Source organism: Bufo gargarizans, chromosome 4, assembly GCF_014858855.1.
Source record: "Bufo gargarizans isolate SCDJY-AF-19 chromosome 4, ASM1485885v1, whole genome shotgun sequence".
NCBI lineage: Eukaryota > Metazoa > Chordata > Amphibia > Anura > Bufonidae > Bufo > Bufo gargarizans.
Window position 1 is genome coordinate 99,346,484 of NC_058083.1, and position 126,109 is coordinate 99,472,592.

Sequence of the window (126,109 nt, forward strand, 5' to 3'; positions counted from 1 at the left end):
GACTGGCATTAACGTCGGCTGCTGGAACCCACATTCTCTCCTCTGGACCATAACCCTTCCAGTGAGCGAGATACTGGAGGGATCTACAGAGAATTCGGGAGTCCACTATCCTTGCGTTCTGAAATTCGAGATTACCGTCCACCATGACAGGAGGGGGTGGCAGGGAGGACAGTTCAGCAGGTTCGACATATCTCTTTAGTAATGATTTGTGGAAAACATTATGAATCTTTAAAGGCTGTGGAAGTTCAAGACGAAAGGCTACCAGGTTAATAATAGCAGAGATCTTATATGGACCAACAAATCTTGGACCCAACTTCCAAGAAGGTATTTTCAACTTAATGTTTCTTGTGGACAGCCACACAGAATCACCCACTCTCAGGTCCGGACCACTCATATGTCTCTTGTCAGCCATACGGTTATAATTCTTGTCCATTTTTTTTAGATTATTTTGAATTTTCCACCAAATAGATGATAATGAAGAGGAAAATCGTATACCCGAAGTCTCAGTACATGAAAATGTGCCAAACTGCGGATGGAACCCATATGCCCCAAAAAACTGCAATTTATCAGTGGATCCCTGCCCACGGTTATTTATGGCAAACTCGGCCAAAGACAAAAAAGAAGACCACTCCTCCTGATTCTCTGAGACAAAACATCTCAGATAAGTCTCCAGATTCTGGTTAGTGCGCTCAATCTGTCCGTTCGACTGAGGGTGAAAGGCCGAAGAGAAGGACAATTGTACCCCCAAGAGAGAACAGAACGCCTTCCAGAATCTGGAAACAGAGTCCCCCTATCAGACATCACATCAGAGGGAATACCATGTAGCTTCAGGATGTTGTCAACAAACACTTGTGCGAGAGTTTTAACATTAGGTAGCCCTGGTAATGCTATAAAGTGCGACATTTTACTGAAGCGAACAACAACCACCAGAATCACAGGTGTTCCTTAAGGAATTCGGCAAATCTGTGATAAAGTCCATGGACAAATGAGTCCAAGGTCTGGACGGGATGGACAACCGAAGTAGAGATCCTAAAGGCCAAGTACCGGTATGTGTCACCTTAGCACGTGCACAAGTACTACAGGCTGACACATAGCCCTCCACACATTTACGCAACCCCGGCCACCAGAATCTACGAGAGAGGAGATCGATCGTCGATCTGCTCCCAGGGTGTCCTATAAGATCAGTACAGTGATGTTCCTCGAATACCTTGTGTCGTAATTCAGAAGTTTAGCCGACTCCAGGTAAGCCAGATTTTTGTGATCAGTAATTACTGTAATAGGATGCATCGCTCCTTCCAAGCAATGCCACTATTCCTCAAAAGCCAACCTAATGGCCAGCAATTCTCTATTGCCTACATCATAATTTATTTCAGCAGCCGAGAGTTTCTTACAGAAGAATGCACATGGGCGCCATTTACTAGGTGAAGGACCTTGCGACAACTTCCACAATGAATGACTGTAACACATCAGGTTACACCAGTAAAGGAGCAGAAGCAAAACATTTCTTCACTTCTGAAAAGGCATGTAATGCCTTATCAGACCAGACTGAGAAATCCGCACCATTCTTAGTCATACAGGGAGTGCAGAATTATTAGGCAAATGAGTATTTTGACCACATCATCCTCTTTATGCATGTTGTCTTACTTCAAGCTGTATAGGCTCGAAAGCCTACTACCAATTAAGCATATTAGGTGATGTGCATCTCTGTAATGAGAAGGGGTGTGGTCTAATGACATCAACACCCTATATCAGGTGTGCATAATTATTAGGCAACTATCTTTCCTTTGGCAAAATGGGTCAAAAGAAGGACTTGACAGGCTCAGAAAAGTCAAAAATAGTGAGATATCTTGCAGAGGGATGCAGCACTCTTAAAATTGCAAAGCTTCTGAAGCGTGATCATCGAACAATCAAGCGTTTCATTCAAAATAGTCAACAGGGTCGCAAGAAGCGTGTGGAAAAACTAAGGCGCAAAATAACTGCCCATGAACTGAGAAAAGTCAAGCGTGCAGCTGCCAAGATGCCACTTGCCACCAGTTTGGCCATATTTCAGAGCTGCAACATCACTGGAGTGCCCAAAAGCACAAGGTGTGCAATACTCAGAGACATGGCCAATGTAAGAAAGGCTGAAAGACGACCACCACTGAACAAGACACACAAGCTGAAACGTCAAGACTGGGCCAAGAAATATCTCAAGACTGATTTTTCTAAGGTTTTATGGACTGATGAAATGAGAGTGAGTCTTGATGGGCCAGATGGCTGGGCCCGTGGCTGGATTGGTAAAGGGCAGAGAGCTCCAGTCCGACTCAGACGCCAGCAAGGTGGAGGTGGAGTACTGGTTTGGGCTGGTATCATCAAAGATGAGCTTGTGGGGCCTTTTCGGGTTGAGGATGGAGTCAAGCTCAACTCCCAGTCCTACTGCCAGTTTCTGGAAGACACCTTCTTCAAGCAGTGGTACAGGAAGAAGTCTGCATCCTTCAAGAAAAACATGATTTTCATGCAGGACAATGCTCCATCACACGTGTCCAAGTACTCCACAGCGTGGCTGGCAAGAAAGGGTATAAAAGAAGAAAAACTAATGACATGGCCTCCTTGTTCACCTGATCTGAACCCCATTGAGAACCTGTGGTCCATCATCAAATGTGAGATTTACAAGGAGGGAAAACAGTACACCTCTCTGAACAGTGTCTGGGAGGCTGTGGTTGCTGCTGCACGCAATGTTGATGGTGAACAGATCAAAACACTGACAGAATCCATGGATGGCAGGCTTTTGAGTGTCCTTGCAAAGAAAGGTGGCTATATTGGTCACTGATTTGTTTTTGTTTTGTTTTTGAATGTCAGAAATGTATATTTGTGAATGTTGAGATGTTATATTGGTTTCACTGGTAAAAATAAATAATTGAAATGGGTATATATTTGTTTTTTGTTAAGTTGCCTAATAATTATGCACAGTAATAGTCACCTGCACACACAGATATCCCCCTAAAATAGCTAAAACTAAAAACAAACTAAAAACTACTTCCAAAAATATTCAGCTTTGATATTAATGAGTTTTTTGGGTTCATTGAGAACATGGTTGTTGTTCAATAATAAAATGAATCCTAAAAAATACAACTTGCCTAATAATTCTGCACTCCCTGTATGTGTTAATGGTTTAACAACAGTCGATGAATTCAAGATAAATTTAAGGTAGTAGTTGGCAAACCCCAAAAATCGCATGAGCGCTTTCAGATATTCAGGTTGATCCCAGTCCAACACAGCATAGACTTTTTCCGGATCCAATACGAAAACCTGAAGATGAGAGTAGGTAACACAGGAATTTCACTTCCGGAACTGCAAATATACACTTCTGCATCTTAGCATACAATTTATTCTCTCTTAGGATCTGTAACACTTGTCTTACGTGATCCTGATGAGTTTCCATGTCTGGAGAATAAATTAGTATATCATCCAGATACAGCACAACAAACCTGTCCATCAGATGATGAAAGATGTCATTAATGAAATGTTGAAAAACCGCACGAGCATTAGTCAATCCAAAAGGCCTGATCAAATTCTCAAAATGACCTTCAGGGGTATTAAAGGCCGTCTTCCATTCGTCCCCCTCCTTGATTCTTACCAAATTATATGCCCCCCTCAAATCCAACTTGGCACACCTTGGCAACGACAATCTGATTGAACAAATCCGGAATCAAAGGAAGAGGATAAGGATCAATGACAGTAATGCGATTGAGCTCACGGAAGTCCAAACATGGCGTAAGAGTTCCGTCCTTTTTCTTAACAAAGAAGAACCCTGCATCCACTGTGGATTTGGATGGTCTAATATGACCTTTAGCCAAACTCTCGGTGATATATTCTCGCATGGCTACTATAAGGTTGACGGGGCAATCATACTCCCGATGTGGAGGTAGATCCTGGTCTCCACTTTCAGAGAATACATTGGAAAAATCTGAACTAAATAAAGGTATAACTTTAGTGGTTACAACAGAAAGCAATAATCACTCCAATCAAGAATCTGTCTCGCTTGCCAATCGATGGTCGGATTATGTTTGCTTAACCATGGTAAACCTAACACCCAGGGAGCAGGCAGACCCTTCAACACAAAACACAAAATAGATTCTTGATGAAAATCACCCACCATTGAACGAATGTCCTGCACCATTTGCGATAAACATTTTTGTGTGAGAGGAGGGGAATCAATTGCAATTACTGAAATATTTTTATCCAATGCACTCGTTGTCGACCCATGCATACGAACGAACTGACCATCAACTAGGTTAACCCCTGCCCCACTGTCAATAAATACTTCAACAGTTTTGGAGTTCAGCGCCACCTTGGCAGGCAGGAGAAATCAGGTACTACCAGCAAAAGACAAAAGTAATTTCTCGGATTCCCCACCCACACCACCAAGAGTGAGATGAGGACTAAACACATTTTTTTTTCTTTTTCAGCTTGATGTTTAACATAAGGACATACGTTAACAAAATGTCCCCCTTTTCCCTAGAAAAAGCAGTCTCATCTTAAGTCCAAAGTTCTTATTACCAGATCCAGCTGCATTGGCTCATCACCAGACATGTGAATCAAGTGTCTCTTTACCCAAAGTGTCTGAAGAGGCCGCCACCTTATATGTGAGGAAACTTAGATCTCTCCCTCAAGCGTCTATCAATACGCACAGCAAGGGACATAGCCGCCTAAAATGACTCGGGATATTCGTGAAACGCCAATGTGTCCATCAGGCTCTCGGATAGCCCTTGACAGAATTGACTACGGAGAGCAGGATCATTCCACTCCGTATCCGTAGCCCATCTCCTAAATTCAGAGCAATAGGTCTCCGCAGAACGCGCTCCCTGCCGTAAGCCATGCAACTTGGTCTCGGCCAGGGAGATCCGATCTGGGTCTACATGTGTTGGCCCTGTCTATTTGTGTCGGACCCGTCTATTTGTGTTGGACCCACCTACATGTGTTGGCACTATCTACATGTGTTAGCAGGTCTACATACTATTTGTGTTGGCTCCGTTTACATGTGTTGGTCCTGTCTATTTGTGTTGGCTCCGTCTACATGTGTTGGACCCGTCTACTTGTGTTGGCCCCCTTTACTTGTGTTGGTCCCATCTACTTGTGTTGGCCCCGTCTACATGTTTTGGTCCTGTCTATTTGTATTGGCTCCGTCTACATGTGTTGGTCCCATCTACTTGTGTTGGCCCCGTCTACATGTGTTGGTCCTATCTATTTGTGTTGGCTCAGTCTACATGTGTTGGCCCCGTCTACTTGTGTTGGCCCCGCCTACATGTGTTGGCCCCGTCTACATGAGTTGGCTCTGTGTACATGTGTTTTCTCCTTCTACATGTGTTGGCCCTGTCTACTTGTATTGGCCCAGTCTACATGTGTTGTCCTTGTTTTCTGTCAGTTTGGACTTGCTTACAACATGGTGGTTACTTAATCAAGGACATTTTAATTTCTAATCCATGTTTGAATGTCTCACTATGAGAAAACATGCTTCAGTACACTGGCAGAATCTCAAACTATGCTGGTGAAGTCGCACCTTATTGGCACAAGATATGCAGGGTGAACATTATACAATCAGTTAACCCCTTTCCAACACATGACGTAATAGTACGTCATGGCGGCAAGTGGCTTCCCGCATTTGGACGTACTATTACGTCATGGGGATTGGACGGGCACCTGACCGCTGCATAGAAGGGGTTTGTGGCGGGTGATGGAGCCCATCAGGTCCCCGCGCTGCTGTGGCGGGGACCTGATGGGTAACAAGGCAGCCCGATGCCGTGCAGAGGGGGCCAAGAAGATCAAGCCCCGGGCTGGGTTTCCTATGCAACCTGTTAGTGTATTACTCAGTGTAATACATTAACAGGCAATTCATTACAATACAGATAAGACCCTCAAAAGTTGAAGTCCCAGAGTAGGACAGAAATAAAGTTTAAAAACAAAAAAGGAAAAAACACAAATGACAGGCTCTATAAATATATCATGATCCACCCCGTCTGATAAACATCATAAAAAAATTAATATAAAAACTGTGTCAAAAAAGCCATTTTTGTTACCTTACATTGCAAAAAGTGCAACACCAAGCGATCAAAAAGGTGTATGCCCCCCAAAATGGTACCAATAAAACCTCATCCCACAAAAAATGAGATCCTACCTAAGACAATTGGTCAAAAAATAATATAGCTCCCATACTATGGAGACACTAAAACATTATTTTTATTGTTTCAAAAATGCTATTATTGTATTAAAGTAAAAGAAAAAAAAAGTAGACCTATCAGGTATTGCTGTGTCCGTAACAACCATCTCTATAAAAATATCACATGACCTAACCCCTCAGGTGAATACCGTTAAAAAAAAATATATATAGTGCCAAAAAAGCCATTTTTTGTCACCTAACATCACATAAAGTGCAACACCAAGCGATCAAAAAGGCGTATGCCCCCCAAAATAGTACTTATTAAACCGTCACCCCATTCTGCAAAAAATAAGACCCTACCTAAGATAATCTGTCAAAAAATAAAAAAAACTATAGCTTTCAGACTATGGAGACACTAAAACATCTTATTATTTTTTTTGTTTAAAAAATGCTATTATTGTATTAAAGTGAAATAAATAAAGTAGACATATTAGGTATTTTTCAAATAAGTTTTCAGAGACAGCACACCAATGTAGCTTTATATTCAACCTTTATTTACCAGTGGTATATTCTCAATCTATTCTTATGACATTTATTGCTATGTGCAACGTTTCGGGCCCATTTGGTGCCCTTTGTCAAGCTCTAAATGCAAAGACAAACACAGAACAGTAAAATTAAAAACAGGGAAATTCATATACACATCAGTGGAATTTCATATACATATCGATTCACATGAAATATTTCATATTATTACTCCTTGACAGATAACCTGTGCTGCACCACAATTATGTATTGAACCTGCCATTACAGTGTTTATATTGATCTCTCTACCCTAACTAGGCTCCTCGGACTCTCTGTTTTAATCATGCTTCCTTGAAATTATGTCTTAATCATGTTCTCCTTAAATCATGTCTTAACTGTTATTTCTCATGAATTGTACTTTAAACATGCCACTTTTGATGCTGGTGCATAACCACTCCCCCTTTTCAATGAATTGATTGACGCTGGTGTCTCATATGTATATTTAACCATAGAGACAGATGCCCACCATCAAATCATGTGTCTTAATCAATGTAGAATCATGTGTCGAAGCGATATGCTTTTAACATGCCTCCTCATTGACATCCCAAACATGCCACTTTTGATGCTAGTACACCGCTCTCTTTTTCAAATATAGAATTCACTGACGCCAGGGCCTCATGCATCTGTTGATCCATAGAGGAACCATTATCCACAGCGGTGTCTACTACCAAATCATGTATTATGTATTTAATTGATATGAAATCAGTACTTGGATGATATGAATTATTTATTGAAATAACAGTTGATACATGGAGGAACTTTTTACCTGTCAAGAAGTAATAATATGAAATATTTCATGTGAATCGATATGTATATGAAATTCCACTGATGTGTATATGAATTTCCCTGTTTTAAAATTGTACTGTTCTGTGTTTATCTTTGCATTTAGGCCTCTTTCACACGGGCGTCAGTTTTTTTGCCCGGATAAGAGGCGGGTGCGTTGCGGGAAAATGCAAGATTTTTCCGCGCGAGTGCAAAACATTGTCATGCGTTTTGCACTCGCGTGAGAAAAATCGCGCATGTTTGGTACCCAAACCTGAACTTCTTCACAGAAGTTCGGGCTTGGGATTGATGTTCTGAAGATTGTATTATTTTCCCTTATAACATGGTTATAAGGGAAAATAATAGCATTCTGAATACAGAATGCTTAGTATAATAGTGCTGGAGGGGTTAAAAAAAAATAAAAAAGTTAACTCACCTTCTCCTCTTGATCGCGTAGTTCCCGGTCTCTTTACTTCTTGAATGAGCTGTGGGCTAAAGGACCTGTGGTGATGTCAGATCACATGCTCCAATCACATGGTCCATCACCGTGGTGATGGAGCATGTGATCTGACGTCACCACAGGTCCTTTAGCCCACAGCTCGTTCAAGAAGTAAAGAGACCGGGAACTACGCGATCAAGAGGAGAAGGTGAGTTAACTTTTTTTTTTTTTTTTTTTTTTAGCCCTTCCAGCACTATTATACTATGCATTCTGTATTCAGAATGCTATTATTTTCCCTTATAACCATGTTATAAGGGAAAATAATACAGTGAATAGACTGTCACCTAGCAACCATGCGTGAAAATCGCATAGCATCCGCACTTGCTTGCGGATGCTATGCGATTTTCACGCTTCCCATTCACTTATATGGGGCCTGCGTCACGTGAAAATCGGACAATATAGAGCATGCTGCGATTTTCACTCAACGCACAAGTGATGCGTGAAAATCACCGCTCATGTGCACAGCCCCATAGAAATGAATGGGTCAGGATTCAGTGCGGGTGCTATACGTTCGCCGCACACATCGCACCCGCACGGAAAACTCGCCCGTGTGAAAGGGGCCTTAGAGCTTGAGAAAGGGCACCAAATGGGCCCGAAACGTTGCACATAGCAATAAATGTCATAAGAATATATTGAGAATATACCACTGGTAAATAAAGGTTGAATATAAAGCTACATTGGTGTGCTGTCTCTGAAAAACTTATTTGAAAGCTATTATTTCACTCCGTGGGTGGAAGGAGGCTATCAGGAGACGAGCACCCACAAAAGCCATTTAATTAGACGTGTGCTGAGGTCTCACTGCGATTAAGAAGACATATTAGGTATTGTCACGTCCGTAACAACCTGCTCTAAAAAATATCACATGACCTAACCCCTCAGGGGAACACTGTAAAAATAAATAAATAAAAACTGTGCCAAAACAACCAATTTTCTGGTCCAAAATGGTACCAATAAAAACATCAACTCTTCCTGCTAAAAACAATCCCCTGCAACGATCGCCGGAAAAATAAAAAAAATATGGCGTTCAGAAAATGGAGACACAAAAACATAATTTTTTTTTACAAAAATGCTTTATTATGTAAAACTGAAACAAACAATGATAGTACACATATTTGATATCATTGCGTCTGTAACAACCTGCTCTATAAAAATAGCACATGATCTACCCTGTCAAACGGTGCCAAAACAGCAATTTTTTGGTTACCTTTCCTCACAAAAAAAAATGATATAGAGCGATTAAAAAAAAAAAAAATAGTATCTACAAAACTGTCACCTTATCCCGTAGTTTCCAAAATCAGGTCACTTTTGGGAGTTTCTACTGTAAGGGTGTATCAGGGGGTCTTCAAATTGGACATGGTGTCTGAAAACCAGCAAATTCTGTCTTCCAAAAACCATCTGGCGCTCCTTCTCTTCTGCACCCTGCCGTGTGCCCTTACATCAGTTTACCACCACATGCGGGGTGTTTCTGTAAACTGCATAATCAGTGTAATAAATATTGAGTTTTGTGTTAAATAAAAAAATGGATTAAAATTGAAAATTTGCCCAAAAAGTGAAATTTTAAAATGTATTCATTTTCCTATAATTCTTGTGGAACACCTAAAGGGTAAACAAAGTTTGTAAAATCAGTTTTGAGTAACGTGAGGGGTGTAGTTTCTGCAATGGGTTAATTTATGGGGTGTTTCCACTGTGTAAGCCCCACAAAGTGACTTCAGACCCGAACTGGTCCTTAAAAAGTGGGTTTTTGAAATGTTCTAAAAAATTTTAAGAATTGCTTCTAAAATTCTAAGCATTCTAACGTCTTAAAAATAAAATAAAAAGACATTTACAAAATGATGCCAACGTAAAGTAGACATATGGGGAATGTTAAAGGGTTTCTGTCACCTGAAAAATGGGTATTAAGCTGGCTGACATTAGCGATGAGCTAATGTCAGCTGAACATAACTATATTAGGCTACTTTCACACTCGCTTTGGGTGCGAATCCGTCATGGATCTGCACAGACGGATCCGTTTAGATAATACAAAATCCTGCATCCGTTCAGAATGGATCCGTTTGTATTATCTTTAACACAGCCAAGATGGATCCCTCTTGAACACCATTAAAAGTCAATGGAGGACGGATCAGTTTTCTATTGTGCCAGATTGTGTCAGTGAAAACGGATCCGTCCCCATTGACTTATATTGTAAGTCAGGACGGATCCGTTTGGCTCAGTTTCGTCAGACGGACACCAAAACGCTGCAAGCAAACTGATGCGTTCTGAGCGGATCCTTTTCCATTCAGAATGCATTAGGGCAAAACTGATCCGTTTTGGACCACTTGTGAGAGCCCCCAAACGGAAAGCCAAAACGCCAGTGTGAAAGTAGCCTTAGCGCCATCTCACTGCCTGAAGCCTTTATTGAGAAAAACTAACTTTTATAATATGCTAATTAGTGTTGCACCTGCTCCTAGAGGCTCTGTTTGCCGACCTCTTTTCACGCCCTTCTTCTCTTGATTGAAAGGGCCAGGCAGCGCTGCTCTCCTCCCGCCGGCCGTGTCTACTAAGAAAATCTGGCGCCTGCGCCGTCCCGTTCAGTAAGAGAAGGACATTCTCCGGCAGCCGGCTTCCTCACTGTGACGTATTCAGCGCAGGCGCAGTGAGGAAGCCAGCAGCTTACTGCGCCTGCGCCGAATATGGAACGGCGCAGGTGCGAGATTTTCTTAGTAGACACGGACGGCGGGCAATCAAGAGAAGAAGGGCGTGAAAAGAGGTGGGCAAACGGAGCCTCTAGGAGCAGGTGCAACGCCCCCCTCCGCCCGCGCTCCCAGGCAGTGAGATGGCGCTAATATAGTTATATTCAGCTGACATTAGCACATCTCTACTGTCAGCCAGCTTAATACCCATTTTTTAGGTGACAAAAACCCTTTAAATAATAAATATTTTATGAGGTATCATTTTCATTTTTAAAAGCAGAGAAATTAAAATCTTGAAAATTGTGAAATTTTCGAAATTTTTTATAAATTTGCGATTTTTACATAAATAAAGGGGAAGTATATTGACTCAACTTTATGACTATCATGAAGTTCAATGAGTCACAAGAAAACAATCTCAGAATGGCTTGGACAAGTAAAAGTGTTCCAAAGTTATTACCACATAAAGTGACAGATGTCAGATTTGCAAAAAAATGGCCTTGGCAGGAGGGCGAAAACTGGCCCGGGGTAGAAGGGGTTAAAAAAGTCAGTTAGATAGAACACCATAAGGGCTGTAGAAAGAGGAGGAGACAGGAACCATTTGGGGTATTTATGGTAGTAATCAATCAGATTTCAGCTCTCATTTCTGCACTGGGTTGGAAAAATGAAAGCAGTGACTCGATTGGCTCCCACTAGGAACGCCTCCATACACAGCTCTGCGCTACTGGCATCACGATATCACGGACGCCCACATAGTAAATCTCCCGTCGGCACGAAACTAGTTAATAGCGTTGCCAAGGTTACGAGAGCGGGGCATGTTCATACCAGCCACACCTATCTCATCCGGGGGGCGTGGACGGGGTAAATTACTCCGCCCACTTGGTGACAGCTACGGTCATGAAGATAATATAAGGTGGGTAAATCGAGAAGAGGGCGGGGATTATGATGATGACGCGTGCGCAGCTGGGCGTGACTTGGAGAGGTAACAGAAGAAAGGGCGTGGTTTATAGGGATAACGGGGTGGGGCAATGGGAGGAGTTTCCTCAGATAACGGGGAGGAGTGCAGCATTGTGGGGAGCTCCGGCCTTGGGGTACGCAGTTCGACTTCGTAGACGGTCAGAGGAGCTTGTGTCTGGAAGAGAGGGGACATGTGGCAGCCGGCGAGCGAGAGACTGCAGGTGAGCCAGGGCCCGCAGGGACTACAGAGTGCCCGGCACACGGTCACTGTGCCTGAGGTGGCGCAATTACTGAGGGGCCCAGGGCGGAGGGGCAGCTGAGAGTGATCCGGGGCTGCTGAGACTGCGGGGCAGAGGAGGACCAGAGCAACCACAGCGTGAATGCAAAGCTGAGGAGCACCAGGACAAGGGGTTTGCTGTCTACTGGGCATGGAGATGTATGGAAGATGGGCACTAGAGGTGCTGGGCATGGAGATGGATGGAAGATGGGCACTAGAGGTGATGGGCATGGATGGGCGATGGGCACTAGAGGTGCTGGGCATGGAGATTTTTGGGAGAAGGCACTAAAGGTGCTGGATATAGATGGGAGATGGCACTAGAGGTGCTGGGCATGGAGCTTGATGGGAGAAGGCACTAAAGGTGCTGGATATGGATGGGAGATGGCACTAGTGGTGGGCATAGAGATGGATGGAAGATGGCACTAGTGGTGATGGGCATAGAGATGAATGGCAAAAGGTATAGACATGGATGGAAGAATGCACTAGAGGTGCTGGGTAGTAGATGAAAGATGGGCAGTAGGAGTATCAAGTATGTGGGGGGGGGTGGCACAGGAAAGGCTGCCCCCAAACTTCACAATGGGGATGGGGGCAGGGTATCATGGGGTTGACTTGTAGGGCAATTTTATATGGTGGAGGGATGGATATAGGCAAGGTGACTGCTGGGCATAGAGATTTTTTAGAAGAAGTGTACAATGTCTCTTGGGCATGATGAAAGGTTGATTATGGGGTAAAGTGGGTGATGGATAAGGGGCAGTATGACTGTCGGGCAGGTGGCATTGCCATCACTGCCCAGGTGGAGAGTTGTGGGTGCTTGTGTTGTGTTATAGGGACCTATTTACATAATAAGAGGGGCTTATGAAATCATGGGGCAGCGGTAGTGTACCTCTGGGTATGCAGTGGGCACATGTCTAGGTGCTGGAGCGCGGCTGAGAGTTTGGTGCAGTGCTTCTTATAGAAGGGTTTGTATCTTCCTCTTGAAACTTGGAGAAGGACGTGGTCTGATCCACGTGTTTGTGCACCCCCTTATCGTTATAACACGGCACCCCAGGATTTCAGTGACTCCTGTGTTAGGGCTCATTCACAGGAACGTGTGAAGCCCGTGCTGTGGACCGCAATGCATGGGCACTGTCTGTGGGGCATGGGCAGTGTCCGTGGGGCAGGTGCATGGGGATCACAGACCTCTGTAGTGTTCTGTTCCGCATCTCCGGATTCATTTCAATGGGTCCTCATCCGTGATGCGGAATGGCCACAGAACGGTGCCTGTGTATTACGGATCCGCAAATGCGGTCCGCAATACGGCAACGGGCAGCACACGTTCGTGTGAACGGGCCATGTACTGAGTCAGTGCGAGACAATGTGGAGGAGAGTTCAATTAGGACTTTTTTGCAGCAAAACAACATTTTGAGAGGGCGTGTGTTGTGATTGTGCAAGTTTCCAGCCTCCGTGCGCCGCTGCCAGCGTGTTACTGCTCTCTGGCTGTCTGAGTACTACTGTGTGCTTTGCTGTTGTCTGCCTGTTGCATTCATTTACACTCCCTGCAGTGGTTTACTCAGTAAATTGGGTATGTACGGAAATGGATGTGACTGGTTATGGGGGTCCTAGGAGGCTGTGCACCACTGGCAGAGCAACTGCTGACATCACTGATTTATTTCTGTACTATATCATACTATTGTGATATCACTGTGAGCCTCATTGCTGTACTGTGACATCACTGTGTGCATTTGGGAAACCAACATAATCGTAAGCTGCTCGTGTTCTGAACTTGCTACTGAGGGCGCTGTTTGGGTAGTGATGCCCCATAAGTGGTTGTTCTGCCCCTGGTACCTTCTTAGTAGGACATACAGGGAACAAGGAGGACACATTGACTAAAGAGGTCCACAGATACTTTCTACAAGGTTGTGATCTCCGCAGGATTCAGCTCCGCTCCCAGTGGGGGTTGTGAGTATTTTTTTTACATTTTCACAGCATGTTAAGGAACAAACTTGGAAATGGGGGCAAGGACCTAAACCGATTGGTTTACATTGTTGGAATTTCATTGCTGCGAGCTCCACAGGATTACATTACAGGCAAATGCTGGAACGTAGTTGACATATGTAAGCTATAGCCATGTATATTAACCAGTTCAGGCCTGGGGAGCGGTATCCCGTATGACCATGGTTGAGAACCTTCAGATGCATTTACATACATGTGTATAGGGGAATTGCTCATGCCCCTAATTCCCTAAAGGCCCATCTAGGCCAGCTATTCCATTCAGCCTGGGGTTCAGATTATTGTCTATACCAGTGAAGGCTAACCTCCGGCACTCCAGCTGTGGTGAAACTACCACTCCCAGCATACTTCATTCATTTCTATGGAGTTCTGAGAAAAGCCAAGCAAGTGTACATCTTGGGAGTCGTAGTTTTATCCCAGCTGGCGTGCCGGAGGTTAGCCATCACAGGTCTGTATCATTCCCAGTTTCTAAATCTCTGGCCTGAGGAGGGGCGATGCATGCCCCTAACGAACTGCCGCCCGAGCAGTAACATAAAAGGAGACACCATTGTATGGCAGAGGAAGCATATATTGGTGGCACATGCAATTAGCTTTCTTCAGATTCCTGAGCCATCAGTTATTGGCGCTCCATATGGTAGTATTAGCTGGGCACTGCATGGAGCTTTTACGGCACTGTACAGTATTATACATTACTGTAAAGGTTCTGATAAAGGGGTTGTCCTTTAACCCCGCCAGTAATGCACTGTAACAAGACCAAAAAATACACCCGCACCCCTCCATCCATTCTAGCACTAAGGGCCCGATCTGACCCTCCTTCCAGTTCTCAACCTGTAAACTTCTAGACATGGCGTTTGGAGACACATTACCATTAGGGTCAGTGATTGGCCGCCGAGGATCACATGACTTCCCTGGAGGTTTACAGACCAGAGGAAGTGTGGATTGGGATTGGGTTTTAAGCCTGGACAACCCCTTTAAGTTCACATTTCCAGAGCATAGTACTACACGTATTTTGGTATCAGGGATTTTTTTGTTTCACTGTGGACATGGTGCTCTCTCCGTGTAGCTGGTAGCAGTTTAGTGACCGTTCTTGCCGGCCAATCACTAGTCAGCAGTATAGTCATGTGACCTTCATGGTACTGGATTGGCTTGCTTGGAACCTACTCAGATGTGGTACCAAAAAGTTACCAGGTACTATCTGCAGCTTTGGCCTAATACAGAAAACGGGGTAGCATTGAGCAAGTTCTATGGATTGACCTCTATTGGGCATGAATGTTTTTTTTCCAAAAGATGTGGTTAGTAGGATGAAAAGTATATGAATGGGTATATATGTATATATCCTCTTACTGTGCAGCCCTGGTTAAGGTGAAAAATGCCTTTACCATTCAGTATATGGCATGCAATAATGAACTACAGTCAATAAGGCTTCTTTCACACGTCCAGTTGTGGTCTGAGAAGTGGTCCATGGGACGGTCACATTTCCTGGATCCATCATGGACAGACCGTAGCTGAACCCACAGCATCATACATCCATTGTGATGCAGTGAGTTTGGCTCGCATGAGCCATGGTTGTGCAGACCGCATTTTACAGATGAAACATGGCCATGTCTGCATTGGTTGTAGCTCCCCTCAGTCCTTCTGATCACGGTGGTCTTTCTGTGGTGGGAGTTCATGTTCTCGGCTATTGACTGCAATCCACTACACTGATAATGCGACCTCGACTGACTGATAGCTACTCTACTTACTGTAACTGAGAAAATGAACGTCAACCATTGTTGGCCATTTTGAACACTATGGAGCTGATCCTACTGGTCACCCAGCCTAAATACAAGTATAGAAGAACATTTCTGTAGTCTTTTCTCATCACCTGTCTCATGTATATGAAGTGTTAGATATATATATCTATCTCTATATATCTATCTATCGCCAGTCAAAAGCTGTTTGAGTAAAATTTGCAAGCCTCTTAATAAGGTGTGAGGTGTTTGTGAACCACAAATGGTAATGTTCTTTGAGCTGGCATTGGTTTCAGAGATGATCTATGCCAGTTGTCTGGCATCAGTTATGATAAATGTGTTGGATCCCACTATTTCCTGGCCTATACACCAAATCTAGTGCCTGACCACAGTGCGTATTTAGTCCTGTCCACTATCTTTGTTTATTTGGATTACATTGTGAGAGACAGGAACCCTGAGAGCAGGGTCGCCAACCAGAATTTTTTCTTTTTTCTGGACAACTTATCCCATAATCACAGACAGCCAACATTTTTTACAGACAAATTGGAAAACCATAATAAATGAAAAGATTATAAATATAGCTCTATATAGTCTATAGCTCAATATACGCATTTACTGTGAACTGTAAAATAATAATCTAGTCAAGTACTAGGGATTGACCGATATATCGATATAATTTTTTTTTTTTTTTTTTTTTTTTTTAAGAACCGATAACCTTTGAACTTTCAGGCCGATAGAGGATAACTTATACTGACATTCTGTGCATTTTCATTTTTGTAAAAAAAAAAAATTCTGTCACGTTTACCACATAGATATTATATATATATATATATATATATTTGTTTGGACTTTTCAGACGTGGCAATATGTGATATGTTTATTTATTGTTTATATACTTTATATGTAAAATTGGGAAAGAGGGTGATTTATTTATATATATATATATATTTTACACTTTTTATTTAATAACTATTCCCCCCCCCCCCCCTTAGGAGATAGGACAAGGGATTAAAAGATCCCAGGTTCTATTTACACTAATAGAGATCTATTAGGGTGAATAGGACTTCACACTGTCCCTGCTGCCCTCTGCATAGTACACACAGCAGCAGGGAGATTACCATGGCAGCAAGGGCTTCAGCATCCTGGCTGCCATGGTAACCGATAGGAGCCCCAGGATTACACTGCTGGGGCTCCGATCAGAAGCTGCCGCCAATGAGGAGGAGGGGACCCTGTGACCACCAATGCTTTTAATATTGTGGGGGGGGGGGGGGGGGCGCACTGCCCCTCTAATGTTTTTAATACTGGGAAGGGCGCACTGTGCCGCCAATGATAATTAACGTTTAATGCAGGAAGCGGGTGTGTCGGCGCAGAATCACATAGCCTGAATCCTGCCTCTGACAAGGAGCTGCGATCAGCGGCAGCAGTTAACCCCTTAGGTGCCGCACCTGAGGGGTTAACTGCCGCTGATCGTAGCTTCCTGTCATATAGGCTGGGCACCGCCTCCTGTATTTTTGTATTAGCTGTTAACTTTTATTGGTGGCGCAGTGCGCCGCCCCTCTCTCCTTATTGGCAGCGCGGCACAGGGGGGAGGGAGAGTGACTCCTTCTGCCCTGTGCTACTGAGGGAACGTGGCGCGCTGACAACAGCGCGCTCATGTTCTGTGATTGGGCGCGTTATTGGCAAGGTTAGATACTGATAACTATGAATATCGGCCTAATAATATCGGTAACTCCGATAATCGGTCTATCCCCATCAAGTACCATCAGCCTAAAAAAAAAATAACAAAAACATTTTTTTATGTTCACGGCACCTATTTTTACAGACTGTCCAGAAATTTCTGGACGGTTGGCAACCCTGATGCTGAGGCATAAAGACCCAAGTGACCACCCGGAAGATGAGAATGTAGAATCCTCCTTTGAGATTCCGTTCAGTTGATTGAAGGCTGCAGTGTAGGATAAACCGGTACCTGATAAAAAGTGATGCAGCCTGTGGGCGACCAGTTGCCCGAAGCTCCAAGAGGGCTAATCTGGCGGACAGCGGGAGGAGTAGACTGCTGCTTACTGTCTACCAGACCAGAGGCAGAAGGAAGTGTCTAAGCATATCAGACTGCCGACAGCAACTATGCATAAAGATATGGAAGTTTTTATTGTTGGCCAAAGGTCCATAGGTAATTGTAGGTGGCTCACGTATACAGTCTAGTAGAGCACTGGCTTTAACATTCATAAAGGTATGTTCACACGGCCTACAAAATTCAGCCTGTTTTTTTGCTCATTTTTGTGCGGTTATTTTTAATGTTTTTTTGCTAGTTTAACCACTGGGTGTTCAAGACAAAACTTCATTTTCAGCTCATGGATTTTGGTGTACATTTGCGCCAAAAAGCTTGCGGACACGTATGGAGAGGGTTTTTTGTTGGATGCTTCCCATTTATTTCATTGGGAGATTCGGCTCTGATTCTGCGCCAAGATAGGGAATTCTGCAGCTTTTTTCCACGTGGGAAAAAAAAAAACTGCAAGTCCTGCTTCCCATTGAAATGAATAGGAGGCTGTTTTGATGCAAATTTATTTATTTTTAGCTGATTTTAAGGCAGACATGCTCCAAAAGCAGCGTAAAAAAACTCAGTGTGAACTAAGGGAGACGCAGGGTGAGCGTACATGCCTGTATACAGAGCCTGGGTCACCCTGCTTTCTCACTTTATGAGCAACACATAGAATATTGGGAAAAGGCTCCATTTGGGTGCATTCTAGTATATTAGTATATATGGTCCGGTGGACATATATGAAAGAACTCGACACATGAATCGGATGCTCCACCGGTTCTCTGCTCTATTACGAAATTTATATTTCCATGAAGTATTATTGTGTTGGTACTTCTAAAATAATCTTTATGGGAGGCAGTGCAGATGACGTGCTCGGGGGGGGCGAGTCTGCCTGTCATCCTGGTTTCTATGGAAATCCAGACATTGAACAGTTCGGTGTATGTTAGGAAAGATCACAGCGCATGGGAAATATATCCACGATATTGTACTGATTTTCAATGGCTACTCCAGCGGTTAACATTTATCTGTCATTGTTGTCACATTAGTCACCAGTCCTGTGGAGAAACGATAATCTTAAGAGGGTTGCCCGGTTTCCTATATTGATGACCTATCCTCAGATCGGCAGGGGTACCGGGAGTTGGAGAAGCTGTTTGAAGAGAATGCATGGAGTAATAAATAAAAACTCTGCTAGACTTACATCAGGCTGGCAGCTCAGGGGGCGTGTCTTTTCTGCTGCTAGTAAGGGGGCGTGTCTATTCGCCTGTAGCTCTCCCTATCGCAGCTCAGGAGGCAGCTCAAACGTGTGCGCCCCGTGGCCATGCTGCGGGCCGCAATGCACGAACACCGATTTGATCACTTTAATCGATCCGCCTGTTCCACAAAAAGATACGACATGTTCTATATTTTTGCAGAATGGAAGTACGGGACGAATCCCCACGAAAGCACTCCCATAGTGCTTCCGTAGGGTTCCGTTCCACACCATTCTGCATCTCCGGATTTGCGAACCCATTAAAGTGACTGGGTCTGCATCCATGATGCGAAATGCACACGGTACGGTGCCCGTGTATTGCGGATCCGCCAGTGTCTGGTTGAACCAGGTTGGTTGCTTCCCAGTTTATCCAATAAGAGCTGTAAAGCAGTAAAGTATACTGGAACATTGTAAACTGTAATTTTAGACTTTTTTTTTTTTTTTTTTTTTAATAGTTCTTTAATCAAGATCTCTGTCTAAACTGTCTCTTCCTTCACACCATGCTGACGGGAACATGAGCTGTTTTGTGACATGCTCTCTTTGGCATCTCACCCATCACGGGTGTCTCATCCCTGTCTCCTATGATGAATACATTAGTTCATTGCACTCGGGTGGCAGCTTGTGCAATCTGGAAACTTGGATGCTCTCCCTGTTTTAAAGGAGGCTGTCCTGAGTGACACATATTAGGAAGGTCCCAGGGGGGCCAAGGGCTGCTTGTCCTGTTCAGTTGGAGCCCCTGCTTCATTCTCCCTGACTGGAAAATCTTCTCCAGATGGCGGGCCGGACGTGCTGCCAGATGAATTTACACAATCCCACAGACAGAGTTTACTTGGCAGATCCCAGGCAAGCTTTAAATCTCTTACTAAACTCTGGAGAACTGAAATAAAACATCTTACGGGGCCCAGCTCAAGTAATGGCGCTCGAGATTTTTACAGCATCACAGAGACTCATTTGCCGGACAGACGCGGCTACTGTGCTGCCGCGCGCAGCATTTCTCTGGTCAGTGACCTGATGGGCATATTGATTAACCCGGACACCATGAGCTGATGAACTGAAGATCTTTCCTTCAAGTCGTGTGGTGGAATGTCACCAGTCTGGATGCCGTCAGTAAAAGCTGCCATTATTGGTCCGTGATCTATAAACATTTCTAGTATAACCTGCGACCACTGTATATGTGGTGGACTCTTGATGTCTCTGAGCACATGACAGTAAGGGCCCATTCAGACTGCCTTAGTGCTTTGCGGATCCGCAGTTTGTGGACCACACATGGCCTGATTTGGGGGGGGGGGGGAGGAGCTGATTAGGTGGGGGGAGGAGCTGATTAGTGGGGGGTCCGGAAGAACCCTGTCTATCTGATATTGATGACCAATCCTGAGGCTCAATATCAGAATCTCAGACAAGATGAGCGACAAACCAGAATTCTATATGTTTTTATATTAAAGGGGTTGTCTTCACTTGCAAGGGTATGCCATCAATGTCAGATCGGTGCACATCCCACTTCTGAAATCTTCACCTGTCTCCCCTGAAGTGAGGAAGAGCGCAACGTGCAAGCAAACATGGGCATCCTTTATTCACTACGGCAGTTCTGAAAATAGCTGAGCGCGGTCTCTGCTCCTCTGGCAGTCCCATAGATGTGAATGGAGAGTTTGCTTTGCGTGCGCGGTGCGCTTTCCATTCACCGGTCTCCACACTCGCTCAGCTATTTTCAGAACTCCCATAGAAGTGAATGGGAGCACCTGCGCATACACCGTGTGGTTTCTTTCATTTTGTGGTTTCTTTCATTTCTAGAGCTGGGACCTGCACTTATGACTAGCGATATGCCACCAATGTCTGGGATGGGCCAACCCCTACATTGCAGTACAGGTTGTGTGCATGAGACCTAACTCTTTGTAGTAATGTCATTCATTGGGGCAGGTTTATGAAGACCGCCTGAGGTAAAAACTCCTTGTTGCCGATAGCAACCAATCACTGCATAGGTTCAAGAGCCCTACAAGAAATGAAAGCTGGCCTGTGATTGGTTGCTCTTACAGGGTGGTTTCACACATAGTGGACCTCATTTACCAAAAACTATCTAAAAGAAAAATCTTTGTTGCACATAGCAACCAGTCAGAGCATTTATTTAACTGCTGTGGTAAAATGAAAGCTGTGCTGCAATAGGTTATGGGAAACCAAGACAGTCTGTCTCCAAAAATATCCTGAATCCAATAAAAGCAAGGCTTTTTATTGTTTTCTATTTAAAAGCTTGAGAAAACGTGTCATCAATGAGAGAACCTGCTAACGTGTTGGTTCCTGGTCATAGAATGATTTAGACAGGTTTTTAATTTTATTGTGTTTTTTAAAACTGCTTGAGTTTTTGATCAGAAGTGGATTTACAAAGATTGGGGAATATGAAGGAAGGACTCGTATGTCTCCTTCCTGCCGGATCCACTTCTTACTTTTGTCCAAAAAAAACAAAAAACTGGAGTATCTTTATTTTTTATTTATTTTTGCGATGTGGTCACCCTGAAAGGGCGTGCAGCACGTTTTTGTTGGCCTTATTATCCTCAATTTATGACCTGTTTTGTATAAGGAACCAGTCTGATCATGTGTCTTATGAATAGTACATGGCGGTATTATAAACAACTTCCATCTTGATCTCTTCCCACTTCTGTTATGTGGAAGGAATGCAAGTCAGTGTGGGAAGTCACTTTGACATCTTCCAGCATCGCCCTCCGGGAGACAGGTTTCCCACAAGCTGCTTGGCATCACCTGCTTAAAGGCAGCACGGATCATAGGGAGCGTTCCTGACACCATCTTTATATTTGGGTTAGGGGAATGTGGAGCTGCTGCTACAAATCTCTGCAGTTTGACCACTGTCGGTGTGCGGCAGACTTCCCAGATATAAAACAGTCGTAATAATTAAAGGCTATGTACATCTTCAGGAGAAATTATTTTTTTTGTGATTGCATTTAACTCATTTTGGGCTAAAAATATTTTTCAATTGGTCTGTATTAAAAATATTCAGCTCTTCTGTTAACGGTCTAGCTGTGTGACTGGTACTTTCACTTTGTGCCGGTCATCTCTAATAAACCTTATTTATGAATTACTAAAAGGTCATAGGAATATTGAGTGTTTAGGAAGCCAGAGATAAGGAGCCTGTCAGCTGAGCTGTGAAAATCCAGTGCTACTAGAGAAACTCAAGGCTGCACAGAGACAGGGGTTCACAATTTTTAATAAAGACCAATTGAACATTTTTTTTTTTTTTTTTTTGTTAGCTAAAAAATGAGAACAAAATAAAAACATTGCCCCCTTTCAGATGAGCGATCTGAAACCTGGTTGAGTTTTAAACATATCTCATCTGGATGGCGTCTTGTCTGAAAATCTGAGCTGGATTTTCTTATCACTGACCAATGACAGGACGGTAGAGGGGATAACGGGTGTATTAGGAGCTCTGTGGCAGACTTATTTATGAGTATTGCTGACCTGGCACATTTGTAGTAATAGTGACTACTCGGTGGGCACAGATATGAAATTGGATCTATTTAAAGGGACATATCCCCATCTTTACCCCCTCCAGCCCCCATGGTATGAGCATCGGAGCATTACATGCTTGGATGCTCTCCTTTGGCCCATTGCTAAATCTTGCAGGGCAAAGGCTATTTATGGAGATCCCGTGACGTATTGGGCTCTCCATGGGGACTGCTAGGCTTCCGCCCATCAGAGCTGGTGACGGCACGGGGATCACTGCTGGTCTGAAGCCCTCCGCCTAGTAGTTGTGCCAATGTAAACAAAAAATCCCTTGGCCTGCACGATACAGCACAGGGCAAGAGAGCTGCTTCGATGCTCATGTCAGGCGGGCCAGAGGAGTGAAGATGGGGTATGTCCGGGTTCAGCTCTGAACCCAGACAACCCCTTTAATGGATATAGCCTTGTGGCTGGCATAAATGGGGCATTTCTGTTCTGTTTTTATCCTGCTCGTACTACTATGAGCTTACTTTTCTTCATAGGAACCCCGTAAGAAACAAAAGATACAAAATGGCTCCACTATTTAGGCAATATATGTTCCTAGGACGGGAACAGCATACTATGAGGCAGCTTCTTTTGGTTTCCAGAATCCGCCATCTGCTCTGGCAGTGGAGTACATCCATGGCCATTTTTATGTGACAGGCAGCATGATGTTAGTGGTTTACATATGTGGACAGGCATCACGCGATCCTTGTATGAGGGGAGGGACACGGCCGGCTTTCTGGGTGTGCATTGTGGCTGTGGAAATGGATTCCATTCCAGTCACGATGGCTTTATATATTTTTTTTTAACAGGACACAGCTGCTACACATGTGCCCCTGCAAAAAAGAAGCATGCCTCAAAATGCCCATGGCCCACATCTATTAGACCGAAGCTGTTTAATCCGTCCATTGCTGTTGGTACGGTGGTGGCATAGGTATGCTGACTGGCAGGATGCTGTACACCAGGGGTCAGCTGTGGTGAAACTACAACTCCCAGCATGCTCCATTAACAATATGGGAGTCCTGAGAACAGCTAAGCAAGTCTGCATGCTGGGAATTGTAGTTTTACCACAGCTGGAGATTGCTGACCCCTGCTGTACACCTTCTACCATTGAGAAGGAGATCCATGCAGTTCATAGGAACAGTAAGGGACAAAAGATACAAAATGGCCCCATTATTTAGGCAGTATATGTCCATGAAGCGTTGAAGTGCAGTAACGATCTTGCCCAGTGCTGACGTGCGTCCATCTTGTTTCTTTATACAGCTTGAGTAACTTCTGCGAGCTCCAGCCCTGTAAATAGTTTGGCAGCACCTTTGAACAGAAATGTGGCCATGTCGTTGCTGTGTTCTCCAGATGTGACCCTTCTCCCAGCTCCCGTCCTCTCCCTTCAGCCAGCCGGCTTCTTCCTGTCATCTCTGCCGCAGATGTTCTGCTTCAAATGCATGTTTGAAATACTTGGTGGAAATGTCTCTTGCTCGGTGAAATATTTTATGAGAACGAGCCGGATTTATTGCCTGGAGTCGTGGTAAAGATTAGGATATATTTGGCGTGATCTCCCTTGAGACCCAACATCCTTAACAGAGGACCCATGCTGTGGTCACCCGCTACTAGTGATGTCATGCCGTAGTTTCCCACGTATCTGGTTAAAAAAATATATCGTTTTGTAAGGTCGGCGCAGCTTCCTGTTCCCAATTCGACCACAGGATGTGGATGCTCCAGGGGCCCGCAGTGATTGTACGCGGGGGCGCCACATAGGCTGCAGATGAGACTCACATGCTGCTGGTTTCAGCAAGTGAACTGCATTAATTATATGAAAGTATTATGCAACTTACAATATACCGTAAGTTGTGTACTACTCCTCGTGTGTTTTTATTTATTTTTTTTTTTCAAGATTTCTGCTTGCTGTCAATGATTAGGGTCAGGCATTCTTTAATTCCAGAAGATGAAAATTTGCAGCTTCTGATCATGAAATCCACAAGGAATTGTTATGATTTTTTATTTTTATTTTTTTAAAGGGGTTATCCCATGACTAATGTAAAACATTAAAACCAGACATCATATAGTACATGACCATCTCTTTCTAACAAAGCTAGAACCAGCCCTGTACCTCACATGGATCCAGAGATCTCCCCATTCACTGCTCTCCTCGCTTTATATCAAGCTGGTAGCTCGGGGGACGTGTCCTTTGTAAGGGATATGTCCTTTCTGCTGCAGCTGGTGGCAGTTGAAGGATTGAACTAGGTCTATGTCAATCTCAGTGAGCAGGACCGAGAATTTAGAAAAAGGGCAAACAGCAGGTGGGGCTATACAGATAAATTTTATTGAATAGCTCTGTGTTTATTCTATATTTTTTATTACATGCAATTACAAAAGTATTCAGATCTAGGGGCTGGTTTGAAAAATGCAGAATATTTTTCGTGGGGATATCCCTTTTTAAGCAGAAGAATAGCAAAAAATGCACCAAAATGATACGCAACTGACAATACTAGCCAATTCCTCAAGCTGATGTTAAAAGCTGAGAACTTTGCCAATATCTTCCAGTCAGGAACATATCGAAGGCCCCTCATGCACCATGTCACGGTCTCTCAGCACGCATGGGGTCCTACCACTCACCTGCCCATGGTGTGTGAACAGGGTCTGATCAGTGCTAGAAACAACTCACAGCCAGACTCTCACATGCCTCCATAGTGGTATCACCAATGCACTGTGAGCTGCACCCACAACAGACCATGTGACACAGAAGCTACCAGGTGCAAAAGAACGTTACCTACCACAATGAAGTGGCGCATTCCATACACATAAAGACAAAAACTCACTGAAAAAAGGCCTAAACGGGTGGAAATGCTCCAAACCCAGACACTGTGGCGTGTCTATAACCGGGGGAGCAATTCCTCTGCATGGGGTCCGCAGATAATGGCAATCCCCAGCAAAAAATGCGTACAATGGAGGATGCCGAGCCTGGCAAAGAAGAATGGGTTTAACTGTCTGAAACTCAAAAAATGCGTTTAAAGGGAATTTATAACCAGGTTTATGTTGCCCTAATCTGCGGGCAGTATAAAGTAGAGACTCCGTTTCCAGCACTGGGTCACTTATGTTTTTTTCTTACTTTACTTTTTATATACCGTAATCGCTCCATTTGCTATTATGGAAGTGACGTATACAGCGCTTTGTTAGTCCGATAGAAATGAATGGAGAGGTGGACTGACATGCACACTACGGCCTCATTCAGATAGAGGACATTGTGGGCCCCAGCAGTTGGTCCTTCTTCAATCTTATATTTAATCATTTTTGTGGGATAATCTCTTTAAGGCTCCTTTCACACCTGCGTTCAGGTGTCCGCTCGTGAGCTCCGTTTGAAGGGGCTCACAAGCGGCCCTGAACGCAGCCGTCTGGCCCTAATGCATTCTCAGTGGAGGCGGATCCACTGAGAATGCATCAGTCTGCCAGCGCTCAGCCTCCGCTCCGCTCAGTGAGCGGACACCTGAACGCTGCAAGCAGCGTTCGGGTGTCCGCCTGGCCGTGCGGAGGCGAGCGGATCCGTTCCGACTTACAATGTAAGTCAATGGGGACGGATCCGCTTGAAGATGACACCATATGGCTCAATCTTCAAGCGGATCCGTCCCCCATTGACTTTCAATGTAAAGTCGGAACGGATCCGCTCAGGCTACTTTCAGACTTAGAAAAATTTTCTAAGTTCTAATGCAGATGGATCCATTCTGAACGGAGCCACCGTCTGCATTAATATGAGCGGATCCGTTCAGAACGGATCCGATCGAACGCAGGTGTGAAAGTAGCCTAAAGGGAGTCTGTCAGCAGTTTTGTTGATGCAAAACTGCTGGCAGACATAAGTAGGGGGCAAGGGACTCGCCATTGACGGCAGGTCATACTTCTGGTTCAGCAGGGAGCGGAAGAGAAGGAGAAGTAAGCTCGGCACTGGAACTGGAGCACCAATGAAGGTGAGATTTTGTTTTAACCCCAGTCTGACCATATGAAAAAGTCTTGGAGAACCCCTTTAAAGACCAGGTGAAATCTCCAGGGAGAATGGACTGGACCTAATGGGGGAAACTATATACCTGGTACTATCTGCTAATACCTAGCTAGAAGGGTGAAGAATTTAAAGTATAAGGTATACTGTGAGTTCCCAAATTAGCAGGAACATCACAACCCATGACGTGCGAATATGGAGTTGCGGCATTGTTCCTGGCATTGTGTGTGGGCTTTTGCTCCTACTTTTCCCTATGGGTGCAGGCTCTCCATATGCTCAGCACACATTGCCATCTCCAGATTATTATTTTTTTTGTTCCTGCTTAAGATAAGATGCTCTTTGAAGGTCCTTTTTTTTTTTTTTTTTTTTTTTTTTTTTTTTCTGAAAGTAACACATGTAGCGTGGATGGTGCTCCAGGATCTGATCCATGAAGCTTTGAAGTGTTGGATTTCTGCATAACTTGAAAGTTTATGCTGATCAGATGGAATATCCAGATCTGACGTCACCTGGGAGCGCTAGCCCTAACCGAACTCGGTGCGTGCACAGCATCCAAATTTTAACCACCTCCCGTCCGCCCATAGCCTAAAAACATCCGGGAGGTGGTCCTCTATCTCTGAATGGACGTTTTAAAACATCCATTCAGAGACTGCAGATGCACGCTAATCGTGCAGCTGCTGATCGGGTTGCCCGCTGTCAGTGACAGCAGGGCAACCCTTAGAGAAGGCAGGGACAGTGCCCAGGTGTCCCTGCCTTCTAGATCGCTGTATTCACTCGATCAGCCCTGCACTGAGACTGTACAGCGCTGTACAGTCTCTCTGGGGGGTGTATTTCCCCTGTAACTGGGTATACTATGTCAGCCCCAGTAAGGGATTAAAAAAAAAAGTTTAAAATGGAAAAAATAAAATAAAATAGACCTATTAGGATTGCCGCGTCCGTAACGGTCGTCTCTATAAATATATCACATTATCGACCCAGTCCGATAATCACCATAAAAATAAGTGTCAAAAAGCAATTTTTGTCACCTTACATCACAAAAAGTGCAACACCAAGTGATCAAAAAGGCATATGTCCCACAAAATGGTACCAATAAAACCGTCACCTCATTCCGCAAAAAATGAGCCCCTAAATGAGCCGTGTCAGAACATGGACACATTAAAGCAAATTTTTTGTTTCAAAAATGCTATTATTGTGTAAAACTTAAATAAATAAGAAAAAGTATACATATTAGGTATCGCCATGTCCGTAACGATCTGCTCTTTAAAAAATGTCACTTGACCGAACCCCTCAAGTGAACGCTGTAAAAATAAATAAATAAAAACTGTGCTAAAACAACCAATTTTTTGGGTCACCTTGCCCCATAAAGATATAATAAATGATCAAAAAATCATATGTACCCCAAAATAGTACCAATAAAACTGGCACCTTATCCCCTAGTTTCCAAAATGGGGTCACTTCTTGGGAGTTTCTACTGTAAGGGTGCATCAGGGGGCTTCAAATGGGACATGGCATCTAAAAACCATGTGGCGCTCCTTTTCTTCTGCGCCCTGCCGTGTGCTCATACAGCAGTTTGACCACATGTGGGGTGTTTCTGTAAACCGCAGAATCTGGGTAATAAATATTGAGTTTTGTTTGGCTGTTAACCATCAATGTGTTAAATAAAAAAATAGATTAAATTGGAAAATCTGCCAAAAAGTGAAATTTTTAAATTTGATCTCTATTTTCTTTTAATTCTTGTGGAACGCCTAAAGGGTAAACAAAGCTTATAAAATCGGTTTTAAGTAACTTGAGGGGTGTAGTTTCTATAATGGGTCATTTATGGGGGGTATCCACTATGTAGGCCCCACAAAGTGACTTCAGACCTAAACTGGTCCTTAAAAAGTGGGTTTTGGCAATTTTCTTAAAAATGTGAAGAATTGCTTCTAAAATTCTAAGCCTTCTAACGTCCTAAAAAAATAAATAAAATTACATTTACAAAATGATGCCAACATAAAGTAGACATATGGGGAATGTTAAGTAATAAATATTTTATGAGGTATCTCTTTCTGTTTTAAAGCAGAGAAATTGAAATTTTGAAAATCGCTAATTATTTTAATTTTTTGGTAAATTTGGGATTTTTTTATAAATAAAGGTGAAATATATTGACTCAAATTTATGACTAGCATGAAGTACAATGTGTCACGAGAAAACAATCTCTGAATGGCTTGGATAAGTAAGTGTTCCAAAGTTATTACCACAAAGTCAGATTTGCAAAATTAGGCCTAGTCAGGAAGGGGGCAAATGGCCCAGATGTGAAGTGGTTAACCGGGGAGAAATGGCTTCCATGTTTAGCCCAGAAACATTGCTCAGACATACAGTATATAGACCTTTACACTTTCTTATCTGTGACAAGAAAGTCCATCTAGGAAGATGTTCATGAAGGAGTACTGTTTGGTCCTTGGGTCTGTTTTTTGCTCTCCGTGTGTTATCTGTATTCCATGGACAACACTCCGCTGAAAATTAAAGGTTGTCTTACTTCAGCAAATGGCATTTATCATGTAGAGAAAGTTAATACAAGGCACTTACTAATGTATTGGGATTGTCCATATTGCCTCCTTTGCTGGCTGGATTCATTTTTTCCATCACATTATACACTGCTTGTATCCATGGTTATGACCACCCTGCAGTCCAGTTTTGGGACACAAGTGAGGGACATATTTAGGGATTAGTCCCCAAATAGGGACAGGTTCCTGACTGGGTCGCCCCTATGGGGGCGGGTGCTCTGTATATTGTTAGGCAGGGACCACTAGCCCCCTACCCATACTTGGGTATGGATATCGTCTAGGGTTAGGTAGTCCCAGCCTTCACAAAGGCAACGTTGATACGAGCCCCTGCCTTCTTATTGCTACCAAAATACGTCACCTGACAAAGACACAAATTAAAGTCCATATTCCTGGATCTGGTAAGATCCTTCCATTTATTTCCCAGGAATTATTAGTTTGCAGGTCCATATAGCATTGTTATGCAATTTTTATTGATGCACATCTCACCGCATTTTCATGAGCACAATTTGTGTTTAATTTATTTTAGTTATAACTAGTAAAAGTTACGTTTTAGTAATTATTGTCCAGGTCTTTTTTGGGATATTTTGTTGTCACCCTGTAGTCCAGCAGTGGTGGTTGTCCTTGCACACGATAAGAAAAAGTGCGGCCTCTCTGGTGACCCGGGACCTTGGGAGCTCACATAGGATGGCACTTTTTCTATGTGAGCTCCCAAGGTCCCGAGTGCAAGAACGACCACCGATGCTGGATTGCAGGATGGTCGTAACAATAAAAACAAGCAGTATATAATGTGCTGGAAAAATAAATCCAGCCAGCAAAGGAGGCAATATGGACAATCACAGTACATTAGTAAGTGGCTTGTGTTAACTTTCCCTACATGGTAAGTTCCACTTGCTGAAGTGAGACAACTCCTTTAATTTGCAGAACATCTCCTTGCAACGATCCGTGAAAACCATGGCCCAAGCATGCATGGCATCCCTATTTGTGTCCATGATTTTCACGGACCTATGGACTATAATGTCTGTGAAGGATCCGTATCAAAATAGTGCTTCACTGGTGCCACCACGGACCATGGAAAACCACTGATGTGTGAATACACACGTTAAGTCATTGCGTACATGTGCTGTCCACGGAGACCACAGACAGCACATGTCCATGATTGACGCGTGAAAGAGACATCAGACGGTATATCCTTCCGCGTACGCCCTATAGAGGGCAGGAACTGCTCAGGCTCAGCAGTAAATTTGCAATAATCCGAAGCTTAAGTTGCAATGTAAGCGGTCATATGTTTGTTTGTGCTGTATTACGGACATTGGGTGTGTCTTAGGCTACTTTCACACTTGTGTTTTGTGCGGGTCCGTCATGGACGGATCCGTTCAGATAATACGACAGTCTGCATTCGTTGAGAACGGATGCGTGTGTATTATCTGTAACACAGCCAAGATGGATCCATCTTGAACACCATTGAAAGTCCATGGAGGACGGATCCGTTTTCACTGACACAATCTAAAACGGAATCCGTCCTCCATTGACTTTCATCAGACGGCTCAGTTTCATCAGACAGACACCAAAACGCTGCAAGCAGCGTTTTGGTGTCCGTCTCCAAAGCGGAATGGAGACAGAACGGAGGCAAACTGATGTATTCTGAGCGGATCCTTTTCCATTCAGAATGCATTGAATCAGTTTTGGACCGCTTGTGAGGGCCCTGAACAGATCTCAAAAACGGAAAGGCAAAATGCGAGTGTGAAAGTAGCCTTAGTCTGACATACTCCAGATGGAGGGTCTGATTGCTCAGGATCTAGATCTGGTTAACAAGTTCCTTTGAGTAGTTGTCTAAGATGGCTAAAAATATTGGACAAGCCCTGCTCCTGCTATTGCTTAAAGGGAATCTGTCACCAGAGACCTCCCTATCCAAACGGTTTGCATAGATACCTAAAACACGGTTTTACTTCTTGTTGATCCGAGGCTCCGTTCTTGTTATGACCCTTTTTCTTAATATGCAGATTAGGTTTTTGGTGCAATGAGGGCTCCGTTCCTTTCTGTGACCAGCCGCTCTCTCGCTGCTTTGACGGGACCAGGGAGGGGTTGGGGGCAAGGGAGTGGAGCTTGTGTGTAACAGCAATGATGACGCCCTCATTGCGCCAAAGACCTAAGGTATCTTAACTCGGGAACGGAGCCTCGGATCGACAAAAGAAAGCCAGCATTTTAATCAGGCGAACAACAGCTCTGTGTCTATGTGGACAGTTTGATAAGGTCACTGGTGACAGATTCCCTTTAAAATTAAAATAAAAATCATGTCTGCTCCGTATAAATCATGTTTTTCAGTGTACATAATGCTCCAAATTGTCAGACCGTTTTCTTGTCACAATCAGGGATACTGGGGGGATGGGGGGGACCAGCCAGATAGAAGAAATCACATTTTTAAGACTTGTCTGATTAACACGTTATGAAACAGTTTTATTGGATAATCCGATCAAGAATTATAGTATTATATACTATTACGGAGCTTACAATGGATTTTGATGAAGGGGGATTTACCTGGACCAAGCCTGACACACACACACGCATTATAATGCTTACACAATGTAGCAGTACCCTCAGCATCCATACACAGTAATGTGCGGGGGATGGGCACAAAGTCGACCCTATAAGGCTACTTTCACACTTGCGTTTGATCGGATCCGTTCTGAACGGATCCGATCATATTAATGCAGATGGAGGCTCCGTTCAGTACGGATCCGTCTGCATTAATAACTTAGAAAAATTTCTAAGTGCGAAAGTAGCCTGAGCGGATCCGTTCAGACTTTCAATGTAAAGTCAATGGGGGACGGATCCGCTTGAAGATTGAGCCATATGGTGTCATCTTCAAGCGGATCCGTTCCCATTGACTTACATTGTAAGTCTGAACGGATAACGCCGCCAGACTGATGCAGTCTGAGCGGATCCTTATCCATTCAGACTGCATCAGGGCTGGACGGAAGCGTTCTGCTCCGCTCGTGAGCTCCTTCAAACGGAGCTCACGAGCGGACAGCAGAACGCTAGTGTGAAAGTAGCCTTATACTCCACCTTTGTACCATTCCTCCTCTGCGTATCCTCACGTGCCAGGTCTTATAAGCTGAGCTGGAATAGCTGCAGAGCTCTCCTCCGCCAACTGTACTACCCCTCATCCACGACCATGTTTTAGAGCCAAACCACAGTGTTTGCAAGAAAACAAAAAATCAATCCCATTCATTTTAGGAAAAATGTGTTGAAGGCCCCCCTCCATTTTGCCTTAACCTATGCTGTAGAGGATGTTAATAAGGGGTTATACAAGCCCGGCATACCTGGCTGCATTCCCGTTATGAACAGGGTGATTTCTTGTCTACTGGATGTGTTATAAGGAATCTTGGATTTTTGACGCCTTTCGACTTGCGTAAAAACTGTTTTTACTGTAAACTGGTGGTTTGGAAGCAACTGATCATACAAGTGAGGGGGTGCACAAGTGTGAAGAGCTGCATATATTAAGGACAGTATCCATACAGCCAGGTAATATTCATTATCCAGTGTTTATCGCCTAGAGACGACAATGAGAATATTTTGTAAAAGTGCCCATAGACGTGAGATCTTGCCAATCTCAATAGGATCCATCAACAGTCTCATGTCTGGGGGCACAGACACTGGCTCTCCTTTTGGTGGAGAAGGGCATTGGAAGTGTCTGACTTTCCCTTCATAGAACTAACACCCATTTGATGATTCCGAAAAATGAGAACATATGTTGGATTAATTGCTAGGCGTAAAAATGGCGCCGTGTCACATACAAGATATACAATATATGTAGTTGTCCCCATCCTCCAATTATCTGTATCCTGCTGGGATTTCCTGTGTGCGCAGTTACAGAGAAATGTAATTGATGCCTTACAATAATCCGCATGGATGAGAATTAAAGCCAGATATTCAGATCCAGAGAATGGAGACATTTGCATGTTGGTGCCACCAGGGCAATGTAAAGGGCAGCATGCTTCTTTGTGGCACCAGTTCTATTCACTGCAGTGCACCAGCTCCCTTGTGACTGGTGTCTTGTGTGCCCGCGGATCTCTGATCAGTGCTGCTACAAGGACGGCTTACTTATTTCCTTGCAATGGTCATATGCTATGCAACCCATACATTGTCTAATAGGGAAACTACCATGTATACATGCACTCCTCGACATTGGAATTGCAACACCAAGAAGGAAAAGTCATGGAATTACTGAGATCACTGGATCTATAGACATGTTACTGATATGGAAACAAACTATTCAAATCTTTTTCATCTATTCAGTATGGAGTATGAGTGCCAAGAGCAGAAGTACACACACTTACACGCCTTGTCATGCTATGAATGAGGTTATTAATGGTTGTTTGAGGAATGTTCTGCCATGCTGAATGCACTAGGGCACGTAAATCAAGCAATTGCCAACCAATAATGTCCCAGATCTACTCGACGGGAGACAAGCCTGGAGATGCTGCAGGCCGTGGTAGCATGTTTAGGCCACAGTAGCACAACCAACACGCGGCCTGGTGTTGTCCTGTTGAAAAACTGCTCCTGGAGAAATGTCCATACCACTGGACCACGACCAAATCAATTTAATGCTGACCTGTTAGTATACCTGAAATGAAGGCTAGAGGGACCCTAGAGTACATTAAGCCACCCCACACCATAATCCTGGGAGTAGGACCGGTGTGATGTAACATTGTGAAGCCCTCTTCATGGCATTGCCCATGTGGACTTTAGACCAATCTGTGACTATCATTGCATCCAAGATAAAAAATTGAACATATCGCTGAAGAGAAATGCAACACCTGTATTTGGACGTCTGGCTTGTAGCCCAATGTCAGGCAAACGCCTGATTTGAGTAGACACCCTAGGCTTGGCATGTGACCTCCAATTTCACTTGCAGTACAGAATAATTATCATGTTCCATTCCAGATGATCTGCCCTTGTAGAAGTTCTTCTCCGTGCACCTCTTGCTGTCATTGGTTTTGTTATTGTTCTTCCAACCACTAGAAGTGCAGCTATCTGCCGAAGTGCTAGACCAAGGTCTCACTTTAAAGATGTTGTCCCTCTCAGCTTGAGACAAATGGCGATAACAGGCATGTCGATGAACAGGATCCAGCACCCAATCATTCCACACGACTTGATCCGATTTTTCAGGTATCATGTGGCTAAATAACTTTGATTTCAGTCTGGCTTTTATTCTCCTCCCACATACCACAGATTGGAGCTAGGTGCAGATATTAGTGACACCTGCTACTTCCTCGATTTTTTTTTTTTTATTTTTATATTTATTTTTTTTTTATTTTTTTTTATAACCGTACGGATTGTTCTTCTTGGTATACTTTTTAATATTGAGGAGTGTATGTAAGCATTTGTTGTAGCCTTGGCATTTTGGAAGATGCGCTGTGGCAACAAGGCATAGCTGGACAAGCGAAAGGTAAACTAGGTGACTATCCTGACACTACCAGAAACATACCCATTCAAGTTCGCTGATGACTTTCAGACACTTCTGGCACCACTTTATTTATACATTTTTATTTTTATAAAGGTTGAAATACAACCAGTTTTCCAGATTTTACCAGTCACCATAGACAGCAGATCCCCCCCCCCCCCCCCCCCCCAAAAAAATAAGGTCAATGGCCAGCTTGAATGGATCTTTCAAATGAACCAAGGCAACCTCTCTAAAATTGGGTCCAGTGAGGTTGTCACTATTTTTGATGCCCCTCCCCCATCTTGCAGGGTGGGTGCACAGTTTACACCTACTTGCAGCAGATGTTCAGCTAACTTCCACCATTTGTTCGTGGTGGACCCTGCGCGCTCACATGTCTGTATATTGGTCTATTCTAGTATGTGTTATATTGTGCAGAGAGCTTGTTAACGGTTAGAAAGTAAGTGTTAATCTTTCTGGATTTCCATACTATTCTTTCTCTTTAATCTAGGTAGGTACAAAAGTTATGCACATAATATCCATGCAGCTTGTATGTTTTTCCTTTTTTGCATTAGCTTGTGATCGTTGTGGAATATTGTCCAGATTCCAGGGAGCTGCTTACATTTTCTTTTTGGACGCCTATAATTCTTTTTGCTGTCCAGACATAAAAATATCCATGATGAGGTTTCCATACCTCTTATACCCTGAGTCACCTTTCCTGAAGCACAGTTCTAATGTGGCAGTAACTTTAATCTGCGGTGTATTGTACATGTGAGCCGAGGAGTGAATGTAGACTTTGTAGTCATCTTGTCACCTAATCATGAAGATGGAATATTTTGTTTTGTTTTTTACCTACTTCTTCCTCAGATTGGGGTCAGTGAAAAATCTTGTGGGATGGACTTCAATCTGGACCGGGCAGAGCGATAGAAATTTTTATTTCTGGTCTTCATTAGTAGATTATGTAAACATTGGAATTGGACAGGAATACATGCTTCATATCGCTTTAGTTTAAAGGCTCTTGACACTATTACAGTGAATTTTTTTTTAAATTGTTTTATTTGCTTCTTAAATGAAAAATGAAACCTCTTTCTGAATAGTCTTCATTAAAATCTTACCATTTTGTTGCTGCATAGTGTGTGGAATTCCTTCACATAGCTAAATGTGTTGCTTCTGACAGATTCAACAGCACTCTGCTCCTGCCTTCCTTTCCCACAGTGTTACCCTGCTTTCACACCTGAGCGTTTCTCAAACGCGCGTTTTTATGCACGTTTTTTGTAATAGTAAACGCGCGTTTGACGCGCGTTTGTGTGATTGACTGCAGTGTCCTATTGCCACAAACGCGCGTCAAAACGCCCCAAAGAAGCTCAAGTACTTGATTATGCGTCGGGCGTTTTACAGCGCGATCGTACGCGCTGTAAAACGCCCAGGTGAGAACCATTCCCATAGGGAAGCATTGGTCTTCATGTGTTGAGCGTTTTACAGCGCGTTTGAACGCGCTGTAAAACGCTCAGGTGTGAACTTAGGGTTAGAGATAGAATCAGTAAGGGAGGGGGGGGAGAGAAAATTGTACACAACAGATCAGAGTGTGGAAAGAGGCAAGCATCCAAGCCTTTGAGAGCCGTACATTCAAGTCGCACTGTATCAGACTATAGGTAGGGAGGAACATGCTCTACAGGAAGAGGGGGGAATCACATAGGCTGTGCGCAAGCATAGAGAGAAGCACCCGTCACAGACTCACAGTAGAGAAGATCTTCCTCATGGGCAGGAGAAACCAGACCAGGAATGAAACTTTGCTGATACATGAGCTACTGAAGGCAACAGCTTCCTGGACACACAAACCACTCATCCAGCATTTAATACTTTGAAGGACTTGTCCGCATGAGAAAGGGTTGGAACTTGAAGCAGGTTACAAACTGAATATCAGGAGATCTGAAGCAGAATGGAGATTGCAGCCTGTGCAACTTTTTAACTGAAGGTAACCACAAACATATGTTTTTGTTCTATTTTGTCAGTGGTGTCCATAGGCTTTAAAGCTCTAGGTTTTTACCAATTTTGGATATACTGTAATTGCATTATATGATAACGTCTCCCAGTAAAAAAAAATAAAAAAAATTTACATTTCATCTTTGTATTTTCAAACCAGAAGCTTTGAAAAGAAGACTTCAAACAGAAAGCAGTGCACCTTAAATATACAATGGAATGCTACTTTCTTTATTGGGAACAGATGACTGGTTTCCTATGCTTGTTGCATAAAGAATTAAAAATAACGTGCCAACAAATAGTTCAGAATAAAATAAAACATTTTGTTTGATTCTAATTATGATATAAGTAAGATATTACATTTATTAGAACAAAAGGATAAGATTATTGGGGAAAATTCTGTTGGGCTGCCTCTAGCCTGGATACAAGATTGAGATACAATTGGGCATAGTCATACAGGTCTTGTTTGGTATCCACAAACACATTTGCCCGCAGAGGATGAAGCTGGGCCTGTAGATCCTTCACAATGGTAGGCTGTCAAAGCTGGCATCCCAACTCATCCCATAGATAATTGATTGGCGATTAAATCTGGTGATTGGCAGGCCAAAGAAGGGTTGAAATCTGGCAGAAACATTCCTGGGAAACCCTTGCTGTGTGTGGGCGATCATTATCCTGGTAAAAATACCAATTGTAAGCCCTACCATAAGAGACAACACATGTGCAGGACATCCTGCCACTACATCGCTGAGCTATTAGTGTCCATCATATCACTACTAGGCGTGACTGACTTTTGTATGCGATGGTTACCCAGATCATCACACCAGCAGTTGGGGCATTGTGTTGCTCCACAGCAAAGGCAGGATTGAAGCTTTCCAGGACGTCCTCCATGACAGCACCCATGGAGGATGTCCTTACTGGTTTCTGTTGGGACAGGAAGAGAGACAGTTTAAAGGACCCCTCCCCACCCCCTTGCTCCAGTGTTCTTCCTGTCCCAACAGGGATAGGAGGAGTTAGACAGCTCTCTCCTAGAAAGTTAGGTAGGGAACGGGGGCGAGTCTGGTCGGGGGGTTCCTACCTCTCCTCTTCAGACTCGGCAGGCCCCCGAACCAGCACCACTCTGGGAAGCGGTCCCCTGGTTAAATCCCCGATTCGCTCTCTGGCCGGCCGGAATCGGGGACGCTGTTGCCGCTTCTCCCCATCGGAGCTCTGGGCTCGGCTTCGGCTCCTGCCTCCCCTGACGTCAGTTCCTGGCCGCACTCACGTGACCGGAAGCCGGAAGTAATGACGCTGATCTTTGGAGCGACGCGGCGAGCAGCATGCTGGAGACACGCCGATCCGGTGGTCTCGCATGTCCTGGGGGTTGACTCTTCCCTGGAATGAGTCCCCCTGGGAAAGAAGTGGAGGCGGAGTCAGGCGGCGACGGGCGGACCGGTAAGTCACTGAATCTTATTTAAGACGCCAGATGGCAGCCTGCTAGGTTGCATCATGGAGGTCCAGGCGTCCAGCAAACTTGAAACTTGCTCAGACTCCCCCGTCCAGGCCCCTGTAAGTAATACCTTATACAGGGATAGGTCTTTGGCTCAGCAGTTCCCTAATGGCCTTATCCCCCCCTTTCTCTTAGACTTCTAAGGAACCAGGGCACAGGCCTCATGGGGATCCCAAAAAGAAGGGCAGGAAATGCCCGACCTGCCAAACAAAGCTGCTAGAGTCCTATAAGAAGCAGCTATGCCCAGAATGTATCTCCAAAATTATGAGGGACGAACGCACATCCCTGCTTTCAGATCTAAGGGATATTGTAAGAGAGGAGGTGCAGGCGGCAACCTCTAGCCAAACACCCCCTCCTCCTTCCCCCCCCTCCTCCAAAAAAGCCAGGATCCAGTCAGGCTCTGACTCAGAGGAAGTAGGGTTATGTGTCTCAGACAATGACGACATGGAGTCCCTCCATCAGAATGAGCAGAGGAGATACTTCTTTTCGTCCGAGGACTTAGATTCCCTGCTCACCGCCATTAGACAGACCATGGCTATTGAGGAGGAGGATCAGACTCGTTCGGTTGAGGACGAAATGTTTGGGGGCCTTAAAGTCAGGAGAAAGAAAGTCTTCCCAATAAATGAAAATCTTAAAGATCTCATCACAGAGGAATGGGCTGACGGCGAAAGGAAGCTCTTTATTCCCAGGGATTTTAAAAATCGTCTACGGTTTGACCCAAAGGACACTAACCTCTGGGACGAGGTTCCCAAAGTTGATATCCAGGTGGCCAAGGTCGTGAAAAAAACCTCAATACCCTTTGAGGATTCGTCACAGCTAAGGGACCCCATGGATAGGAAGCTAGACGGCCTGTTGAAAAAATCCTGGGAGTCAGGGGCAACCGCAATTAATACCAACATTGCAGCTACTTCGGTTTCCAGAGCCTTAATCTTGTGGCTTAATCAACTGGAGAGTCACCTTAGGGCAAGAACATCCAGGGAAGAAATCCTAGAGTCTCTTCCGCTTCTAAAGATGGCCTCTAGTTTCCTGGCGGACGCCTCAGCGGAGACCATTAGATTCGCAGCCAAGTCCCAGTCTCAGACTAACGCTGCTAGACGGGCCCTCTGGCTCAAGTCCTGGTCTGGAGACGTAGCGTCAAAGAACAGACTCTGCTCCATTCCGTTCTCTGGCTCGTTTATGTTCGGCCCAGTTCTGGACTCTATTCTCCAGAATGCGGCAGATAACAAGAAGGGGTTCCCTGAGGAGAAGCCAAAAAAAAAACCAGCCCTTTCGGAGGCCCTCAGGCCAAAATCAGGCCAGGACCTATAGAGGGAAAGGAAAATCGGGCCGCTGGAGCTACCCCAAGGGTAGAGGCAGGGGTTTCCTCTTCAACCCCAACACCAATACAGGGAAACCATGACGCCAGACCAGTGGGAGGGAGACTTCGTCACTTTTGGGAAAGATGGAAGAGAGTTACCTGCAATCAATGGATCCTGGACTCCATCAGGGACGGCTTCAGGATAGATTTCAGAACTCCTCCTCCCCAAGGGTTCCAGGTGACCTATTTCGAATCTCCTCTCCTCCAACAGCAACTAAGGTCACATATTCAAGACCTCCTGGCTCTGGGAGCTATCACCCAGGTTCCTCCTCCCCAGCAGTTCACAGGCCATTACTCAAGACTTTTCTTTGTAAAGAAGCCAGACGGGTCAATGAGGACAATCATCAACTTAAAGTTTCTGAACAGGTGGGTGACGTACTACAGGTTCAAGATGGAGTCAATAAAATCCTCCACTCCTCTGATCCCTCCAGGTGCTCACCTTTGCACATTGGACCTCAAGGATGCGTATTACCACATCCCCATACATCCCCAACACCATCAGTACTTAAGGTTTGCGGTCAGGTACGGAAAGGAGACCTCTCACTACCAGTTCCAGTGCCTGCCGTTCGGTATCTCATCTGCCCCCCGCCTATTCACAAAGGTAGTATCCGAAATGATGGCCTTCCTTCGCCAGAATACAATTACAATCGTGCCCTACCTGGACGACTTCTTGCTGATAGCAGACTCGGTTCAAAAATTGATGGGGGACATCCACCAAACCGTAGCCCTATTCAAGGACTTGGGGTGGATCGTGAACTACCCGAAATCCGACTTGATACCGGACACAAGAAAGGAATTCCTAGGCACTCTCCTGGATACAAGAATACAACACTCATTTCTTCCAGAGAGAAAACAGACCAATCTGAGACAAAAGATAGAGTTGTTCAAAAAGAGGAAAAACCCACTCGATCAGGGAAGCCATGCAGATCCTGGGTCTGATGACCTCCTGCATCTCAATAGTACCCTGGGCCCAATTCCACTCCAGGACCCTCCAGAATGCAGTTTTGACAGCTTGGAACAGAGACCACCGTTCTCTAAACTCCAGGATGAAAATATCGGGAAAAGTGATAAAATCCCTGTCCTGGTGGACAGAACCAGGGAATCTGGAGAAAGGAGTCCCGTGGAATTTGACTCCAGCCATAACCGTCACCACGGACGCGAGTCTGAATGGCTGGGGGGGGCACGTGGACCAGCATCTCTTCCAGGGTTCCTGGGTCCTTCAAGACAGGATAAGATCCTCAAACTACCGGGAACTGAAGGCAGTGCTGAAGACTCTGACAGCAGCCAAACATCTCCTCAAGGATCAACATGTCAGGATCCTATCCGACAACATTACTACGGTATGTTATCTAAAAAGACAGGGCGGTACCAGATGCCCGCTCCTTCAGGATCTAGCAGATCAAATCTTCATATGGGCAGAAAGGGAGGTTCGGTCCATTTCAGCAACCCATCTAAAGGGGTCTCAGAACTCGAGAGCCGACTTCCTAAGCCGTCACAGGATAGACGCGGGAGAATGGAATCTGAACAAACAGGTCTTCAGACAGGTCTGCCAGCTATGGGGTTATCCAGAAATAGACCTCTTCGCATCCAGGGGGAATTCTCAACTGGACTGTTTTTACTCACTAAACCCCAGCGAAAACCCAGTGGCAGTAGACGCCTTAGCCCAGAATTGGGACATGAAACTGGCCTACGCTTTTCCTCCTTTTCCCCTAATCCCGGCAGTCCTAAAGAAGATGAGGACCAGTACCACCACTCTAATCCTGGTCGCACCAGACTGGTCCAAGAGAGCTTGGTATCCCATCTTGAGGGAAATGTCGATCAAAGACCCGTACCCCCTTCCAGACAGGAAAGATCTGTTAACGCAGGGACCTCTGGAGCATCCCAATCTCAACAAGCTGAGACTGACTGCTTGGATCCTGAGAGGCAAACCCTGAGGAAGAAGGGTCTCTCCAATCAGGTAATATCAACACTGCAGCAATGCCGTAAACCGGTGACTTCAGCCATATATCTCAAAATATGGAAGAAGTTCTCATCTTGGCTAGTTCAGAATCATCCAGGGTCCAGTAATCCATCCATAGGCATTATACTAGATTTTCTCCAGAAAGGGTTCGATATAGGTCTAAGACCAGGTACCCTCAAGGTACAGATCTCAGCCTTAAGTTGCTGCTTAGATGTACCATTGGCCGAACATAGGTGGGTCAAGAGATTTGTCAGAGCAGTCTCCAGAATACGGCCCACCCTGAGACAAACAGTCCCTGAGTGGGATCTAAATATAGTTCTAAATGGCCTATGTGATGCTCCCTTCGAACCTATCGAGGACATTCCCATCAAACTTCTATCCCTCAAGGCGGTGTTTTTAATAGCCATCACTACTGCTCGTAGGATAGGCGAAATTCAGGCCCTGTCAGTTAGGGACCCCTTTTTGAAAGTCCTAGACGATAGGATAGTTCTTAGGCTGGATCATTCCTTTCTTCCCAAAGTTGTCTCAACGTTTCACAGAGAACAGGAGATAATTCTCCCTTCGTTTTGTACCTCCCCCAAAAACATACAGGAGGAGCGGTTCCACTGTCTTGATGTAAGAAGAACGGTCCTCGCCTACATCAAGCGGACAAAATCCTGGAGAAAGTCAGCGAACCTCCTCATCCAATTCGGTGGTAGGAACAAGGGAAGCAAAGCCTCTAAAACCTCTTTAGCCCGCTGGATCAAGGAGACCATCAGGGAGTGTTATAGACTGCAGAGTTCATCCTGCCCCATAACGTTGAGGGCTCATTCCACCAGAGCCATGTCCGCAACCTGGGCGGAGAAGGCTGGAGCTTCCATCGACCAGATCTGCAGAGCGGCAACCTGGTCCTCCTCCACTACCTTCGTCAGACACTACAGACTGGACTCTATGGCCAATCAGGACTTGGCTTTTGGCCGTAAGGTCCTACAAGCAGTGGTCCCCCCCTAAATGGCGTTCTAAGTTGTTAGTTCTCCATGGGTGCTGTCATGGAGGACGTCCTGGAAACATATGTTTAGTTTACCGGTAAACTGCTTTCCAGGAGTCCGGAATGACAGCACCCAATACTACCCCCCCATTTTCTGTTCCCTCCGGGACACTTTTTTGGTTTGTATATTTGTACTGCTACGGTATACAGTGTGAAGTAACACTTGTTCTTGAAATAAAGATGTGGCAGCCTATCCGGTGTAGTAAGTTATAAACACTGGAGCAAGGGGGTGGGGAGGGGTCCTTTAAACTGTCTCTCTTCCTGTCCCAACAGAAACCAGTAAGGACATCCTCCATGGGTGCTGTCATTCCGGACTCCTGGAAAGCAGTTTACCGGTAAACTAAACATATGTTTTACCACAAGGCCTCCATACTTGAATGTGACCCATCGTGATACTCCAAAAAGAACGTAGATTGATTACTAAAAATGTTACGGTTGTAGGAAGGCGCAAGGGACCATAGTTGACGGAAGGTATGTGTCACCGAGGTTCCTGGCCTAGGTGGAGTAAGAGCCAGTTTTCATGTGTCAGCAGCAGTTGCTGTTTGACCGCTTGCCATTTAGTATAGCTGTAATAGCTGATCTGGGACAGATCTTGCTGGGAGTAGTCAAAGTGCTGGGTGGGTAACTACACCCCACGTTTCAGGTCGCGTCTTGACTGGCCTATATTAAAAAAAAAAATTAAAAAAAAAAGCGTCAGCTGGTGGTAATTACCTATCTGACAGAGGAGCTCTGGCAATCGCTGGATTGAGATCTGAGCCGTGTGCTAGGCTGGAGGCCTGAGTTTGGGAGGTCTGCTCTGTCCTGGGCAATGCCGATCAGATGTGAACTAACACCTAGGACAACAAGTGACTGTGTGAACGAAAACCAAAACTGCAAATGGACTGTCGTACTGTTTTGTTGCCATAAGTGTGAATAAAACACTGAAATTTTTTGAGTTACAAACTGGTCTTTACTGCGTCCTTTTGTCCTGTCAACCAGAGAGAATCCGCACACAGTCCAGGTTTCCCGTACATGGTGATGGCGACGGTAGGTGGCTGTCAGTGACAGGACATCTATTGGGCACCTTGACACCAGATTTCCTTCTGCTAAGTCTAGCCATCAATGATCTCTGGGAGCCTTTTTATAGGGCAGCGGGGGAAGCACATTTACGCAAGACTGTGTCTAATCAGACCACACCTGTAATCAGTGTAAAATAGGATTGTATAAGGTACCTAAATTAACATCATAAGGTTCATGTGGTTTTTATGGATCTAGACATCTGTCAGGCAAAATACTAAGAGCTGGATCATATAAACTTAGGCTCACTAGGACTTCAGAAGTAGATTGCACAACCTGAAAGTTGAGTCATTTTTCAGATGATTGTTGTGTAAAAGCAGAATTGTTTAAGTCGTGGTTGGCCCAGGAATACATGGTTAATTTGTTATCATTGCTCTTATGGTAAATGTGTCCTTGGGTAAAGAGATTGGTGAGCTGTGCATTACCAGAAATGTTTACCTAATGCTCCCTATGAATAGATCCCTTTGCTTGCATAAGAAAAGCCACATGTTGCTGTTTATTTGTTCTGTGCATTGATTATCGCATCATGGTAAGTGCGTAATAAGACTGTTTGAAGGGGACTATTGTTTACTTAATAAGCTTTTTCAGGACTTCCTTCTTTCGCTTGTTTGCCACTAATCCAAGCCTTGTGTTAAATACTTGTTGTTTTCTTCCTAGCACTTCCAGACCATGATAAAGTCAAAGCTGAACGTGTTAACCCTTCGTAAGGAGCCTCTGCCAGCTGTAATCTTCCATGAGCCAGAAGCTATTGAACTTTGTACCACGACTCCGCTCATGAAGCCCCGGCCGCAAGCGGGATGCAAGGTATCATGCAATTAACACCCAAAAGTTCTTGACCTATACTGACAGGTTGGAGATGTGCGTCTTATGGTTTTTTGTAAAGTCTCTGCCAGGTTTCTCCATCTGTATGAATGGAGTCCCCTCACTGGATTGGCTTTGTTTTTACCAATACCATGCTTAGAAAGTAGGCACTACCCAATGCCAGGTAGATGATATAAAGCCTATACAGATGATCAAACAAAATGCAGTTTATCTTTGTGAAACTTAGTACAGAAATTTTAAGTTGGCCACTACCCAATGGTCCACAACCCCTGACATCTTCAAGGTATGCAGAACAAGTATATAGCTCTTGCATTGTAAACATTGATGGCATGACTGAACACACATGAGATATCATTAGTAGGAAATCATAGGGTTGCAGGGTTCTAAATGATTAGATATACATGGCCCATGAGCTGTGTCTGGTATTGCAGTTTACCCCCAGAGAGAATAGGACTGATCCACAATGTCACATAGAGTAGCTGTGTACAACCCATTTAACAACTGATCTGCTCCAAAATCAGCTTCTTGTAGGGTTGAAATTTTGTACAACTTATGGTCTTTATTTTGTGGCTCTAAAGCCTATAATCTAGTGTATACGGTGGCACATGGATTAGATCTGTTGGATTTCAGTATGTTCATCCTTTTTTTTTCTTCCACTTGTGATAAGTGCTGTAAGAAGCTGTTTGGCAACAGCTTATTTATTATACGCATGTATATAGCGCTGACGCATTCCGCAGCGCTTTACAGATATTAGCATCACACTGTCCCCGATGGGGCTCACAATCTAAGGTCCCCATCAGTGAGTCTTTGGAGTGTGGGAGGAAATCAGAGTACTCAGAGAACCCACGCAAACACGGGGAGAGCGTACAAACTCCATGCAGATGTTGTCCTTGGTCGGATTTGAACCCAGAACTCCAGCGCTAACCACTGAGCCACCATGCTTATCCATTTCTTCTTCTTTTATCTTTCTTATGTATATGGCCATCTTTAGTGGCGGACCCTTTGAGTGCCAAACCTGGGACTTGCATCTGAAGTTAAATGATGAGTGTAGTGTTTACTGCCTAAATAAAGTACGTTAAAAACACTTTATTTCATTTTATTAAAAAATAATCTCCACAAATATAGGCTGATAGGGTGAACTGGAACTGATTCAGACCAATAATATGCTGGTTCCTAAATTGACCCTACCACAAGAACTCCTTATTGTGTATAGGAGTATGGAAAACAAAGGAACACTCCTGCTGCAGTCCTCAGAGTATCTGCACTAGTCCCTCAGGGCTGCAGTCCCTATAGACAGTGCGTACACTATTTCTGTATAGGACCAATATACAGGAGGAATGTTCCCTATTGGGGCTCAAGTAACGGGAAGAGAGTCAGCCTGCATGTATCAAATATATCCTGCAGTGCTAATGCTCGACGCGTTTCCCTTCCGACTTCTGTCGGTGATTCATCAGGAGCATTGATCTAAGTGTCCGGCCAAGACTATACACTGCGACCCTGATGGTGGGTACGCAGCAATCACGCCAGTACACTTGATCTAATTGCTGACTATGTAACTTGATTATAGACGCTGCACGCCTCTGATGGCATGCGTGCAGCAAACAACGAGCCTCCCGACACTATAGTGGGCGTGGCGCGACTGAGGTATGCACTGGTTAAATGGAGATGGTTCCTCCCCTTTCACTGACAGTCATCCAATAGGCGTCCGACCACTCCCGCCGGCCACGCCTCCCCCTGCCGTCATCCCTTGCTTCTGACAGGCAGCCAATATGCGCACGACCGCTATGGCCGGCCACGCCTCCTCCTGTCGTCCTCTTTCGCTTTGGCAGTGGGGAGTAAGTATTATGGTGACGAATGCTAGGGTTATAACTAAACGGGGACAATCCAGATCTGGATTAAAACTGATGTCTATAAATTGGAACAGGTCAAACCATACCTGCCGTAGACAGTGACCCACATTAAGCAAAAATGTCAGTCAGTACCTCTCCCACTAGAAATGAAATGAAACCAATTGGCTCCTGTCTCCATGTCTGGCAGGTAGACGAAGATCACAGGTAGATGGGACAAATAGACGGGAAGGCAGAGGATGTATAATATGCACTGAGTAGTGAAGGGCAACGCTATTCATTCAATAAAGCATGCGAATGAGATAGCAGCATCATTAAGACCCTTTGGTTTCACTGTATTCAGCGTGAAATCCCTAGGTGGTGGTCACATATGTTCTATCCCATGAAATTTAAAACAGTCTGTCATGGGGTGATTGTCTGCCACATGTTGCGCAATAGGGGTATCACCATGACTTCTGATCTTCAGTAAATGCTCCCCTATGCGTCTCCTAAATTCACGCTTCGTTTTTCCTACATATTGTAATCCACAAATGCAGGTCGCGAGGTACACCACCCTTACTGTCTTGCAATTAATAAAGGATTTGATGTTCAATCTATGTCCTGTGGTCGAGCTAGTAAAATATGCACCCTTCAAGATCACTTTGCAGGCTATGCAATTACCACATTTATATGTGCCATTTGGTATATTCGCCGCTAGCCAGGTTTCATTGGTAGGGGAATTTGAATGCACTATGGACCACCTTATCCTTTATATTCCCCCTACGACGATATGTAATCATAGGATATCCTCCTACTAGATGCCCAACATCTGGGTCCGTTCTCAGAATTTCCCAGTGTTCAGTGAACAATGCACGTATCTCTTTGTATGCTGTGTCATAGGTCTACGTAGTTGAGCATCCTTAGATACCCTATCGCATGCAGCCGCACACTGATAGGCCTCCTTCAAGAGTTTTTTGGTAACCCCTCTCCACAAACCGTTTCCGGAGGTCATCCACTGATGCCTTAAAATCGGACCACTGAGAGCAATTTAGTCTCATTCTAAGGTATTGCCCCTTAGGAATGCCTCTTTTTTTTAAAGGGGTTATCCGGGATTGGGGACATGGGTGTACACGTACAATGGTCCCCTAAATATTACATTCATGCCTGTCCTTCCCTTACCAGACATTTCTGATGGCCCTTTTCACTTCACAAATTTTCAGCCGGAAGTGCAGTTTCTATCGCCGTCAGTGACGTACCGGGCAGGGCACATTCTTAGCAAGGAAGGAGGCGTTTAGGGGCGTGACTAAGGGGGAGGAATAGTTGCGGCAGGAGGCGGCATATGAATTAGGGGGGGTGGCTGCACGGAGGAGCGACCCAGAAAGCATCGAGGCAGGAAGTTACCGCACACAGAGGTAAACAATCAGTGGGGGACTGTAGGAGCCCTGCTGAAGTGTAAAAATACCTAAAAACATTTGGGGGGACCTTCAAACCGCTATTAATAGTGATTTAACTGGTTTTAAAAAAAAAAAAATCTTGATCCCGGACAACCACTTTAAGTGGGTGTGGATGTCCACTTTCCCACCTCAAGAGTGCATTAGTGGCCGTGGGTTTGTGAAACACTTTTTTTTGTTCTCAGCTATCCAGAGGGGTCAATCTCAATCGAGAGATCCAAGAAAGTCAGATGTTTTTAATCAATCACAGATGTGAAATATAGGCCCAAAGTATTTACATTCAGCCTAAATACAAAGTCAGAATTTTTTCTTTGTACCTCTCCACAAGATGAATATATCGTCAATGAAACTCATCCATAATAAAACAGATGAGGTCCATTCCTCCATCTCGTCACTAAACTGTCTGTCTCTGTCTCTCTCTCTCGCTCACCAGCCCAGGTAGAGGTTGGCGAAGGTCGGGGCACAGGGGCTGCCCATCACCACCCCCCTGAGCTGGCGGTAGAGGGAACGGTCGAACATGAAAACATTGTGGTACAGAATAAAATTAAGCAAAGTTATCAGCTCATTGTGTTCACGGAAATGATACCCTCTTTCCAGCAAGAATGTCTGTCTGTCTGTCTGTCTGTACAGCTTCACATCTTCGTTGGTGTGGGATGGAGCTGTAAAGAGCTTCTATGTCTAGGCTGGCGAGGAAGGTGTCCCTATAACATCTGATGTCATTTAGTCTCCTCAACACGTCCGTAGAGTCCCTAACAAAGGACGGCAGGCTGAACACACAAGGCGTAAGAATCTTGTATACATAGACACTGATTCTCTCTGTGAGGCTCCCCATTCCCGACACTATCGGCCTTCCCTTTAAGAGGTCAATACCCTTATGTATTTTGGGTAGACTGTAGAAGGCCGGCTGTGTCGGGTATATGGGTAACAAATATGCAAACTCTCTAGCACTTATGAGTCTGCGCCCCTTCACCCTAATCACAATTTGAATCAGTTTATTCTTATATGTATCAAGAGGGTTGTGATCTAACTTAGTCTAGCATGTCCTGTCATCAAGAATTCTCTTGCACATCTGTGTGTATATGCTGACATCAAGGACTACCGTATTACCCCCCTAATCCGAGGGTTTGATCACAATGCTTGAATCCCTCTGTAGTTCAACTAGTGCTATTTGTAACTGCTGTGTTTATATTCCTAGGGTAGGGATTCTGGACATGTAGCGACCGTATTTTTTTCAGTAACTACGTTGAGGAAAACCTCGAGTGGAGAATAAACTCCCACTGGGGGATTTTATTTATTTATTTTTTCCTACAGTGGTGTAGATAATAACACATTTGCACACAGGGTTTTAAAGAATAAACCATTTTAATGAACATTATCAAACTTTTTTAAAGCACTGGAATAATAATGAAAAACTGCACTTAAAGGAGTATTCCAATCTCAGACATTGGAGGCATATTGATACGATATGCCCCCATTTTCTGATCGGTGCGGGTCCCACCTACAACGAGAATGGAGTGGGGAGCGCTATGGCTGGAGGACCCCGGATTTCCTAGGGTCCATCCACCACCAAGCGCTGTTCTCATAGAAGTTTTCAATGGGGCTGACGGAAATATCCGAGCCAGCTCTCCACTATTTTCGGCGACCCATAGAAATGAATGGAGGGCGGCTGCGCATGCGCAGTGCGCCCTCCATTCTGATTGTAGGTGCAGGTCCCAAAAGTAAATATAACTAAGTGCAAAAGAACTTCAAACTATCTGAAAAATGTAGATAATATACGCCTCTCTACAGCTGTGTCTTTAGGTAATGTTTGCGTTAAGAAAAATGAGCTGTCTCACTTTATTTGGATTCAGCCTGCTTCTTCTTTCAGAAATTATCTGTCCAGCTTTTGAAAATATTCTCTCTGCAGGCGCAGAGGTAGCAACTATGCAAAGTCTTGTCTTCCTAATAGTTGCCAGTCTTTGATAAATTGTGTGCCTTGTTTTCCACCAGGCCAAAGGGTCTTCTGTCCTTGGAATGAGGGACTCTGCAAGAAACCCTCTAATTTCTGTTATTGCAAGTGAAGTAGGGTTAGAGACGGTAACTGCATCCGCAACTCTCTCATCGAAGTCCGCCCAGAAAGAAGTTTGTTGCTCCGACTGAAGAGGAGCTGAGGGGTCTGTAGGGCCAGTAGTATGAGGTTCATCCACTTGTGTACTAGACCCAATTCTTGCAGCAGCCATAGTAACACTTTTGGAAGCTTCATCAGCTGCTACTGGGTCATGAAATGCCCTTTGCTTAAATCGGGGGTCCAGAAGGGTTGCCTCAGCCAGCTGTCGAAAGTGCTCTATCTGGTGAAAGCATTTTTGCATTTAGTCTGTAAGTGCTTTTAATCATTTCCGTAACAGGACCACAATTGGAGATGGCACCACGTAATCTCTGGATGACTTTTTGCAGTCCCCTTGCCATCAAAATTACCTTCGATGCAGTGAGATATCTGTTGTAATGAGAAAGAAAGGACAACATTTACTAAATGCATGTAATCAGACCTGTTGTGGGCCATGTGGTTTGAACTGTAACAGAATAATACACACTTTTCTGCGCTGATTTCCATAGTAACCTCTACAAAGGGCTTCAGCGCTTTACATGCATCTTTTATAAAATCCCACTCCTCAAGCGTCTGGGTTGGCAGGCTGGGGTTGACCAAAGCCAGTATAGTAATAATTGCTTCTTTCATCCCCAAAATTATTTTCAGCATGTAGTATGTTGAATTCCATCTTGTTGCTACATCTTGCTTGAGCCGCCACTCCTCAAGGCTCATTTGCCTTTGTGTGGCCTTCAGCCTTTCCGTGGCCACAGTGCTTCTATTAACATATTCCACAATATTTTTTTACCTTTGCCACCGTCTCCCGAATGTATTTCAAACTTCCCCTCACAATTAAGTTTAATGTGTGGGCAAAGCTTGGCATATGCTTCCATCCAACTTTCCGGATAGCGGCTTTTACGTTGCTTCCATTGTCAGAAGTGCACACAACTTTGTTTGTGATGCCCCACTCTTCACACATTTTGTTGAGTTCAGCTGCCAGATTGTCCGCTGTGTGCCTCTCTGTAAATGAGAAGCAGTCCAACAGACGGGACAAAAGATTAAAATTGTCATCAATATAATGACAAGTGACTGCCATAAAACTGGTTGTTGTGCGTGATGTCCAGCGGTCAGTTGTCAGACACACGGCAGAGGCGTTGCTTACTCTCCCCATCATTTCAGCTTTAATATTGTCATATAGCTGAGGTAAGACAGTGGCTGATAGCGTCTTTCTGTTCGGCAAATTGTATGAAGGATCAAGGGCCTTCACAAAACTTTTAAATCTTTTGTCCCCTACAATTGCAAACAGTTGAAAATCCAAGGCAATCATTCGAACTAATTGCTCATCCACTTTGCTCCCTCGGATGGGACCAATTGGTGCTCACATACCTCGTCATCTGACTTTGGTGAGACCTTTGTGCAGGGGTAGAAACAGATGTGGTGGATGATTCTGTAGAAGAGGTGCAGACTGTGCTAGGGCCAGCTGAGGTAGACGGAGACGCTACAGACTGATGTGGATATTGCTCGACCCTCCTGCATAAGCGATGACGTTGGATGTTTGTTTTTAAGATGACGTCTGAAATTTGAAGTGGATCCTGCTTGCCCTGAAAAAGTATTATTGCAGATCTTGCATTTTGCCTTCTGTGGACCAGCTTCCTCAAAATGAATCCATATATTGCTTCTCTTTCTTGAAGCCATCCTTATTCCTCACTCTCTGACTGACAAAATCCGTGTTATGAATGTCCAGACTCCTGTAATCCGGTCTGCTGTAAGCTGTTCATGTAGTTGACCCTATTTCACCCATTAAATGTACACAAACCACCTTATCTGGCTGTGACGCAGTCGCAGTTAGCGAACACAATGGATATTGCCGGAAACGCAATCCACAAACGCAATGGATTATGTCTGATACAATGGTCTTACTCATCGACTGCATGGATGGAACCATGTCTGGCCCCTTTATCCAATTATCTCCAGGACAGAGAGGAGAGATGTCACCGTTCATGTGGGAGACTGAGCGTGTTATATCTTTATCTTACTGTATATTGAGCCCGTGAGCCGTGTGCATGAGGATGAGGGGTGGCTACTGCTCGTCCCCATACAGAATCATGGTTTCTGGGCAGCAGATCACTGTGAAGACCATGCGATCTGTTGCTCAAAAGCCATGAGTGTAAGGCTACTTTCACACTAGCGGCAGGATTGATCCGACAGGCTGTTATTTCGCTGGACCGCCGCTCCGTCCCTATTGACTATAATGGGGACAGGTGTGGAGCTCCAACGCAGCACGGCAGTGCATGGTGAAAGGCCGCCGGACTAAAAGTACTGCATGTCCAACTTTTTAGTCCGGCGGCCTCTCACCGCGAACTGCCGTGCTGCATCGGAGCTCCACCCCCGTCCCCATTATAGTCAATAGGATCCGGGGACGGAGCGGCGGCAGGACGGATCCAACAGGGTGACAATCTCTCTTCAGGTTTATTAGAAAATCGTGCACAAATTGCACACTAGTTATTTTCCTGACTGAGGACTGTGGGGACTATTTTATTATCAGCCAGTGACTGTGTTACTGTAATACTGTTATCAATTCAGCACATTCCCTGTGCGTGCATTCACATTTCACTTCACTTGGTTCGTTGTACTACTGTCAGTGTCAGACTGCTGTCACTGTGGGTAACAATGCACACCACAGTGACAGCTCCTGAGTCCTCCTGTCCGGCGTCAGCTTCCCTTGAATCCCTTCACTATCACTATAATTAATCACTCTTCCTGACTCACTCAGACTGTCAGAGAGCTCAGAATGTACCAAGAGCCGACTGAGTCAGCAAGTGAATCGAATGGATAGCATCTGCGCATGCGCACCACCTACAGTCTTCGGTTCACTTGCGAGTCAGCTCAGCAGTCAGGGACTCAGCAAGTGAACCGAAGATCCGATTCATGAATCTGTTACTAGCCTCACATCTGGGAGTTCATCTTGGTCAATACCCAATTTCTCACATTGTTCCCTATCATGGGTGCAGAAAAACTTCTTCTTCCATTTTAGTTTCCTGATTAAATAAATTGCTATCTTTCACCCATGTGAAGGGATTAAACCTACTTTCAGGCACAAATGATAAACACCGTTAGCCACCCATGTGAATGATTTCCATGGCGGGGACCCAAGATCTCTTAAATTCAGTCTTGGAACTGGTAGCCCCATCTCCCCATGGGGGGGGACTGGGATAGGAGGATCCTACAGAAGGAGAGTGAATGGATCCATAGGTTCCACTCCCAGTCCCCCCACTGTCTGAATGAAAGACCTAACCTTCTCTTGCTTCCTCTAATCCTTCTGGCATAGTAAAAATAAAAATCTTTCCCTACCTATCCATCATCCTTCCTAGTTGGCCACCTTGTCCTCTTTACTGGACGTCCCGGTCTCCCCTTCCCCTAGCTTATGGGACCATCAGGAATTTCATTGTCTGTTGAACTTAGCCAGGTGCGCGAAGTACCTTAAATGTTTAACCATTTAGTACAGTGAACATAAATTGGTTCTCTAACTATGAATGCCCATTCCTGATCATGATTGGGCATTAATATCTTTGTTCATCTACTGACGGTCCGTCCTTCACCATTTTTCCTCATTTTTTTTTATCTCCTCCTGCCTTACCCTATCCTGTGCGTTTTATATCTGTTAGGGGTTGGTAAGCTATCTGAATTTGTTTAATCCAGCCTCATCCGCCATTGTAATATCACGGTTTTCCTTATTACGGTACCCTTTGTGTCCTGTATGTAGCTCCGATACTGCCAATGTCACCGCCAGACATTTGAGAAGCTCTGACAGACGTTCTTCGGAACCTCCTGCCTGAGGTTCTTTTGTTTTGCTTTTGTTTTATCATCTTGTTTCCCTCTCTCAGCTGTCATCTAGTTACACTGATTGCATCCCTTTAAATCCCCTCCCATACTGCATCACTTTGCGGTTTATACAACTTCCTGGAGTGTGCTGATGCTAGAAGCTGTTACTACTGCATCCACATCTTTATTTGTGTTTGCCTGTGGGCTTGATCCTAGGTGACCCTGACTCCCTCCGTATTAAGTGTAGGGAGCCGGTGGTCGTGTCCCCTCACTATTATAGGGTGTTCAGGTGCATACAGTCGAGGAACGAGGATATGCAATTTTCTACCATTGAGATTTTTGCATAGGCTGAGCAGTAAGGGAGAGAACTAGGGCTCTTACAGGGCTTACCCTCCTGTTCCTTAGTTTTGCATCTTCATTTGTGTCTTCTAGTTTTCTGTAACACCATCCGTGACATTCGAGGAGCTCTGCGGTTCACAGACCGGATGGGTGATGCGTGTCAACCACCGGAAGTGACTTATTGCGTTCCACAGACGTAATGCGCTCCATTGACTGGCCTCTATCAGATACTGCCACCAGATACGGTCTCCTCTGCGTGTGTTCCAAGGTGGAGCGCACGCACTCTAACTTCACCACTATCATGCCCATTAGTTAGTGATGTCACTATCCGAGCGAGCGTCACAGGTTAGGCTTAGGAGGGTTATTTAAATGGGGCCGGCAGGATGTACTTAGCAGTGGACCAGAGGAGGAGACACTAGGAGGACCGCTATCAACTCTGAGTAAGATATGGGCTTTTTTGGCCCTCTTTCAAGTTAGACTAGCCTCACTCAATACGTCCCCTTATTCAATGCAGGTGACTTGAAGTGGGGACTAGTCCATTTGATTGCCTGAGCACCTGTCAGTCAATCCTGAGGTACCGCTATATCTCTTGGGGTTTTTAAGGTGGAGGCCTGTGCTTGTATTTGCATGTATTGCCGGCACTAGCTGTTTTCGTTTTTACAGCTGTAGGTATCAACTTTTGGATCTGACCCGGCGTTTGAATTGCTGGGCAATGTGACTGTACCCTGTTGTGCCACTCCGGCACCCCATGCCAAGTCTGTTCACCATTTTTGATTCAGATTGTTGACTGGCACTCCGCTGACAGAGTGAGTCGTGTGTAATCAAGGTGTTTATTGGTGGTGGCCACCTTTTTAACCTACAGATCATGACTTTCAAAATGCAATATTTTTGTTCTTCTTCCACAGAGTATCCCCTGTTCTCATGACCATATGTAAGTAAATATCTTCTTACTCCTTGGTCGCAGGACTGGACGTCCTCTCTCTCTCTCCTCCTTTCACTATTATCCGTGGGTCCAACTATTTAATATCATACACTGCAGTACACCGGTGTATCAAAATCGGTGTCATACACCCGTTTCACGGAGCTCTCATTATATTATGGTTCTCCGCTATCTTTAATACTGTTTTGATTATTTGTCTTTATTCACCCCCTGATGATCCCACACCGTGGGAGAAACGCGTTGGGGTATTCTGTCTTGCTAAGATTAGTGTATTTATCACACTTTCGTAATAGGGTGTGTTTTTGATCTTTCGATGCACTTTGTACCTTCTGATCAGTATCTGTATCATTAGGGTCGTATATAAAGTTCTTCCCTTTTGTTTTGTATGTCTGTCCGTTCGGTAGTCTACCACTAGGCTAGTACCATATCCGTTGTCATTGTTTGAGGGTTAGGTAGGAGCTTCTAGCCGAGGTTCGAGGACAGGGAGTCCCCACCATCAGGGGCCGTCCCTGGGCTAAGGTGTAGAGTAGGGTGTGAACTTAGGGTCAGTCCCTTCCCCCTCCTCCTCCTCCCCTCCCCCCCCCCCATCAAGGGTTAATCTTAGTCGGTGGTATTCCTACCGTAGTGATTGATGTTTGTCCGTCATTTTATGTAAAGTTATCAATAAATTTAATATAATTCTCTTTAAGGGTTAATATTTCTGCTGGAATTAGTACAAATGATAAACCCTTGCTCAGGACTGCCATCTCGGCAGTAGTTAAAACATACAGTACAGACCAAAAGTTTGGACACACCTTCTCATTCAAAGAGTTTTCTTTATTTTCATGACCTATGAAAATTGGAGATTCACACTGAAGGCATCAAAACTATGAATTAACACACATGTGGAATTATATACATAACAAAAAAGTGTGAAAAGTACCTTTTGCTTTGATTGCTGCTTTGCACACTCTTGGCATTCTCTTGATGAGCTTCAAGAGGTAGTCACCTGAAATGGTTTTCACTTCACACGTGTGCCCTGTCAGGTTTGATAAGTGGGATTTCTTGCCTTATAAATGGGGTTGGGACCATCAGTTGCTTGTGGAGAAGTCAGGTGGATACACAGCTGATAGTCCTACTGAATAGACTGTTAGAATTTGTATTATGACAAGAAAAAAGCAGCCAAGTAAAGAAAAACGAGTGGCCATCATTACTTTAAGAAATGAAGGTCTGTCAGTCCGAAAAATTGGGAAAACTTTGAAAGGGTCCCCAAGTGCAGTCACACAAACCATCAAGCGCTACAAAGAAACTGGCTCACATGCGGACCGCCCCAGGAAAGGAGGACCAAGAGTCACCTCTGCTGTGGAGGATAAGTTCATCCGAGTCACCAGCCTCAGAAATCGCAGGTTAACAGGAGCTCAGATTAGAGACCAGGTTAATGCCACACAGAGTTCTAGCAGCAGACACATCTCTTAGACAACTGTTAAGAGGAGACTGTGTGAATCAGGCCTTCATGGTAGAATATCTGCTAGGCAACCACTGCTAAGGACAGGCAACAAGCAGAAGAGACTTGTTTGGGTTAAAGAACACAAGAAATGGACATTAGACCAGTGGAAATCTGTGATTTGGTCGGAGTCCAAATTTGAGATCTTTGGTTCCAACCACCGTGTCTTTGTGCGACGCAGAAAAGGTGAACGGATGGACTCTACATTCCTGGTTCCCACCGTGAAGCATGGAGGAGAAGGTGTGATGGTGTGGGGGTGCTTTGCTGGTGACACTGTTGGGGATTTATTCAAAATTGAAGGCATACTGAACCAGCATGGCTACCACAGCATCTTGCAAGCGGCATGCTATTCCATCCGGTTTGCGTTTAGTTGGACTATCATTTATTTTTCAACAGGACAATGACCCCAGACACACCTCCAGGCTGTGTAATGGCTATTTGACCATGAAGGAGAGTGATTGGGTGCTGTGCCAGATGACCTGGCCTCCACAGGCACCGGACCTGAACCTAATCGAGATGGTTTGGGGTGAGCTGGACCGCAGAGTGAAGGCAAAAGGGCCAACAAGTGCTAAGCATCTCTGGGAACTCCTTCAAGACTGTTGGAAGACCATTTCAGGTGACTACCTCTTGAAGCTCATCAAGAGAATGCCAAGAATGTGCAAAGCAGTAATCAAGGCAAAAGGTGGCTACTTTGAAGAACCTAGAATATTACATATTTTAAGTTGTTTTACACTTCTTTATGTATATAATTCCATATGTGTTAATTCATAGTTTTGATGCCTTCAGTGTGAATCTACAATTTTCATAGTCATGAAAATAAAGGAAACTCTTTGAATGAGAAGGTGTGTCCAAACTTTTGGTCTGTACTGTACTTTGAGAGACTGATAATCTGAGATGTATCTTCAGATGTTGTCACCCTTAATTGCCTCTCCTGATCCTGAGTGGGTACTCGTTCGTCAATTGAGTAGGGTCTAGTGACCTTAAAGCTGTCCCAAAAAAAAAAAAACCTTTGACCTCTCTCACTGTTATTACGTCTCCCGCCACGGGCTCTATCTGCACCTCTACCTCTCCCCCTGCCTCTACCTCTCCCCCTATTCCTATAATTTGATCCTGTCTCGGGGTCGGTTTCTTACTCTGAGGATGAGAGGTCTGTGTCACTTTCCGTGGGGTTTCTAACCACTTTCTGACCTGCAAATTCAAGAATTTTGCCCTCTCTGAAATCTTTGCTGTCTCCGACAAACTGATTGTTTTCTCTCCTTTAGGTACCCTGTGAATCTCTCCACTGATTGCTGTAGCAATGTTTCTCTTTTAGTGAAGTCTGGTAGAGGAGAGAATTTTTTTGCCACTTCAATAGCTTCCTTTAATTCTGTTGTATTCTTTGTAAGCAATTCCCTCTCCTCTTCCAACAGAAGTTTCATCAACCGTAGGGAGGAATCAACAGATTCCTTCTCCCACTTATTCATCAGTGTCTCAGACCTCAGTCTGATATTTGATAGGACTGGATTTCTCAGTCCTCTTGGGACAATTTTATTTTTGAGATATGTATCCAGAGTTTGTACTTCCCACCAAGATCTGACTTTATTTTTATACACCCTAGTCAGATTTTAAAAGCAACATTAATGTTGGGTGTATAGGACTGAGTTGGAAGTTCCTGTTCCGAAAAGACTTCTTTGGGATTCCCCAACCACGTATCGGAAGTAATGTCCCATGAAAGGAAACCCGCCATCACATTATAGAAAATAATAAAGCTGATTAGTTAATCATCTAAATGATGAGTGTAGACCAAACCTTTGAGACCTGTTTTGGGAGATTTATCATTGTCCAGAAAGGCAATTTTCACAGAGCAACCATGAAATAAAAGGCGTTGAAAAAATGACAATTATCTGCTAAGAATACAAATGAGTCTCCGCTTCACTTTTGGTCTGTTTTTTAGGCTGTAATCTATAGTCTGCTTAGTTTCTAAAGACTCCTTCCCTCAATGTGAACAGTGTGCTTCCCATGTCTGTGTGGGTGTATTCCAGGTCTACAATGACCTAATTGACCTCACCACCACCTCTGGACGTGTCTGTGAGCCTTTGCAACTATTGGTGTAATCCAGTCTTTTCCTGCTTATTTTACCAGCAAGGGAATGTCTTTGTGGAGCAAGCTTGGTTCAGGAGCAGATTTTCTTCTCAGAAAATCATAGTTTCTTCAGGCTACACCGTCTAGAAGTTACACTGAGGGTCCTGGAAGTGTGCTCCTGAATTGACAGATACGGGCCATGATGGAACTTCAATTAATATAGCTATCCTCCTACATGCGCCACTTAGCAGAACGTACATCTTATTAATTTATTTATCCCTAACGTGAAAACATTGAAGATGAATTTCATGCTCTAATTAGTCGCCTGTTTTGGAACGTTTAGTAACACAGTGATAATATTGTGATTGTCTTTGGTGTAAAAAGTAAGGAAAAAGATTTGAGTGAAAATATTACTCTTTTGTGTCGGGAACGTTGCTCATCTATGAAAACACAATTGCTGCTTTATTTAGAGAGTTTGTGCATCAATGGCGGGGGGGTTGGCACACTCCCCTACTTGGCCGGATCTGTAGAGGGAAGATTACTTACCTGCTTCCTGGCGCCGGCTACCCGCTCCTTTTCGCAGCCTGGACTGCTCCGTTGCACTCCATCACTATAAACATCCGGTCTGACACCACCTGCAACCAATCACTCGCCGTGACAGTGAAAAGACCCTGCTGCATTCATGTGACCATTTGTCATTGCAAAAGAGGAACCAGTCAGCGCTGCGGCCAGTGATTGGCTGCAGGCGACCTCAAACCGGATGTTTTCAGGGGAGCACAACAGATCATCGTAGGCATGGAAGAGGAGGAGTGGGGTCCAGTGCCGGGAGGCAGGTAAGTAAGCTTCCGTTTTTATAGGTCCGACCAAATGGGGAATTTACCAACCCATCCCCCGTTAATGCACAACCATTTTAAGGCAGGTGTATAACTACAGTTCTGAATGTCAGTCTTAAGGCCCCACATCTAAATCTGCCATCTTCAGTGGAACCAGCTGACAATGTAATGTGTATGGTTCCCGACTCTCCCCTGACAGATTATATCGGGGGAGAGAAGGTTTGGGCATGTTGAATTTCAATGCCCGAATCTTAGGTTTTCACTTGAGACAAACAGTGTGGCCCCAGCTCCCATTCATTTTTATGGGGCCAACGAAAAAAGCCGAGCCAGTGTGGTTATTTTCGCCAACCTCATAGAAAATGAGCGGCTGCGCAGTGCGCCCCCCTTCACTTGTGGGGCTCTGTTCTCGATATAGGTGCGGGTCCCAGCACATAAGACAAATCCTAGCAATATGACCCCATTGTCCATGATGAGACAACCCCTTTAATTTCAAAGAGCATATACATTTTTGAACTACTACAGAAGTGGTCTACACATTTTTGCACACTGACTGGTTGCTATAAAAAAATAAAAAATAATGGCTGTATAAATGTTGCATTTCCAAGAAAAAACTTTTGGCAGAACAAAGTTCACGTTTCTATGAACATAGAAATTGATTACTAGAGGACTGTGCCCTCATCCATGAATGTATATACATTACATCTCTGGGTTTATGTTCTTCCAGACTTCTTGAAAGTCATTTCATGAATGTACTCCTATTTCTTCTAATTAAAACCAGATAGTGAATCCTATTCCATTTTTCTAAATCATTTTTATTTTCTGATTGTCCTGTTGTGTTATGATGGCAGCCATCTTTCCTGATCTGCTGTTAGCAGCATTTAGAGACCTGCTTGTAAGCAACTACATGGAGGCACAGTGGACATTAGACAGTGGTCCATTGATGTCTATGGAAGAGTTTTCTAGGCCTGCTCCATGACCAGTGCAGAGGTCATTGTGCAGGGAGGAGTAGTAGGTGTGTCGGTCATCTATTCTAAATGTTGGATCTTGTGTTATCTGGCATTATAATCGTATCTGAGATCATACTGAGAAGAAAAGTGTTCTTTACAAAACAAGAAGTGTCTGCCTATTATTAGGCTTAGTGGACAGTGCAAAAAGTGCAGAATTTAAAAAAAAAATTTTTTTAAGGGGGTTTCCAGGAAGATCGAGCAATGCTCAGTTATTTATACCTAGGTTGTTACCAGTGAGCCCCTTACATTTTCAGGTACTTTCACATCATGGTGGATTGTGTTATGTTACATGCAGTGTGTGGCTGGATGCTGTACTGTATTACTCCCCTGACTGCTTCTGTCTGTGCAAGAGAATCTGGAGCTGCTCGTTGGCTCAGCCGCTTGCAGAAGACTCGGGTCACTGATCTATTGAGTCGCCTTGTGCACATTTGCATCCAGCTAATGAACCGAGGGATAGAAATAATAGTGCTGTACTGAACTCCTTTTCCAACTTCCTTGATACTAGGTTCTGGATAAGTTCAGAAAGTAGTCTTATGTGGACTATTTCTGCATGCTGGAACATAGGAGGAATAGTCTTGAATATTGATCAATTAATGTCATCTCGTAGTCTTAGAAGATGCAGTAATTTTGAAGCTGTGTTTTAAAGTAAGGAATTAGAATTCTCCCTTGTGAAGCTAAGAAATGTTGAAAAAAATAAAAGATAAACATAGAATGTGTCGGCAGATAAGAACCATTTGGCCCATCTAGTCTGCCCAATACTAGGCATACTTATTGGAAAGAAGACAGCAAAGAAAAAGATCTCATTTTAAAGTCCAATGGAATAAAGTCTTTGGTTTGTACCCCAGAAAAAAATCATTTTGTCATCCCTTTTCCTCCATGTGAACAGGAGGTTTTTGTAAAAAAAAAAAGTGGGAATGTGGGCACTGTTGAACTGTTTTTTTTTTGTTTTTTTTTTCTTATAGCTCATTTGCTTCCTAAATTGCAAAAATTAAGCAACTTTGTAAATAGACTTCAATAAAATAAAATAAAAATAGTATTTTGCTGCAGTAGAGTATGTGCAACTACTCTACATGGCTGGCTGTGCTGGTGCTTCTGACATATATCTCACAGCACACTGCACCTGGTTGTGTTGGCTTTTCTGTATTTCCTTATTTCTTTTAGTGTTAGGCCTCATGTACACGACTGTTCCGTTTTTTGCGGTCCCCAAAAAAACGGAAGCCGCCCGTGTGCCTTCTTCAATTTACGGAACGGGCGGCTCATTATAGAAATGCCATTCTTGTCCGCAAAACGGACAAGAATAGGACATGTTCTATTTTTTTTTTTTTTTTTTTTTTTATTTTCCGGGGCTACGGATGCAGACCCATTGAAGTGAATGGTTCCAGATCCGAGCCGCAAAAACTGCGGCTCGGATGCAGACCAAAACAACGGTCGTGTGCATGAGGCCTTGCTGAAACACGTTCAGGTTATTTGATGCAGTTAAAGAATTTAACTCCCCTTAATCTACTTGTTCGCGCAGCCGGCATCTCTTTTGTGAGGAATAGGATCTTTGACGTCACTACGTTCATCACATGGTCCGTCACATGATCATCACCATGGTGATGGATCATGTGACGGACCATGTGATGAGCGTAGTGAGGTCATCAAAGATCCTATTCCTCACAAAAGAGATGCCGGCTGCGCGAACAAGTGGATTAAGGGGAGTTAAATTATTTTTTAACCCCTCCAGCCCTATTGTACTATGCATTCTGTATTCAGAATGCTATTTTCCCTTATAACCATGTTATAGGGGGAAATAATACAATCTACACTACAACTAACCCAAACCTGAACTTCTGTGAAGAAGTTCGGGTCTGGGTACCACAGTCGTTTCTTTTATCACGCGCATGCAAAACACTTTGCACCCGCGCGATAAAAACTGAACATCGGAACGCAATCACAGTCAAAACTGTCTGCAGTTGCGTACCTACTCGCGCGGGTTTTCCGCAATGCATCGGGACGCATTCGGACACGCTCGTCTGCAAGGGGCCTTAGAGATACCGGCTGGGAGGGGGAGAAGCTGGTATACAGCTGAATTCACCTGATTTTTCAGAAATTGGTAGTTCACACAGGCTGATCGGCATCAAATTTTCAGGAGGAAAGATCGCACATAGCAGCGTGCAGGTTGGGGACACCGGAATCACAAGCTCCTCAGGACCACTATCTGTTAGCGCACAGATCCTTCATGAGCTGTAGAAGGAAAAGTCAGTCCAGAAAGTAAAGGGCATTTGCAGTGCTACTGTCAGTATCAGTTCAGCAGGGGTCCCGCTGGTCAGCTGTTTGAAGGGGCAGTGGTAACCATGCAAGTGCTGCTTCAAAATTACCTGTGTATCATCTCCTTTGCAGCAGCAGCGCAGTGCAGTTACAATACATTCACTTTACTGGGATGATCAGTTGTAATGACACTGCGCTGCCTTTACATGTTTGGCGCAGACACAGTACAGAATCCATCAGTTGGAGCGCCTCTGTACTGTACTTGTTTTTTATCTACGGATAGCGAATACAGATCTTTAATATGACGAGGAGGGGCACATTTATTGAGACCAGCATTTTACACACCGGTCTTATTAATCTCTGTACCTGGTGATGGATACACCAGAGTTATGAAGAGGCGCTGGCCTGTACATACCTTCGGCGTAACCACCATTGATTCTAAATGTAAGACGGCTTCCTTGCTGTCTTACATTTAGACCATTTTCAGGCGTAGAAAATGGTAACTAAGTCGGGCCTACTGGCCCGTTCCCTTCCCACACCACGCCCACTTTTTTAGACCTTGCGTGAACGGGGAGAAGCTGCAGATTTCGGTGCAAAGGAGCTTTGCGCTGCAATCTCCGCTGTAAATGCGCCTAATGTAGGCAATATTTCTGTTCAATAAATGACTCCGAAAGTGTATTAGTAAAGTACAGAATTTTCCTTTTCATATAATCTTAGTTATATAGATCTGGAAACCCTTTTACTGTAGAATATAGTATATAACCTTCTTCTGATTGTGACATTGCCTCAGTTCATGTTGACTGTTTCCTCTAAATCACTAGGGAAACAAGCTTTTATCTCACTATTGTGGCTCCAAGTCCCGGAAATATTCTCCATTCTGCCGTGTCAACCAGTGAGAAAATCGTGCTGATATAGGTGATGTGGTTTCCTATTATTTTGTAGTGGAATTGTGCAAGACTTGCAATCTGTGCAGTTATCCAGATAGGATCTCTGCTGAAGTCTCCTTGTTATATATGCAAATGAGCTTCTAGGAGCAACGGGGGCGTTGCATTTACACCTAAAGGCTGTGCTCCCCCTGCAACTGCCACACCCTCTCCACTTTGTTCCTGCCAATTACCTCTACGAGAAGAGGGGTGAAAATCCCATTTGTGTTGCAGGTGCAGTTGTACAGGGACCCTAAAGCCAGGGGGCCCCACACCAAAAAGGGATTGCAGGGAATTAGCCGGTAGGTTGGGATATAGCCGTGGTGGCAGAATTTGTCAAAATCCCTTGTGGAATCCGTGGTGGAAATCTGATGCTGGCCCTGGTATTTCTGCCACGGACTTTCAGTTGCACATGCTGTGGGTAGAGTGGAGCGAACCTGCCAAAAGGTTCGGGATTTAAGTGAATTCCGTAATGGCTTCTGTTCTCATGGAATCCATCACGTAATTCAATGCCGGCATGCCAAACTGAATGTCTTTAGAGGCATGCTGTTTTGTATGCTGTCATAGTAAAAGTGTATGGCCAGCAGAACGAAACCCTCGGGGCTGGCCATACACATGTATTATTCGACATGCCAGCATTGAATTACGTGATGGAACGAACATATAGATTTATTTATTTATTTTTTTGCGGGTTGGATGCAGACCCATTCGCGTCAATGGGGCCACAAAAGATGCGGACAGCACACACTGTGCTGTCAGCATCTTTTGCTGCCCCATTGAATTGAATGGGCTCACATGCAACCTACAAAAAATCCATATGTCCGTTCCATGGCATCTGACCTATTGTCTGCATTACAGACAAGGATAGGACTGTGGACAAAAAATATGTTCTTGTGCACGAGCCGTAATCCTGACTAAATCCCACAACTCTGATTGCTGAAACCTTAGTGCAAAGACACATCATGCTTATTATCTTTGAAGTTGGAAGATGTCCAGCAGTGCTATCAGCCCTGAACTGGAAGAAAAGTTGTCCTCCAACATTTTATCAACGATCCATATTTTTTCTGTGCTGCCCTTTTGTTTGCTGGTTGTGGTTCTCAGGACTGAGAGCCTTATCTGCAGACACGCCTTTGTGGTCTCTGGAAAGGCTGAGACATTGCAAAGTCAACAAGCCCATTGTGCTGGAAGACATGCAACAGTTAGGTTTCCTAGAAAACCTTTTGTTTGGGGGTTTTGGTTTGTACTTTTTTTACAGTGTGGTCTGCAGAAATATTGCTTATGACAGACACCAGTAGGTTTGCTTATTACACAACACTTGCAAGCCTCGCTGTAAATCCAGTGGAATCAGCAGATTTATGTTTATTGTGCAAAATGATAGTTCTATTGACCTAACCAAAGACCTAGAGATGAAGCAAGACATATGTCCTACCATATACTTCCCCCTTGCCCTTTGCACTGAGATTTTGCCTGCAAGGCCTTTTATGCCTGTTCTAGAGTTGTCTAAATAAACTCCTAGATAAACTACTTCCTTAGGAACACGGTGTCCCGAATGTGGACTGTTCCTTCACTACTCGGGGAACAGAAACCATCACGGTTTATGTCAGGTATCGCCAGGAGATTGTGTCTGGCCATAGATGAAGGGGTTGGTGCTTAGTGCCTGCTTCATGTGCTGCTAAGCCTTATCTTTATCATCCTTCGCAACAGATGGGTCAATAGATTGTGATCAAAGGTGGACATTTACAAAGACCGTAATTTTATGTCTTTGTTTCACCCCTGCGTTGGCCGAAAAAATGCTTTTGTTTATGACGAGGCTCCGGCCTTGTCAAAAAGTACGAGCACTGCTGGCAGTTCGTGTGCCTGGACTGACTGGAGTACTTTTCAATCCTCTTTTACCCTGTTTCCAGGCATAAAAGATGGTAAATGTGTCTGGCCGATGTTCTGGCCCCGGCCTGGTCACTGCCATGCCCCTGTCACTCCTAGATGGCGAGCACAGCACAAAAATGCCTGTGATACAAAATATTGTTGTATAGGCATTTAAAGTCGCAAAACGGGATGTTGCTATTTTTTTTTTTTTTTATAGCACTTGCGTAGCACCTGTGGTAAATGACCCTCAATGTTCTTCCATCATAGGTCTTTTAACCAGGGGCATTAGCTGGACATGCAAATTTGATTGATTCATGTTGGCCAAGCCCACCAATTTCAGGTTAACTATCCCGATATCCGATGTCATGGGAAGAGAAGGTTCAGACGGTTCGATTTCAACACACTTGTCCCTTTTGTTCTAAGGGAAGATAAGTTCTCACCATTCAAAACACATACACGCTTAGTCGAGTGTGCATGTGTGGGGGAGTTGCTGATGGCTGTTGGTCAAATGAGTGTTCAGCCATCTAGGGTTTATGATCAGCTTGAAAGAGGACCTGTCACCACTCCTGACATGTCTGTTTTAATAGCTTCATGCATTCCCCATGTAATAACAATTCTGGAACTTCTAATCTTATGGCTCTATGTTCTGCCATTCCTTTATTTCTACTAGAAGTTAATAGTAATGGTACAGAGGGATGGTAACCAGTTGGGGGGGTACCTGTACAGTCTGTGCATAGACCATCCAATGTCATCAAGTGCACATCATCAAACAGTGTATGTCTTTGTTATTACATGCTGGACAGTTTCTTATTAGGTGGTGCCTGCCCCACTACTTTCTTATAATTGTAGCCTTACAGCCATCCCCTCCTGATCACCACCATATAACCCTATAATAACATCTGCTCTGCATGGGGTCATTCCTACTTTCAGTGGTCAATAAAGCTGGGTTTACATGGGTTGATGCAGCGGTGGATTGTCGGGAAGAAAGCGTTCCTTCCCGCCAGTCTGGTTCAGTGAAGGAGACAACTGCATTTACATGCAGAATTGCAGAGATCTCCTTCACAGTATGAGGAAGAGGGATTGCTATAGCGATTCCTCGTCCTCATTCAGAATCATGGTTTCTGAGCAGCAGATCACAGTTTAGACTACACTATCTGCTTCCCAGAAGCCATGATCGGTGGTGCCTGCATGAGCAACAGGATCACCCGATGTTTCGCTCGTTCATTGGGTGATCAGCAGCACATTTAGACTGGCAGATAATTTGCCCTATAATTGGTGCGTCTAAAAGTCAGTTTTTTGCCACTTGAGCGGTCTAGTGTATTTACATAAAAATATGGGCTAAACATCTTTCTAGGACCGTGGACCTTGTTGTTCTGCCTGCTCCTTGGGTGGTCTCAGTGACCATCTGTGATTAAGTACAGATTACTTTAACATGACCGCTGCAACTTCCTTATTTCCTCCCTTTATTTTCCCCTGCTGCAAAATCACGCGCCTGCGGTTTGCTGACAGTGACTCAAGCACGTTGTTTTCGCTTCTAGTAAAGTAAGGCTAAAAAAAGATCTAAAATGAAAATAACATATATGGGCCTAGGAGGTGTCATGTAGGTGTTTAGAGAAGAATGTGACAAAATCCACATATGGTGCCTAGTCATACATTGTTTGTAACTTTATTATGAGGCCAGGCTTCTAGAACGGATTTCCAGCTGAAGTCATATGGCAGTATTCTAAGTTAGTGCTCCCCCCAGTGGTTAAGAACCAAATTACACATATCTGTTTTGGGCTCCTCAAGACAGGGTATTTTTGAGACTGACCAAGAGTTCTGAATGGATGGCCTGTTCTCAGGCTAGGTCATCAATATGTAATGGGGGGGTCCGCCACCGATCAGCTGTTTGAAGAAGCCACCGTGCAACGGTGACTGCTGCAGCCGCACACCTTACCAAGCACAGCCCCATACACAGATAGCAGCTGTGCTTGGTATTGCAGCCCTGGCCCATTCCGTTGAATGGGAGTAAGCTGCACCTAGGCCACGTGACTGATAAACAAAACATCACTGGCATTGGAAGAAGCTGCGGAGCTCACCAGACCACCATCTTCAATTTAATTGCTGGGGTTGCTAGGAGTAGACCCCCACCGATCAGATATTGATAACCTATCCTGAGGATAGGCCATCAGTATCAAACTCCCGAAAACCCCATTAAACGGAATTTCCAGGATTATGGCTGTTTTTAATTAGCCCCTGTAGTATGTGGTACCTAAAGGAAAAATCCTACTCGCCTGCTCCCCGCCTTTGGCTCTGTTAGGTGATCTTCTTGTTCCCGCCATCTTTACTTCCGGGCATGGTGTGGATGGAATCTCGTGCAGCCAATGACTGGCCTCAGTCGTGATGTCTCCCCGATCTGCACATCATGGCTAGGTCATGTGACACTTGGAGACACATCATCTCTGAAGCCAGTCATTGGCTACAGGGGCTCATGTGACCCTGTCCATACCCCAGCTGGAAATAAATGATCCAGGAACTGGAAGATCACCAGACAAATCCAGGACGTGGCAGGGAGCAAGTGAGTATAATGCTTTCTATGGAGCTAACTAAAATGGCCATAATCCTGGTACACCCCTTTAAGGCTACTTTCACACTTGCGTTAGGAGCGGATCCGTCTGGTGTCTGCACAGACGGATCCGCTCCTATAATGCAAACGCTTGCATCCGTTCAGAACGGATCCGTTTGCATAACTGTTTATGGCTACTTTCACACTTGCGTTAGGAGCGGATCCGTCTGGTGTCTGTATTTAACTTATTGGTGGCCAGTGCGGCCCCCCCTCCCTCCCCAGTATTAAATATGACCAGTGCGGCGGCCTCCCCCTCCCTCCCTCCCCAGTATTAAATATGACCAGTGCGGCCCCCTCCCTCTATATTTATTGGTGGCCGGGCCAGTGCGGATTCCAAGTATTGTGAGCAGTGCGGCCTCCCCTCTCCCCCCCCTAATTAAAATCACCCCCCCCCCCCCATCATTGGTGGCAGCGGAGAGTACCGATCGGAGTCCCAGTTTAAATCGCTGGGGCTCCGATCGGTTACCATGGCAACCAAGACGCTATTGCAGTCTTGGCTGCCATGGTTACTTGGCAATAAATACAAGCATTATACTTACCTGAAGAGCTGCGATGTCTGACCGGCCGGGAGCTCCTCCTACTGGTAAGTGAAAGGTCTGTGCGGCGCATTGCTAAAGACCTGTCACTTACCAGTAGGAGGAGCGCCCGGCCGGTCAGACATCGCAGCTCTTCAGGTAAGTATAATGCTTGTATTTATTGCCAAGTAACCATGGCAGCCAAGACTGCAATAGCGTCTTGGTTGCCATGGTAACCGATCGGAGCCCCAGCGATTTAAACTGGGACTCCGATCTGTACTCTCCGCTGCCACCAATGATGGGGGGGGGGGGGGGTGATTTTAATTAGGGGGGGAGAGGGGAGGCCGCACTGCTCACAATACTTGGAATCCGCACTGGCCCGGCCACCAATAAATATAGAGGGAGGGGGCCGCACTGGTCATATTTAATACTGGGGAGGGAGGGGGAGGCCGCCGCACTGGTAATATTTAATACTGGGGAGGGAGGGGGAGGCCGCACTGGTCATATTTAATACTGGGGAGGGAGGGGGAGGCCGCCGCACTGGTAATATTTAATACTGGGGAGGGAGGGGGAGGCCGCCGCACTGGTAATATTTATTACTGGGGAGGGAGGGGGAGGCCGCCGCACTGGTAATATTTAATACTGGGGAGGGAGGGGGAGGCCGCCGCACTGGTCATATTTAATACTGGGGAGGGAGGGAGGGGGAGGCCGCCGCACTGGTAATATTTAATACTGGGGAGTGAGGGGGCCCGCACTGGCCACCAATAAGTTAATTACAGGAGGGGGGGGGGGGGGTCTGCCCCCTGCTGCCTGGCAGCATCTGCCAGGCAGCAGGGGGCAGTCATGTACACAGTTCTCAGTATATTCTAACATGAAGCGTCCCCATCACCATGGGAACGCCTATGTGTTAGAATATACTGTCGGATCTGAGGTTTACGATGTAACTCAAATCCGATGGTATATTCTAACATAGAGGCGTTCCCATGGTGATGGGGACGCTTCAAGTTAAAATATACCATCGGATCGGAGAAAACTCCGATCTGATGGGGACTCCTGACTTTGCATTGAAAGTCAATGGGGGACGGATCCGTTTGAAATTGCACCATATTGTGTCAACGTCAAACGGATCCGTCCCCATTGACTTGCATTGTAAGTCTGGACGGATCCGTTTGGCTCCGCACGGCCAGGCGGACACGAAAACGCTGCAAGCAGCGTTCAGGTGTCCGCCTGCTGAGCGGAGCGGAGGCCAAACGGTGCCAAACTGATGCATTCTGAGCGGATCCGCATCCACTCAGAATGCATTGGGGCTGTACGGATCCGTTCGGGGCCGCTTGTGAGAGCCTTCAAACGGAACTCACAAGCGGAGCCCCGAACGCTAGTGTGAAAGTAGCCTAAGGCCTCGTGCAGACAGCTCTACCTAGGCTATATGGAGGCACACTGAGCCCCCATTTGTTATAAGCATTCTGTATGCCACGATATGTTACTCCATATGGCATCTATTACTCAGTTATTCTATCCTTGAAACAATGAGTCGGATGGAATATGCCACAGCTTTCATTTGTATGGAATCTGACTGAAAAAAACACCCTCTGTGTAAGAGCTGTATGAAAGCGTAGGCCTACAATGCTACAGGAGTCCTAATACCTTAGTCCAGAGGGAAGAGACAGATGACAGAAGACTGGTTTTACTGGGCGGCTCTGGTTTGATGGGAGAAGCTTCAGTAAAAGAACCTGATCACAGCACGGCTTTCATTCTGTATTTCGCTCCTGAAAAATGAGCTGTGCTGTGGTTGGTTGCTATGGGCAAAAGCGTTTTCTTTTAGACAGTTTTCATAAATCTCCCATAGATTTTCACCTCATCTGGCGTTAAGTTGCAAACCCTGAGTGTGGGACTTTTTAAACATTTGCAGAAGTTTTTTGTGCAAATGGCGTCTTACTGCCACCCTCTAGTACTTTCTGAACAGCAGACGTAGTGTGGGCAGGGCCGGCAGATTATCATTTACACCAATTTCCTGTAGTAAATGATGACTGAAATCTTCGCCAGCAAAGGACTGGTGTAGATTTCCTTCTAGACCTTATGGACTGATGAAGGTGTGCGCCTAATTTACTATTTGAGGCGTGGGCATCATCCTTAATTAAGTGCATCCTCCGGCAGTGCAAGGAATATCAAGACCAGCAATGAAAACGCCGGTCTTGATAAATCTTCCTCCTTGGGTCATGATTACCCATGGTCTTCCATAGTTGCCAATAGTCCCTACTTTGCAGGGACTATCATGAACTTTCAGAGACACTTGCAGCAAATACAGTCTGTCTCGGGCGAAATGTGTGGTTCTTAATGTAAACTCTGCCCAGTTGAGACATGGCTTGCATGCCCCAAATTTCCCAACTACAGTGTTGGTAAGTATTGTCATCTTGGGGCAAATCTGGGTCTGGATGAGCACCTTAAGGCTACATTCACACGTCAGTATTTTTCTATAATCCGAATTTCGGTCCATTTTTTGCGGATCCGTTGTTCCTGAAAATGTTTCCGCATGTCATCCGTTTTTTGCGGATCCGCAAAAAACGGAAACATGTATACATTTCAATAATCAAATAAAGTTGTTTGGATTTCTTTGAAAAAAATAATAAATAAATTTGCTATGTGTTTCCAGGAACGGATTCCGCAAAAAACGGAAGACATACGGAATGACATCCGAATGTCTTCCGTTTTTTGCGGAACCATTGACTTTGCATTGTACCAGGATCCGATTTTTCAGGAACATAATAGGACATGTTTTATATTTAAACGGACATGCGGAACGGAACAACGGAAACGGACAGCACGCATTGTGCTGTCCGATTTTTATTTTTTTATTTTTATTTTTTTTCCAGGACCCATTGAAAATGAATGGGTCCTGATCTGTTCCGCAAAAAACGGAACAGATCAGGAAAGAAAAAACGGACGTGTGAATGGACCCTAAAGGGGGTTATCCAGGAAAAGATATTGATGACCTATCCTCAAGAGGACAGGCGCATTGTGAGCCTCTAGGTCAGGGACTTCACTATGCATCAGTCAAGTGGCCTAGTTACAGCCCAGTCCCATTTAAGTCAATAGGGCCGAGCTGCAATACCAAGCGCTGCCACTATGCGATGTACGGCGCTGTCCTTTGAAATCTGGCGGGAGCCTGCACTGCTCACCAGAGCTCCAGAAACAGCTGATCGGCGGGGATGTCGGGACTCAAACCCCTGCCGATGTCATAATGATGGCCTATCCTGAGGATAAGTCATCATTATCTTTACCTGGATAACCCCTTTAAAAACAAAAATGGATAGCGCAGCATAATACATCTATTATAACATCACAAATTGCCCACCCAGGCAAATAACGCCTGACCAGCACACTACTCAAGTACGTAAACAACCCCCCCCCCCAGACCTATATATTTCTGAACCGCGTCTGTCCTGTACATTCGGAGCAGATGTAATAAATTAGAGTTCTTTTATAAGCAGCAATTGATCCATAGGGTAGATAAACCTCAGTCGTTGCTGGGCTAATCCCAGTGATGGGGAAGGGGGGCTGCGAGCACTCCAGTTGTTTTCACAGCCTTATACATGAGTGGCTGAGAGAAGACCCTCCTGGTTTCTGTCCGCCTTCCAATAAGGAATTCATCTGCGTTCCTGACATTGTTCCTCTCCGCAGCGTTCCAAAAAATAGGAGGGGAGGCTGATAATGGAAAACGCATGAGCTCCCTGTGCAGATGGAGATCATCTTGTTGGTCATTTACAGCGTGACACATTGACGCCTCCGACCACAAATATCCCCGCTACACAACATGTGAGAATGACGTGCAGATGACATTACAACCACTTGAAGGCGGTGGAGACCTGGCCCTAACCTGCAGCTCTGTTTTATACATTTCATGTGCTTTCTGGTCTGCCTTCCTCATTTAGAAAACCATCTACAGCAGAATCAACAAATCTGGTATCAGGACAGCCATTCAGCCTGTAGGGGTCAAGTTAATGGGTCTGTCTATGAATAGAAACAGCGCCACTCTTCTCTATGGGCTGTGCCTGGTATTGCAGCTTGGCCTCATTTACTTAGCAGGCTTCTCTTTATACCCAGGAGAAAAGCTGTAAATCATCCACTTACACCTCTAAACATGTCCCCCTGAAGCATCTCAACAGGAATTTTAGGGGCCATTCACATGATCATATGGCCTCGTGCCTGTGTTGCGGACCGCTAACAGCGGGTCCACAATACACTGGCACTGGCCGTGTGAACTCCGTATCACTGATGCAGACCCATTGACTTGAATGGGTCCGCGATCCGCAAGATACAGCAAAGGATAGGACATGTCCTATCTTTTGCGGAGAGAAGGCATTGAACGGAAACGCTGGGAAGCGCTTCCGTGAGCTTTCTGGTCCGCGCCTCTGCACCGCAAAAGATAAGACGCGTTCTATCTTTTGCCGTATTTTGCGGATCACGGACCCATTTAAGTCAATGGGTCAGCACCGCAGAACTGAGTTCACATGGCCAGTGCCCATGTAGTACGGAACCGTCGTGTGCGACCTGCAACACAGGCACGGCGCCATACGTTCGTATGAATGGTAAGAGAATGGTAAGAGACCCAGAGTTGTGATCAGGGCCTCTATCACTACTTTATGCTGCCCTCAGATTAGACAGCATAAACTGGAGAGAGATTCCCTTTAAGAAATGTTTGCCTATAACATTTAGTGTTTGACCTCAACAGCCACCCCTTACCAATGGTGACCATCCAGCTGAGAGCACTGACCGACCCGTCTTCATAACCACAGAATGCAGTACTTCCTTCAGCAGAAGAAAGCCATGTACTTCTTACAGATCCTCTGGTTTCCTCTGCTCCATGTATAAGAAACCGTGTGATAACTTCATTTGTTTCTTTCAGGAATAACCGTTTGTGTTCTGCTAGACTAATTGTGCTGTCAGCATAGCGGTTAATTCTGGGATTATGTGGTAAAGCGTGGGTTAATAGTCGGGGCAATTGAGTACGTCTGGTTTTGGAATGTGGAGCTGGATCCAATGTTTGGGCTCCACAGGAGCTTCCACCAGATGTTTGGGTTTTTGACGTGTGGAGAACGCTGTGGTTGTATCTTCTAACGGCTGAAAGCTCAGCAAAGCCGGTTTTAACTGCTTCCCTGCCAGCAGCAGAATACGTTACTTCCCGGAGGATCTCCATTGAGGTGGCCAGCAAGGTTAATGAAGGCTGTTTGTCCTCAGACTTGTATTTGTGAACAGGGGAAAGAGATGGGTAGCGGAAACTGACCTAATGTCTGAGTTTTACTGGTATAAAAATACTTCACGTCAGCAGGCTGCTTCAGGATTCAACGCAGAACCTTCACCTTCTGAATGCGTCCATAAGCATTGTGTCTGCCACTAGACTTGAGTTGCACAATGTAGCTATTTTCCATATCCATTTACAAATGTGTTGACTTTTGTGTGCTATGTAGTTACATACCTCCAACTTTTGAAAAGTTGAAGGAGGGACAAGATCAAGCAAGGTGTTTTTTTTTCAGAATGCATTGGGACTGAACTGATCCGTTTTGGGCTGCTTGTGAGAGCCCTGAAACGGATCTCGTAAGCGGACCCAGGAACGCCAGTGTGAAAGTAGCCTAACTTTAATAATAAAATGCACCACTCACCTAGCCCCGCTCTACTTATGAATGAAGCGTATTCCCCCCTCCCATTGTTTGCGCTCTTACAGAGCACAGAAGGCGCGATGATGTCACTGCATCACACCTGCTGGGGAGTGCACAGTCCTGTGAATGGTGAAGAAGGGAACTGATAGCTCGCTGCCTCACCATTATATTCAGCTGTATCTGCATCCTCAGGACTCCGATACAGTTGAAAGCGGGACAGCCACCGATCTGGGACGGTTGGGAGGTATGAAAAAAAGGGGGTCAGTCAGCACATCCCAAACCGCAGGAGCACATTGCTATGGCAGGGAACAACACTAAAAGACAAAACATGCAATGCGACAACTCACTGCAATATAAAGTACAAAATTGCATAATAATTACAAGTGCTACACTATAAGTGAGAGATACTTGGCAAATCGTTTTGTACAAAATAATTTGAGCCCGTCTGCCGCACGTCAAGGCGATCTATTAGACGGGTTCCCAACACTAAATTCTACCTGTTAAGTGCCATGACTGCTACCATACTCTTTAGGGAGTGTAGGTTCCACATGCATGCTGGGTCTGCTTCAATAACTGTCATTTTGGGTGCCAAAATGGCCTCCACTGTATCCAATGAGTGCAGGTATCAACATGCATGCCGGGTCCACTCCACACCACTCCCGGCGCCAAATGGCCTCCACTGTAGCACTTGTAATTATTATGCAATTTTGTACTTTATATTGCAGTGAGTTGTCGCATTGCATGTTTTGTCTTTTAGTGTTGTTCCCTGCCATAGCAATGTGCTCCTGCGCATTGGGATGTGCTGACTGACCCCCTTTTTTTCTTTCTTTGCAGTTTGTACTGGAGGTGTGGCTGCCTCCTCAGTCATGCACTCCTGACCACCTTGTCTGCCCTATAGGCTGATTTTAATTAGTGTGAGTATATAGTCTGGCCTGCTCCCCCTCACTCACTGAAGCCATTTGGCACCAGCCACTTTCTGGCACATTTAGATTAGTGGGAAGGAAATGAATGGTCAATCTTATAGCTGGACACACAGACTCAATCTTGCATCACTAAATTAATTAGATTAGCAAATCTGCCCCAAAGTTCTACAATTTACCCTCGCCCTTCACCTTCAACCTCTTCCACCTCTAGTTGAACTTTATGGACGTGTCTTTTTTTTTTCACGTACTAACTATACCCATGATCTGTAGCATTCCTCTGGATGGTCACACATCTTCAGCTTTCTGGGGGCAGGTCCACTTTAAGCAGCCATCTCGCTGCAGCCCTTCATGTTGTCTGCCAGGGTGGTATTCAAAGCATCATTGCGATTCTTCTGCCAACAGGAGGAAATCCGAGGAATTTAAATTGTCATTACAATGCAGCCTGCCAAATCGGTCTGCTGGGCACTGAATGGGGGGCAGTTTGTGCATTTCTCTCACAGCTGAACATGTTGCCTGGTCTGGCAGAAGTAAACATATCCCTGTTTTGTCCCCATCGCCCCTAGTCCTGAAGAAAGGGCCTTTGAACAAATGAGGCTTTGTCACACAGGTCTCCTTGCCCAGGACCTTTAGAGCCGTCCCTTGCAATTTGTGTTCTTGGCTTTTAAAGTATTCTTTCCCTTGCAGTCCCCGGTGTGATTTGAAGAAAACATAGATTTCAAGACAATTTCTCCTTTTCCATGATCTATCAACCCCTTTTCAGAAACCTTTGGGGAACAATTTTTTTTTATTTTTTGAATTTCAATATGACATAATTATTTTCTATGGGTGATTTGTGAGACGTTTGGTCAGTCTAGGTGAAGATTACTCAACTGCTGTGGGTTCAATCTGCTGCACGGCTTAGGTTTTATTAGAATATCTTCGTTTACAACCAGAAGTGATCTGATCTGGTGTATCGCAGCCCATTGTGAGACCCCTAAACAGCAATACAGGTTGGCAGCAGGGGTGTAACTACCATGGCGGCAGACCATGCGACTGCTATGGGTCCCAGGGCAAGGGGGGGGCACAGTCTTAGTTGGAATTATCTCCTCTTCTATTGGAGGTGAAAACTTGATCAGGACCCTTTAAAGCAGGCATGCTCAACCTACAGCTATCGGCCTACAGGAGGGCATTGTGGGAGTTGTAGTTTTACAACAGCCGGAGGGCCGCAGGGTGAGCATGCCTCTTTTGAAGGAACACATTTTTGCAAATGAGGCAGTGGAAAAATGGCCCAAGGGTCATTGAAAGGGGTTTATGCAGAAACCCTTCTTTCCTGTGTGGGGGGGCCTGGTTTGATCCTTGCTACGGGGCCCCTTATTCTCAGTGTACCACTGGTTGGCAGGGCAATAGCAGATTATTTAGCATTGTTCCAATTATAGTAGATGTATATATTATGGAATTGCACTGTGTACAGTTGTCTGAGTTCGGTTAAAGCAATGCTAAACACAGAAAATGCACAAGAAAATGAAACTGTCCTCTTTTCATCTCCTCCTATTATGTCTGATATTGCAATTGGTACTATGTATATATAATCTGTGTCTCGGCCACGTTCCCCCTTCCGCTCCTCACAGTCCTATGTCTAGCGGTCAGACAAGTGGCTGGAGCAGGAGCCCCCTGCTGTGATCGGTCTGCCCTAGGGAAAAAAGATGAAGCCTGTAGCGGTCATGTATCAATGTATCATAAATGGCAGGTTTCTGTATGAAATGGAGCTAATAGTATCCCTTTAACATATCGCGCATGTTACCTGGAATAGTATGGGCCCCTTTTCTGGTGACAGAAATAAGATTGGACTACTTTTTGTATAGTCTTCTTAAAACATGTGCCCTTTTATAATGGCCTGTCTGTTGCGTTCTAGCCCTTTTGTATGTATACTATATTAAATATAACTGCCTATTTCTATTTCAGGTGACGTACCTGGGAAAAATATCTGCAACAGGAGTCCAGTTTTCATCAGGATGTACAGAGCAGCCCGTGATTGAATTGTGGAAAAAACACACTTTGGCCCGTGCAGATGTGTTTCCTTCCAATGCCATTCTGGAAATCCGTCCCTTTCAGGTACGGCTCCACCACCAAGACCTCAAGGGTGAAGCTACTGTGTGTATGGACACCTTCCAGGTGGCAAGGATTGCCTATTGCACAGCAGATCATAATGTAAGCCCCAACATCTTTGCCTGGTTCTACAGGGAAATCAATGACGACCTGACCTTCCAGATGGATTGCCATGCAGTAGAATGTGAGAGCAAGATAGAAGCCAAAAAGCTGGCACATGCCATGATGGTGGCCTTCAAAAAAACCTTCCAAAGTATGAAGAGTGATGGGCGAATCCACAAAGACAGCTTCTCCGAAGAGACGTCTCAAGAGTTTGAATCTGATGATGGCTGAACGCACTTGGTCCTGTTCCCGGATTAGGCATCTACAGTCTGGAGCAGCAGCAGCTGGTGAGAGGTCTGTATTGGGAATGGGACCATGGAACATTAGCTGGGCCGCTTCCTGCAGATATCTGCAGCATCTTCAGCGCTGCATTCATGAAGTGTGTGTTACAATGCTGCTTTCCCAAAAAATGTGACAACACTTGTCCCTTAACCCTCTCCTACCGGATCCTAATGGATGTCAAGATTTGAACTATCCTATGACTGTGCCAATTGCCTTGTAAATTGAATGATCTCTTGCCATTCTAGATCATTTGGGTCACTATTTTGGGTGAACTGAAATGTTAAATAATGTCAATCAGCCAAGTCCCATTTTTAGGTGTTGCTTATAAACATTTCAAAAGTATATTTTTATTTACACAGCATATAAATTTGTATATGGTATTTTTTTCTTTTATATTTTACCATTATAGCATATTTTTAAAACCATATGTGCAACCACTTATCTACCTTCTGGAAATAGTGTTATCCCTGGGCGGCCTATTAGAGTGCATCCTAGGAGCTGCGGTTGAGGGGGGTTGGGGGGTTCATACAGAGGCCAAATATGTTTTTTAGTTTACATTCCAGTCTCTCAGCTTCTTATTATTCAGACATCTTAACGGCATAACCCAGTAGACGACTCTGTTGTGACCAAGCACTTTACACATACCATGTGGTACCTTACGGCATCTTGCGTAGATATGTAGGTGGGGACAGATTTAACCTAAACATGCTTCATAACTTGCTGCAGACCTCCATGTCTTGTACATCTTTTACTTCGGTTTGACTGAACTTTTTTATACAATTGTATTGTGCCAATTTTTTATTCCCAGAAGTCCACTTTGCAGCATAACCTGGAGAATCCCATACTTCAGGAGGTTATACAATGGTACACCGATATTCATAATCAGAAAAATAAGCTTATATAACTATGACGATAGCATGTGGTGACCATAGAGAAGAATACATTAGGCAGTGTGCTCATTACATGACCGGTCAGAAGAACATCGTGGTTTGCAGTGTCGATTGCACATGTTGGATCTTGTTTTTTTTTTTTTATATCAGGCTCCCACATGAAGGTCTGATAATATCAGATTATGTAGGATTGTGTACATAGGCATTTTCTGAAGTGATACCCCTTTATTAAGATGTATGTTAATAGTTCAAATGGTACTTTTTGGATGCACTGTGAATGTGGCATATCCAGTTTGCTGAAACTTAAAATACATTTTGCATATTTGTCAGAGAAATTTACCCACAGAACAAGCTATTTTATTTGTCAGCGTGTTGCTTTTTTCATATAAAAAATGTATTTACAAAATTAAAATACAGACCTATTTACGAGATTGGTGTAATATGTGTCTTCTGTTCTTTTTGGTTATTTTTTTTTTATTACAGTATAGAAAATAGAGGAAGGTGGTATTACTTTTTACGTATCTTACAAACCATTCCACCCTAATACAGTTATTTTATTAGAGAATACCTCCATCACACAAGGGACAGTCTCGGCCCATAGCAGGATAGGGACATCATATTACAGCTCAGTTTTACATGGCCAGAGCACAGACGTCTAAAGATGTATCATCCAGCATCAGCCACTGTGATAAATCTGACACCTCTTTAGCCTGTCTAGTCGAGGGTGCCTTCACACGCTGCAGATCTTGTTGCAGAATTTTTCGCAACTGAAAATCTGCCTCATGGCAAAAATGTCTGCAACATGGCAAAAAAAAAACTGAAAACGCCATAATGAACCATATTGGTGGATTGTTCAGGAACTTCCGTTGCCCATTCTGTCTAAAACATGTGAGTGGGGGAGATTTATTGAAACTGTGGTAAAGGAAAACTGGCTTTGTTGCCCATAGCAACCAGTCAGATGCCACCTTTCATTTTTCAGAGTTCCTATGGAAAATGATAAATCTCCCCCATTGTCCGTTAAAATTATGGGATTTCTTTTTTTCCCATTTATATTTTATTGAGTTTTAAAGTATGTGATATTACAAACAGTATAGTAAGATCATGGCGATCCATCACAGAGGGAACGCACAACTAAACCTTGTACAAAAATAACAATAGAAGTACATAAGATTAAAATTATTGTCTCTCTGACTATAAAGGTAGCATAGTCTTACGAGTGTCCCAAGGTTGCCAACATTTCAGGAAATTAGTCATCGTGTTCTGCGTAGAGCTTTTCCAGCAAAGTGCAATCAAACATTTAGCAGCAGTTAACATGTAGAGGAGCAGCCCGGCACCCCGACCTCTAATTGGTGCCGGGACTACATTCAAGAGGAGTGTTAGAAGGTCACTTGGGATAGGAATATCTAAAATGACCTGTATGAATCGTCTAACCCGTGTCCAGAATGACATTATAATTGGACAGGACCAGAAGATATGGAATAGTCTTTCGGTTGGGAGCACCGCCAGCAGAGATCTGGCAAACCTGGGTTCATAGCATGTAACACTTCCGGTGTATGGTACCAGAACGTTAGAATCTTCAGTTGGTTCTCCCTATAACCTGTATGTTATTGAAGAAGAGCTAGAATATGCTCTGCTCCATATGGTTCGGGGGAAAAATGATGGGATTTCTAATGAAAACCAGATCCCATTATAATCAGGAGGCGTTCATTTCCATCATTTGATGGAGATGCCGCTTACATTATGGTAATGGTTCTCCTCCTATAATGCATGGTCTTGTCATTGTTGTAATTTATTTTGTACCATGACATATATTTTTTTTGCAATTACTAAAAACATTACGGGGGTGATTTATCAGAACTGCTGTTGTAAAGGAAAACCGGGTTATTTACCTATAGCAACCAAATTCCACCCTTCTTTCTTCAGACCTCCCTTAAAAATTGGCCCAAAATATGATTGGTTGCTACAGGCAACATTTCTGCTTTTATATTTATAAATTAAATAAAACAAATCAACCACACAATGTCCTGTTATATACAGAGATGTACCTGTAAATACCAGTACATTATACATGGAGAAAAATGAGAGAAAATCCTACTATTGGCAGCATTGGGCTCTGTAGCTCACTTCATAGAGTGCCTGTCTTTAATACATAAGGTTCTGGGTTCCAGACAGTAGGATATTAGAGACAGAATAAAAGTTAAATATACAGGGCTATCCCCAAGCATACTGACAGTGCTTGGGAATTCCCCCCTTCATTCGCATAGTAGTGATTCCACATATGGAGAGGCAAAAAAATGGAAATTAACTAGTGGAGCGCCAGAAACTGGGAAGATGAGAAAAGAATATAGCTGATGGATATAGCACCAGTGGATGAATAAAAAATCCCCCAGTGGGGTTTTAGACAAGGTATTAGAAATTCCAGCAGTAAATCCGGCCAAATGGCCCAAAATAGAATAATTCGAGATTAATAGTCCCTTAAAAGTAGCCCCTTTATAGTAAGGGAAATGGTGCAAACTAGAAAGGTGTGGATCAATCCATGAAAGAAAAAAACATAAAATTACATATCTATTAGTATAAGAGTGTTCTACTCGATCTGAACCCCTCAAGGTCATTAACAATGGAGAAGTCTTTACTCACTTCACCAGGGAGGATGGCACACGATAAAGCTCCTAGACACTTGCTGCCAATCCTCCCTCGCCGAGATTGTATGTAGAATCGTAGTTCTCACGTAGTCCCTGCAATAGATGACCAGGTGGACTCTAACATATAAACAAGGAACTTTATTCCATAAAAACTCCACGCGTTTCGAGGTTCTATAATTCCCCCTTCCTCAGGAGCAGTAAAATGACATAACCATGTTAAGAGAATGATCAGCTTGCAGTACATATAGGGACAAAAATACGTCAGTGTGACTTCACTTCAGGTTTCGGTACAACCTGGAAGTGATGCGTTCCACTGTGGAACGCATCATTTTTTAGAATTAACTAATTACACTCACCTAAAGAATTATTAGGAACACCTGTTGTATTTCTCATTAATGCAATTATCTAGTCAACCAATCACATGGCAGTTGCTTCAATGCATGTAGGGTTGTGGTCCTGGTCAAGACAATCTCCTGAACTCCAAACTGAATGTCAGAATGGGAAAAAAGGTGGGCTACAACTAAAATGGCCCCCACAGTCACCAGATCTCAACCCAATAGAGCATCTTTGGGATGTGGTGGAACGGGAGCTTCGTGCCCTGGATGTGCATCCCTTAAATCTCCATCAACTGCAAGATGCTATTCTATCAATATGGGCCAACATTTCTAAAGAATGCTATCAGCACCTTGTTGAATCAATGCCACGTAGAATTAAGGCAGTTCTGAAGGCAAAAGGGGGTCCAACACCGTATTAGTATGGTGTTCCTAATAATTCTTTAGGTGAGTGTATGTGCCTATGGAACTGAATATCAGAATCATCAGGGGGGGTCTATAGGGGAGCAGGAGATACTCCCTTTAATCTTATAGGGACGGACTACAAATTATCAGAGTTGGAATACTCAGTGCGCAGGGACCGGAAGTCAAGCCACTTCTGATCTGGTGGAACGCAAGCCGATCCTTATGCCAGCTGCAGGGTAAGATGCGCAGGCGCGTAGCGCTCAATAGACTAATATCAGCCTTGTTCTGCCGTGCTCGGGTGGGTTAACCCTTGAATATTCAATCACTAATAATATTTGTATTCATTAGTGTTTAGGCACGTTCCACATATTATTGTTGGTGGCAATAAATAGATGGGCTGGACCTCTTAATTTAAAAACCTAAACAAAGGGGGGGGGGGGAATGAAGGGAATGAAAAAGAAAATAATTGGAGAAGACACAACCAAAATGGTAGAGTCATAAATGATAATAGTAATAGTAATAGTGATAATAATGGGGATGGACTCGGAGAGCAAAACCTCCCCAAAAGGCACTGCAACCTAGATCATTCAGTACATTGTAAAAGATATTAAATAATAAAACGATATTTCACATATATACCATAAAATAGATCGAGTAGACTACCTGGAATAAATGAAATGTAAAATTAATAAAAAAATTAAATAGATTAAATAGAGCATCTAAAAGATGAGAAGACATTACTGGTTACATAAATTTGAACATATATATAAGTATAAAAAGACTGGACATGCAGAAGGCCATAAAAAGGAAAGTGTATATATGTACATAAACTATATGCATATCTCTGTATACACTTAATTTATTAAAACATTATGACACTCCATTCCTCCTATAGCCTCCATGGGCAGGGATCACATAAGATCAACACACTAAAGGGTAAACCTTGGTCGGGAGATCTCAGGGGTACTCCATCGATACGGGGACATTTTGTCGTAATGGCCCAGATCTAGTAAGGGCCAATATCCCTTCTATATTGGTGACAAGTAGGTTTATAAATGAATGGGTTTATCCATGGATAATGTCAAAATGAATCGATGTAGCTTAAAAGTAGAGGAATCGATAGAAAATAGATGCTTGATACAATATTATAGGTATTGAAAACAAAAATGTAGATGTATGGGTCGTTGTGGACTCAAATATGGCTATATTCCAGGGATTTCTAAATGGAACTAGAAAACTTAAAAATCCAGAACATCATCTCTTTTTTTACATAACAGAGAGTATAACTGTGGGACCAAATCGATAGGGGTGTGAGCTGCCTTCACTCTTGACACTTTCCTTTACTACTGCATCCCCTGGCGCCTGTCTCACTACGCTTTAATTTCTTCCTTCACCGACCATCACCCACTACCCCCCCTTTTTTGTTCTCCTTTCTCTCTCCATCACCCCATTCCCTTTCTTCCCCTCTTATCTCTCAATCCTTTCTGATGCTCAGTTTTTTTTATTCCATATATACCAGGGACTCTTAAGCCATATACAGTTGCATGAAAAAGTATGTGAACCCTTTGGAATTATATGGATTTCTGAACAAATTTGTCATAAAATGTGATCTGATCTTCATCCAAGTCACAACAATAGACAATCACAGTCTGCTTAAACTTATAACACACACAGAATTAAATGTTACCATGTTTTTATTGAACACACCATGTAAACATTCACAGTGCAGGTGGAAAAAGTATGTGAACCCCTAGACTAAGGACATCTCCAAGAGCTAATTGGAGTGAGGTGTCAGCCAACTAGAGTCCAATCAATGTAATGAGATTGGAAGTGTTGGTTACAGTTGCCCTGCCCTATAAAAAAACACACACTAGTTCTGGGTTTGCTTTTCACAAGAAGCATTGCCTGATGTGAATGATGCCTCGCACAAAAGAGCTCTACGATTAAGAATGGTTGACTTGCATAAAAATGAAAGGGTCATAAAAGTATCTCCAAAAGCCTTGCTGTTCATCAGTCCAGGGTAAGACAAATTGTCTATAAATGGAGAAAGTTCAGCACTGCTGCTACTCTCCCTAGGAGTGGCCGTCCTGTAAAGATGACTGCAAGAGCACAGCGCAGACTGCTCAATGAGGTGAAGAAGAATCCTAGAGTGTCTGCTAAAGACTTACAAAAGTCTCTGGCATATGCTAACATCCCTGTTAGCGAATCTACGATACGTAAAACACTAGACAAGAATAGATTTCATGGGAGGATACCACAGAGGAAAAAAAACATTGCTGCACGTTTACAGTTTGCACAAGAGCACCTGGATGTTCCACAGCAGTACTGGCAAAATATTCTGTGGACAGATGAAACCGAAGTTGAGTTGTTTGGAAGAAACACACAACACTGTGTGGAGAAAAAGAGGCACAGCATCCCAACTGTGAAGTATAGTGGTGGGGGCATGATGGCTTGGGGCTGCTTTGCTGCATCAGAGCTTGGACAGATTGCTATCATCAAAGTAAAAAGGAATTCCCAAGTTTATCAAGACATTTTGCAGGAGAACTTAAGGCCATCTGTCCACCAGCTGAAGCTCAACAGAAGATGGGTGTTGCAACAGGACAACGACCCAAAGCATACAAGTAAATCAACAACAGAATGGCTTAAACAGAAGAAAATACGCCTTCTGGAGTGGTCCAGTCAAAGTCCTGACCTCAACACGATTCAGATGCTGTGGCATGACCTCAAGAAAGCGATTCACACCAGACATCCCAAGAATATTGCTGAACTGAAACAGTTCTGTTAAGAGGAATGGTCAAGAATTACTCCTGACCGTTGTGCACGTCTGATCTGCAACTACAGGAAACGTTTGGTTGACGTTATTGCTAACAAAGGAGGTTCAACTAGTTATTAAATCCAAGGGTTCTCATACTTTTTCCACCTGCACTGTGAATGTTTACATGGTGTGTTCAATAAAAACATGGTAACATTTAATTCTTTGTGTGTTATTAGTTTAAGCAGACTGTGATTGTCTATTGTTGTGACTTAGATGAAGATCAGATCACATTTTATGCAGAAATCCATATAATTCCAAAGGGTTCACATACTTTTTGTTGCAACTGTATAGAGTCAGAGCAGGGACTCCTTAGCAGGAAAATTATGGGCAAATCTATGGACCATGATAATACCCACACTGGCCTCCTGCCACAAATACCAGCTGTCCACTGGTCAGGTGGCAACTCTTCCTTTAGCCCGATTTGAGGGAAATGCAAAGATACAAAAAAATGCCTTTGAAGGTGTTCATAGCCTTTAATTAATAAGAGGACAAATGGGTGATAATGTTAGGATTCATAACAGTTTCTCATATCCTTGAGAGATCCTGTAAAAATGGAAACCAAGGTGAAGATTTATCATTCCTCTTGCGCCTGAAATGTGGCATTAAAACGTTTGCAATTCTGACTCTTTAAAAAATTATTGCATCAGTTTTACGCCATCCTCGCTACTTTCCCTAAAGGATGTGTGTCAAGGGCAGGAAGGGGGCGTCTGAAAAATTTATCTTCATTTACGCCAGTTTTCTGCCGCAGAAAGCAATTGTCTTGATAAATCTCCCCCCAAGATACTGGTGTAAGAATCTCTCCTTATAGTTCAAATTCCCTTTTTTTTCTTCTTTTTTTGTAATAATTTATTTAAAGAGGTTTTCAAGTAGTACAATATTGATGACCTATCCTCAGGATAAATCAAGGTAAGTAGAAGCAGCACACAACGGTATCCCAGAGCTTGTATGTGGAATGCAACAGCTGTATCCAACCCCAGGATCCCAAGTGGACACAGAGCAATTGAAGAAAAAGATGTTACAGCAGCATCTCCAACGATCTCCTTTATTGTGGTATTTCAAAGCATATGTGCAAACAGCCAATGCAACGTTTCGGCTGTCCTCAGCCTTTGTCAGGCATACAATGTACATCCATTAATTCCACGTATAAATAGTAGAATACTTACACCGCCCCCAACAATCCACTCCAATCATCAGCGTGTGGGTAGATACCTATTCCCCAAGCAAAGACATCCCATTGGGCAGAAATCCCAATCCTTGCTTTGCATAGTAGATGATCGCACCTGAGTTCTTACCTCCAAGGAGTAATCATGTCACGATACATTCCAGCTGCATGTTGGCGTCCATCAAGCGCTACTGCGCATGTCTGACTGCAAAGCGTCCTGTGTGTACATGGCAACATCGAGTGCGCGTCTAGCATAGCGGGAATCAGCGAGATCTCGTTCGCAATCATGTTCATACCTCCGCATCAACAGACGTCATCGTGGTCACCTGACCTATGTGTTGCGAACAGCTCGTTCCTCCCACTCCCCTGACATCACGCCTCATCATGTTGCCTAGGACACAGCACCCGCTAGTTACTAAGTGCAATCAGATACCTCAAAAGAGGGGAAAGAACGCCCAATCCATATAGTAATTGTAACGGAACGCCTGGCACTACGACCGGGTACCTCCATCGATAGATGCTCCTAGTGCTTTCCGAGGACTCCAAGCACTCCACCTGACACCGTACGCACTGCAGACCCCACGAACCGCCGCAGCTTGGTTGGGGTCTCACCGTCCTCCACCCACGCTGGACCTAAGACCGGCTTCAGCTTCCAGTGGGGGAACCTCTCCTACATCCAGAGAGCCGGAACCATGAACAAGTTCTTACAAGAGCTTCTACTCAGGGGAGTATTGTGCTATAGCAATCCCCAAGAGTGTAGTTATCGCATTCCCCAAACATGAGCCAAAACTTCATGAAGGTATAAAGCAGCCACTGACTGTACTTGCATGAACAGCCTCTTTTATTCACAATCCACAAACATAGTACTGCCCACAGGGTTTTGAAATACAACCAATCAATATATTACAACACATACAATGTAAGTACAGCAACCAATCGGACACAATGGGACCATGGCACAATGGGACAATAGAAACACACCCAGCATATTCCTCCCCTCTGTCTAGGAGATAATTGAGTCAATTTCTGTATCTACTCAACTATCTCCTACGCTGAAAAGTTACACTTCTTATAAATTGTTACAACTTTGGGAGTTTACATTGTACATACATATAACTTATACAGTCATGTGAAAAAATTAGGACACCCTTTGAAAGCATGTGTTTTTTTTGTAACATTTTTAATAAAAGGTTATTTCATCTCCGTTTCAACAATACAGAGAGATTAAAGTAATCCAACTAAACAAAGAAAACTGAAGAAAAGTCTTTTCAAGATCTTCTGTAAATGTCATTCTACAAAAATGCCTATTCTAACTGAGGAAAAAGATAGGACACCCTCACATGTATTCCCTCTTAAATTGGCTCAGATCTCACACAGGTATATCACACCAGGTGCACATAATTAGTAGATCGTTACTCTGCATGTTGAATGAGGCTTGCCCTATTTAAACCTCAGACATTTAGTTTGGTGTGCTCCTGACTGTTGAAGTGAGAGTGAGCACCATGGTGAGAGCAAAAGAGCTGTCAGAGGACTTCAGAAAAAAGATTGTAGCAGCCTATGAGTCTGGGAAGAGATTTAAAAAGATCTCAAAAGATTTTGAAATCAGCCATTCCACTGTCCGGAAGATAGTCTACAAGTGGAGGGCTTTCAAAACAACTGCCAACATGCCCAGGACTGGTCGCCCCAGCAAGTTCACCCCAAGAGCAGACCGCAAGATGCTAAAAGAGGTCTCCAAAAACCCTAAAGTGTCATCTCGAGAACTACAGCAGGCTCTGGCTACTGTTGATGTAGAAGTACATGCCTCTACAATCAGAAAGAGACTGTACAAGTTTAACTTGCATGGGAGGTGTGCAAGGAGGAAACCTTTGCTTTCCAAGAGAAACATCGAGGCCAGACTGACATTTGCCAGAGATAAAGTTGACAAAGACCAGGACTTCTGGAATAATGTTCTTTGGACAGATGAGTCCAAAATTGAATTATTTGGACACAACAGCAGAGGACATGTTTGGCGTAAACCAAACACAGCATTCCAAGAAAAGAACCTCATACCAACTGTGAAGCATGGAGGTGGAAGTGTCATGGTTTGGGGCTGCTTTGCTGCAGCAGGACCTGGTCAGCTCACCATCATAGAATCCACGATGAATTCTACTGTGTATCAGAAGGTGCTTGAAGAACATGTGAGACCATCAGTTAGAAAATTAAAGCTGAAGCGGAACTGGACCATGCAACATGACAATGACCCAAAACATACTAGTAAATCAACCAAAGATCGGCTGAAAAAGAAGAAATGGAGAGTCCTGGAATGGCCAAGTCAAAGTCCAGATTTGAATCCCATTGAGATGCTGTGGGGTGACTTGAAAAGGGCTGTACGTGCAAGAAACCCCTCAAACATCTCACAGCTGAAAAAGTTCTGCATTGAGGAGTGGGGTAAAATTTCCTCAGACCGATGTCGAAGACTGGTAGATGGCTACAAGAACCGTCTCACTGCAGTTATTTCAGCCAAAGGAGGTAACACTCGCTATTAGGGGCAAGGGTGTCCTATCTTTTTCCTCAGTTAGAATAGGCATTTTTGTAGAATGACATTTACAGAAGATCTTGAAAAGACTTTTCTTCAGTTTTCTTTGTTTAGTTGGATTACTTTAATCTCTCTGTATTGTTGAAACGGAGATGAAATAACCTTTTATTAAAAATGTTACAAAAAACCACATGCTTTCAAAGGGTGTCCTAATTTTTTCACATGACTGTATCAATTTAACCAGTATAACTTGGGGACAAACCTATCCAAAATTCACTTGAATAGGTTCAGGGGTTTAAAAGTTAGTAAAAGTATCTTAAAGGGCCGTAATCCTGAGGCAAGAGGCTGGTAAACAGGCCTCCCCAAAACCCAGTGGCGAGGTTGGTTTCGCCACAGTAATAACAGCTGGAGGGACCCTTGTGGTACACTATGGTGCGATCAGCTACTATAGATTCGAAAAATGTCATAGAGTACAGTAAGTGGCTGGTATTGGCTGAGGAACCCCCATATCTGAGGGACATTACCTTGAGAGAGGACCACCATATCCTCACACACCTAAGAGCAGAGGGCTATTACTCCCTCCGCAACATGGCAGTCCTGCACCACGGATGTCATATAGTTTAGGCTGAGATCTACACCATCTGAGCCCCCTTCTCTCTTTTTTTCTCTCTAGTACCACTTGACCGCAGAGTCTGCATCATTTTACCTGCGGATGCAATTGGTATTTAGTGAGTCTTTTTTCTACATGTACTTGCTTTCCCCTGAGGAGTCGACACGACAGAAACGTGCCACGTCGGGAGGTCTGTAGTTAATTTGTATTTTTAGTGCCAGCGATCAGGTCCATAACTAGGGACAGGTATCCTGACGGGGTCGCCCTTCTTAGGGCGAGTGCTCTGAGTAGACAGGCAGTATGGGAGCAGACCCTTTCCCCCAAATATAGGGTGAGATAGGGTACAGAACCTCCTCCCTGACTGCACGCCTACACAGGACTCCGTCTGACCCAGGCAATACGTCTGCTGATCTGAGCTATTTGGTTGGTCAGGTAAGACTGCTGGCGTCCATCCAGGCGCAGCAGTTCAATTTATTACCTTCTGCCTTACTAGCACTGGGGTATCTCTATTTGAACCCCTTATATGTATGTACGTCTGTCAATTGTTACATCCTGTGGTGTATATTTTTATTGCATACCTTATAAAAGTTAAATTTTAGAAAAGGATATTTCCCCACAAAGCTTCTGTGGGTCCCTGGCAAATTTTGTTTCTTGAAATATCGGTGAGAATTATTTAACCACTAGTTTCACTCATTAACTCTACAGTAAGTGAAAACCAACACGATGTGAATCTCGGGGCAGTTACAGTAATACACATTAAAATCATTTGTTACATGTACATATAAAATCGTATAAAATCTATACATGTGTAAAGAGGAGTACTTTAATCGATCCCTGCAACATTAAACTCCAAATTGAGTCCATAAGGCTGCATTGATCTTAGAGTATATATCCATTTAAGTTATTTTTTCCTCAAAATTTTGTCTTTATCACCCCCTCTTGTGAGTGTCCCCACTGCGTCTATTATCCGGAACCGAAGTTTATTGATAGAGTGTCCACGCTCGTCGAAATGCCTCGCCACTGGTTTGTCCAGCATCTTCTTCCGAATTGTGCTCTTGTGCTTATTGATCCGTTCCCTGATCTCCATTGTAATCTCGCCCACGTATATATGAGACTACAGGGACATTGGATCATGTATACAACGTATTTCGATCTACAAGTGAAAAATCCATTAATTCTGAATTTTTTTATACTATATGGATGCGAAAACATATCCCCTTTCATGATACTGCTGCAATTGCAACAAGACAGACATGGAAAATTGCCGTTCTTCGTAGGGGCCAAATACATTTGTCCACTCTCACATGGCTCTCCAACAGCCTTAAATTCTTTTATCTCAGGCAATCCCTTCCTCAAAATTCTTGCAATATCTCCACTATCCTGTCAATATACAGATACAAATGGAATTCTCTCCCCTGTTTCATTGCGAGACGATCGGTCGAGCGTGGACTCCCTATCAATCAACATAACCTTCTCCTGTGTTCTCCACAGAAGTTTTCTAGGGTAACCTCTTTCTATAATTTTGCTACACATCTCATCAGTTATTTTAGAGAAGTCATTATCGTCTGAGACAATTCTTCTCACACGCAAAAGTTGGCTCCATGGTAAGGAGTCCACCATGCGCCGAGGATGATAGCTGTCATGTATGAGTAGGTTGTTCCTGTCTGTAGGCTTCTGATAAAGATCAGTCCTGATCTCCCCATCAACCACATGAACCAATACATCAAGGAATTGGAGTTCCTTCTCTGATACTGTAACAGTGAACTGCAAACCAGGAACGCCCATATTTAAATGGGCATGAAAACTGTCCAGTTCATCTGTAGTACCACTCCAGACCATAAAAAGTTTGTCGATGTAGCGCCACCAGCACAGGACCCGCCCAATAAAAGGGGATTGATAGACCAATCTGTCCTCCACCTCGGCCAAGAAGTTGTGTACATGATCCAATGTCTCTGTAGTCTCATATACGTGGGCGAGACCACGATGGAGATCAGGGAATGGATCAATAAGCACAAGAACACAATTAGGAAGAAGATGCTGGACAAACCAGTGGTGAGGCATTTAGTCGAGCGTGGACACTCTATCAATAAACTTCAGTTCCGGGTAATAGACGCAGTGGGGACACTCACAAGCGGGGGTGATAAGGACAACATTTTGAGAAAAAAAGAACTTAAATGGATATATACTCTAAGATCAATGCAGCCTTATGGAATCAATTTGGAGTTCAATGTTGCAGGGATCGATTAAAGTACTCCTCTTTATACACATGTATAGATTTTATACGATTTTGTATCTACATGAAACAAATGTAATGTAATTGCCCCCTGAGATTCACATCGTGTTGGTTTTTACTTACTGTACTCTATGACATTTTTCAAATCTGTAGTAGCTGATTGCACCATAGTGTACCACAAGGGTCGCTCCAGCTGTTATTACTATATGGATTGGGCGTTCTTTTCCCTCTTTTTTACCTCTTTTGAGGGATCTGATTGCACTTAGTAACTAGCGAGTGTTGTGTCCTTGGCAACATGATGCGGCGTGATGTCAGGCGAGTGGGAGAAACGAGCTGTTCGCAACACGTAGGTCAGGTGACCATGATGACGTCTAGTGATGCGGAGGTATGAACATGTGATTCCCGCGATGCTAGACGCGCATGCGATGTTGCCATATACACACAGGATGCTGAAATGTATCGTGACATGATTACTCCTTGGAGGTAAGAACTCAGGTGCGATTATCTACTATGCAAAGCAAGGATTGGGATTTCTGCCCAATGGGATGTCTGTGTTTGGGGGTGGGTATCTACCCACACGCTGATGATTGGAGTGGATTGTTGGGAGCGGTATAAGTATTCTACTATTTACATGTGGAATCAATGGATGTACATTGTATGCTGGACAAAGGCTGAGGACAGCCGAAACATTGCATTGTCTGTTTGCACATATGCTTTGAAATACCACAATAAAGGAGATCGTTGGAGATGCTGCTGTAACATCTTTTTCTTCAACTATCCTCAGGATACGTCATCAATATCTGATTGGTGGGAATCCGATGAGGCCATGGTGCTCTGACGAGTGCTGCAGCCTCCCCACAGCTTGCCAAGTACAGAGCTGTACATCGTATAGTGTATGTGCTCGGTATTGCAGGCCAGGCCCATTCATTTTAATGGGACTGAGCTGCAAATAGGGCATAGGACTAATGAACGTGACGACACAGGCCTAGGAAGAGAATACAGTGCGGGACCACCACGGCCTTTCAATCAGCTGATTGGTGGGGGTGCTGTGAGATGACAGGCCATTAATATTCAACTTCCAGATAGTCCCGTTACTATTTTGTAATAGCTCCTCTGCATGTCAGGCCTGCTTTATCCAAAGTAAGAATGCTCTCTACCTTTTTGTGTACACACTCCCCCATTTTGTCAAATTAAAACATCTCATAAACCAGAATTGCGATGCTTGGAAATTACCTATGAATTAGTAGAATAGCGATTGCCACTTTAATTGTTGCATGGGAATAGGGACAGATGTTTGCAGGCATAATTATGTTCTTGTAGAGAATACTGGAAGCAGTATGGATCCATATACAAATAAACCAAATGAAAATCACATAATTAATTTGCTAATTTCATTAAAAAGCTACAGACGGGTACAATTAACGTTTTCTGCTTTATTATACTTTCATCTTCCATCTACCGGCTGCTATTCTTCTCTCATCCATCACTACGGCTGCCATGGAGGACATCATTAACCATTCATGAACCTGTGGTATATCTGAAGCTTTTGTATTGCTATTTCCAAATTCTAAGTCCTAGAATACATGGCCGTGATGGTTGATTAGATTATGACTACAGCAGCTGGAATTTCAGTAGAATGATCTGACACATTAAGAGAGAACATAAACATAGGCTAGCCCAAATGTTCCACATACAATAAGAAAGGAATTAGAAGAGATTTGGCAATAATCGTCTGTATTAGTCACAGGATAGGCATGCTTCTATGTGCAACTGGATGATTGTAGAACCTTCATTACACCAATAATAATCAGCCCTCTACTTGCAGTACCCCAGAATAGGTTCTATGGGTTAAGTTTTATAATTTTGTATTGTCGAGTAAAAGTGTTCTGATGACAATACAACACACATTTTGGAACCCGTAATGCAGGGCCGCACCACCAATTAGGCAAGGTGAGGCGATCGACTCAAGCAGCGCGACCCTGAAGTCAGGAGGGGGTGGTGGCAGAGACGTGGGAAATGAGCGATTCCATTGTGGAATTTGAATCGCTCTATATTTAACTGTAGGATGGCGATACAGTTAGATACTGTGGCAGGACACAGGAGTGGCGTCTCCCTTCTCCGTTTCCTCTGATAGGATTTAGGCCTTGTGCCTGTAGCCTATCAGAGGTCGGCACAGGTCTGCACCGCATGGCTGACAGCCTCATGGAGGTAAGTATTAATGTTCATGCTCATGGAGGTAAGTATTAATGTTCATGCTCATGGAGGTAAGTATTAATGTTCATGCTCATGGAGGTAAGTATTAATGTTCATGCTCATGGAGGTAAGTATTAATTAATCCTACAGCACCCGATCTGTTTTCCGCTCTGCACAGAAAGGGGCGATCTCCACAATCAATGTGCAAGTAATCCCAGCAGGCGTATGTCATTCAACACAGTTTATTCATTATGTTTAAACTGTTTTATTCAATTTGATTGTTTATACATGTAACATGTCTACACAGTATCTGATAATACACATGGTTTACATATACAACAGCAAGGGTATATTTTCAGCAAAAAATACTTCTATAGTGCGATAAGTTTGTAGTGCATAGGGTATGTCCCCTGTTCTTTCTTCATAAGTAAATACTAAGCATAGAAGAGCATGAACTATGAAGAGGAGAAAAGATAGGATGATAAAAGAGGACAGAAGAGAAGAGGGTGGGGAAGGTAATAGGGAAGGGGGGGGAGGGGGAAGACGAGAGGGAGTAAATGGCATGAAGGTCAGCCACTCACATTGTGAGTATTGATAGAAGTTCTGGAGATTCCTGAAAGTCAATCCATTGCGACCACACCTTATGAAATGTTGTTGATTGGCCAGAGGCTTCAGCGGGGATCTCCTCCATTCTAGTTATATGTAACATTTCTTGATACTATTCTCTGATATTGGGCGCATGTGTGGTGCTCCAATGTCTGGGTATCACAGATCTAGCTGCGGAGATATAGAATCTTAGGATGTTTTTTTTCTGAAATGCAATGGAGCCCGGTAAGATGGAGAGGAGCGCTATCTGGGGTGTGTTTTCTATTGGCTTCTTTGTCATCTTTTTGTATATTTCGAAGACTGTGTCCCAGAATGGTTTAACCCTGCTACACCCCCACCAGATATGAAGCATAGTTCCTTTCTCCGTTCCACATCTCCAGCAAGATTCTGGGACAGAAGGAAACATCCTATGCAATCTGACTGGGTACCTGTTCCACCGTGCCATTATCTTATAGTTTTTTTCCTGAGCTGAACAGGCCATTGATAGTTTATGAGAAAATATAAATGCTTTTTGTTGGTCCTCTTTTGTTATAGAGGTGCCTAATTCCTGTTCCCATCCCGAGATAAAACCCGGTTTGCCCTCTATCAAATTCCGATATAGCAAGCAGATCAGGTGGTTCGGCGGAGAGGACAGTAAGAATAGCTTTTCAGTTTCAGATAAAGATGTCCCAAGAGAACATTTCTCTCTTTTTGAGGAGGTATAGGATTTCACTTGTTCGTATTCCAACCAGGATATACGGATATTTGGATATTCAGGTCATGAAGGGACGGCAGCGGGGCCTCTGATGAGAGGTGATAAAAGCGTGGGTCTGTAGAAGCCTGTAACCCCAGAAAAGAATCTCTGTTGATACCAGCTGGAAAGTCTGGATTGTGAAAGATTGGTGTAAGTGGGCTGGATTTTGTAGAGCATATGCCTTTCCGTACGAAGGAGTCCCATAATTGTAGAGTTTTTTGTGTCATTTTGTTATGTTTTTTGAGCTGGGGACGAACATCCGTGTTGATCCATGGAGCATGTTTAAGGGGGAAAGGGACTGTTCTATTTAAACCCACTGTTTTAATTCACTGTGGTATTGCCAGTCAAGGAGTCTGAGAAATGAGGAAGCTGCGTGATACAACTTATAATCTGGTAAACCCCCCCCCCCCCCCCAGAAAGTTTAGGTCTATTCAATGTGGTGAGGGCGATTCAAGAGTTCGAGAAGCCCCATACAAATTTGATAATTGAGGTCTGCACAGTGCGTAAAAATGAAGGAGGAGGTGTTAGGGGAACTGTTTGAAAGATATAAAGGAATTTTGGCAAAATTTTTAAGACATTCATTCGTCCAAACCAGGATAACCCCTTTTTGTTAAAATTGGATAAATCTTTCATTGTCCACTCTAATAAAGGGAGATAATTTAGTATATATAATAAATCTGGGTCTACTGGGATCTGCACTCCCAAATATTTTATTGATGAAGGTTGATGTTTAAATGGGAACGAGGTAAGTAAATTGCTAAATTCTTTGTTGTGGGATGGATATATTAAGAATGTCTGATTTTGTATAATTAACCTTGAAGTTGCTTAAGTGTCCAAAGCTTTTAAATTCCTTCAAAATTGAAGGGAGGGAAATATGTGGTTGAGTGACATAAAGCATTAGGTCATCTGCATATAAAGCTGACTTATACTGTGATCATTTTTACTGTGAACCCATGTATTGAGGGATTTGTGTGAATAGCCTTGGCCAAGTGTTCCATCACGATAACGTGTAATAGAGGAGATAATGGGCACCCCTGTCTGGTGCCATTGTGTATCTTTATTGATGGTGACAATAGTTTATTTACTCTTACTTTAGCTGTAGGGGTAGAATATAATGCATGTATTCTACTCATGAATTTAGAACCTAACCCTATTTGTCTCAGGGAAGTGTCCATGAAGCTCCAATGGACACGGTCAAATGCCTTTTCGGCGTCAATCGATAATAGGCACAGAGGAGAAGCATCATTTCTCGCCGCATTGACTAGAAGCAAGGTCTTGATTGTGTTATCTCGTGTTTCTCTGTCTCTTATAAAACCAACTTGATCTGAGTGTATGATTGATGGGAGAAAAGAAGATAGTCTGTAAAGGGGGAATATTAATCACCAATATTATGCGAATATCGATAATTAATATTCATAAATAGGAAGGGCCGTCTATTGATGACTCCGCCTATTTATGCCTTTATATAATAAATACACTATACCTACGCTATGCTTTACACTGATCGCTACACTAGCTGCATGCGCCTTACTGTACTAACTATCGCCAATAACTACACGTTACACAGATAGGTACAAGTAACACAGTATTTATTAGTACAATACACTACGCACACAATACACTAACAATACAGCACTAAATATACAGTACTCAAATACACTACACGTTCCCAAATTCCACCCACAAACTAACTATACAATACACACATACAAGTAATATTAACAATAACCCACCCGTCTGCACTGTCCCTACGGGGTACACCGAGGGTTAACGGTGGTCTTACAGGGGTGTAAGCCGACCACAAACACAAAGGATATAACAATGGGGATAATATAAGAACTGTACAGCAATGCAGGGGGTTAAATACCCTGCAAGTGTACAGTGAGGGGGGTGTGTGTGGCAGGGTTTAAGCAGGGGTTACAACCAGGGGTTAATCAGGGTAGGAAAAGGGTAAACCAGGGGGGGATAATCGTAATCTAATTATACGCTATATCTATATATATTTATAGATCAATGGTTATAAATATATATACATATAGACGTACACACCACAATACAAACCTAGCTACACTAGACAATTCCCAATTCCACCCCACACTCTAGCTGTACATACATTCCTTAGCAGCCCACCCCAAAACACACACTCAGCTGCTACTGGAGTAAGCAGGCAGCAGTGAAGGGATAGGCAAGGAAGGGGTGAATATGGTTGGCACTGCAAGGGCAGAGGTACAATGCCATGCCAGCGTATACTCAGCCATCTCCAGGGGCATATGGGCCTCTCTTCCTTCAGGCAGCAGTCCCCATGTGTTTCTGATTGTAGTCCAGGTTTCCAAGAGCCCCTGTTCCTGGTTTCAGGCTCCTATATCAGCCTCAGAAACCGCCCACCTCCCCCCTCCTCAGGGATGTGACATCATAGTGTGACTGTGACGTATGCATGCCAGTTGGCCCCCTGAGGCTCACAGCACCACACGCCCAGCCATGTCACAAACACAAGGTGGGGCCGCATAGTAAATAGGCTGATAAACTCAACAAAGTGCCTCAAATCAATTAAGCCCTTAGCCTTTGAAGTCACCAGCCACCTGGAGACATATCCACCCCCTGCAGGAACTGGCTGAACGCCGGGGAAATTTAAGTATATATATATATATATATATATATGTTTATAGATACTTGGGGCGCATCTATATACATATATATACTCATTATAAACCTGGGGGCATACATGGGCAGTTATAGGCTCAAATATATATATATATATACACACACACCCATATAAGGGACATAATGTATTCTAAGGGGGATTATAGATATATATATATATGTTATAAGGGGCCACAGCCATATATATATTATAAGGGGCACGGTCTAAAGGAGGCACATATTTCCCACAGGGGCCACCATGAGCCCCTGGGGATCAGCATGGGCAGACGTGCGCAGATGCTGGGCACATCTGCGCACATCGTCCCATGATGCTGTGGTTAATCTATGCACATATATACCATACATGCCCGCACGTGTTTGCAGGCATGCATGGATATATATGCATACGTCTCAACCCGTCCTCAACACTTCCCCATAGACAAGTTACCTACACCTGTCCCAAGTAGGGTGTGGCTCAACGGAAAAGGCGCATGCCTTTATGGGGGGGGGGGGGGGGTGGTCAGAACTGAACTGGGCTACGAGCTAGACGTCCAGCTACAGGTGTTCCATTGACCTCATGTTCCTGCTCTCAAAGGCCATCATGGTGCACAGCAAGACTGGCAATGGAGGCTGGAATGGTGGTCTATCATGTTCAGCAATGAGTCCCGCTCGGACATAATAATAGCTGGAGATTGGTGGTCAAGACATAAAGAGACCTTCACAGGGGAATGTCAAACCTGTCCTACTTCCTGTACACTAACAGGTTGCTGTTACATTGATTTGGTTGTGGAGCCAGCGGTACGGCCATTTCTCCAGTGTCCCAGGAGACATTTTTCAACAAGACAGCTGCAGCGGGAGCCTGCTCATGGTTTAGCGCCATTCATTGGATCTAAACCGAGAGCAGGAGGACCACACCATTCAAAATGTGAAACCACACAGTTTCTGCCATGGGATGTGCCGCAGAGTTTCACACTGTCAAAATCTGATATGTGAACATAGCCTTAGTGCTGTTCTCAGCTTCTAATGAGAAGTTTAGCTGCACTCTCCAAGAGAACTGATGCAGCCCACTGAACTCTTACTTCCACTAATTTTGAAGAAATGGGTCTGGTGATAAAAAACAGACTCAGCAATCTCTGATATGATATATTACATAATTATCATTAACAGCTGGAAGCATATTAAATGCATTGCGATGAATGTTGTGATGAATTATCCCGCTAAGTTACAATTCGTCTTATGGCAAAAGACCCAATTAAAGGGTTTTCCTTGAGATATGTTTTTAAAGGGGCACAAATTCAAAATTAGCATTATACTGGTGGACACTAAGTCTAAATTCTGTCATTCTGTTTCGGCATAGGAACATAATACCGGAATCACTGGATTTAACGTATAGTGAGGTCCATCAGATCCTGTGGTGTGCTGCGGTATTTTGTTCTTTTTGGCGGTATCGGTGACAGTCGGTTCTTACTGGAACTTCTGCCACAGATGTGTATGCAACTTTACTCACCTCACCAAGCCCCCACCAATGCTGTTCTGACGCTCCTCTCGACTTCCTGCTCCCGGCTTGACACACAGGAAATGGTTGGAAATGCCTGCTCACTGATGATTGGCTGAGTGGGCATTTCCAGACATTTCCTGTGTGTCGAGAATTTAAATCAATGTGACAATTTTTAACAGCAGTGTCGGATTGGGGAATTTAGGGCCCACCAGTAAAATTAATTCTGGGGGCCCCCCACACTACCCAGTTTTTTATATGGGCATTGGCAATGTACTGTAAAGCATCTCAGCCAGCTTTCAATATGTCAGTCTACTATGTCATGTGCCACTTGAGCAGGGGGTAGAGGACTAGGGGACCACCTTGCTCAGGGCCCCACTGGGGGATTCACCTGTACCCCTGTGGGCCAGTCCGAGCCTGTTTAATGGCCATTTAGATAGGATGGCACCCGTCTAGCGGCCATTAAAAATGTGTACACTGTGTTCAGGGGTTAAAATAAATTTAAAGAATTCTTACCTCATCCACTACCATGCAGGAGAACACTTGAGGCAGCACGAGGTTGGGGGGGTAGGTGAATGTATGTACCCTTAGGGCCACATGGAAGTCTATGGGTGCTGTATTATGGCTTGTATGCATGAGTCCTTCCAGATATTATCCCCAAAGCACAGGTCTGAACACTGGAGTGCACACTGTGCTCCCCCATTTCAATGGAGTGGGGGTCATGCATGCACACTGCTGCTCATTTCAAATCTATAGGACCGGCAGAAATAGTTGAGGTCGGCTATCTCTAGCAGTCCACTGCTACATTCAAACAAGGTACATGGGGACCCCATTCTTGTGATTGGCAGAAGCCTCAGCAGTCGGACTGTTGCTGATCAGACACTTATTTCCTCTAGAGTAGAGTGTTAGTAATAGAACAGCCCCTTTAAATAAAAACTTAGAGTGACACTGTCCAGACACTTTTTACAGTGTCACGAGTTAATTTAGGAAAATGTTTAGCTCTGAGAACATTACTAGATTAAAAGTAATGTGTCATCATAAAATGACCTATTGTTTAAATCACATTTTTATGTTTAACAATTTTTTTAAGAATTTTTGATGGTTATTTTTAATTTTCCATGTTACTATCTATATTTAAACAAAAAAACATATATCCTGCAGTTTTCGCACTGGTCACTAAGCCTAATAATAGGCGTCACTTTTTGGTCTGTATAGATCACTTTACTGCAGTTATCTGCTTATCTATACACAGAGAATGACAGATAAGACAGGAACCACCATTCACAATAGGTAATATCACAGCTTACCTTCTCCTTCTTGACATCTACACAGTTCACAGAGCATGCCCAGAAAACTCAATGAGGTCCCCTCCAGACCATTGTGTCTGTGGCCCATGTGGCTGCAGTAAAGCTAATTTTTTTAATGTTGTGTAAATGCTGTTAAGAACAGCTCAGGCAAGAAGGCTGTCCCATAATCATGTTCAGGAAATAGAATAAAAAAATCTGTAATCAGAAAATAAAAACAGATTAGCTAAAAGGGAAATGTGTCGCTATCTGGGTTTAACTGGCAGAATTTTTTGTTGTTGAAACATTTCCTTTAAGATTTCATCCCCTGACACATTTTCTTCTGATGTTCACAAGTGTCCCCAGCTGTATTTTTTCCAAACAGTAATGCAGTAAATAGGGGCGTAGCGAAGGGGGGACAGCCGAACATGTACCCCGGGCCCAGAAGCCGGGGGCATCGCATACCCCCAGGGCAGTTTATTTTCATAGTGAGCCGCCGGCTCCCTGTTTCACTGAGCTCCCCAGCAGGCCGCACATTGTGTTGCTGGCTGTGTGGGAGGATCATTGAAAGCCTGGGAATCAGCCTCCTACACAGATCGCAGCGCAATGTGTGTGTGAGCGCAGTGTGCTGCTACTGGGGAATGCAGGATGTGCCCGATCATCAGGGAAACAGGTAAGTATTTGTGGGTTTTTCTTTTCATGGAGCTGGAGAGGGCACTAGGGCCAAAGGGAGGCACAAGGAGAACATAACTACAGTGAGGGGGCATAATGTGAGCCAAACTGCAGTGAGGGGGCACAATGTGGGCATTTCTGCTGTAAAATTGGCACAATGTGGGCATAACTATTGTGAACGAGGCACAATGTGAGCTCAAATACCAAGAGGGGACACAATGTGGATATTACTACTGTGAGGGGACACAATGTGGATATTACTACTGTGAGGGGACACAATGTGGATGTTACTACTGTGAGGGGTCACAATGTGGATGTTACTACTGTGATGGGACACAATGTGGATGGTACTACTGTGATGGAACAAAATGTGGATATTACTACTGTGAGGGGACACAATGTGGATATTACTATTGTGAGGGGACACAATGTGGATATTACTACTGTGAGGGGACACAATGTGGATGTTACTACTGTGACGGGACACAATGTGGATGTTACTACTGTGACGGGACACAATGTGGATGTTACTACTGTGACGGGACAAAATGTGGATGTTACTACTGTGACGGGACAAAATGTGGATGTTACTACTGTGAGGGGACACAATGTGGATGTTACTACTGTGAGGGGACACAATGTGGATGTTACTACTGTGAGGGGTCACAATGTGGATGTTACTACTGTGATGGGACACAATGTGGATGGTACTACTGTGACGGAACAAAATGTGGATATTACTACTGTGAGGGGACACAATGTGGATATTACTATTGTGAGGGGACACAATGTGGATATTACTACTGTGAGGGGACACAATGTGGATGTTACTACTGTGACGGGACACAATGTGGATGTTACTACTGTGACGGGACACAATGTGGATGTTACTACTGTGACGGGACAAAATGTGGATGTTACTACTGTGACGGGACAAAATGTGGATGTTACTACTGTGAGGGGACACAATGTGGATGTTACTACTGTGAGGGGACACAATGTGGATGTTACTACTGTGAGGGGACACAATGTGGATGTTACTACTGTGATGGGACACAATGTGGATATTACTATTGTGAGGGGACACAATGTGGATATTACTACTGTGAGGGGACACAATGTGGATGTTACTACTGTGACGGGACACAATGTGGATGTTACTACTGTGACGGGACACAATGTGGATGTTACTACTGTGACGGGACAAAATGTGGATGTTACTACTGTGAGGGGACACAATGTGGATGTTACTACTGTGAGGGGACACAATGTGGATGTTACTACTGTGAGGGGACACAATGAGGATGTTACTACTGTGAGGGGACAAAATGTGGATGTTACTACTGTGAGGGGACAAAATGTGGATGTTACTACTGTGGCAGAATGTGGGCATTAGTACTGTGTGTGCCCCGTGGCAATGCACGAACACCAACCGTGGGGCAGCCGCAGCGGATCGCCGACCCATTCACTTTAATGGGTCCGAGAGCCGCCCATTCTGCAAAAAGATAGGACATGTTCTATCTTCTTGCGGAACGGAAGTACGGGACGAAACCCCATGGAAGCACTCCATAGTGCTTCCGTAGGGTTCCTTTCCGTGCTTCTGTTCCGCACCATTCCGCTTCTCTGGATTTGTGGACCCATTCAAGTAAAGAGGTCTGCATCTGTGATGCGGAATGCCCACGGAACAGTGCCCATGTATTGCGGATCCGCAAAACGGCCACGGAGCGCACTCGTTCGTGTGAAAGAGGCCTAAGGGGAAAGCAATGCTCTAGATTACTCTGTTATACATTGGGATGGCTCTATCTTCCAGGGCAAGCACAGCCACCCCTGCTGGGGATTTTACAGGGGCAGTTATTATCCCTTTATTATGTGATTATTCTTTTTGCTTTATCACCACAGGGACCTTGTTCCGTATTCGGCGGACATCATGGCACACGCCAGCGAAACCCTGGATGCGGTAGGACCAATTGGTTCTTTCATTTATTGCAAGGTGTATTGGCACCGCCGTGTACGTGTGATAGATTTTATTAGGTGAGTATAGTTATACATTAGGCACAGTTAGAGGAGTGTGCAAAAATGGTTTGCCGTGCCGCTGAACTTTTCCCAATTTATGTAAATTTGAGTGGCAAGTGGTGATGGGGGCGCCATGCTGAATTCTTGCCCCGGGTGCTGGAAAGCCTAGCTACACTTCGGCAGTAAAGATAACTCTCAGCTAGAAGGATCAGATGGAAGTTGTAATATAGAAGCCAAGGAGAGAGCTACAAGTGACTCAAGTATGTTTTCTTGAATCTGCTCATAGTTCTTGAGCCATAAGATTTCATCTATTCAGACACAGGACATCTGACTGTCTCTGATCAGAGAAGAGACGAACAAGCTTGATGCCAAGCCAAATGTTGCGCAATGATTCTTCACACATGAAACATTTTTAGATTTTATGAGACAGTCTGTAATACAGCTAAATAGTTCATTTTCCACAGCTAGCGAAGAAAATCTACATATCTGAAATCCAAAGATACATAGAATTTGACAGGAAAAAAAGAACCTACTGGTGTTCTTAGCATGCGCGTTCTTCTCATTTCAGTATTTTGTTGTGTTTTTTTTGTATTGTTTACTGTCTATTTATATTTAAATGTGTTACAATTTAGGAATAACTTGTTGTATAGATTCTGATTTTTTTTTAAAGTGAAATGGTGTACGACTGCATAAGCAGACTAGACTAGATTCGATGAGAAAACCAGTTCGGATTGAACAGAGTTTGGTCCGAACTTTGCTATTTTTTGGACAGCAGACAAATCCGAATCTTTCCGGGTTTCGTTTCGGCCAAATCCAATGAAATGTCATTTTAGTGCAACTGTCGTCAGGAAAAAACACTAGGGAAGAAGAAGAAAGGATCTCACATGACCCTGAGAGGAAGTAGGGGGCGGGGGCTTGCCCTGATTGGCTCCCAGGCCAACAAACAGCCTGCATGAGCCAATCAGTGCTGCAGCGGGCAGGGAGGTGCCCTACAGAACGTCATTCTGTGCTGGGCTGTGAGAGAGGGTGAATGGGTGTTACAGTGTCTGTCAGGTTAAAAGAAAAAAGTCTGGTACCGTGTTAGCCAATAGAAAACTAGTTTAGTGCTCTCATTAAGAGAGACAAAATAAGAGTATTGCAGGTTTGATACCTTTTAATGGCTAACAAAAATAGAGCTTCCGAGACATCACCAGTCCCTCCATCAGGCGTACTACAAGAATATATGAAGAAACAGCAATATTAAAAGGTATCAAACCTGCAATACTCTTATTTTGTCTCTCTTAACGAGAGCACTAAACTAGTGTCTCTCAGGAAAACGATTTTAGGGAGTCAGGGAGAGTGAATAATCAATCGGGGACAGTCAAAAATCAATCATATATAATATACGTGATTGCTGCAGCAATACAGTGTGGTAGCTATCTACTTGTGTGTGTTAAGTTAAAATTGATCGTCACACCTCAATCATCCATTAACGTATTTTAAATTTCCAAGCGGTTGCAATTGTTTCTGGGGGGTGCTTTCAGTTTAATTAAGCAGCATATATACTGTATATAATTACTGCAGCAATACCCACGGTGTGGCAGCTAGCTACCTGTTTGTGTTAAGTTGAACGTCATGCCTCAATTGTCCATTTATGTATTTTCACTTGGTTGAATTTTTTTTTTTTTATTGTTTTGGGGTGCTTTAAATTTAATTCAGCAGCATGAAAACATGATTACTGGAGCAATACCCATGGTGTGGCAGCAACCTTTTTTTGGGGGGGGATTATTAAATGTAATTATACCAGCATATACAGTATATGTGATTACTTCAAGACACAAAGTATACCAGAAATCTACCTGTGTGTATTAATAAGAAATTGAGCATCGAGCCTAAGTCGTTCGTTTACATATTTTCAGTTTCCACATAGTTGGAATTTAAAGATTTTTTGGGGATTGTTAAATGTAATTAAATCAGCATATATGTGATTACTACAAGACACAAGGTATAGCATCAATCTATCTGTGTGCATTAATGAAAAATTGAACATCAAGCCTCAATCTCACGTTTATGTATTTTCAGTTTCCATACGGTTGCAATAAAAAAAAATTTGGGGGTGCTTTTAATTTAATGAGGCAACATACTGTATATACGTGATTACTGCAGCAATACCCACGGTGTGGCTGCAATCTAATTGAGTGTCACACATCACACGTAACGTCTTCTGTTTATGTATTTTCAGTTTCCACATGGCTGGAATTAAAATTTTTGGGGGATGGTTAAATGCCATTAAAACAACATATACAGTATATCTGATTACTACAAGACACAAGGTATAGCAGAAATCCACCTGTATGTATTAACGAGAAATTGAGCATCAAGCCTCAATCGTTCATTTAGGTATTTTCAGTTTCCACACAGTTGGAATGAAAAGAAAATTGGGACTTTAAATGTAATTAAACCAGTATATATATAGTACAGACCAAAAGTTTGGACACACTTCTCATTCAAAGAGTTTTCTTTATTTTCATGACTATGAAAATGGTAGATTCACACTGAAGGCATCAAAACTATGAATTAACACATGTGGAATTATATACATAACAAAAAAGTGTAAAACAACTGAAAATATGTCATATTCTAGGTTCTTCAAAGTAGCCACCTTTTGCTTTGATTACTGCTTTGCACACTCATGGCATTCTCTTGATGAGCTTCAAGAGGTAGTCACCTGAAATGGTTTTCACTTCACAGGTGTGCCCTGTCAGGTTTAATAAGTGGGATTTCTTGCCTTATAAATGGGGTTGGGACCATCAGTTGCGTTGTGGAGAAGTCAGGTGGATACACAGCTGATAGTCCAACTGAATAGACTTAGCATTTGTATTATAGCAAGAAAAAAAGCAGCTAAGTAAAGAAAAATGAGTGGCCATCATTACTTTAAGAAATGAAGGTCAGTCAGTCCGAAAAATTGGGAAAACTTTGAAAGTGTCCCCAAGTGCAGTCACAAAAACCATCAAGCGCTACAAAGAAACTGGCTCACATGCGGACAGCCCCAGGAAAGGAAGACCAAGAGTCACCTCTGCTGCGGAGGATAAGTTCATCCGAGTCACCAGCCTCAGAAATCGCAGGTTAACAGCAGCTCAGATTAGAGACCAGGTCAATGCCACACAGAGTTCTAGCAGCAGACACATCTCTAGAACAACTGTTAAGAGGAGACTGTGTGAATCAGGCCTTCATGGTAGAATATCTGCTAGGAAACCACTGCTAAGGACAGGCAGAAAAGGTTAACGGATGGACTCTACATGCCGGGTTCCCACCGTGAAGCATGGAGGAGGAGGTGTGATGGTGTGGGGGTGCTTTGCTGGTGACACTGTTGGGGATCTATTCAAAATTGAAGGCATACTGAACCAGCATGGCTACCACAGCATCTTGCAGCGGCATGCTATTCCATCCGGTTTGCGATTAGTTGGACCATCATTTATTTTACAACAGGACAATGACCCCAAACACACCTCCAGGCTGTGTAAGGGCTATTTGACCATGAAGGAGAGTGATGGGGTGCTGCGCCAGATGACCTGGCCTCCACAGTCACCAGACCTGAACCCAATCGAGATTGTTTGGGGTGAGCATTTTTCCGGCAGCGGTGAGACAGAACCTCAGCAACAAGGCCAGGTCCTTTTGACCACCCCACAATTGTCAGCCTGGCTCCCACACCAGGCACTTCTCCTCCTCCATAGACACGCTTCCGTCCCCAACAGCAGCTGGGCACAGGGTCACTCATGCTGCCCCTCCTTCCTATCACTGGTGCCAGGTCATGCATTGTGCTGTTTTGGAGCTGGTCAGCCTGGGAGAGAGTACCCACATCGATGAGAATTTTCTCAAGTACATCAAGCAGCAAAAATCCTGCTGACGGTCCCCCTGCTGACTCAATGTTTGGCCCATTGTCGCTGACCACTTGGACCAATTAGACGCCGCCCAGAACCTGGCCGAAACAACACATGCTCCCTGCATGGCGTACCTCATCAACCTAGTGGTGCAGTGCTTTCCAATTAAGTGCACTGTCTTGTGCAAGGTGCTGGCAAACTCCAGGAGACTGTCCAAGCACTTCAGCCACTCTTACGTGGCGAGAAATGCTCTCCTGGACTTGCAACGACAGAACGGCCTACCGTTTAATTCCCATAGTTCCAACTCACTGGAATTTAACATTGCACATGCTTGAGCATCTGTACGAGCAGCGGAAAGACCATGAACAATTTTGTAATGTACCAGACAGCTTCAGCAGCAGGGGGCATGTTTGGCTTCAAGGTCTGGCAGTGTCAGCTCATATGGAAAGAAAAGAAAAAGAAAATCCCAGCCACAAAGATGGCGCCAAGCCCCTAGTAACCATTATGATAGCTGATCAGAATAGGGATTGAAAGTAAGAATAAAATTAGCCATGAAATAATGGAGAAATAGGTGTTCCAACCAATTAGGTTATTACCTGAAGTAAACAAAATGTAAACAATTGACTCATTTTACTGGGGAGGTGGTCTGTAGGATAAACTGCCACGGATAGCACTTCTGCTTCTGGTAGTTTCCTTTCTTGGTATCACAAATAGGCTCAACGCATTTCGAGGGTGTTACCATATACCCCCTTCTTCAGGAGCAATCAAAGTACATATGCAGCGTCCCACTCAGGACACGTGGGAACTGCAAAATTGCTTTAAAACGGTATTATCATCTTGTATGTCATTTTGTATTGCAACAACTGTTGTGTCCCTGTTCATGGGCTGGTCTGGTGTAATTTATACATCCCACCACTAGATGGGGATAGCACTTAGGTCATATAAATACCTAGGTCAAGCCTAGTGAGACAGTTGGGAGTTAGTTGAGAGACGGTTCTCAAGTCTTTGGGAGGTTAGTGAGTAGCAGAGTCAGTGGTACTCTAAGGCTACACACCACACATTAGTGTGTGAAGCCAAATGCAGAAATGAGGTAGAGCCAAGGTATGAGGCGCAGGAGAGCGTTTTCCTCCTGTGACCTTCTTAGATCCCAGAACCTACAACCAGAGGATAGCATCGTCCCTGGAAGAAGTTAACCAAGCTAAAGAGAGACATCAGTGATAACAGCCATTACTAAAGGCTTAATGGACACCTTTGCGCATGGTGGAGGATAATCTAGCTACAGGCAGCCTCACCATACTTTGAAGAATACAGATTAGCTACCTGTTTAAGGGCTTGGAAGTTACAGAAACAGAAAGGACTAAGCATACCAAATAGGTATTACAGGTAACCTCACCAAATTACACGGATACAGAACCTTCCGGCTAAGCTAAACCCAGCCAAACATATTAACAGTGGATCAACAGGATTCCTTCAGATTGCAAAGGATTGTATTCTATTTGATGTACATGCTGCAACTGGAACCAACATCAGTAAAAGCTGTGAGTTGTATCTTACCACCATTAACGGAACTGGCGTCACGACAAATACCATCAAGGCACTCAGCCGCAACAAGAACCCTAAGCACCCCTGACATCAAGGGCACCTCAACCTCCATCTTGGCTGATGCTTCCCTACCACAGAGTGTGCCCCAGAGGATTTCGTGCTGTCCACCTCAACACTGTGCTGCCAGCCCAGGGAGGCTTTCTGCTAACCGTGAGTAAACTGATGAACTGTGTTGTTATTTGGCCCCTCATCGGTCCACTGTGAACCTCACGTGTTGCCCCTGCGGTACTGGCTGGCTGCACATACAGAGAAATTAAAATCATACAGGGACAGCTTAGTGTCAGCTCATCCCAGAAGTCTGCTGGGTGCTGAAGCCCTTCGAAGAGGACACCGAAGTTTCTCAGCTGGGACAACTGCGGCATGAACAATGTCATCCCTCTCATATTTATCTTTGAACAGATGCTGATGCTCATGGAGCAGAGGACGATGAAGAGGGGTGGAAGAAGAGCAGCTGAATCATCTTGTTGTCTGCCCTATAGCTGTTGGGGACACAGAAAGGGAATCTGCCATGGAGAAGGAGGATGACGAAGATGGGGATAAAGAAGATGAGGAGCTGCCATTGCAAGAGGAGGTGGTGGAGGAACAAGAGGACAATGATGGGGATAACGAAGATGAGGATGAGGAGCTGCCACTGCAAGAGGAGGAGGAGGTGGAGGAACAAGAGAATGATGATGAGGATGGCACCGGCCAAGACCAAGACACCCAATTACCTCAGTGTGTGTGTGTGTGGGGGGGGGGGGGGCAGCTGGAAAAAAGTGGCTCCTCAGGCATGCTGGCCAGAATAGCGACCTGCGACCGGCTCGCTTGCTCACTGATTACTGGGTAGCCATGCTTTTAGACCCTTGCTAACAACGCAAAATGGAGGAATGTTTTCCTATGGCAGAAATGAAAAACAAATTACAGAACTACGGGGAAACACTGAGTACGCAGCTTGCCGCAGCTTACGGCGAGCAGACGCCTTCTTACTGCGTGTCTGAAAGGGAGGGCCCCCCCGTTTTACAGGGTAGGACAGTGCTAAAGCCCACCCATCAGTGTCGGTGACGTCACCAGGCTCTCTGCTATGGCGGGCCCAGTACGTCACCGGATCTCCATAAAAAGCCTTTGCCCTGCGCGATTCAGCTTATTTTAGGAAGTGGTTCCAGAGCTGCACACAATGTACATTTGTAATTTCTTTAACTCCATGGGGGTCAGTTTTTGTTGCAAAACCCTGTTTTGTGACTTCTTACAGGCCTGTGCTATATTATTTTCTCGCACAGGAGTTTTAACTGTCTTCACCAGTGTTGACCCCCTATGAGTCATGTCTTTGGAGCCGAATTTACATACTTACAGCATGAAGTACAATGATGTGCTGCATTTTGCAATGATGTGCTGCATTGTTTTATAATAAATGTTTTCTTTTACGTGCCTCTGTCTACATAAATTATTTCGTTTAGCTCTCATTTATTGTTAATCACACATCTTCTTGCCTAGCAGCACAATATGTAAACCACAATAGGACCTAACATGCCCCTGCAAGTAGAGACAAAACCAGACTTGTCAAGTTTGCTGCTCTTTCATTACTCAGCTGGGGTTCACAAACATTATCGACCATGCTGCTTTTTACTAAATGTTTGGTAGACCTGTACTGCTTTTAGTGATACATACCCAAGGACCAAAGTGGAATTACAAATTTCCTAGTTTTCTACATTTTATTACTGTTTTACAAACGGTAAAAACAATGCAATTCCAATACGCAAAACAAAATAGAATAGCAACTTAGGCACTGTACCCTAAATTTCTCCCAATTATCCCATATTTTGGTAAACTTCGCTACACACTGTCTTTTAACATATACCGTATTTTTCGCCCTATAAGACGCACCGGCCCATAAGACGCACCTAGGTTTTTGGGGAGGAAAATAAGAAAAAAATAATTTTTAACCAAAAGGTGTGCTGTGTGTTTGATGGGTTTGGAACTAATGGTGGTCTGTGGATGGCACTATTACTGGGGATCTGTAGATGACTGACACTGTTATGGGGGGATCTGTGGATGACAGACACTGTTATGGGGGGGGATCTGTGGATGACGGACACTGTTATGGGGGGATCTGTGGATGACGGACACTGTTATGGGGGGGATCTGTGGCTGGCACTGTTACAGGGGGATCTGTGGCTTGCACTGTTACGGGGGGGGGGATCTGTGGCTGGCACTGTTACAGGGGGGATCTGTGGCTGGCACTGTTACAGGGGGGATCTGTGGCTGGCACTGTTACAGGGGGGGATCTGTGGCTGGCACTGTTACAGGGGGGATCTGTGGCTGGCACTGTTACAGGGGGGGGATCTGTGGCTGGCACTGTTACAGGGGGGGATCTGTGGCTGGCACTGTTACAGGGGGGATCTGTGGCTGGCACTGTTACAGGGGGGGGATCTGTGGCTGGCACTGTTACAGGGGGGGATCTGTGGCTGGCACTGTTACAGGGGGGGGGGGGAATCTGTGGATGGCACTGTTACAGGGGGGGATCTGTGGATGGCACTGTTACAGTGGGGATCTGTGGGTGGCACTGTTATGGGGGGGGGGGGTCTGTGGGTGGCACTGTTACGGGGGGGATCTGTGGGTGGCACTGTTATATATGTGCCATCCACAGACCCCCCCAGCCCATAACAGTGCCATCCACAGACCCCCCCCAGCCCATAACAGTGCCATCCACAGACCCCCCCCCCCCCCGCCGCCGCTCCAGTATACAAATATAAGATGTCATATTCAATTAATAGTTATTAAACATGCCCCCTCACTCCTATTACTACCTTAAATCCTAATCGCAGGCCGGGTGGCGCGTCTCTCACTGACGTCACTTGCCTACGCCGCCTGCTTCATTCATAAACTAGGCGGCGCACGTGACAAGAGTTACGCTGCCGCCCGCCCGGCCTGCCTGAATTCTACAGAAGCGATTAGGATGTAAGGTAGTAATAGGAGTGAGGGGGCATGTTTAATATCTATTAATTGAGAGTGATATCTTATATTAGTATACTGGAGCGGCGGGGTGGGGCTATACTACACTGACTGCACCGCCCCGCCGCTATTGCCAGCCCCCAGATCCTCCTCCCAGTCCCTCCCCGAGTCCCCGCTCGCTCCTACATCGCAGCTTGCAATGTAAAACTGCAAGCATTCGCCCCATAAGACGCAGGGGCATTTCTCCCCCATTTTGGGGGAAGAAAAAGTTCGTCTTATGGGGCGAAAAATACGGTACACCTTTTTCTAAGCGTATTATATCTGACATCCTACTGAGGAATTCTCCCCTAGACGGTGGTTGAGGTCTAAGCCAGAATCTGGCTATTAGTTTCCTAGCCTGGAATAGCAGACGCTGCACTCCCAGACGGTGATGACGATTTCTGACGTCTAATATTCCTACTATACACGTTCTCAGACCAGGCGGAATCGTGATATTAAATGCACCTTTTATTAAGGCCAGAACCGAGGACCAGAAATTCCAGAGCTCCGCACAATTCCAGAACATGTGCAACAATGAAGCAGGGCTCATGCCACATCTAGGACAACCCGCATCCTCCCGAACACCAATCCGGCACAAAAACTCTGGCGTCCTATACACCCGGTGCAATAAAAACAACTGGGACATACGCTGCCCCTCACAAACTGACAATTGTGGAGTGATTGCTATGAGCGACTTCCACTGCTCTTCTGAAATCGGCCCAACCTCGTTTTCCCATTTAGATTTAACTGCTAAAACCCCTTGTTTCATCGACTTCACATATAAGTTCCTGTTGAATTCCTTTATTGTACTCACCATCACCACCTCCTCAGGCAGAGAGTTCCATAGTCTCACTGCTCTTACCGTAAAGATTCCTCTTCTATGTTTGTGTACAAAACTTCTTTCCTCCAGACGCAGAGGATATCCCCTCGTCACAGTCACAGGGATAAATAGATGATGGGAAAGATATCTGTACTGACCCCTGATATATTTATACATAGTAATTAGATCTCCCCTCAGTCGTCTTTTTTCTAAAGTGAATAACCCTAATTTTGATAATCTTTCAGGGTACTGTAGTTGCTCCGGTCCAGTTATTACTTTAGTTGCCCTCCTCTGGACCCTCTCCAGCTCTGCTATGTCTGCCTTGTTCACTGGAGCCCAGAACTGTACACAGTACTCCATGTGTGGTCTGACTAATGTTTTGTAAAGTGGTAGGACTATGTTCTCATCACGGGCATCTATGCCCCTTTTGATGCAACCCATTATCTTATTTTTGTCTGAGAGCCATAATTTTTTAAGTTTTTGGGCGATTACCTTGGGTAGGGTATGATTTTTGCGGGATGAGATGACGGTTTTATTGGCACTATTTTGGGGTGCGTGTGACTTTTTGATCGCTTGCTATTACACTTTTTGTGATGTCAGGTGACCAAAAATTGTTTATTTAGCACAGTTTTTATTTTTTTATTTTTTACGGTGTTCATCTGAGGGGTTAGGTCATGTGATATGTTTATAGAGCCGGTCGATACGGACGCGGCGATACCTAATACATAATGTATACTTTTTTTTTTCCCTATTTCTTACCAATTTTTTTTTAATTTATTTGGGAAAAATGACATTTTTGTTTATTTTTACTTGAAACTTTAATTTTGGGGGGGGGGGGGGACTTAATTTTTTTCACTTTATTTTTTGTCCTACTTTGGGACTTGAACTTTTGGGGGTCTAATCCTTTACAATGCATTCCAATACTTCTGTATTAGAATGCATTGGCTGTATGAGTAATACTGTGTGTATTACTCATATAGCTTCCGGCCTGTGAGATCCAGGGGGCTGGATCTTACAGGTACATCATGGGAAGGCAGCGGCGATGCCTCAGGAAGGCATTGCGCTGCCTTCCATGCCATCGGGCCCCCCCTACAGCCCCATGGGCACCCGATGGCACCACTGCCGCACCAGGTAAAAGCTGAAAACCGCAGGGGACCCCCCCACGCATTTAGCCGAGGTGCCTGCTAAATGATTTGAGCAGGAACCGGGTTCCGATCACCGCCCGCCGGGCGGCGGTGATCAGGAATACACATGACGTACTGGTACGTCATGTGTCCTTAAGTACCAGGACAACATGCCGTACCGGTGTCCTGAAGAGGTTAAGGACCCTAGCTGTGATTAAGGACTCCTGTCACAGAACATAAATGTAGTGTGTAAAAATCAATGAGCTACATGCTGATTTATTGCTTTGTTTTGCCATGGAAATCAACCTATATACTGCAAAAAGTGAAATCCAAATCTGCAACATAAATTGACATGCTGAAAAGGATTGGGTCACCACCTGCAAGCCCTATTAAGTACAGTAATACATGTATAGAACATCTGCCACTAACCTCAGATTGGTACTGTAATTTGCATGTGGATAGTCACGCTGTTCCCCGCAATGTGCCCACAAACCAGCCCTAGAATGCAATGAGTGGACTTCTCCTGCACTCCTCTCCATTAGGGCTCATTCAGACGACCATATGAACGGATCCGCACCTGTTCTGCAATTTTGTGCTCTATTTAGTGTGGAATCTGCACCAAGCATTACAACATATCCCTAACCACTACTAAGGGATCTGACTCCCGACACCCCCACTGATCAGCCAGTCTCTTCCTAGGCCAGGAATCAGCAACCTCTGACACTCCAACTGTTCTGAAACTACATCTCCCAGAATCCTCCTTTAACTTCTATGGGAGTTACAAGAACAGCCAAGGAAGTGTGCATGCTGGGAGTTGTAGTTTCACAGCAGATGGAATGCCGAAAGTTGCTGATATCTGTCCTAGGCCATTGATGTCACATTCATTGGTCACATGGCCTATTTGCAGCTCAGTCCCATTCAAGTAAATAGGGCTGTAATACCAAGCACAACCACTATACAATGTACAGCGCTTTCTAGTGAGAGAAGTCCCTCTAACTCCTGTTCTCTTGCTAGTGTATTCTAGATACAATGTAGCTTGTGATTATAATATGGCTACTTTATTTCTACCTTTAGCTACAGTTATCAACATCACCGCTACATCTATAACATACTATCCCCTTGTCCGCGTTAATTCCATCATACAAGTGATGAAGTTAAGCTTAGTGGCTGTGGATGGATTGTTTTTGTCCCCCACCTCCGTTCTCACTATATCTAACTGAATGTTTTTGTATCCTCTTTTTAAATATGATTATAGCCGGGTAGAGGCGCACATTTTCTGATTTACAGGCGGTACATCGGGATCTGGGGTGTCGCATTCCAGCTGGACACGCACCTCTCCTCTGATTGGCCGCCTTAGACGAGCCCACTCCTCATATCATCTCTATTTAATGAGTAGAAGTAGGCGGGCGCGCGTGGCCATACTAGTGCCAATGCTGCTTTCCAATCCACGTTCTCCAAAGGGACAGTACCCTATATGTTTATACAGATAAACCTGCCAATAACCTTAATACAGTTCCTATGTTTGTGTATTAAAGACAAAAGCAGAGTTTTTTACAGTGACTTAATGTTTGGATGTCATAAAACTGTTATATATTGTGTTCACAGAAGCAGAAAAGAAAATATGCCTTTAAGATTCATTATATAATGTAAGGTAAGCTCAATGACACAGCAGAAACAACAGAAAGCATATAGTTAAACTGTTGTTGCTGGGCAGGAGTCTTGACCAATCACAGCCAGCCTCACACACGGCAATAGTTTTGACCAATCACAGCCAGCCTCACACACAGCCTGTGTGGGAAATTCCCCCAGCAGGAGCTGCTAGAATCATTAAACCAGAGGAGAGAAGCTGAACAGTCACTCCACTAAGAGCTGTGTTTTATGGAAGCAGAGAGATCAAAACAAGTATTTAAAACAGTTATATAATGTTCCTACTGTTAATATAGTGATATATAACTAGTTCCGTTTACAGGTCTAATGTGTTTACTTACAGTTCCACCAATTGCAAACTACAAAGTTCACAATCCAAATTCAAATTCCATATTGCAATCCAAATTGCATACAACCATACCAGATCATACTCAACCAATCTGCATATAGTTACTGCTAACTGCATACTGCAAATTGCGACCAAATTCCGCAAGTAGAACTATTAGTTAGACATCAGATATACCACTCAGAGAGATCATAAAGTGCTTAAATAACTTAAAGTCAGAGTACAGATACTGAAGAGAGAAATATATCCACCATTTTATGTTGAATGACAAGATTGAACAGTTGAACCACCATCTTATGCATACCGCCATTTTGTGATATCTTTTCATTTTGTTATGTACATGGACTATCTGCTGCGGAAGAAAAGTTATATATGAAGAAAAGTTGACGTTAATAAAGAAGTTATTTCAAGCATTTGGTGTGCTCTTTAAACCTTCGGTTTCCATAGAACTGCGCTAGAGGAAATTACAGAGTAACAGACAGTTTGGTTAGACTAAAAAGTCTGAGATATCAAAATTCTTCTAATGCCACAGCACAAAAGGCACTTCATAGTGCTGCACCTGCCACAAGAGGATACCCGGATACTGTCCTGAATAGTGCCTATCATCATGCCCGATGCTGTGACAGAAAATAATCTATTAATCCCTAAAACTAAGGACAACAAAGATGAGGTTACGAGAATCATTGGGACCTATGACACAGGACACCAAAAAGTGAAAGAAATTCTCAATTGATACTGAGGCATCCGAAAAACGGACCCAGATGTTGGCAATCTCATTAGCGACTCTCCTTCCATTACATCTGGAGGGGACGCAACCTGAAAGACCGGCTGGTCCATAGGTTTCTAAAATCTGCACATGGCATGGCATCTGCACATAGAATCTCGCACATGGCTTTTTCCCAACATCAGGGGCAATTTTAGATGCAGTGGCTGCATTACATGCAGCTCTCTACAAGTCAGCAAGGTGTTCACCAGTACTGTAACTTCCCAAAGGTTCGAGATTGGGACCTTCATCAATTGAAGGACCACGGGAGTCATATACCTCATCACTTGCTCCTGTGGCCTGCAGTATGTTGGGAAAACCACTCGTGAATTTAGACGACGTGTCGGCAAGCATTTAGGGAATATCCGCAACAAGAGAGATACCCCTTTAGCCAGACATGTCATCGACTCACACTCAGGGGATCCAGGGGTGATTAGTTTTTTCAGGGTATAGAACGGATCTGTCAGTCACCCAGAGGGGGCCACATTGACAATAGGCTTTTGAGAAAGGAATTGGAGTGGATTTTTCGCCTGTGCACAGAGAAACCTAGGGGTCTTAACGAGCTAAGCAGCTATACATGCTTCATTTAGCTCCATAATTCACCCCCCCCCCCACTTCTCTAGCATTGTGGCCAACCTTTCCCCACCGCCCTTACTCCATCCATACTCCCTAGTCCTATTCCAACCTCCACCTCTATCCAAATGGACCCCGTCTCCAAGCACGGATCTCTCCGTTTTACGGACCTTTCTGTAACTGTCCTTCCATCTACCAACATCCAGGTGAATGGCAGTGTCGGTGGATTCAATTACCCTGACAGGGTGACTTTTGAGTCATCATGGCCCCTGTTCTCTTGCCAGTGTATTCTACATACAATGTAGCTTGTGATTACAACGTGGCTACTTTATTTCTACCTTTAGCTATCGTTATCAACATCACCGCTACATTTATAACATACTATCCCACTGTCTGCGTTAATTCCATCATACAAGTGATGAGGTTAAAGGGAACCTGTCACCTCTACTATGCTACCCTCACTGAGCACTTCTAAATGTTTATTGTGTTACCCTAAACATATAAATTACACTTTTAATTTAATTTGCAGACAAATTCAATAAGTATTATGCATTTTTGTACTTCCCACCTTTTATGCAAATTAACATAAAAGAGTCATATCTTACGTGTGTGACCAGAGAAGAGTCATATTTTCAAGCTCTCAATCATCTCAGGTTAATTTGCATATGTATCAAATATATATTTTTTCACACAATAAAAGCACACAGAGCTATGGGGACTGGATATTGCGGATGTGCTAGCGGCTATCTAGCAACCCATGTCCTCAGCTCTATACACAAAATCCAGGTAACAGGTTCCCTTTAAGCTTAGTGGCTGTGGACGGATTGTTTTTGTCCCTCCACCTCTGTTCTCACTATATCTAACTGTATATTTTTGTATCCCCTTCTTCATTATGATTATAGCCGCCTAAGGATCCCCTTATATCAATAACACTACGGGTAGAGGCGTACATTCTCTGTTTTACAGGCGGTACATCGGGGACTGGAGCGTTGCGTTCCGGCTGGACAAGCCCCTCTCCTCTGATTGGCCACCTTAGACGAGCCCCCTCCCTGTATCCTCGGCTCATCCCTATTTAATGAGCAGGAGTAGGCGGGCACGCTACCATACTAGAGCCGATGCTGCTGCACAATCCACGTGTGGCGTTCTTCGCCAGATTTTTAATTTAGGCAACTAGCCAGTGTTCTCAGCACCCTTGCCCATAACTGCTGATGAGGTGCCCGATACAGGGTCACTAGAAACGTGTCGAGCAGGGCTGGGAATAATTAGTTAGCCCTTTATTTTAGCGGTGGAAGGGTTCTCCTGGGACCACTCTGGCTGTCAAATATATGGACACCATTGGGGTATATCCTGGGCTACAAATATGGACCCTTTGTGTACAAAGCACTCAATATTAGCCAAGTTTATAAACCATACTTGGTTCAGTATCAGTGCTTAATGGTGGCACAACTGAGACTGCAAAGATACAGCAGCCCCGTACGGTTCATTGCCATCACTATTTATTTGGGAAAGACTAGCGGAGGGTTATCTGAGCACTGTGGATATCCATAAACAGTGCCGATTCATATCTGACGTAGGGGACAGTGGTACACACTTTCCCCTACCCAACATATTTCCCATTTGCCTATCTCTACATACCAAGAGAGGGATTAGCCACATTTTAATAAGTATCTTTAATAAAGTTTGGTTAATTTCTTTTAACCGTCCTATTAGGCTGTGAGCATTTTTTCAGTTAGGGACAGAAAATATACCTACTATTCCTTTGTGATAATTCTTATTTTGACTTTTCTAAGTGTGGTGGGGGATGACAGACTTGCTATCAGGGGAACTTGATGTTGAGAAATGGAATAGTGCGACTAGGGAAGTGTTTTCGGACAGAGAATTGTCGACCCAAACCTCGAGCTTGAATATCACTAGTCACAGTGCATTTAGAAATGTTATTAGGATCTAAATGGATCACGTGAGGACTTGGTGTAAAGTTCAATCCTTACAAATATATAGCAGAGATAAAATAGTCCCAAGGGGATTACGTATCTCCATTTCACCTGCCACAAGGTTACGCTCTCCAGAATTCCTCATTAAATGAGAGAATGAGTCTATTGACTCCTCCCTGCGCCTAATGACACTGCTGCTGGAAGAGGAAAAGATTCTCCTGTCCAAAACTGATAAGGAATTGAAGGAAAGTATTAAGAACATTAAAAAATTCAGTAACAACCCTGACTTTGGCAGGAAAGAGAATACCTTTCAGCTGGCAGTAGAGAAGTTTACTATCTTCATAAAGGATATAAAACATTCACAATACATTATGGACACTCGGGACTTCAAAGAAGGAAGGATTTTTGACTTTGGAGGTAATAAGACAAAACCCCAGAGACTGACACTGAACTCTCTTTGTCGGAGGGCGAAAGCGAGACTGATTCCAACAAAGGTAGACCTGCCCCCAGTACACAGACAAGCAGGGGATGTGGCAGGACTTATAGGGGTAAAGGGCAACACGCGAGGTATAAGAGTTTTTTTTTTAGGCAATACCCCACCGATCTCGGTATATCTTCTACGAGGCAGGACAAATCAATAATAATATGTCGCCCGGGCATGACCGGTTCAGATAGCCTACAGCAGTGATTCCCAACCTACGGCCCACGAAGCTGTGTCATGCAGCCCGTGTGTATCGCGCTGCCGGCCTGTGTGTGCGTAGCCTGCAGCCCGGGAATCTGCATAAGGTCCTCAGTGCTGCAGAGCGATCTGTGTCTGCAGGGGAGAGAGGACTGTGAGCTTCAGGAATGGGACAAGGTGAGTAGGTACTGTGTTGTTGTTTTTTAACACAGAGGGGGCACAATGGGCATTGCTAATGTGAAGTGGGCACAATGGGCATTTCTACTCTGGAGGGGGCACAATGGGCATTTCTTCTCTGGAGGGGGCACAATGGGCATTGCTAATGTGAAGGGGGCACAATGGGCAATTCTACTCTGGAGGGGGCACAGAGGGCATTGCTAATGTGAAGGGGACACAATGGGCATTTCTACTATGGAGGGGCACAGTGCACAGAGGGCATTACTACTCTGAAGGGGGCACAGAGGGCATTACTAGAACAGAGGGCATTACTACTATTAAGGGGGCATAATGGGGATTTCTACTATGGAGGGGACACAGAGGCCATTATTACTATGAAGGGGGCACAATAGTCATTATTACTGTGAAGGGGACACAATGGGCATTCCTACTATTAAGGGTTCACAATGGGCATTATTACTATTAAGGCATCAGCCAGGCATCAGAGCATGTCGAAGGAGAAGGTGAGGACGAGTCAGGTGGGAGCAGGAGGTCTATGGAGGATGTGACTGGCGAGGTGTGGTAGTGGTGGCATTACTAGAGAGAGTTTCCTGCATTCCACTCCTTAGTCTTGCTATGCCTTGAGATGTGTCACCTTCACAGTAATGCTCACATGTTTCCTTTACAGTGGTAATGCCCAGATGTGCCCCCTTCACAGTGGTGATGCCCAGATGTGCCCCCTTCACAGTGGTAATGCCCAGATGTGCCCCCTTCACAATGGTAATGCCCAGATGTGCCCCCTTCACTGGGGTAATACCTAGATGTGCCACCTTTACAGGGGTAATGCCCAGATGTGCCCCTTCACAGTAGTAATGCTCACATGTGCCCCCTTCACAGTAGCAATGCTCACATGTGCCCCCTTCACAGTAGTAATGCTCACATGTGCCCCTTCAGGGTAAAAATGCCCAGATGTGCCACCTTTAGAATAAAAATGCCCAGATGTGCCCCTTCACAGAGAAAATGTCCAGATATGCCCAGATATTTGCCCCTTAGTAATGCTCACACTTGCCCCCTCACAGTGTTTGCATTTGTTTCTGGAAAAGCTACCTGGTTCTGGCCCGCAAACTTTATACCATGTCTAGTGCGGCCCTCAGACGAAAATTGGTTGGGCACCACTGGCCTACAGATTATCAACCTCTCTAAGCAGATCCTGACTAAGGGAAAGACTTCCCTATTACAGAGAGGATTGTCATTTGTACCCTATCAGAAATTTTCAAGTGATGAGATTTAGCTTAGTGGCTGTGGATGCTGATGCTGCTGCACAATCCACGTGTGGCGTTCTCCGCCAGCTTCTTAATTTAGGCAACTAGCCAGTGTTCTCAGCACCCTTGAGGTGCTGATGAGGTGCCCGATACAGGGTCACTAGAAACGCGTCGAGCAGGGCTGGGAATGATTAGTTAGCCCTTTATTTTAGCGGTGGAGGGGTTCTCCTGGGACCACTCTGGCTGTCAAGTATATGGACACCATTGTGGTATATTCTGGGCTACAGATATGGACCCTTTGTCAAAAAAACACTCGAAATTAGCCAAGTTTATAAACCATACTCGGTTCAGTATCAGTGCTTAATGGTGGCACAACTGAGACTGCAAAGATACAGCAGCCCCGTACGGTTCATTGCCATCACTATTTATTTGGGAAAGACTAGCGGAGAGTTATCTGAGCACTGTGGCTATCCATAAACAGTGCCGATTCATATCCGCTGTCTGATGTAGGGGACAGTGGTACACACACTTGCCCCTACCTAACATATTTCCCCTTTGCCCTTCTTTACATACCAAGAGAGGGATTAGCCACATTTTAATAAGTATCTTTAATAAAGTTTGGTTATTTTCTTTTAACCGTCCTATTAGGCTGTGAGCATTTTTTCAGTTAGGGACAGAAAATATACCTACTATTCCTTTGTGATAATTCTCCAGATATTGCAAAACTAGAACTGAATTCATGCCCTGAGGACATGATAGGAGTTGTAGTTTTGCAGCAGCTGGAGAGCCACAGGTTGGAGAACAGTGTTAGATGCGCATACACAATACACATCTATAGGGTCTTTCTGGCATATAGGGCTTTTGGGTATCCACAGCCGTCAGGGTCCAGGTCAGACTCTTCCTCTATAGCTACAACCTGCATCTGAATTCTGCTTTAGCTCATGTTGTACCCTGGGGAAGTCACTGTGAGAAGAGAATGGGCCCTGAGTGACATGTCTGGTAATAGCAACCTATCAGAATCCAGCTTTCGTTTTGCAGGCTGCAATGTCAAAGTAGAACGTGGACGCTGATTGGTTGCTATGGAAAAGAAGCTTTCTATGACACGAGCCAACTGCGCCATCTAGTGGCTGCCAACAGTCTAGCTGTAGACGTATACTGATACAAAGCTGTTCAACGTCACAAAAGGGGCTAATGATATGCACGCTGTGCGTTTGTTTGCCTTCTTAACTTTATAGACTACGTGTACAGCAAAGTGCTGCCTGATGAAAATGGTCCAGTGGTCTGCGATGATGCTACTCGTCCTCCTCTCCTTGTGGACCGTTTTCCTGTTCCACCGCTGTCACATAACTGAGTAGTGCTAGCTTCCGGGGTACGGCGGCTGATTGGGTTGTGACTAAATACTATACTCCATAAGAACCTGGTCCTTACCAGTGATAGGAAATTGCCGACTCAGTGCGAGCTGTCTTTTTCCTATAACTGGTAAGGACCTTTTTGCCCCCTAGTGGTCAGGTCCTGAATTGAAATAGTATATAGCCGTTTCACAGGGAGTTGGCTAAATCCTATACTGCGTAAGGACCTGGTCCTTACCAGTGATAGGAAATAGCCGACTCTACAGGAGCCGGCTATTTCCCATCATTTGTAGAGACCTCTTCTTCCACATTGATCTGGTTACTGAACTGCCATTTCAAAATTTATCATGAGTCTAACGGCTCGTTACTCAAGGTAAGAAGAATTGATTGGATTCTTGTCAGTAAGAGGGGTGGAAACTGGAAACATCTGGTATCGCAAAAAGAGGCTAAATGGATTTTTCAAGTCGATACGATTGCACCCCAAGGTCTCAATGATAATCTTAGCTTTGCTCCATTTTTCTAAGTAGCGTTATCTCTCTATTTAGATATATATATATATATATATATATATAATTATTATTTATTTACGTATTACGTATTTTTCCTTCAGCTCTTTCCTTTTTGCTTTCTCTTTTAACATCTTTTCGGGTTCCACAATTGTGCTCTGAGATTGGTTTTAAATATGAACTATTGTATATTTATTTTAATCTCCTGTTTTTATTTATTTATTTATTTTATTTAGGGTGATTTGGCTGTTTGGTGGTTCTGATTATTCATCGATTGACTCCCCTTTTTGGATTATATAGTCCTGGATGTCCTCAATGGTTGATTTTTCCATACTCTTGTGACCTATTAAACATTTTTTTCCTTATATTTATTTGTTATATAAAATTTGTTCATTATTTATTAGATCTTTTAAATGTATTTATCTTAATTATAATTGATCTACTTCAGTATTTTTTAGTTTTAGTTTAGTTTTTTAATTATATGTTATATGTTATGTTTTACACACATGAATTCATATGATATTTATATTATAATTGATCTACTTATAATTATGAATATCTTGCATTTTTTTGTTATAAATTATGGTTCAACCTCTTTTTATTAAAGTAATCAAAGAATACACAATCATGTGGTACAAGTGTTTGGACATTGAGGTTCTTCCAAGTAAATTTTTCATAGAGTAATGTCGCAGACACATGCATCTATCAAAACAATGAGTAAACTATAACAATTGAGGAATACATAATCATAAAATAAACAAGCATAGTGGGGCACAGACTCACAAACATACATAGGGACAGACAGGGACAGAAGGTGAGATGGGTAAGGGTGAATGCATTGTGTGTGACACGTATTGCCTATATGGCTTATGAGGGGACAATGTCAGTGACTAACCAGTCCGAAAATTGCGGGGATCTACGGAACCGAGACCATGGCTTCCAGGCCTGTGTGAAGACATACAGTCGTGGCCAAAAGTTTTGAGAATTACATAAATATTGGAAATTGGAAAAGTTGCTGCTTAAGTTTTTATAATAGCAATTTGCATATACTCCAGAATGTTATGAAGAGTGATCAGATAATTTGCATAGTCCTTCTTTGCCATGAAAATGAACTTAATCCCCCAAAAAACGTTCTACTGCATTTCATTGCTGTCATTAAAGGAAAATGGGAATTAAATGTAAAAATTTCAAATTTTTTTTAGCTGATTTTAAATTTTAAGGGTTAACAGCCAAATAAAACTCAAAATATATTGCCCTGATTCGGGAGGTTACAGAAACACCCCGTATGTGCTCAAAAACTGATGTATGGCGCACAGCAGGCTTCAGAGTGGAAGGAGCACCATATGGCTTTTGGAGAGCGGATTTAGCTGGAATGGTAATTGGAAGCTATGTCTCATATGAAGACACCCTGAGGTGGCCCTACAGTGGAAACTAGGGGTGGGCGATATAGGCGATATGCGATATAAATTTGTGCCACTAAATGGATTTTGTGGATATCGCCTATATCGCCGGACCGCGATATGACCACGGAGCGGTAGTGAAGATCGGTTACCATGGCAGCCAGGAGTCACGCTACTGAAGTCCTGGCTGCCATGGTATGTTAGTGAGCAGCATTATACTCACGTACGCCGTGGCTGCCGGTCGCTCCTTCTTCTGTCTGTGCGGCGCATTGCTAATGCTTACAGCATTAGCAATGTGCCGCACAGACCTATGAGAAGGAGCGCCCGGCAGCCACGGCGCACGTGAGTATAATGCTGCTCACTAACATACCATGGCAGCCAGGACTTCAGTAGCGTCCTGGCTGCCATGGTAACCGATCGGAGCCCCAGCATTACATTGCTGGGACTCCGATCGGAACTGCCCACTGCCACCAATGATGGGGGGGAGGGGGACCCTGTGGCCACTACCACCAATGATTAATACTGGGGAGGGAGGGGGGTTGGTTTGAGTTACCAGAGGGGGCTGATAAGATGGAGAGGCTGGGGGGCTGATCAGAAGCTGGGGGGCGGATCAGAGCATGGGGGGCACATGAGAGGCTGGGGGGCTGATCAGAGGCTGGGGGGCTGATCAGGGGCTAGGGGGCTGATCAGAGGCTGGGGGGCTGATCAGAGGCTGTGGGGCGGTTTAGAGGCTGGGGGGCACATGAGAGGCTGGCTGCCATGGTCAGCTCCCTGCTGTTGTGTGCACAGCAGGGAATGAATTTTATGGCAGTTTATCATTGGGCCATAACAGCATATTAAAATGAACTGCACTGAACACATCTAAAATACAGGCAAGCGCGCAGCCTGCTAATAAAAGTGTATATTCAAACCCAGCCAGATGACAGTTCTGACAGGGTAAACCAAAGATATATACAAATGGCCAGTGATCACTGAGAATTTGAATACAATTAGTTATTTACACCATAAGTATTAATAATATGAAATAAAAGCTAAGTCTTAGTTAAGTAGGTAGGCGCAGTGAAAGTGGTGTAATTTAGTCCTATAGGACATTAGTAGTAGATAGTGTTGTGTGCACAAAGCACAGGGCAGCAGGGAGTGTGTAAAGTCCTATTCACCCTAATAATGCCCTATTAAGGTGAATATGACAAGGGTTCTAGCCCTTAAGAAGGCTAATAGTTATTAAATAAAAAGTAAAAAAATAAATAAAAAAAGTTTAAAAACCCCCCCAAATATAGAAAACAATATATTGCGATATATATCGCATATCGCACATGCTTAAAATTATATTGCAATATAGATTTTAGGCCATATCGCCCACCCCTAGTGGAAACCCCTAAAAAGTGACCCCATTATGGAAACTACACCCCTCAAGGAATCTTTCAAGATGTGTAGTGAGCACTTTGACCTCAAAGGTGTTCTCTAGAATTAGGAAACACTTGGCTGTGAAAATGAAAAAAAGTTGCTTTACAGTGAAATTTTTCACTTTTCTAAAAGGTAACAGAACAAAATGCACCCCACATTTTGTTTCCCATATCCCCCCAAATACGACAACACCCTGTATGTGCTAAAAAAATGATGTATGGGCGCACAGCAGGACTATAGAGTCAAACAGCAAAATATGGATTTTGCTGGCAGGCCTGAATTGGCATACATGGATTTTAGGTTCCATGTCGCATTAAAAAAACTCCTGAGTTCCCCAGGAATTAAAAATCCCAAGAAGTGACCTCATTTTGGAAAGAGCACCTCCGCACAAACAATTTAAAGGGAACCTGTCACCGGGATTTTGTGTATAGAGCTGAGGACATGGGTTGCTAGATGGCTACTAGCACATCCACAATACCCAGTCCCCATAGCTCTGTGTGCTTTTATTGTGAAAAAAAAAAAACTATGTTATACATATGCAAATTAACCTGAGTCGAGTCCTGTCTCTCACTCATCTCACGTACAGGACTCATCTCAGGTTAATTTGCATATGTATGAAATCGTTTTTTTTACACAATACAAGGACCCAGAGCTATGGGGACTGGGTATTGCGGATGTGCTAGCGGCGATCTAGCAACCCATCTCCTCAGCTCTATACCCAAAATCCCGGTGACAGGTTCCCTTTAACTGGTGGAAAGGGTACTTTTCAGCAAACAGGTGTTTCACAGAAGGCAGAAACACTTGTTAAAGGATTTTAAAGCACACATCTGTGAAAATGAAAAATTACTAGCAGACCCCAATTTTTCACTTTCACAAGGGGTTAAAGGAGAAAATGCACCCCAGTATATGTTTCACATTTTCTCCCCATTTTGCAAACACCCCATATGTGCTCATAGCCTGCTCTAGAGGCAAAGTGCAAAATATGTTTTTTGCAGGCCTGAATTGGCAGACATGGATTTTTGCTGCCATGTCGCATTCAAAAAATTTCCTGAGGTCCCCAGAAATTAAAAACCCCTGAAAAGTGACCCCATTTTGGAAAGAGCACTTCCGTACGAACATTTAAAGGGGTGGAAAGGGCACTTTTGACCGTTGAACAGTTGTCTCACAGAAAAGAATATGTAGTGATTGTTGGAAAGTGGATATGCAAGGGAGGTGGACTAAATCAGAGATATAAAGTGGAAATATTACAGGGAGCATAAAGGATGAAATTAAATTAATACTCCATGGATGAGTGATAGATTTTAAAACACTCCTGCATGCACAGGGCAGGTTTCGCAGTAGTAAATTATGTCTTTCCTAATCCCCCTTTTGGAACACACCCTGCATCTTTTTTGGGCCCTTCCCTTCCTTCTTGTCTGGGGGACTTTACCTGGA

The 126,109-nt window shown here is 44.1% G+C and overlaps 2 protein-coding genes across 4 annotated transcripts; both read left to right on the forward strand.

The window, feature by feature from the left end:
* Positions 1 to 11,693: 11,693 nt before the first annotated feature.
* On the forward strand, positions 11,694 to 78,366 carry PID1 (phosphotyrosine interaction domain containing 1). Of its 3 annotated transcripts, XM_044289537.1 has the most exons (4): positions 11,779 to 11,823; positions 36,201 to 36,308; positions 43,857 to 44,003; positions 76,520 to 78,366. In XM_044289537.1, the coding sequence occupies exons 3-4, from the start codon at positions 43,869 to 43,871 to the stop codon at positions 76,994 to 76,996; spliced, it is 612 nt and encodes a 203-aa protein (XP_044145472.1). In that variant the 5' UTR covers positions 11,779 to 11,823; positions 36,201 to 36,308; positions 43,857 to 43,868; the 3' UTR covers positions 76,997 to 78,366. The 3 variants fall into 3 exon arrangements, with proteins under 3 accessions (XP_044145471.1, XP_044145473.1, XP_044145472.1); XM_044289536.1 differs by lacking the exon at positions 36,201 to 36,308 and having other exon boundaries at positions 11,694 to 11,823; XM_044289538.1 differs by lacking the exons at positions 36,201 to 36,308; positions 43,857 to 44,003 and having other exon boundaries at positions 11,694 to 11,823.
* Positions 39,488 to 42,242, forward strand: LOC122934226. Its single transcript, XM_044289535.1, has 2 exons — positions 39,488 to 41,113; positions 41,708 to 42,242. Exons 1-2 carry the CDS (start codon positions 39,488 to 39,490, stop codon positions 42,104 to 42,106), a joined length of 2,025 nt encoding a protein of 674 aa, XP_044145470.1. The 3' UTR covers positions 42,107 to 42,242.
* Positions 78,367 to 126,109: the final 47,743 nt, after the last annotated feature.

Excerpts from the sequence above, each read along its gene's own strand:
- PID1 (XM_044289536.1), top strand. The coding sequence starts at position 11,794 with ATGTGGCAGCCGGCGAGCGAGAGACTGCAG. Across the intron at positions 11,824-43,856 it reads CGGCGAGCGAGAGACTGCAG|CACTTCCAGACCATGATAAA; the intron begins GTGAGCCAGGGC and ends TTTTCTTCCTAG. Across the intron at positions 44,004-76,519 it reads GGCCGCAAGCGGGATGCAAG|GTGACGTACCTGGGAAAAAT; the intron begins GTATCATGCAAT and ends TTTCTATTTCAG.
- LOC122934226 (XM_044289535.1), top strand. The coding sequence starts at position 39,488 with ATGAGGACAATCATCAACTTAAAGTTTCTGAACAGGTGGGTGACGTAC. Across the intron at positions 41,114-41,707 it reads AGAAGGGTCTCTCCAATCAG|GAGGAGCGGTTCCACTGTCT; the intron begins GTAATATCAACA and ends AAAAACATACAG.